At 40.6% G+C, this 144,179-nt stretch overlaps 4 protein-coding genes across 10 annotated transcripts; all 4 read right to left on the bottom strand.

The window, feature by feature from the left end:
• Positions 1–9,687: 9,687 nt before the first annotated feature.
• LOC131235490 (uncharacterized) lies at positions 9,688–49,305 on the bottom strand. 2 transcript variants are annotated; one of them, XR_009166183.1, is made up of 19 exons: positions 48,964–49,305; positions 41,782–41,963; positions 30,547–30,654; positions 29,870–29,941; positions 29,576–29,723; positions 28,619–28,701; positions 23,620–23,675; positions 16,084–16,220; positions 15,888–15,978; positions 15,624–15,689; positions 15,268–15,490; positions 14,720–14,821; positions 13,858–13,943; positions 13,629–13,751; positions 13,239–13,308; positions 13,069–13,160; positions 11,745–11,849; positions 11,204–11,642; positions 9,688–10,086 (listed from the first exon to the last, which is right to left on the bottom strand). XR_009166183.1 is itself a non-coding variant. In XM_058232681.1 (19 exons), exons 1-18 carry the CDS (start codon positions 49,269–49,271, stop codon positions 11,529–11,531), a joined length of 2,166 nt encoding a protein of 721 aa, XP_058088664.1. In that variant the 5' UTR covers positions 49,272–49,305; the 3' UTR covers positions 9,688–10,086. The 2 variants fall into 2 exon arrangements, 1 of the variants encoding a protein (XP_058088664.1); XM_058232681.1 differs by having other exon boundaries at positions 11,529–11,642.
• A 3,132-nt stretch (positions 49,306–52,437) lies between these two features.
• On the bottom strand, positions 52,438–91,649 carry LOC131235501 (uncharacterized). Of its 2 annotated transcripts, XM_058232699.1 has the most exons (19): positions 91,256–91,649; positions 84,181–84,362; positions 73,272–73,379; positions 72,568–72,639; positions 72,263–72,410; positions 70,593–70,675; positions 65,202–65,257; positions 64,108–64,244; positions 63,890–63,980; positions 63,644–63,709; positions 63,289–63,511; positions 62,713–62,814; positions 61,801–61,886; positions 61,573–61,695; positions 61,143–61,212; positions 60,959–61,050; positions 55,350–55,454; positions 55,136–55,249; positions 52,438–52,783 (listed from the first exon to the last, which is right to left on the bottom strand). In XM_058232699.1, the coding sequence occupies exons 1-18, from the start codon at positions 91,426–91,428 to the stop codon at positions 55,136–55,138; spliced, it is 2,031 nt and encodes a 676-aa protein (XP_058088682.1). In that variant the 5' UTR covers positions 91,429–91,649; the 3' UTR covers positions 52,438–52,783. The 2 variants fall into 2 exon arrangements, with proteins under 2 accessions (XP_058088682.1, XP_058088673.1); XM_058232690.1 differs by lacking the exon at positions 52,438–52,783 and having other exon boundaries at positions 55,016–55,249.
• A 6,444-nt stretch (positions 91,650–98,093) lies between these two features.
• On the bottom strand, positions 98,094–113,422 carry LOC131235479 (phosphoglycerate mutase-like protein 4). Of its 2 annotated transcripts, none has more exons than XM_058232669.1 (7): positions 113,067–113,422; positions 112,866–112,986; positions 110,756–110,806; positions 110,547–110,657; positions 107,894–108,025; positions 99,836–99,911; positions 98,094–98,600 (listed from the first exon to the last, which is right to left on the bottom strand). In XM_058232669.1, exons 1-7 carry the CDS (start codon positions 113,291–113,293, stop codon positions 98,377–98,379), a joined length of 942 nt encoding a protein of 313 aa, XP_058088652.1. In that variant the 5' UTR covers positions 113,294–113,422; the 3' UTR covers positions 98,094–98,376. The 2 variants fall into 2 exon arrangements, with proteins under 2 accessions (XP_058088652.1, XP_058088657.1); XM_058232674.1 differs by having other exon boundaries at positions 112,866–112,983; positions 113,067–113,420.
• Positions 113,423–115,211: 1,789 nt separating this feature from the next.
• On the bottom strand, positions 115,212–125,497 carry LOC131235456 (uncharacterized). Of its 4 annotated transcripts, XM_058232652.1 has the most exons (4): positions 125,304–125,497; positions 125,114–125,224; positions 118,582–118,691; positions 115,212–116,072 (listed from the first exon to the last, which is right to left on the bottom strand). In XM_058232652.1, exon 4 carries the CDS (start codon positions 116,026–116,028, stop codon positions 115,249–115,251), a length of 780 nt encoding a protein of 259 aa, XP_058088635.1. In that variant the 5' UTR covers positions 116,029–116,072; positions 118,582–118,691; positions 125,114–125,224; positions 125,304–125,497; the 3' UTR covers positions 115,212–115,248. The 4 variants fall into 4 exon arrangements, with proteins under 4 accessions (XP_058088635.1, XP_058088626.1, XP_058088631.1 ...); XM_058232643.1 differs by lacking the exon at positions 118,582–118,691; XM_058232648.1 differs by lacking the exon at positions 118,582–118,691 and having other exon boundaries at positions 125,114–125,221.
• Positions 125,498–144,179: the final 18,682 nt, after the last annotated feature.

Genomic DNA, 144,179 nt, shown 5'->3' with positions numbered 1-144,179 from the left:
GACATCATGATCTGATCGATCCATCTGGTGGTTCTTACTCATATACGGCACTGAACAGATGATCCTAACCATCACTTTCTACTGTTGAATCTACCCGCTTCATGTTGATTTGTGATTTGAAAACCACCATCCATCTGGATAGGAATGTCCATTCAAATTGATTCTCAAAGGGGTCCCATTCATTGCAAGTACCCACCAGATGGACGGTTTGGATCCACAACACCAACCTTGACAAACCAGTTATTGGGGCCCTCCCCTCTCTCTCTTTCACTCATCTCATGATTCTTTTGCTCTTGAATACACCACCCACAAAGGAACACTCAAAATCATTATTCTTGACTTAGGAGCACCAATTTGACTAGAATAAACAATGGTTATGGGCACTAATCAATGTGTTTTAGATTCAATGTAATCTAATAATAATAAAAAATGAAGAGTCCCTTCCTTTCAAAGAAAAGTAACAAAACCATAATTAAATAATTTTTATTTTTATTTTTATTTTTATTTTTAAAAAAAGCTGTAAGGAGAAACTCAACTACTTGAAAAATGAAAACCGTCCCCACCCACAAAAGTTGTCCACCCTCTCTTTTTAAAAGACCCCACAACGGCACTCACAAACTTGCACACATGTCACCCACCATGCACACATATCCATGCATGTTTCTATATCATGTATGCATGCAGCATACTTCTAAAACTCAGTGACTTGACTCAAAATTCAACTGAGTCAACTTGACTCGACCAGAAATCGAGCCAAGTCACTGTGAAACTTGCTTAGCAGTGACTGGCTCAGCATCTGGCCATAGGGACGAGTTTTCGATTTTTTAAATGATGCATGAGGGAGAGAAAGAGAGAGAGTGTTTGCCATCAAAGCTAGTAGTACTTCACATCCATCAATTCTCCCAAGCTAGCTATAGCACTTATGTCCACTAAGGATAACGTGGGAACGTGACATGTGACCTGTAAAACAAAACCAAAAACAAATGAATAGAAACATATACCTGTCTAGTGTCTGTAATCAACGTAAGAAATGTGATGGCTGGTCAGCCGTCCAATTCGTCTCTTTTCAGAAATGCCAATCCTGGTCATGCATGCATCTGTTGGGCTTCTCCATACCATTTATGAGACATAAGCTGATCAAATACAATATTAGATTCCTACGGAAGTAGATTAAATAATTTTTAATATACATGAAAGTGGATTATTTTTAATTAAAGGTTTTTTTAAAAATTTTTTTAAATACAAAAGCTTTAAAAAAATGACTAGAGAAAAAAAATAAAATGGACGCATTTGTATATACATGTGGCCCACTTGTTGGCCAGATCAGCCTAATTTTCACACCACAGGGCATACACTTGGGGCCCACCTAATGAACAAAGCAGCTCTGGTAAATAATTGCCACGTGGGCACGTGGGAGAGGGACGCGGATTAGCTACTTACATGTTGAGTAGTGGGACTCGCTATTGAAGTGGCGTTACCAAGTTCTGTGGGACCCACCATGATTTATGTGTTGTATCCACACCTTCCATTCATTTGGAGATATCAATTTAGGGCATGAGACAAAGAATGACTCAGATGCAAAGCTCTAATGGACCCCACCACAGAAAACAGTGGAGAAAGTGACGCCCATCATTAAAAACTTCTAAGTGCCATAAAAGTTTTCAATCAAGCTTAAATTTGTGTTTTTCCTTCTTTCATGTCTCAACTCATGAACACGTTCGATCTCAGATAAACACCACAGTGTACCTTAGGAAGGTTTCAATGCCGGGCGTCACTCTCTCTACTGTTTTCTGTGGTAGGGTCCACTCTAGCTTTAGATCTGACTCTTCTTTCTCTCATGTCCTAATGATCTCTCCAAATGGATGGACGGTGTGGATACAACACATATCCTTGTTTCTAGGGCTACGTCACCTTGTAGTATCTATCTTCTTCTTTTACGCGAGGTTCCAAGTACTTTGGGTAGGCAAGAATGGATCGCTTGCGTGACAGTTCTTATGCGTGATTGGTTTTCTCCGACGGTCGGCACACATATCCAGAAATCTGGACCATCTATCAGTTAAGTTAGGCTATGAACATCGCTGGACCAAAAATCAGGATAGCACACCGATGCATGGAAACACACGTATATAGAATTTGGACTTGTAACTGCCCAATTTTCTCATACAAGTATGAATTTCAACATTAGTTTGGGCATTGTTTACAATGCAGCCTGTTTGATGAATGGCTAGGATATTTTGATACATGTGCCATCGGACAGAGGGGACCGTCCCTGCATGGGAGCGGTCATGCGGTCCCATTCATGGGAGACATCACAAATAAGAGGAATGCTAATATACAGGTAGCTGCATAAAAGCACCCTGATCCATAGCGCAAGTGGTAGACTATGAGTGAAAGGTACCTCGTTTCAACACCGAGGTTTTGGTATTGATTCCCTGGTGAGGGTGGCTAATAGTGAAGTGTGAACTGACTGTGGGTATACTAACAAGCTAACAAAAGAAAAAAATAGCTGCATAAAAAATTATATTCATTGATGGGAACTGTTGATCTATACTCTGCCTAAGAATTTCATGCTGCAGCTATTCACACGGTGGACTACCAGATCAACAGTCATGATCTTCAGAAATGTTTGCCACGTGTACTATGAGGATAGAACTGCATATACTATGATGGATGTGTTTTATCTACACTGACCATTTACTTAAAAATAATAATAATAATAATAATCTTATTTTAAGGCATAGCACAAAAATGAAGTAGATATAAATCTCTGGTGACCACATCACAGGAAATGATCATGATTGAGCTCACGCTGTTAAAAACTTCCTGGGGTCCACCAACCTGTTGGTTAGGTCACATGATTCTGGATAAAGGAAAACACAAATATTAGTTTGATCTAAAACTTGAGTAGGCTTCAAGAAGTTTTGGACATTAAGCATTGAATCCTCACTGTTTTGGGCAACGCGAGATTTAGATCTACCTCATTTTTGAGCTTATGAAAAAAATAAAAACATAGATAAAACACACATCACAGTGGAGCTCATTACACTTTGACACGAGCTAGCTGGCCGTTGTTAATCGGTTGCCTGCCAAATCACGTCCTAAGAAAGGGAAGCTGATTGCCCATTGAGAGTAAACTCTGTTGGGCCCAATGTGATTTATGTATCTTATTCACTCCATCCATCCATTTTAATAGATAATTTTAAGTCTTGAGATAAAAATGAAGTATATCAAAAGCTCAAAGTGAACCACACCACAAGAAATCATGTGAATTGAACCTTTGCTGTTGAAAAATTTTCAAGGCCCGTAGAAGTTTTGGTTCCATTTGTGTTTTCCATCCCGCCATGTCTCTGTGATTAGATGACAAATAAACATCACTGTGAACCCTAAAAAGATTTCATTGGTAGAAGTTGTTGGGAGAAAAACAGAGGAGTGGATGAAAGCATTTACTCTGTAGGATAAGAGTGTAGTGAGTAGTTACTCGATACCCAATCCGATTTCCCTGAAAGTTGCATTCTCTTTGTACTTCTACTATTATCTCCATCAGTGTCCGTCATCTAGCGAATCCAGATCGTCAATCTAATGGGCTCTACCATGGATGGACCATACGCTAAACACAAGTTGCCAAATTTGGTAGTTTTAAACCTTGGATGGGTGGCCCACAAATTGGTGCTTAATAATAATAATTTTTTTTTTAAAAGCAGGGACACACACTGATATTAGGAGATTTTTTGGACGAGTCGGGATCCTCTGTTATCAGGTCAACAGAGAATTCCTATTACCCTAATGGTTTGGCTTCCGAAGCTGTTTTTTATTATTTTTATTTTTTTAGTGAGTAGTGACTTGGACCAATGAGAATTAGGGTATCAGGCATTCTCTGTTGACCTGATAACAGAGGATCCGGACTCTTTTTGGACATGTTCCATCCAGTGGGATTCATTAGATTAGAAGTTGGATCATCGGTCCATGTGTCCTGATTGGACAGATTCAATGCCAGAGGATGCTATTAGGTCCTTACTCTTGCTCGGGTGGTAGACTCTCAGGAGTTTCAACACCTATTCGAGGGTTCGAGTACCCATAGGTGGTGAAATTCCGCTACAGCGTGACTGTGTGGGGGCGTACGTGCGTGCGTTAAAAAAATAATAATAATAATAATAAATGCCAGAGGATGCTACACAAATTGTCTGTGGCCGAGGATCACGTAAGGTTCTCGTTGGTTGGATTCTTGTTGCTTGGGTGCCATCAAATGATCCCATGAATGACATATGGTAGTGGCCCACCACTTGCTATCTGTACCCTCACGGACTTAGCATTTGGTGGCCTACACTACTCATGGCACTTTCCCAGACAACAAACTTTTGCAGGACGCGGAATCCCTGTGGTCGGAAGCCAGGTGGGACCCACTATGATGTTTGTGAGAAATCCACTCCGTCCATCCGTTTTTCAGCTCCTTTTACTATATAATACAAAAAAAGAGGTAGGTCCAAAACTCAAGTGGGCCACACGACAGTAAACAGTGGAGATTGATGGCTCACCTTTGATACATTCATGAGGCAACAAAAGTTTTGTATCAGGCAAATAATCCTGTGTTTTCATCTCATCCCAATCGGAATGAGCTTATGAGCCGTTTGGATGGCATATAAACGTCAAGCTGGAATCCAAGAAGGTTTCAACGTGGGCGTGGGCATTTCCGTCCTGTGTGGCTCACTTTAAGTTTTGGATACACTTCATTTATAGTCCCATGTCCTAAAGTGAGTTGGAAAAACGGATGGACCGGTGGATTTCTCAGATACATCACGATGGCCTTTACATATATCACCAAAATAAAGTTATTCTCGGATAATTTTGGTTTGGCTTCCATGGGGAATGTCTACACTCACTAGGGCCCACATGCTGAGATGGTCCAATGATTCCAACCGTCCATATTTTAGTTCATACGATAATTAAGCTATCGCCCCTTAATCACTCGTCCCTGATGATCCCAACCCTTGATTTTTTACAGTTGAATGTGATCCATTCGAAATTTTCTTTTCATGTTCAAAGTTCATCTACAGTTAACAATGGTCATGGTAATCCATTCGGGGTAAGTTTCTTACGGTAACCCAAATAGCATAAGAGTCCACAACACAAACGGTTCTGATCATTAGAACAGTCAGCTTGTGGGATTCAGTGGGAATGACACACAATGAATCTACAGTCGCATTGGAGGGTAAGCTAATTTCCCTCTTCTTTCCATTTTGGTAGTTCATTTTCGTTTTCCTAGAATATACATCCTCACCCAATCATCCAAATCGTTTATAGCATGTGAGATGGTTGATTTCCCAAAAGAAAAAAAAAAGAAAAAAGAAAAGGAAAAGGAAAAATTCTTAGACCAGAATATTTCAACCCTTGAATTATTTGAGTATTTTCCTTTGAAAATATGGATGGTCTCCTTTGATCTGGGATATAATTTGGATAACCCCATCCATGGTGCGGCCAATCATATAGACGGTTTGGATCACTGAGCTATTCTACCAAACCCCCAAAAGCGACGTACCAAATGCCGCGGAGGGTACGAGACGTACGACAAATAAACCTAGTGTAATAGTAAATCGGAAAGCAGCCCTTCAGCGATGGGAAGCGGATTGCCTACTGACTCTGCCGGTAGCGAGGTGGCTACTGATCGGTGCTGTGGGCTCCATCATGATGTATGTCTTTTATCCACACCATCCATCAATTTTTCCAGGCCATTTTAGATCCGTTCCGAAAATTGAATCATATCCAAATCTCAGGTGGACCACACTACAGGAAAATAGTGGTAATTACCATTAAAAACTTCCTACAATCTGCTGCAACGTTTATTTGCCATCCAACCTGTGGTTAGGTTACACAGACCTGGATGAATGGAAAACAAAAATATAAGCTTGTTACGAAACTTTAATAGCCCCTGGGAAGTTTTTGACGGTGGGCGCTCAATATGACCACTGTTTCATGTGTGCGGTCCACCTGAGATTTTAATCTGACCCATTTTTGGGCTCGTGCCATAAAATGATATGGAAAAATGGATGGACGACATGGATAAAACATACACATCATGGCAGGGCTCACATAGAACCGACGAGTAACCACCCGCTACTGGCACCGTCAGTAGCCAATCCGCATCCTAGGCGATGAACTTGATTTGTGGAATACCAATCACATCCATTCATATACTGGGCCCTAGGTTGGATGTAGTATTAGGTGCTCCTGACATTCCTATACAACTGCGTATATGAAAGTTTATATCCATCCACTGGTAATTCCTATCGTAATGTTGAGAGAAGTGTAGGGAGATTTGATTGAGGGGAAAAATCAGTGGGCAGCAATGGTCTGACCCATTTTACATGAGTGTCCCACACTCCCACCTAATGAGTGGATTGTTTGTAATCTTCATGGGAAGGTCCACCATTCCCACGGTCGGGATGTCCCATCGAAGTGAGAAAATAGCAGAAAATAGAAACATTGAATGTTAATGTTCCTATGCAACTATGCACATGAAAATATCTCAGAATGAATGATAGAAGCATGTTAGTAATTAGACAAATTAGATAGTTGTAGTTACTTTGTTACCAAAGCAAAAAAGCAAACACTTGTAGTTATTTGCTACGCTAGTAGAATATATTTAGCTGGCCCAGATTTGAATGGAAGTGTATTGTGTACCAACTCAATACGCTATGGTAAACTCTGAGGGGCCCACCGTGATGTATGTGTCTTATCCCCATTGCTCATCTGTTTCACCGGATACTTTTAAGGCATGAGCCTAAAATTGAAGTATATCCAAAGCTAAAGTGTGAATTGAACACATGAGTCCAAAATTGAAGCATATCCAAAGCTAAAGTGGACCACACCGCAGGAAACAGTATGAATTAAATGCCTACTGATGAAAACTTCTCGAGGGGCTATGAAACTTTTGATCATGTGGGCCCTATGAAGGTTTCAACGTCATTATACCTACTATTTCCTGTGGTGTGGTCTACTTGACCTTTGGATATGCTTCAATTTTGGGCTCATGCTCCAAAATGAGCCGGTAAAAGGGATGGACGGCATAGGTAAGGTGGGCCCCACAGAGTTTACTATAGCTTATGAAGTTGCTCATTATGCAATCCGCTTCCGATTTGAATGAAGTGTCCAATCATTCACCACTGCAATGAAAGCTGTATTCTATGGAAGTCGATTAGTATATACGATGGTGAACTCGAGAAGTTCAGAAATACGTAGACGGCATATGTCCATGGTTATCAGGAGATATTATTACACCGTCCATGATGCCACCGGACTTCTCCCAAAAGCTCCGTCCCTTTCCAAGGGGCGCCTCAGTATCCAAATCGCTACTGAAGTGACGTCACCAAGCTCTGTGGGGCCCACCATGATGCATGTGTTATATCCATACCGTCCATCCATTTGGAGAGACCGTTTTATGGTATGATAAAAATAATGAGATAGATCTAAAGTTCAAGTGGACCCCACCATAGAAAACAGTGGGGACAGTGACATCCACCGTTCAAAACTTCTTAGGGGCCACGTAAGTTTCCGATCAAGCTTATATTTTTGTTTTTACTTCATCTATCTCTATGTTAATCTATGAATAGGTTGGATCTAAAAATACATTATGGTGGGCCATATAAATGTTTCAACGGTGGGTGTGACTGATCCCATGGTTTTCTGTGGTGGGTCCACTTGAACTTTAGATCTATATCATTCTTTTTTTAATGCCATAAAACGATCTCTACAAATGTTTGGACGGTATGGATGCAACACATGCATCATGGTAGGGTCCACAGAGCTTGGTGACGTCACTTCAGTAGCGATTTGGCTACTAACCTTGTCAGTATCTAATCCGCGCCCGTTTCCAAGCGGGCTGATTTGGCTATGATGGATGATGCATTACATGCAGAAACGAGTCTTGACCATGATGAAATTCCTCAACCAGGCTTCAAAGATTACATATGATCATGTACGCTACCATTGCTACTATATGTGTAGAATGCATGTGGCACAAACCAAATCATGGGCCCTTTGCCATATCAACAAAATCATATTGATGGGACCATGGTAACCTTTTGTTAATAGATAATTGCCATTGAATTTGGATCATTTCTTATTTCCATTTTAACTGTACATTTGTGAAAGAGGTCTATACATAACGACGAGGTTTGCTACGATACATCTCAATCAAACGATCTAATACTAGGGCTGTCAATGGGTCAAGCAAAATCAAAATTTTGAATAGGCCCAGGTCGAACAGTTCAAAATCCGGGCTGACGCCAACCACAGGCCTCGTTGATAGCCCTATCTAATACTCCAGGATAATACCTATTGGAACTAGGTTGTGTAAAATGACCAAACTGTTCATATGTTGATGGACGCGCCAGCTAGCTGGTGGAGCTCTGTGGGCCACCCATTTTGCCAAATCATTTAAGGGCATGAGCCCAAAAATGAGGCAGATCCAAAAGTTCAAATGGACCGCACCACTGAAAACAATGGAGATTGGGGCTTGAATACTTCTCGTTGAAAACTTCTTGAGGGCTCCAAAAGTTCAATGGAGCCCAAGAAGTTTTCAACATTAGGCATTCAATCCTCACTGGTTCCTGTGGTGTGGTCCACTTGAGCTTTAGATCTGCCTCGTTTTTGGGCTCATGCCATAAAATGAGTTGGCAAAATGAATGGTGGCAGGAATAAAATACACATCATGGTGGGGCCATGAAGCTTTTCAACCCGCTAGTTAGCTGTTGCAGGGGTCACCAGCCAAGCTGCGTCCATAAATCACTCTATTTGGGACCTCAAGTGGGCCATAACATACGAAACATATGGAGAGATCGGATATGATGTTTTAACCGTCAGTTACTCTGTAGCCTCCACAAGGAGTTGAAAACGAACCGACTTTTGAAGAGGAAATCTTGGTTTACCAACCAGATTGAAAAATCAGCTCCTTGGGGATCCATATTGGGTTGTGTGACTGAGGGTGGACGGTCAACGCATCTGGAATTACAAAACCTCATAAAAATAGTAGTAAACTATCAAAGTAGTCTTATCTATTTGCTTGCAAAAAAGAAAGATAATCTCGAAGACTATAGTCATCCATGTGCAGGCATCTTGTCTGGGGTGAAACGTGGGCTGGGCTCTTAGATATCGAATGCATTGGTAGACCTCTAGATTGAAAAAGGCCAATGCATTGATATTTTGCTAGCAAATGGACGGTACAGATGCCGATCACATTTCAACGAAGAATAGGTAATGTTGAAGAGTTCAACTGTTCCAATCTTAAAGATTTACTACCCATCTCATATTAATCAATGAGGCCCATCAAATGGTTCGTATAACCGAACCATGGCCCCACATGTATATGTATCTATCGTGCAGGAGAAAACATCAATAAACATACGTATTCTAATGAGCAGGATCCACCGAAATCCAAACCACTAATCAGCAATTCCAATATTTACATCCCAAGACCAACTTAATTTTCATTACGCTACTTCATTAATGGTGGGCATTTTTGTTCTTCTATTGGAAAAAAAGCACACCTAATCCAACGGATTTTAGAGTACAATAATGGAAGATACAGTATGACAATTAACCTGATTAATGAGGTAGCTCAATGAAAAGTTAATTAAAATAGGTACGAGAATGTAAATACCATACTAATGAGGTAGTATTTTATAAAATTCCAAATGAAAAAAGTTAGCATATTTCAACCTTTTGATCATTTAACTATAGACCATTTCCTTACAATGGTATTGTGGATCATTGATCAAAACTTTAGGATCTTCAAATCTTGAAGATTTCCCATACAGCCACCATCAGTTGTGTATTTCATCAGATTAATTGTTTGGATCACCAAACATGACCCTAGATCCATCCAATGGCTATAAACCCAATAGCAGACCTCGTGATTGGAAGTTATCACATGGTAGAGAGCTTCACTTACCTTATAAATACCTAAACGCCCTCCATTTTGACTTAAATGCTTCCCAATCCTTTAATGATGCATAGTTTTGTCCATTCAAAAACTAATCGCATCCAATTTTCTCTCCAAGTATACTGTAGCAATGCTGTGCAGTGGAAGTGTGCCTGCAAAAGGAACAAGCTCCCTATGAACAGTTTCTTTTTCTCTGCTACATATAGCAAAAGAAGCAGTGAAAAAAGCTTGCACATACTCGGTTTCTTAAATTGTTAGGAGTATGAATCAGAAGTGTTAATGGAGACACCGGTGAAGTTTGATCTCCATCGTTGATTTTAGGAATAAAATGGGATTGGTGGTGTAATGAATGTATAAATATTAAATAATGTTGCAAGTTAGCAATCTAACATTTTCGCATAGTTTCATCATAAATGCTCGAGTAAGATTGGAAAACCAGAATGTAAGCATGCAATGTGAGCTGGACCACACTAGTACTGACAATAGTGACTTTCTCACGCTGAGCACCACTGGGGGGACCAATTTATGTCTAAGGTCCCTCCCTGTCTGAGCTTTGCATCTGTTAAAAAATGATGGTGACTCATCCTCCACACGTGACACAAACGGACAACTATTAAGACCATCCACATTTTGGGGTCCATCATGGATGGAGCATACATCTGAAATCGCATTGATCAATCAATCCTAACTATCCAATTAATTGCTTCCAGATGGATGGTTAAAAGTAAAATAGTGAGCATATCAAATTTAAAGGGAAAATTTGATGGTTAACATTACCTGATCAATGCAATTTTTCAGTATGCTCTATTCACAGTTGGACCAGCGATCTGGATTGCCTTACAACCGAACTGCCATACAACTATACTGTATGTACATTTGAAGAGTTACCACCATTTTACTTATATAAAAAAAATGGCGCAAAACTAACATTGGAGCGTTGGGCAAGTCACCCCTAGGTGGCGCTTGGTCAGAGAAGTTACCCTGCTTGAGTATACCTATGCGAGTTAGCTACCATCAATAAGAGCTATGGCAATTACAATAGCAAATCCCTACACAAACCAACTTGGCCCAAACATGCAAGATCAGCCATTCATCAATTGAGTCCAATTCATGTGCCCGGGTCCATGTATCAGGCCAGTCTGCTAGTCAAGCTGGCCATACAAGTCAGAAAAAGAAAAAAAGAAAAAGAAAAAAGAAAGAGACAAAAAGGCCAAAGAAAATGATCATTGTTCCACATGCATGGATGGACCTCATGACCAGCATACTAACCTGGTTTTTAAGCCAGGGCACAAATTCAGTTGGGTCCATTTGATGAACAGCCCAGACCTCTCACCAGTGCCCCTCGACTGAAGGGAGTAGCCATCACATTTTCTCATGGCATAAATAGGTTAAGGTCCTGTTTAGATTAAGTAGAACGAGAAGGATCTCAACGAAGGCTCAGCTTATGTGCAGGAGGCACTGTTTGGCATGTCCAGAAAAATGCTGATGACTGCATGTGATATAAATTGTCTTACTGCTTGTACTCATCAACAAACCATAGATGATAGATTATTAATGAATGCGGAAGATGGCATCCATTCACAGAAACAGTCACCTAATCGAAGTTATCAATTTTGATAGGAGTGATTTCATCAGCCACTTGGAAGTGCCCGACCATACGAGCGAAGAACACCATCTGTTGCTCCAAGGTGAACTTGATGTTCTCAGCCTGCATAATGCATCAATTCAGTGCTGCCATCTACATAAAATCTCATAGTATTATAGTTGGAAAAATTTTTTAAAAAAAGGAATGATATAATATGGCGAATACCTTACGAAATCCATGCTGCTCTCCTTCAAACTCGACCAGCGCAACAGGTAACCCTTTCTTCTTCAAGGCCAGATAGATTTTACGGGCTTGATCCGGCGGCACAACCTGCCACATCTCAAATTATCAACTTTGAATCATGTGTTGTTATCTCGTCATGGGCTTACTAAAACCCCACTACCCACTGTGAATAGGAAATGTGATATACTTGGAAGTTACTCTGTTTGTTTTTAAAAAAAAAAAAAAAAGACAAGAAAAGGAAACCCTTAAAGCAATTTGTTTCACTACCTTGGCTTTATAACTCAAACAGATGTAGAGATCGATGAGGATATTTCTAAGAGGATTAGAGCTGGGTGGATGAAGTGGAAGGTGACTCTGTACTGGGAAGACTAGGAAGGGAATAGTGAAGTATGCGGTCATCCGAAGCAGCCTAAGGGTGGCTCCAATGGGAGAAAAAGAAAGTGATGGAGAACCAGTGTGATGGTTCAGGTGTGTGATGATGAAACGAAAGACGGCCCCAGTAAGGAGGGAAACTTTGATTATGGTTTTAGGGTGTGAAAGGAGGATGAGCAGAAGACCTAAAAGGTCTTTGATCAAGGTAGCGATGAGGGATATGAATGCATGTTCACTTATGGAGGATAAGGCCTCCAATAGGAATGATTGACAAAAGAAGATTTGTGAAACAACCCCAAATAGTTTGAACAAGGATGACGATGATGACAATGATGGTGTCATTGCTCAGTTTCTTTACAAGTTAAGACAATCTACTAACACCTAAAAATGAGTTGACCTCATTTTAGTGAATAGTAATTATGTATTATATATCTTTACCTCTAATAAATAATTACTGTTAACATGAACGCATTATGTATTAGTGTTATCCAATACATAATTACTATTAACTATGTTAGTAGGATAGACAACAAACCTACCATATATTGCTGTAATTAAGGGCTGTAATTAGGGGATATAGATGTTGTAATTAGGGGATATAGATGCTGCTGTTATGCTGTAATTAAGGGCTGTAATTAGGGGATATATATGCTGTAATTAGGGGATATAGATGCTGCTGTAATTAGGAGATATTATGCTGTAATTAGGGGATATAGATGCTGCTGTTATGCTGTAATTAAGGGCTGTAATTAGGGGATATAAATGCTGCTGTTATGCTGTAATTAAGGGATATATTGTAAGTAGGGAAAATGATTTCTATATAAGAAAATGACCACTCGATTGAGGTTCATTGAGCAAATCTGACAAACTAAAATGAGATGAACACATTTTAAGGTGTCTACCAAACAGGGCCTAAGGTTATAAATTTGAATACCTTGTCATCTAAACCTTGGAATAGAATAACAGGGCATGAAAATTTATCGACGAAGTTGATAGGTGACCTCTCAAATAATGACTTTTCACTCCCTGGAAACAGCAGGAATGATAAACATCATCAGTCAACCGAATCAGTTAAACAAACACCACACACACACACACACTTACCAACAAGATTATCAATGTAACGAGACTCAAATTTATGAGTGTCTGCTTTCAGTGAGGTCAAGTCAGCGACCTGTTCACCGGCAACGAAAGATATCAGTTCATTACACTTAATAGTCTGGTGCAGGTAAATCTAAATAAACAACTTTCTACCAAAACACAATGCAAATTGAGAAAAATGGAATCAAGTATCCTACTGCTACAAGACACTGGAAAGAAGTTGCGGACCGAATAGAAACCAACCACCATATCTTAATATCGAAAATTTCAGTTAAAAATCAAAATCCAAAAAAATTAAGAGGAATATCTAAAAGACATCTCGTAAATAGCAGAAATAAGATTTGAATAGTTTTAGTATATCATATTCAGGGAAGTACAGCATTGGCTACTTACACCATACAAGGAAGCACCGGCCTTGAAAGTCTGTCTGAAGGCAAGAGAAGCTAATGTTGTATAACCACCAGCAGATTTCCCAGTGATGCAAAGTCGTTCTCCATCTACCTTCCCACTTTCCACCTTAAAAATGAGAAATGATGCTTTTCATTACCATGTCTTGCCACATCTTAGCAGGCCACCTCAGTTTGAACTTGGTGAAAGAAGATAGGATGATAAAAGTAGTTACCAGAAATCTAGCACAACTGCAACAATCATTAACATCAACAACACCCCAATTTTCCAAAAGCCGTTCTCGATACTCCCTGCCATAACCTTCACATTTACAGGCAATAGTAAAACACGTGTCACTCCTTTTGCAAGATATAATGCCCAAGTACCAATAATCTTAAAAAGTTTGCAGTGAGTAAAGCTAACAGCAGCAAAGACACAATATATGTATACATGAAAAGGATGGCGACATAGTACAAATGCACGATGAGGAGGTGATTTTACTAAGCTAAACTCTGTAGAAAGAAGAACCCTCTGTTTCAACAATCCAGAATAAGGTCCAATTTATGCTAGAGCCATGGCAGTAATCCAAGTCATTCGTATAGCAAATAAGTCTTAAGGACCCAAAATAATTGTGTACACATCAAAGATGTTGGCATTGCCCAGGGACTATAATGTGAGATCAATCTAGCCAACCTCAATTCTATGACCGACTTCATCAACTGAACCATCAGATAAATAATTTATTCCACAAAATTGCTGGTTATTCCACATCATTAAATGCCTGGAATATGTGTATATGGAACAGACAAATGTTGCACCACATGCACAATAAGGAGGTAACTTTACCAAGCTAAACACTCTGTTTCATCAATCTGGAATAATGTCTAATTTATGCCTATATAGTTGGTACTAGTCCAAGTCATATATATAGAAAATAATCTAAGGACCAAATTGACTGCATACACATAAAAGATGGGTCAATCCAACCAACCTGAACTCCATGCTTGATTTCACCAATCCAATCATAGGATAAATAATTAATTCCAAAATAATTGACAATTACAAAAATCATGCACATACATAGTTCAAGGCCAAACCTGTACTTCCACCATAATTAACATCGGCAAAAGCCCATCCTCGACTAGTCCAGTACTGGATACCAAGATCCAACATTGCACGTGCTTCAGCTGTAGGTCCACCTGTAACATTTACATAAAAGTGAATTCTACTACAGATTCAATATTCAACATTAATACATACATGCTTTCTTAACTGTAGCAACTAGAAGAAAACTCGATGCACTTGTAGCTAGCTAATTGTTGATGGGTCCTGAATCCAGTGGACATTATCCTTTCTTCCAGATTCTCAATCACTTTCAAGTTTCACCTCAATTTCATAAGATTAATCTGTTCTTCAGCCTTTCATTCTTGTGTATATGTTGTGAAAATGTTGACACTTGTGTCAAAGCTTAACATAAAAGCAAATTATTCCTCTCATATTTATCAGTCATTAACTGCATACTGAGACAATGGTATGACAAGTAAATGACAACACAAGGGCTGAATTTATACCACTGAGATAAGTAAATTCTATAAAGAAAAACAAATTGCCACCAATCCTGTTATATGAAAGCATCATCATATACCGTGGCTTCTCAATAACAAGGGAGGCTTTTCTTCCAGGCCAGCTTGATAAGTGTGGTTAGATGGTGGATAAAAATATGCATAGGCATTTTGACCCGGATTTTCTGTGGGAAACTCAATCATCTCTGGCGAGCTGAAATATGGTTTATACTTCACGCTATCTGGAGAAGAGGACCAAACAATCGAGAATTCAACTGCTTTTGATTGATTCTCATTTATTGTAACCTGATGACACACAAAGAGGAGTATCATGAAGCAGGACATGCTAACAAAAGAATAGTGAGTGAATAGCATGTGCCATTTTCTTAGTACTCAGTCATGCCAAAAGGAATGTTCAGAATATGATGAGACAACAAACCTTAGCTATTGATAATGGATGGACAGAAGATGCTCCCTCAATGTATAGGCAAGAAGGTCCTGCAATCTGTGCAAATCCCAATAAATAAATAAAAGATTGACTAATTGACCATCACTACTCCCATGTTTAAATTTCATTCCAATTCGATTTTTTTTTTTTACAAAATATTTTTCAGCTTTGCTTACAGAGAGGCATTCTAATTCCAAGGGTACTAATACAACAACTTAAGTACTGTAAAAAGTGCAAACAAGATTGCGAACTTACAATGTTACTTATATCAGTGAAAGGAACATCAAGCAAAGATAAAGTGTTTTGAACATCATCCAGGATTCCCAAATATGACTGCCCCTTCTGCCTGCATGTAAACAATTGAACTAACCACTTTACCCCAAATGGCAGGAAACAATTACAATGGTAGCATAGAGCAGCTGAACTATTTTAGCAAGTTGCTCAGATATACCTGTAACTGCAAGCAATATAGTTGTCTTTTCCATTGTTCTGCAAAAAATCGTAAGACCGGATGCCAAAAACCCACAGTGGTCTTGAAAACTCAGCATCCAAGGAAGAAAGTGCTAGCAACTCATTACAATGTTCACTCTGCCTCCAAACAAGAAAAGCATACATGAATCCAAGTCAGATTGAATTCTTATTTACGAATACTTTTCTTAAACAAAAAGAAAAGCAGATATCAAATTGAGGACGCCCACCCTTGCAGTGACTGTTGATATCGCATTTCGTCGATACGATATACAAGGGAAGCTATTAAATTCCCCCGTATTGCACAAAATATTGCAATGTATCACCGATCTATCAATACATTGTGATATTTCACCAAAAATTCTTCATAAAAACCTCCCATATTGTCGATACGTGCAATACATTGTGATACACTCCTCCCACCGGAAAAAAAAAAAAAAACTCACAAAAATCCATTCTCCCAATTTTGTTTTGGGTAATCTATTTTCATATTTGTATTGTATGATTTATGTATTATACGAATTCATTTTGGATAAAATTGCATCACTTCTGTTGGATGAAGGATAGTTGCATACTCATTTTTTTAATGATCTTTTAAGTACGAAATGTGTATTCATGTCTTGTTCAACATATCTTCAGGTTTTATTGAAAAAATCCATCATTTCCCAATGTTTCCCTCAGATAGTGATACATTTCCCCAACACATGCATACCAATATTTTTCCCTATCCAAAGGGTGTAATACATGTATCAACACTGACATTTAAATCACTGCACCCTTGATTTATTGTAAACCATTCTATTGAAATCAGTATAGAATTTAAGCTATTTAAATAACTTTAATTGAGCTCATTGCAACATGCAAACCAAGAAATTGTGGTTTTGAATAAGCAAATCTATGGCCAATCAGCTCAATATAGTGGTTCCACGGCAGCCATAATAGTTTGCCTAGTTCCTGAATCTCTTGATTGAGTCTTCTTGACAGATGGTGTTGTGGTTTCAAATCCCAAAACTGTAACTATCCAAAGAAACTACAGATTTAGTAATATCATCTGTATTTATTATTCACAAGTGGAAGTGTACAAATTAATTAGTTCAATGCAGGATGCGAACAAAGTAGATATTGAAAATAACAACCAACAAGATTCACACATAAAAGAGGCATGATTTTTCAATTACGAAGGTCAATGAACTTTAATGTAAATGAAGCCTGCCCAATCCAAGGTATCTTAAGCTTAGTTTTGATAGTACTATGCCATAAACATAGCAGCAAGCGTGGGGCATAGTTTCGATCATCTGGTTGATGTTAACTTATTCAAGTCCATTGGGCATCGAGTTTAAGAGCTGCAGAGTTTAAGTGCTACTCAAGTGATCAAATCTTTCTAGTCCTTTCTTTCAATGCCCAGTAGTGGTGGAGGGGGCCTCACTTACATCACTCTGTTGTAAGTGAAATTAAGAACGCACTGCAGATCCCTATAACTCAAAAGCAGCTAAAAAAATGTTGACGGTCTCTCCTTGACCCAACGTGTTGAATAACAGTATCAGCTGAGCCCAAAAACAATATGATGCGAGCCAAATCGGACTCGTGTAGTCATATAAGCCCAAAATTTTCTTTGCCCAATTTTTTTTTGAAAAGTTAACAGGAAAATAAGGAAAATGTAAAACATTGTCTTCTTCTTCTTCTTCCTTTTTTTTTTGGTAATGTTTACAGCATGCATTCAGTGGTTTATTAGACCTTCTTTGATAAGAATGTTGTTTGTCAGCCTGACCTGCTGAAGGTCAACCAAATAGGTCCATCCTCCATATCAAACCTAATGTTGCAAGAGAAATTGAAATGGGCCCTTTATTGCTATATCTGCCATATCAAACCCTTACATCATCGTGTTGTCAGTGAAATTGAAGAATGAACTGTAGATCCCTAGAACCCAAACAACTAAAAAAATGTTGTTGGTCCCTCCATGAACCAATGTTTTTGGATAATAGTATCAGCTTGTATATCAGAAAGCCACATTGGACTTGTATATTCATATTGGCCAAAATTTTCTTTGCCCAATTTTTTTTTGAAAAATTATCAGGAAAATAGGTAAAATGTAAAAACATTGTCTTTTTTATGTTTACAACATGTATTCCACTGTGGGTTCTTTACTCATGCCTTGGTGGTAGACTCACAAGAGTTTCAACACGAGGTCATGGGTTCGAGTACCCATTGTGGTGAAATTCCACTGTGGTGTGAGTGCGTGGGTGTGTGTGGGGTGTGAGTGTGTGTGTAAAAAAAAAAAACATGTATTCAGTGGTTTATTATACCATTCTTTCATAAGAATGTTGTTTGTAGGTTGACTTGCTGAGGGTCAACCAAATTGATCCTAATCAGACATATGGTTGTATAGCCCATTATGTAACGGTATCAACCGACTCTGTGACGCGATATGGGGTTGAATTGTCAAGCCCTGAAAAAATGCACTGCAACAGCCGTTATTGCGTAACGGTCCGTTACAGACCCGTAACAATCATAACGGTTCCATTAAAAAAATAAATAAATAAATACTTACCTCTTCTTCTTCCTTTCCTTGTTTTTTAACAAGATTTTCATAGAAATTTAGGATCTATTTTCAAATTTGTTGTTTGGTGAAAAAAAAAAAAAAAAAAAACCTTGAGAAACTTCTTTTTTCCTTCTAGATAGTCACTAGCATCAGCATGTGCAAGTTTAGCAAATGTAGCACCTGTGGTATACTTGAAGATGGATAGTGCCACATATGACATACACAGCATATGTTGGGTGGTTGATGCTGAATTGTGGCACTTGCGGTACATATGAGGTGCTTGAAGTTATACGGTGGCACATGGCATAAGACATGCATTGTCACATTTGATACATTGGCATTTGAAACTAGATAGCAACACGTGCATATAGGCACCATTAGCACATACAACATATTTGGAGCGATTTAAGATAGAAGATGGCACATATGACTCACTGGCACGTGGAGTACTATGCATGTGGGACTTAAGAGAAGATGAATGGTGGTAAATGTGACAGATTAGCACATGTGGGGTACAAGAGAAGATGTATGGTGTCACATGTGGCACATTAGCACATGGGACGCTTTACATATTTGGGGCCAAGAGAAGATTAATGTTGATGCATATGACAGATTGGCACATGTGGCAGTGGCATGTGTGGGGTGTAACTGAAGATGGACAATGGCTCATTTGGCACATTGATGCGTGACACATGTGAAGTGATTGAAGATAGATGGTAGCACATTTGGGCTTAACCCCTTGAGAAATCTATTTTCCTTCCATAATGGGAAAATGCATTTCTTAAGGTGGAGGTGGGAAAATAAATTTGTTTATTTTCTAACAAAGAAAGTGGGAAATGGTGTTTCCCACAAATTCCCATAAAGAAAGGCTTGGCAAACAACAGAAAGTGAATTTCATGGGAAACAATATTTCCTTTCCTTTCCTTTCCAAGAATCCAAACAGGCTTTAAGTGAATATGTGGCTGCTCTGTGTTCATGTGTTTTAAATAAGTAAAATCCATCCAACTTGTTGGACTATAAGTTATGGTGGCAGATAACTTCCAACCTTTGCTGTGTGTGAGAAATCCACTCCACCTGATAGGTTTGCCCATCACGAGGATCACCTTTTGCAAAATTTAGGCATATCCAAATATTGAGTGGACCACAATTGTATATATATATATTTTACTATTTATCAATGGCTAGAAATTTGTCTATGGTATGGCCAACCTAATGAGTAGATATGAATTAATTTTTGCACCATGTGGCCTCATTGTGGGGCCAATCGATTGTATAGGTTGGATTTCACATGCACTTAACCAGTTTGAAGTTATTTACTGGGTGGACCGTAGCATGTGGTCCAACCAGTTTGACTTAAGAACTTCTCTTCTTCTTCTTCTTCTTCTTCTTTTTTTCCCTTATAAGGTGCTCTAGTGGTGCATTAAACTTGATACACTTACATTCAGAAATTTGTACGTGGTATGTATTAAATCAATCTAAAGCCATTAAAATGTGGCGCCCGTTATTGCTAAGTCACAATTCCAAAATTAGAATGTTTGAATGATCAAAACCGTTGACTTGAGGACTTGTTTATTGAAATAGGACCACTGGATTTCTTAAATCCTAAGTGCCCAATGAATGTCTACCAATTTGATAGTCGAATGGTGAAATAAGCATAATTTGGAGCCCATTGTATTAGTGAGATGAGTTCCATAGATTGCATGAATTTCAGGCCAATTTGGGGACACTCAAGTGGTCTCTTAAATCCGTGACATTATTCATCCAAATTTAATTCCATTTTTTTTTTCTTAAAAATTCTTGGGGAGAAATATATTTAATGCTTAGGGATATGTATTAGGGGGATGATTGCCAAAATTTGCATCAATTTGTGGTCTATTTGGGGGGCATTTGAGTAGTCCCTTGAATCGGTGACATTATTCGTTCGAATTTAAATTTAAATTTTCTTAAAATTACTTGGGGTGAATGATGTTAAATGCTTAGGGATGTGCACTAGTGAGATGATTGTTATAGCTTGCATGAATTTGGGGTCGCTTTGAGGGCATTTGAGTGGTCCCCCAAATTGAAGACATTATTCATTCGAATTTTAATTTTAATTTTTCTTAAAATTATTAGGGGGAATGATGTTAAATGCTTAGGGATGTGAATTAGTGGAATGAGTGCCATAGCTCGCAATAATTTCGGGACATATGGGGTCAATCTAAGCTTGTTAGGCTCATGAAATCATCACAACTTGAAATAGCATTCTCACCAAAGAGTGGACCGTTATGCCATCATAAACATGACAAAAAAAAAAAAAAAAAGAATATATATATTTGGAATCCTCTAAATATTTGAGATTTTTCTTACATTTTTCCAAAAATTTTTGAGGAAAAAAAAACCCCATTACGGGGGGCATAATGACCAACACGGCATACCTTGTCAAGCATGCCTCATGACCTATTTTATATATATATATATATATATAAAAGAATGATACTTTTCCCCTTCTTTTTTTCTAATTTTTCTCAAATGGTTCATTTTGCTTCAATTCATCAAATATCACTCAAATCTTATGTTCTAATCCCCAAAATAACCCTAGATCTAGTATGAAATGAGCTTTTAAGCTTCCTCCACTTTTTTCTTTCATTTTCTTCTTTCTTTCTTTCCTCTTCTATTTCTTTTACCTTTTTTTTTTTTTGGTTTGGAAATGATAAAACAAGTTAAAAGCTTAAAGTTGAAAAAAAAAAAAAAAAAAACTGAAATGGCCCTTTTATGGCTGTATCCGCAAGTGGTTCACCCCTGTATCATATAATAGGGGCTGGCTTGCAATAAATATCTCAACTGTGCACTTGTTTGAGAGCATTCTAGAACATAAAGTCATTTGGAGAGTTGATGCGGACATCAGTGGTGCACCCTTTAGAGTGTACCACAAGAGGAGGCGTCGCCGACAAAGTACCAGAGCGGAGGAGTTGATGTGGATGGACGATGGGTCCATCGAACCCACTTTCTGACACGCTACGAGTGCAGAAGCAGCATGACCGCACCCCGACCATATATCCGTGGGTTGGATTTCATACGGGTGTTCACCCCGACCATAAATCCATGGGTCGGATTTCACACAGTTTTAGACTTTTTTGTTCTTTTTCTTTTTTCAGGGGCTTTATTGTAACTTTCTTTATTTTTCGTATTTTTGTTATTTTTCTTGTTTCCAAGAGCTTTAGTGCACTTTTACTTTTTCCATAGCTTATATAAACGTTGTGAGAAACCCTATTTTCATTATTATTGAATGAATAGAAATTTGTTTCTTTTCTTCCTCTTTATTCAAGAATTAGGGTTTCAGGATTGGCCCATGGGTGTTGAGGATTTCACCTCGATTTCAGGTTTCCTTCTTTCTAAATCTTCGAGGTGCAGGGAAATGTAAAAATCATCTTCCTTCTTTTCTTTTGATGACAAAAGGACCCGTACTTTCTTCATCTCGAATCCTTCGTTCTTCACCATTTTCGTTCCTATTTGGATACCGCTTTCTAGTTTGAATAGAAAAGAGGAATGGTTAGCCAGTAGAATCAGATCCAAACTTGACCGTGGACTGATTATGCTAGATCTAGGATATCCTCATATCCCTAGATCCTCCCTTTTTACTGTTTTACGTGATTTTATGTTAAGGGGCATGATCCTAACAGAATAACCTCATCTTTGTGTTGAGATTTACCTAATCCCTTTAATTGGAAACTGTTAGTTAATTGGTATATTTATTTGAATATTCTTTAACCTGATTCTACATGCATCTAGGATTAGGTCATCATATGTCCCTACATCAAGAGTGGATCCAAAAGGAAAAATTCTCCATTAATTAATTTAGGAGCTAAGAACACCCAAGTGGCTCCATTTTCATTTCCTTGAAGTAGATTCGAAGCTTGCACTATCACCCAAAAATTCAGTTGCTTATATGGAAACTAGTGCACAACAGGATTCTAACTTAGGGTAGGCTAATTCCTCATGGATACCAAGTGTCGTGTGCCCTCTTTGCAGGGTGCAAGATGAGAACATCAATCACCTCTTCTGATACTTGCCCATGTCAAGGTGCTATATGGAGAGGTGGCCACAAAACAATCCATCGCAATTTCCAATATGATGGTGATAAAAGGAATCTTATCCCAAAATGAAGCTCAAAACAGGTGGGAAAATGCCATATCAAGAAAATCTGGAAGCTGTTTGCTTCTCTCTACTGGAAAACTGGAAATCAAGGAACCAGATGGTGTTCAAGCAAATAAAACTTTAAACTGAGGGTGCATCAGAAACATTAGGAACAATGTCGGTGAATTCTGAAACACTTTAAATCTCAAGGTAGCATTATACAAAATGCCAAGATAGCTCCTAGCAGCCAAATGAAATGGGTAGACGAACACCTTTTTGTTGTTATAAATAATCTTTTTGCTAATATGGACATGTAATTAAACTCAAACCTTTTTTTTTGGTGTTGTTTAATGGAAGTCCTTTCTTAGCAAAAGAAGGAAATATGAGGTTCCCATGGAAAGCAGTCGATGTGGTTGAAGTTTAGGATTTTTCTCGATGCTTGGAGATGACTATATCCGCATGCATGAAGAAATTATGAAAGCAGATCATCTAAGCCTTATCCCAATTCCCAACTAATAGTGAAGAAATTGTGAAAGCGGATCATCCACATGCATAGTGAAGAACAATGAAAGCAGAAACATTGGTGGAATTTCATCTTTCGGGAATCTTGCAATGGTGTAATTTCATTTTCCATCATTTCATGATTGATCTTGTAATCATTTAATTTCTTTTAATAAAAGTTAGTGCTCATAAAAAAGAAAACCACGGATATTGCATAAAACATGTGAGATCAGCAAAAATACTTACACAGTAACAAATCTATCATTAGATAATATATGTTTTTTCGTTGTTTTTAATGGTGAATCGATGTCACTTCAGTTCATGAGAGAAATATTGAAAGTAAGGCGGCAAGCATTTAAGATTTACCCATTTATAAAGATTCCAAAATCCAGTTTTCCTATCTGTAACGAAATACAGTTCCCCTGCATAAACCCATACAATTAAAATCTCAGCCAGGCAGTGACGAGAAAAATCAAAACTCTCAACTAGGTTGTTCTGTAGAATGCAGAGAAATAGACTATCATAACAGCCAGTAATATCTGAAGGGCAATACATGAATCATGTGTGTGTGTGTGTGTGTGTGTGTATAGCCGAATGCTCAGCTCACCAGTTCGCACGGAACTCGTGTGAACTTTTTTGAGAACTCATCATACGTGATGTGACTCAAAAATCTGAACAGTCCATGTGAAGCAGCATGTCATGAACCCCTCCGGGCCCAATTTTTTACTTTGATCCAAAACATTGGTGGGCCATGAAAAATGAAAACAGTTTCCTCCCTTGATTTGCATTTCTCTTCGCTATGGCCCACCAGAATTTTAGATCAGGGTGAAAATTTGTCCCTTGGGGTTTCATGGGATCCCACATCACATGGACCGTTCGGATTAGACACCCATGACACGTGTGCAAAGGTGCACACGTGCGTAGGTGCGCGGGTGAGCACGACTCATATATATATATATATATATATATATTGAAAGGTGACAACTATATTAAGAAACGGCATAGCCAAAAGAATACAGAATCATGTATGTTCAATCAAATTCAATACATCATCAGCACTTTTGAAATAAAAGGATACAATAAATAAAAATAAAGGCCCCAAAACAAAATAGAGCAACACACTAGAAAAATGTAAGGTAGCTCCACCCTTTAAATTTTCTGTAGTACCATGGTATAAGCCACAGAATTCACATCCAATGCTGTTAGTAGTTTGAGCACAAAGAAACAACATTAAGGACATAGATGTTATAAAATAAAATAAAAAATACTGAGAACACTAAAAAGCAATTATTATCCCATTCAACCACTTAATTATTTTATAGAGTCATTGAAACTAGGGGATTTCAATGGAGAACAAGACCCATGGACAGCTGAACCACAAATCCAATTTCAATAAAACCCAGACCCATGGATAGCGGAACTACAAATCCAATTTTATCGGATTGGGATCCATTTTTTGGTCTAAGTTGATATCAGGTCAGATTCTGTTCCAGTGATCTAGATTGAATTAAAAAATTAGGTTGGTTGGGTATCCATGAAATACTTGTCTACAAATAGTTTTGCAGTTTTACCATTATCTAGATTAGGAAACATTATATGATAAGTTGAGGAATACAGATTGAGGAGTAAATTCATAAATATGGATGATATATATATCATCTTACACTCTTTCATCCTAACTCTAGCAACTCTTCCTCCCTCTTCTACTTATAGCCCTTCCAACTAACCAGCCATATTTTGCTCCCATCTCAGGTTCTGAATATCAGTTTCAAGGGGTGCACCAGTCTGTCCGAAAACTGATACAATGCAGGGTGTATTGGATGAAATAAAAAATAAAAATTGCAAAGAAAATATCAGACAAAGGGGGAAAATGGGAACAAAAAAATCTGTCTTTTCGTGTGTTTTGGACATATATGGATGGTATATCAGGCCTTTGGCAAGAATGTTGTCTGTCAGCATGACCTGTTGGAACTTGGAAGTAGAGTTATTCATTCTTTGACTGCAAAATTCTGTGTTAAAACTTGAGGGAATTAGATTATTATTATTATTTATTTTTAATGTGACAATTTTATTAGAAATAGCCAAAAAAGCTAAAAATAAATAAAGAATTACAAAGAGGAACAACATCCCCAAGAAAAACTCAAACAGAGTGATCCCCCCATAACCCAAGAGATCTACGCCCACCGAAAACTTCGTATGTAACCTGTCTCAAAATATAGTCCATTGTCCCACTAATATTGCGGAAACGACGGTTGTTAATTTGCCCCCATAAAGCCCAAGGCCAACTAATAATGCCCCTCTCCACACCTTTTTACATCTTTTCCCCACCCCTCCACCATGCCAAATGGGAATTAGAAGTTTTGGGGTTGATTGTTTAAATTTTAATATAATGGGTTTTGTTACATATTTTAATGGAACATCACATGGATCTAAAGTGTACCTTTGCAGTAACGGTGGGTGTAACAGTGCCCATTGTTGCCGATAGGGTTACGGGCCGCATTGGCCATTATGCCCCCTGTAACGGTCAGAAATTTTTTTGTTCTAAAAAAATATTCGAAAAAATATCCGTTAAATCTAGAAAATTCTAAATATTTCAAATATGCATTCATTTATAATTAAGAGAAAGTTGCACGGATGATTTGATGAATTTATAAACCTGATAGCATGAAATTGACTGCAAAGCTCATAGATTTAATTTTCTAACTATTTAATACTAATGATAGATATATTAGAACGAATTTAATATCAAAATATCTCATATGTGTAGGTGTTTGCTATTATTTTTCATAATTTACTCTGGAATTCTATATTACATATCTATCCTTGAGGAGTGTGAGGTGAGGACTAGCACACAATATTCAACCATTAAAACAGAAAACTATTGAAGAAAATGATTTTTCCTAATTTTTAAAAATTGACCGAAAATATTTTGAAAATAAAAAATTACAAAAAAAAAAGAAAAAAGAAAATCAGTTGCATAATTTGAAAATTGCACATTTATATGTTGTAATTTGAATAACGCACCATATTCAACCATAACAACAGAGATTTTTTTTTTAAAAAGAAGGTATAAATACCTATTTTTGAAGATTTTCCAAAAAATGGCCCATCGAGCTTCGATACAACAAAATCCTTGAAATAACTTATTTTGATCTTCAAATTCAAGCTAAGATTGGTTGGAATTTGCAGTAGAATAGTTTAGGAAATAATTTGAAAAAGAGAAGTGCCTAAAATGAGAAAAATCCCAACTTAAAAAGACAAAAAAGAAAAAAAAAAAAGAAAACCTAGCCATTTATGATCGTTACGGGACAATAACAGCCGTTATGGGGCGTAATGGTTGTTACGGCCCCCATAACGGCCAATTTAAGCAAAAAACTTGGGAGTTACTGTTTCGACCCCGTATCGCGTAATGAACTCGGTCGTTACCGTTACAGTCGATACATAACCGATTTGGTACACTTTGCATGGATCACAAGTCACCACAGATTATCCATAATTAAAATACATGTGCTTACTATAAAAAAAAAATATCATTAACTCATTATGTGCAAGTTATCCAACTTAATCCAATACCATGATTGGGAACAGCTTGCCCCATATTCTATCGCCGAGGCAAGGGCAGGGTGTGAGCAACTTAATATTTGAAAATTGGTGATCTAGATCAAGGGGGGCAAACCAAATTGAGAAGTTCTATGGTTGATTGTTTAAATTTTAATACAATGGGTTTTGTTACATATTTTAATGGAACACACATGGATCACAAGTCACCACAGATTATCCATAGTTGAAATACATGTGCTTACTATAAAAAACATCATCAACTCATTCTGCACAAGTTATCCAACTTAATCCAATACCACGATTGGGAGCAAATTGCCCCTTATTTTATTGCCAAGGCAGGGGCAGAGTGTGAGCAGCTTAATATTTGAAAATTGGTAATCTAAATTCGAGGGGAGCAAACCAAATTGAGAAGCTCAACCAGCTAGGATGACTCAATTACTATGACTCTGCAATCGATACCAATTGATATATAAGTCACATGAAGAGAGGGATCTTTCACAACCATCTTGAGATAAAATCAACAGCCATGTTTGGCAAACGTTATTGTATCTAGGGATTTTTACACAAAAAAAAAAAAACCTAATTAATATGGAATTTACATTTTGGTACCTTTCTCAAAAAGGTTTTCAAAAAGCTACATCATTAATCGATATAATTATCGTTCCACTACCTTCCGCAAGACCGTCGTGCGAGCAAATGGGTCGGCTGCTTGGGTGGGCCCCACCTTGATGTTTATGGATTTGTGTGGTCCACATGAATCACAGGTCAGCCAAGTGAATCTTACATAAATATCATAATGGGCCTAGGCAAAATCAAGAGTGGCATCCCATACAATTATATTTCTTTTTGAATAATCTCTCTATATAGTTGGAGAGGGACATTCAGACTTGACTTTTGGCAGGGCCTTGTGATGTGTAAACGAAATCTACTTCGACCATTAGATGTGTAATCCTATGTTATGCCAAGAGACAAAAAACCAAGCTGACATGTGATTCAGGTGGGCCACTCCAAAGAAAATAGTCGGGAGAGAGACCTCCACACTTGATTTTTATAGTTTCCACCAAGATAATTATATGGAATCTACTCCAACCATTAGATGCCACACCAAAATTTATGCCTGGGGCTTAAAAATCAAGCTCATCTGTAATTTAGATGGGACATACCAACGAAAACAGATTAAAGGGCAATCGTTGCCTCATACACTCTTTCCAAAATGCCCAGGGCTTAAAAATCAGGCTCATTTGTGATTTAGACGGGACATACCAATGAAAATAGATTAGAGGGCAATCGTTCCCTCGTACACTCTTTCCAATTAGGCGGTCCACCTGAATCATGGATGGGGGTGATTTTTAAGATCTTGGCCTCACATAAGGTGATGCACCTGTTGGTCAGGATGGATTTTACATAAATATCACGGGGGTGCCCACCTAAGTAGCCAACCCATTTGCTCGAGTGCCCACCCAACTGGCCATTAAAGAAATGTAACGGAAGGTAGTGGAATGATAATTACATCGATTAATGGGGTGGCTTTTTGAAAAGCATTTTTTTAAAAGGTACCGGAATGTAAATTCAGTATTAATTAGGGAGGGGTTCTTTTTCTTTTTTTTTTGTAAAATTCCCTTACATCTATTAGCCTCACCATTTGCTCCCAAAGGAGTTGACATAATCCAGGATATGCCCCTAAAAGGAGCTCCTGAAATGTCCAACATTTCTGATACTTAAATTCAACCACAGCCTTTGTGATTATCTGCCAAAATGAAATGGCAGGAAAAATTAAAAAATAAACCAGAAAATGCAAAAGTACCTTTAGAGGACCATCTGGGTTCATTTGGAGACTCTGTGACTGTAGGATCGCCACCAGCAACACAAACACGTTTGTAAACTTCTCTGCACAAGCATAAGGGTCTGGTTAACACATTTTACAAAACAAAATGGGCTAAATGGAGAACAAGAATTGGGTAAAATATCCACATCTCTGCACAGAAGCTTAAAGAATCATTTTAACAACTTTTACAGATATGGACTCAGAGCTGACAAAGTTTAAAATAGACAAGTTACTCCAAAACTCAGCCTAGTCAACTAAACTAAAGACAAGAGTTGAGTTCTTTTACCTCATTTTGATTTGATTCAACCAAAAACTTAGATGGGTCTAATATTCCAACCAGGAACTTGAACAAAAAATAGCATTTTTGAACTTGAAAAACTCCAATAAGACTTGCATAAAGGTTTCCCAAAATAAATGAAATAATAAGAAGACCCGGTCAAATGGCTTTGTGATTTGACCTACTTGACTCTACACTAGACCAGTTCGAGTCCAAATCAATTTCCAAGATGTTAAAGAGAGGATCTTTGTATTGGCGACTCGTGGCCCCTCCTTTAATGTATTGTTTTTCATTTTCTCTTTTGACAAATTGACCAGTAATATATTTCATTTTCTCCTTTGATAAACTGACCATTATTCCTCAAAAAACTAAAACCATGTCTATAGTATATGATATTAACTGTCATGTATAATGCATAAGATGTAGAGGAAGCTAATGAAAATGCCAACAAAAGGATGTCTCGTGGCAATGAAAACCAAGAACTTGAGAAAAACTTGCAAAACACAGTCCCAGCTTATGAAGTACAGAATTTCTAATAGAAGATCCGAAGTGAATGAGTTTTTGACTCGTTGAAGTACAAAGTGTGATATGACATTTGAATAAAGGAGAATCATAAGAGAGGAGGAAATATGCAAGTCTTAGAGAGGTATTCTACTCACCCAGTCTCAGAGATGTAACCAACCCAAAGTTCTGCTTTATCCCAATGCATGTTTGGGTGACCCCATTCAATCCATGCCATCCTCTTTCCATTTGGGTCGATACGTGGAAAGGCGTAGAAGTCATTGCCACTAACTAATACTTTTGGTTCTAAAAGTTACAGGATCCAAAAGAAAAGGGTCAATGGCAGCAAAATAAGTATATAAACAAAGGTGCATGTTATCAACAGACTACCTATATCACGCAAACTAATCACTACATAATCCTTAAACCATTCATGATTTACCTATCTTTACCTTGAGGATTCCCATCCCTGAGGTCGATAGCTACAATTGTTGTGGCTGGATTTTGAGTACTTTCTCGATGATCTGTTAAAAGATATGATAAAAACAATAAGGAAGCAACTTCAGCAGGCCCTGGAACAAAGTTGCTCTCAGCATGCCTGGGGACTTTAGTCATATGCATTGGTTCGGCACACTTTCAAGGGCCACCAGGAAAAATGTGACATTGATTCAAGGAACTTTTCTATCCAATCAGTGCCATAGAAAAATGGACTGTCTGGATCAAGGAAGGTCTAATAATCAATATGAATACTCCATTTCATAGAGTCCACTTTGGATAAAATACGTCTTCAAGGAACCATTTTGATAAGATGATCTTAAACATCCCATCAGTGGCTTGGCAAGCAAACAGTTATAAAAGAGAGCCAATGTTTGGAAGGTTAGCATCCTCCAATTTACCGAGTTTTTCATGGTGGACCATGAAAGTGGGGAAAACCTAATGGACAGTCCAGATCAATGATTTGACCATCCACGTCTCTAAATGCACCATGGCTTGCTAAGTGCGCCAGTGTGCCTTGGGCACATATGTTCCCTAATAATAATTAAGTACTTTCTTGATGAGGAGTGTAATGCTATAAAAATAATAAGATGAAAAGATAAGAATTTGGTTCAACAGATTATCGATGACCCACCTTCCCTTACAGTTATATAACGGTTAAAGCGTGAATCAACCACTCCATCTGCATAACAAACTCTAGGTCCACCACCATAATCTGGAGTGATTGGTACAGGAGATTGATCTGCACCAACAACAGAGTGACAGCTCAGCTGACTGCTTTCATGAATGGGAACACACACTTGGATGCATGTGCCCGCCCGCCCGCAAATACACAGACACAAACAAAGACAGGTCAAATGCATGGTTGACTAAGAGAGTAGTTATCCAAAACAAGTTTTTAACTTTGTAAGTTAAAGATGTTTGATTGAGAAGAACAAGATCCAAGAGACTAAAAACAAAAGAACAGGGATGAGGACAATTATTCAAACCCCTCGTCTTGGAGATGCAAAAATATTGAAGCAGTAATAAACTCATCATCATATAGCCTTATCCCAGCTATTTGAAGCGGTAATAATTTAACAGCAATTAAATCATAAACTGACATAAAAAGCATGAAACTATGGTCCTGCAAATTTAGGTGGCATGTTACCTCAATCAAGATTAAACATACAATTATCATGAGAAATTGAATGATGAGGACATCATGCGCACACGCACGCCCCTCACCCTACGCACATACTGAAGGAGGAGGAAGGCCCCACTATCGATCTGGATCGATGACGACATCTATGGAGGACCTCCTAGTTAGGGGGCTGTGTTATGGAGCATTGGAGTGGACCCGATCATCATGTGGATTCCACCATTGGATCTCATGATTGTGGCCCACTACCCTAGATGATCTAGGATTTTGAGTTTTGGTTATTATTGTTATTAGAAACATCATGAACGGTTTTGATTAGTTGCTATTTTTGTTACTTCGTCTCTAAGTATTAGTGTGCGCACATGGCGCGGCTTTTGGGGTTTAGGGTTTTCTCATAAATAGGCAACCCCATGTAGGCTTTTCTTTTCATTGAAGTTTATGAATAAAATTCTACGTTTTTCTTCTCTAGTTCTCTGAGTTGAAGAATCTAATTGGGTGCGAAACCCTCCCTTCTTCGAAGGGCTAACTACCGTGGTGCGAAGATACAACCACCCCAAATCGTCCTTACCTCCTACACTCCATATCAATCATCTCCCACAGTCATCCCATCTTCAATTCCACCCCTTTTTGTACCCAAGTTCTCCTCTATAACAAATTTTCAAATTCTGGCCCTCCAGGAGGGCTGCAACTTCAGCGGAGCACCATGCACAAACCGGACAACGGATCGACATGAGATTTGGTGTGTAAGTGGGCTACTCCTGGCCAACCACACCCTAGGTGGCCGTTTCCAATTTCGTGGGCCCTACACACGTGCGGACAAGAACCCACGCACGTGCGTCTGGGCCGAATTGCTGTCTACACATGTGGACTGTATTAGGTTCTTCTCTCTCCTCTATCTCTCCTTTCTCGCCTTAAATCCCTAACCCTAACCCTAGATAATCCTAAATTTCAAGTTCTTTCCTACTTTTGCAAACCCTAGACTTTCCCTGAATTGAAACATGGTGAATCTCTTGAATTGGGGAACAATCCTTTGCAAGCGTAAATGAATCTACACTCCTTTGGGCATTGTTTGGTTTATAATTTTATTTGATCTAGCCCTAACGTGTGTAGGCTTGGACCCCTGTAGGTTCCCCTTGTTGAATGTTTAATCATGTGGGGCGTGGAATTTTGTGATTGTTTAAAATTGGTATGATCTAAAGCTTGAAATCTTGCATGTCATATTTAATTTCATGTCTTGCATCACTGTACAAATCATACCATAAAGGTGCCATGGTTGGAATTTGGAAACTGAGAATGACCATGCAACCCATTGCAATATATGATCAAAACACTGGGGACTAAAGAGTTTTGTCATGGAATGAAGCTGACTGAAAAGTATTCCAATTCAAAGTTTCTCATGAGGATATAGGAGAATGTGAATATCAACTCCGAAAATAAATAAAATTATGTTCTCAATTGTATTCTTTGATATTGTAGATGACATAGTTTTCATTAACAAAACGAGAGAGGGCAAAAACACAAAGTTAGATTTATGGAGAGATGCTTTAGAATTTAAAGGATTAGTAGTGGGAAGGAAGAATTAGTAAAAATTGTTGATCAGGAAGTTTTCCAAAATGACCACTTTCGATATCTTGGGCCGATATTTCATGAGAGTGGAGAGATTGAGAAGGATGCTGCCCATAGATTTCAAGTGGGGTGGAAGAAATAGAGATATGCTTCTAGAGTTTTATATGATAGTCATGTACCACTCAAACCGAAAGGGAAATTTTATAGGATGGCTATAAGACCAGCCATGTTTTATGGGAGAGAATGTTGGGCAGTTAAGGAACAATATGTCCAAAGGATTAGTGCAGCCGAAATGAGGATGTTGAGATGGATGAGTGGCAAGACAAGCATAAAATTAGAAATGAATGCATTCGAGTGAATTTAGGAGTAGCAGGAAATGGTAACAAGATGAGGGAAAAAAGACTTAGATGGTTTGACCATGCGCAACGGAGACCTAGAACTGTGCCAATCAAGAGTGAGTTGGTACAAGTTGAAGGCTCTAAAAGGGCAAGGGGAAAGCCCAAAAGGATGTGGGCGGAGGTAGTATGAAAGGACTTGATGACCTATGGTCTAACCAAGTTATGGCCCTTGATAAAGGAATAGGAGAAAAGTAACGATGTAACCGGACCCCAATTAGTTGGGATAAGGCTCAAGTGATGATCATGATGATGAATTATATTCTTTGATAAGTGATCAAAGAATATATGACAATCAAGGTATTCAATAACGGTAATGGTGGTTGTAACGGGCAGAGTTACGATCATTACAATATGAGCCTTAACAGCCATTATGGCATCTGTAACGGTAAAACAATAAATGAAACAAAAGAAGAAACTGTATCAACCACTGTAAAAATAAAAATAAAATGAAGAAAATGAATCGGCCCTATATTGGACCATTACAGGCCCCTAATGGCCATTGCAAGCCCATTACAGGCCATTTTTAAAAAATGGCCTTTACAACCTCATATTGTGTAATGGCTCCCACAATTACCATTACGTAATGGCCATTCCAACTGTCACGTAACTGCTTTTTAATACCATGATGACAATGAATACTGGAAGTCCATAAGACATTTTAGGATATATGAGAACAGAAATTTTCATCATAATTTGCAAAATGGAGAACACATGCCTCTATAGAAATTCTTAGTAGTTGATCAAAGTACCTGCTTTCTATTCTTTTTTAGGAATAGTTGTTTTCTATTTAATTGCCTAGGAATTACGACAAATTTTCCAACCACAAGAATTTCCAGATATTTACCTCCTTAGTATTTTTATTTTTATTTTTTGAAAGATGAATATTATTACGGCCAAGCAGCCAAACAAAAACAGAGACTATACAAGTAGAGGAAAAGGCGGAAAAAAAAAAAAGGAGAAGAAAGAAAATACAAACCCACCACCCAAACTGAACACACCCAGCCAAAGAAGAAAGCAAAAACTATACAAACCCCGCCTGAACAAAACCGAAAACCAAAACTGCACTGAGCCCCAAGTAGAAGCCCACCTAGCAACCCAAACTACACCGAACAAGTAAGAGACTACTCCTGGATAGACCGAGTAACCCTCCTAAGCACATGTAAGGCTTCACTGATAAGATTGTTAAAAATCCGATCATTCCATTCCAGCCAGATGTACCACAGGACCACTAGAAGAGTTATTCTCCAACTGCGCTTGCCTAATTTTCCACCAGAGTCCCCGTGCCAAGCATCGAACAAGACTTCGATCGAACCTAGCATCACCTACAGAAGATTGGCTTCATAAAAAATATCAGACCAAATAATCTTAGCAAAAGCACAATGCAGGAACAAATGATCTACATCCTCAACCGCTTGGAGACATAAGATGCAGGCATTTGGAAAATCATGTTGCGCTTCCGAAGGTTGTTTAGAGTTAGAACTCTGTTTCTGCCAACCAACCAGGCAAAGGTAGCAATCTTCGGAGATGCCCCATATTTCCAGATAGCAGAGTTATGCGCTAAACCCTCGGAGCAAACCTTTGCAAGCTGGGAATACAACGATCTGACCAAGAAAGCTCCTGACTTTCCGAATCTCCAAGTCAAAGCATCATCTACATCCATGGACAGGTACACTCCCTATAGACGAGACAACAAGGAAATAAGTTGATCGAACTTGTACTCACTCAAATTCCTACAACTACGGATGAACCATCCACCTTGACAAGACAAAAAATTTGCCACCAGGGCACTACAATTAGAGGAGACAGCAATAAGAGGAAAACAAAGACCACGGCAGTAATTCCCCAAGCCAAACGTCATCCCAAAACTGCACTCTTAAACCGTTACCCACAACAAAGCCCAAGCCCTCCACCTCAAGGGCCACGCTGGAGATTCCTTTCCAAAGGAAAGAGGATTTGTAACGGAATGGGAGGATCAATTGATCCACCACCCCGTGAAAGACAGGCCATATTTGGCCGCAATGATTTGTTTCCACAAACCAGATTCTTCAAAGCCAAATCTCCAATACCATTTGCCAGGCAAGGCAGAATTTACCTTGTCTAGATTTCTTATGCCTGCTCCACCTTGACCATAAGGTTTACAAACCTCAAACCACTTAAGGATGTGAAATTTACCTTTCGGAAAGCCACCTTCCCATAGGAAGTCCCTCCTTAGTTTATCAAATTGGGCCAACACAGATTTCGAACATCGAAATAACGAGAGATGATAAAGAGGCATATCAGACAACAAAGATTTAATTAGATTCAACCTACCCCCTAGGTATAGAAGTTTACCTTTCCAAGGGCCCAGCTTGTTATTTATACACTCTAAAACCTTGTCCCAGATGCTATTAGGCGGTCTCCTCGGGCACAATAGAAAGCCTAGATAGTTGAAGGTAAAGGAACTAATCTTGCATCCAAAGATTTCAGCCAAAAGAAGAAGATCTTCATTAGGGATATTGATTCCCAGCATTTCTAATTTAGAAACATTAACCTTAAGCCCAGAAGAAACTTCGAATGAACCTATTGTAAGCCTCAAATTAGCCACTCCATATTTACAGCATCACAAAAAATAATTGTATCATCAAAAAATTACAGGTGATTTATAGGATGCGGGAAGCCTCTCACAGAAAAACCAGAGAAAAGACTCACAAAACTGCCCCTTCATCAACAATTTTCTCAAAGCCTTTGAGATTATAACAGAAAGGAAGATCCTTAAAAACAACATTAACTGAAAAGGACCCAACCCAACTATCCTACAAAATACGTTTCAAAGGATTCCAACATAGAAGAATACATCCCAAGGCCCCAATAGAGTTAATGCACAACCACCCACCCTATTACGCCCCCAAATAGACTCGATAATACTCACAAACATTGATTAGATCTTCAATTCTTGAATAATGAAGATACTATCCTTCAACCATCTGCAAAGATCTTTAACCAGGACGTGTTTATGGGGACACCCAAGCCCGCAAACATTCCAAGAAATGATCTACATGAGGTCACCATATGAACCCCTCTATTCCTTCTAGCTTCTCTTGGCAAGGAATCCGCAGGCTGAGACTAGCAAATTCTAAGGATAATTAACTCCCTTCAGCCTCTCACTGGGATCAAGGACCTGGGGAGACTATCTGACAAAAGAATCATGATTCCTCTCTCCTCCATTTAAAAAATTGCCACATAATATCTCTATTATCAAAGACCAACCCTAGTAATCTCCCCATATGGTAGACTGCATCCCTCGCCCATTTATAACCCTTAATTGTCTCCACCAAAACCACCAACCTTTCCTCCGAGAGAACCCCCCCCCCCAAACAAGAGAGAGAAGATGGAGCATCCAAAACACACGATGCTTGGAGAGGGGGAACATCAAACGCCACCTCAAGATGAAAGTGAACGGCCTCAGATGAAGGGGAAGAGAAACCCTGAAGCGGAACTGAGGAGAAAGGGACTACTACCAAAGGGCCTATGAAATCAGGGCTGGGAACTTTCGAACCCAATTTGGAATAGTCTATAGGGGAGAAGTGAAGAAGGAACCATTGACCAAAGGGGAAGAAGAGGAGTTCTCCTCGCACAGAAGGATGCCACCAGAGAATCCATTCTGGTTCTACATTTGTTTGAATAAAATGCTTAGTTAATTCCATGTGTTTGACCAAAAAATCATTTCTTCTTCCAATTTTCCTATCTTCCCATTCATTTCCATCAGCAGACCCTTCTTCCCCTAATTCTTTCCCTTCTACCAATGAATGATCTGTAATAATTCACAAATTTGTGGAAATACTTAAAGAGGATAAAGACCTCTTTTGGTTTGAAAAAACCTCGTGACTCTTCTTTTCGACTATAAACGATGGAATTGTCGAGGGCTAGAGAGGGGATTGGAAGGGGAACTGAGAAACAAATGTCGAAAAATGAAACCCCCTACATTAGCAGCATCCGACTCTATTTCGCTCGAAAGAAGACATGTGTAGACATTAACCACTTCGACAACCGTCTCGCTTTCTCTCATAAGTGGACAAATGTCGGCATTAAGCACTGCTAGATTTGGGTGGACCATCTCATCAAGGGGTTGAAGGCCAGACACATCATCATGGAAAGGTGAGAGTTGAGGTAGCCATTAAAGGCAGCTGACGACGGCGTTGCCTCAACAATAAATGGATTCTCCTTTTCCTAAGGCCTTGATTCAAACCCATTCTATCGCAACGAGACACTTGGCACCCTTGTCAGATTAGGAGCCTCGAAGTCAATGCAAGGCACTATCTCCGTCGACATGTATCGCTAGGAAGTTGTCCCGTATCGGTATCGGTTGGCGTAACGGTGACCTCCAAAACCGATACGGATACGGGGGCGTAACGGCCCGTAACGGCGCAAAATTTTTTTTTTGCCAAAAAAATATGGATTAAATCCGGAATATTCTAAGCATTCCAAATATGCATTCATTTATAAATTGGAACATGTTTATGGTGGTGTAACGGTCTACTCTTTGGTGAGAAGTTGTATCGGACTGTCTGATGAATTTATGAACCAGATAACCTGAATTTGACTACAAAATTCATATATTTAATTTTCTAACTATCTACTATCAATGATAGATATATTAGAATGAATGTAATATGAAAATATCTTACATTTAGGTGTTTGCAATTATTTTTGAGGGCCAAAATTCATGCGTAAATAGAAAAAATATATTAAAAAAAATATAAAATGGCACCCCAAATATGTAAAATGCACATTAACATGTTCTACTATGATTAACACATCATATGGCATCATTAAAACAGCAAAAGAATCATTGAAAAATGATTTTTCGAATTTTCAAAAAAAGGGCTGAAATAAATGCGTAAATAGAAAAAAATATTTAAAAAATATAAAATGGCACTCCAAATATGTGAAATGCATATTAACATGTTCTACTATGATTAACACATCATATGGCATCATTAAAACAGCATAAGAATCATTAAAAAATGATTTTTCGAATTTTCAAAAAAAGGGCCGAAATAAATGCGTAAATAGAAAAAAATATAAAAATATATATAAAATGGCACCCCAAATCTGTAAAATGCACATTAACATGTTCTACTATGATTAACACATCATATGGCATCATTAAAACAGCAAAAGAATCATTAAAAAATGATTTTTCGAATTTTCAAAAAAAGGGCCAAAATAAATGCGTAAATAGAAAAAATATAAAAATAATATAAAATGGAACCCCAAATCTGTAAAATGCACATTAACATGTTCTACTATGATTAACACATCAAATGGCAGGATTAAAACAGCAAAACAACCATTAAAAATTAATTTTTCAAATTTTAAAAAAGGGGCCAAAATTCATGAGTAAATAGAAAAAAATATTTAAAAAATATAAAATGGCACCCCAAATCTGTAAAATGCACATTAGCATGTTCTTCTATGATTAACACATCAAATGGCATGATTAAAACAGCAAAACAACCATTAAAAATTGATTTTTCGAATTTTAAAAAAAGGGGCCAAAATTCATGCGTAAATAGAAAAAAATATAAAAAAATTATTAAATGGCACCCCAAATCTGTAAAATGCACATTAACATGTTCTGCTATGATTAACACACCATATGACATGATTAAAACAACAAAACATATTAAAAAAAGTATAAATACCTATTTTTGACGAATTTCTGAAAAATGGCCTACCGAGCTTTGATTCAAAAAAATCTGTAATATAATGTGTTTTTATCTCAAATACCAAGCCAAGGTTGGTCGAAATTAGTAGTAGAAGGAGTAAGAAACAGTTTGGAAGCAAGAGGTTTCAAAAAAACAGCAAAAACAGAGCTTAAAATGAAAAAAAAAAAAAGTTACCGTTACGGGCCCGTTACGGCCGTTACACCCCGTAACGGGCCCGTATCGGCCGATACGGGTACAAAATCGGGTAACGGCTGATACGACCCCGAAACGCATAACGGTTCCCACCGTTATCGTTACATATCGGCCGTTACGACCGATACGTAACCGTTTTGGCACACCTTGATCGGTAGACAATCTCAAGGAAATTGGCAAAGGTGGTGAATGCTCTTTAACCATAAATGCTAGAGAACATGTATCGAAAATCGAAAAGTTTTAGAGTTACTGCAATAAGATCATCCAAAGCATGAGGGGATTCGACGTGTCTAGATAAAAGATGCAGAGGTTAGGAACAGTCCGGATTGATGCCAGCTGTCACCCCCTTACCTCAATCAAAAATTGCTGCAATTGCCTTAAGCTTGCATGTGTGGACTAGAGAGGTGACATGCATGGAGGCCTCTTGCGGTGCTACCATACTCTGCAAAACCGAAGCTTATAGAGAGCACTAAAAGGGTACACCGTCTTCTCCACCACCATGGGAGACAACACCACCAGCTACAACTAGGATATCCCCTTTCAAGGACGGAATTAAAACCCCACTAGCTCTAACCAACACATTTTCACAAACAATTTGAATACGGAAACTAACATCTCCTGCCAAGATCGTCACCTGTTCCGACATTGGCAAAGAATTTTTTCACTGCACACAGAGTCTGGCCCACCGCGACGACTCCTGCTTCACAGAGGGTTCATCAATCAATTTTACCTTGTCCAAGTAAGAGCCGATAGCCACCAGAATGTCCTCAACCCAAAATTCTAATAGAAGCTCCAAAAGTCGAACCTGCACATCCGAATAGGCAAAACTGACTAGTCCAGCCATTTCGACAATGACACTACCAGGCCATTATAATGGATCTAGCTGGCAAACACCACCCTATCAATAACCGGCTGGGGATGGAGAGAAACCCAAAAAATAAAATCATGGACCAGACAAATAAGGAAATCATGTTCTTGTAACTCAAAATTGGAATGCAACCACGTGCTCAAATCAAAAACTGAAAACCCTACTTTAAGAGAGGCTATTAGTCTCCTTATTGACCAACAATCGTGTTATCAAGGACAGACACAGTAACTGAAACCCTCAAACCTAAAACATTAACTGACTTGGAGGGACATACCTGAGAGGGGATAGGACTGCGAACTAGAGGAGGAAGGGGAACACCAAAGGAGTGGAAGATTTCCCTAAAATCCCTACCAGAGCATCCTTAAAGGAGAACAGCCCCTACCCCTGCCTTCGATTATCCTCCTGGTCCAAAAGTCTCAAGGGAACAGGCTGGGTGACAGAGGTAGCAAATGAATCTCACCCCCCGTCACCTTTCCAAACATAACCTCATTTTTTTTTCCTTCTCTATTAACATGGTCAACCCTGAAACGCGCCTTCTGCACCTTTACTTCTATACCATTAAATCTCTTACCATGGATACCCTCTATAGCCCTAGCGCACTCCTCCTAAGTCGCCAGACAAAAGCAAAACCTGATTACAACTTAATTCAACACCCCCCCCCCCCCAAAAAAAAAAAAGAAAAAAAGAAAAAAGAAAGGGCTGAAAACTCAGTGAGAATTCATAGTACTCTCACGAAAAAGTCAACACAAACAATGTCGGGAATTCGATTAGTGGTGTATTCTCCGATTTTCCTTTCTTGTGCCTTTTAACCACCTCAATCCATCCCTCCTGAGGCTTTGACTATCATTCTCCACATATCGCATTTGTATTCTCTTCCTTATCTAGATGCAGCAATGAGCTTCTCAGGAGAGGTCCCTTGAAGAAGGAATCTATCCTCTGAGATGATGCGTTGGGACTCCACTTGAATATTCCACAAAGCATCGTCCTTCCCCGATCGTTGTGCAACTACCTCCTGCATTCCCTCCGGACCCTCGAGGAAGACAATCTCCCCAACCCGATTTGGCACAGCATCTTCCTCCCTTTTGTGTTTAACTCGCATACTCCATAGCTCTCCTTCCCACTGCTGAGCAATCATCCTTCCATCTCCATGAGGACCCTCAAGGGTAACGGACTGTCCTTCTCAAATATGACCCTCCATCTCTAGCCATAGATCTTGATCTCGCTTACTTTGACTGCCGAGCATCATCTCCTATCCTTCACTCATCCTGTAAGTTTCAAAACTCCCATTTCGCTCATCCAGCCATAGATCCCGATCTCGCTTACCCAAGGAATTTTCATGATCAGGGAATGCTCCCAAGGTAGTACCTAAACATCACTTGATCACTTTCAAAAAACAACATGTTTATACAATTGGAGCAATGTAATATGTATTCCAATAATTTTAATATTTGGCCTAGATCCTACCATGCAACAGATTAGAAAGAAAAAGGCAAGCCAATGATGCATCTTCCTTAAACCAGAAGAATAAAAACATTGGCAAGGAGCAAACAAAGGGCAAAAAATAGAAAGAAATTGATGTAAGACAACCCTTGAAGCAATGATATGTATGGTGTAGTAAGGCCCTGATTTTGTACAAGTTGGATTCATGGTTTTATGATCCAGAGTGTTGATCTCATGGCTCTACCATGGATAGATCACACTTGAAAAGTATCCTGCTAGGATATTTTAATGCTTCAATCCGAATCCTGAAAATAGACAAGAACAAGATATGACAGCAGTCCACATTCAACATGAAAGTGGCCAAAGATTGGATGGCTAGGATCTCTCTATCTAGGCAGCTTTGAGAGCAAGGTCATCAATAATGAGAACTGTTGTATAGACGATGTGAATCACCAAACTATGGGCCCCACTCGTACACACCCAGGACCATGAAAATGCTATGCATATCATTGAGCCTATGATGTGAGTCAAAAATCAACATGCAGTAAGAATTTACCTCCAATAGTTTGCTTATAGAGGTGCTGATCTTTGTAATTTGAAAACATGACTGTACTCTCAGAAACTGTAAATGCACCACCTCCATACTCTTGGGCCAGTGTCCGTACAGCAAACCCTTGAGGGGTAATGTCTATAGGGTTATCTCCTGGTTTTTCAGGTTCCTTAACAAGAACAGTCCGCCTGAATGTGTTTGTGTCATGACATAAAAACAAGTATGATCAATATAAAACTATTGTGTGATTGGGAAACAAGGAGCAAGGCAAATAATAGGTAATGCACAATCAATGTCCTTATATTGCAAGTGGTTGTCGTACAACTATAACGAGTAATAGAAATCACTGGTAAGCAGGACTCGAACGTGCATAATTTTATGGCTGCTATAACGAGCGAATAATACCAAAGTATCAAACATATCATATCATACCAAGAATGTATCATGGTAAATTCATTTGGCTGTATGAGAAAACACATGTATCATGATCTGGCAATGTATCGGTTAGCATCGCCACTACAAAAAATACAAACGCTTAGTACTGGAATGTCTTGTCAATACATTCTGACACAAATGTATAGCACTGGAATATCATTGATATACTCCAACACAAACTCAAGAGTATTGGAATCTATTGTCTTTATGTCTCAATACAAATAAATGCATGGTATTGAATTGTATCACCAATACTCTCCATGAGAAATTCCAAATTATACCAAGTTCAATAACATCAGGAATGTTTCAAAATAAATTCTTACGGCGACAATACACAATCTTTTTTGGAACTAACACATATACAATGCTTGATAAAAAAAATGCCTTCTTTCCCAGCCATCTACCAGGCATGTGGAACCCACCTTTCTAATAAAGGGATCATACATCATGGTTTTATCCATCATGAATGGGTCAATCCACAATATTTCCTCCCACAGGAAAATCTCACCTATACAAGGGTTTCTTTTCCAGTTTTCCTCATTGAATGTAGACAATTGGGTAAGCTATCCATTTAAAGGCCCCATATCCGGCAAAAAGATCGTCCACTGGATCTTTGGGGAGTGACTTATCCTGTCCATAATGGGGCCCACAGGTCTGGATCAGCAACAGGTCCACATATATAATTGCTTTGCCAAAACAAAAACACATTTTGTAACATCCCTGAAATTTGGTACACATGGAATTTTTTATTTATTGGGTTAAAAAATTAACTTTGTAATTAATAACAAAAACAATTAATTAGCCATATGGGTAAAGGTACTCTTGGATGAAGGAGAGGTCAGAGGATTGACTCGTGCCACTACAACTCTTGGTTGCGAGTGAGGTCAGAGGATCGATTTTTGTCACCATTGTAAATAACTTTTTGCACAAATTAATAAAATTTTCAAATAAGGAAATGAGCTCATCCGGATAAGATTTCCCTAATCCGAGGCTCTCCCCTCTCAACTAGAAGGGAGTGGAGAGAGGTTTGTGGTGTTACATTTAGGTGCGCCCCACAAAAAAATCTAGACAAAACTAGTCCTTCAAGCGGACTTGGATTCAGTTCATCGGTGCTAGAAAAGCTACGTGGCCTCACCTTGATGTGTATGTTTTATCCACTTCGTCCATTCACTTTACGACATCATTTTGAGAATGATCCAAAAAATGAGATAGATCCAAGTCTACGGTGGACCACACTAGAGGACATAGTAGTGATTGAACGCCCACCATTAAAAACTTTTTGGGGCGCACTGTAATGTTTATTTGCCATCCAACTTGTTGGTTAGGTCAGACAGACCTAGATGAAGGGAAACACACAAATATCAATTGGATCCAAAACTTTTGTAGCCCCCAGACAATTTTTAATGTTGGGCGTTCAATCACCACTATGTCCCGTGGTACGGTCCACCTAAGATTTAAAACTGTCTCTTTTTTGCTTCATGCACTAAAACTATGTTGTAAAGTGGATGGACAGAGTGGATAAAACGTATACATCAGAGTGGGGCCCACAGCACCAACTAGTTTGGCAGTACTGAGCCCGATACTTGAGGGGTCACTACTGAATCTGACTCTCTGAGTCTTCACAAAAAATCCCGAAAAGGCCAAAACTGTACTTTTGGTTTATCGCACACAACCGCTCACCCGGTTGCCCGCTCCCTTACATGTAATTATATTTACTTTGGTCATGCCCTTCTGTGATTAAGAACTTTGAGACTCTTATATACTTTGTGTTTTAAGTCGTAACATTTTGTTCATTGTTATTGTCCTATGAAGGATATTAAACTTTACGTTATTTTTTAGTGTTGTTACTTTTATATTAGTCTTTTTTAATGTTATTTTGTAGTGTTATCTTTGTATTTTTTTAATTTTTTTTAAAAGGTTCATATTATGCATATTGTTTATTTAACCAAATTTTTTTTTTTTAAAAATTTTAAAAAAAGAAGAGCTAACCCCTGTTCGAACTTGGCTCGGCTCGGCTCGGCTCAAATATTTGGACCTAACCAAACCAAGCTCAAACAGTAGGGATAGGCTTGAAGCTCAGCTCATGTAAAGCTCGAACAGGGGGTGTCACATTAACAAGCCAAACCAAACCTGGTCAAACTCCGTTCGGCTCGGCTCGTGTACAGCTCTGCCACTGCTGGGTAGGTCACACCAATTAGACGAGATCTCGGACCTTGTTTTGCTTAATTGTGGATTCGATGGATTGTCATATGGGTCAGATCCAATCTACACCATTTATATCGGCTCTAAGATAGATCTCTAACTTTATCCAAAATCTTAGATGAATCTGAATCTGACCGTTGGACAGTCCGCAATGATCGAAGGATAATATTAATAATAAAACATGCCATGTGATGATTGCATGGCCCGGATCTGAACGATCCCTTGACTTCTCTCTAACTTGATTCTGTGGAGAAGAATGGACGGTTCAAATCTTATGGGAATCAATGATAAGTCCTCAACATTTAGGAATATATGAAATACCCATTTTTTTTGCAAAATCAAATCGTATAACAGAGTATAATCAACCTCTGTCGATTCGATAGAAATAGGTCAAAATATGTCTAGAGACTTAAACTACTAAATTTTGAATCTTTTGATTCGATCGACCTATTTTCGATTTGATCGATGGGGCATCAATCGATCAAAGGGTTTGATCGCAGATGTTGAAAATGGTCCAATGACCAAACCAATTTAATTCTGATTTTCTCGATTCAATAGATCAGAGATAGATTCGATCAAGGGAAATTCAATCTGACTCAATTGATCGACGGACTCATGGGCATTTCTATCAGGTTCTAAAAGATGGTAATTTGATAAATTCACCTTGGACTAATTATAAATGGATGAATAAAGATGGGCCACCTTGATTTGATCAAAGGTGGGCCCCATTGGATGGAATGATTTGATCGATTCATAATTTTGTTTAAATGATTTATTAGGGTTCTTAGATTCAAACCTGTTTGTCTGTCCTATGGATTTATCTCTACCAAGTACAGATGAGTGAATCCCAACATGTCTCCTCTCCGTTACAATTAAGATGGATCGATATGATTGTTGTGTTTGTTATGTTGTAGTGCTTACTTGAATTATGATGTATGAATGATCGTGTTGAATTGTTATTACTATGAATTGGTTATTATGAGATGTTATATCATCGAGAACATGAAAAATTGAAGTTTCCTCTCATATGGAGAGATGTATACGACAACTTGTGAATGTTGATGCATTAGTCATTGAGCATTCATCATTTGTATTGCATAGCGCCCCTGTGTTGATTTCTAGAGGCCTACTCTAGATGATTTGTATGCACACTTCGTGCTTGGGTTCCTAGGGGATCTCCCTAAATGGTGTACCTGGTAGAATCATTACTGGATGCTCACTATACTAGTGAAAATCTACTCAATGAGTAGATGCAGGCCTTGCCCATGCTGATTGATGCAAACCTGAAAGGGAAAACATATAAATCAACAAGAAAAGAAAAGAGATTGTGGGCAAAGACCCAACAATCCTCTAGTTGAATGCTAGAGATCACAAATACAGGACTGTGAGCAAGCTCAACAGTTCTCTAGTCTTGAACTAGAGACCACTTTCCTTCCCTTCAACAACCATTGTAAAGAAAACAAGAAATTTTCATAAAGAGAATATAAATCAGCTTGTCTTATTCCATAGGCCTTAGGTCCAATTTATAATCAACCTTACAATCTGTAATAAAGGATATGGAATCTAAAAATCTACAAAAATAGGAAAGCACCTAAACAACAAAGCATTCTAATTAAGAAAATGCCTAAAATAAGAAGATACTTAGATAAGAAAATATTTAAAATTATTCCCTGCCTAAAATAAAGATAGGAAAGAAAGAGAAGATTTTATAATATAGAGATTTGAAAGAAATGGTAAGTGGTGATGGGCTAAAAAAGGAAGGTGGTCCTTTTGTTGTAAACACGTGCGAAGAGTGCTTGCGTGAGATACGGGTCTTTTCTTCAAATCTTGATTAATCGGCATGTGTCGCCATTTGGTTGCATCACTTACTTAATATGGTGGAAGCCTACCAAGGGCAGATGCGGGTTGACGGATATCCGACCTAAGTGAACAATTTTCCCACTTGATGCATCATTCCTACATTCATACTCATTCCTGCATTCATACACATTTCTACATTTTTGTAGTTTAATTGTTGTTCTCTGCTATCTCAATTGTGTTGTGCATGAACCATGATGGGCTCACTCACTGGGCCTGGCCAGTTGAAATTTGTTGAATGATAACCATACAGAGGTGATCAAGACTAGAAATGTAAATCAGGTACTAGAAAATGAAGCCAAGATGATGTATGACCCACAGGATCAGTGGCCCTATTTATCTAAAGATGAACTTACTGTGATGAATTAATTGGATGAATCATCTAACATGAACTGTCGTTTATAAAATTCTAATTTCTTTATTTTATTCATTGATGATTAGACACTATTATAGTACTTGTTACTAGACATTTTGTGCCAAATGGTTATTGATATTTATGGTTGAATAAAGTCTCAAATGGGTGGACTGCATTGAGTTATTAATTAGTATGATGTGATTGGAGGATGTGTGGGTTGTGGATAATGAAAGTGTGTGGAATTGTTTGACATGTGTGGAAGTGTGATTAATAGGAGTTAGAATGAACTTAGAATGCATTTGAACCATGCCTCCAAGCAGCTGTATGATTTGTCAGTTAAGTACACTTAGTGTACGAGTCATGTACCGTAATCGGGTCTAAGGGTGCACACTCTGTATTCGAATTGCGGGGCGTGACACATTTTGGTTCTGTTGAGAATCATATGCTCCTCATTACATTATTAATACTAGCTTTGAAACTGACGGTGGCAATGCCATGTGCTAAATTGCTAATGCTAGTCGTATTAATCAAAGAAACATTGAACATTGAAGAATTAATCAAGGGTGACACCCTTCTTTTTGTACTTTTAATACATCATAACAGAAATGTATTGTCATCTGTCATATTATTGGAAGTAAACAAAGGGTGTACTATCCAATGAGGCTTGCTAGACACATGCACCCCCTCTCCCACTCGCATTTCACATCTAGGACACCTCACAAAATGGCATGCTTAGGACATATAAGGGGTGTATGAGGTGGGCTCCACCATGAATGTGACTTGAAATGAAAATTAAGCCAGTCAACTCATCTTGCAACCCACACCTGTATGTTGAATGTGGACCATCAACAAGTTCTTTTAAAGCATCCATTGTTTAAAGACAAGGGTGGTCACTGGCCAGCCTGATAAGTGGACCAACCTGATTTTGTGTAAGCTCGTCTTTGTGGTTGAGCCCACCTCAGTCACTGCTCATGTGTGTTGAATAATGTGTTAAGGGTAGTAGACCTCTCATCAGGAAGGGTGGATATAAATACAAGTTCCCTTTTAAAGAAATGCAAAGCATTCAAGAAAAACTCATCTTGCATAAAACCACAAAGAGGCGAAAATTACCAATCACAGTCCGCTGCTACTACAAGGTACAAGTGGTTGTATACTTGTACCGTTGGTGAATCAGGACAGGCCACTTAGCAGGCCCTACTATGGATGACCCATTGCAGAAAAGGCACACCAAACCCGCAATCCTAGCTGTCAATTTGTGGCCAATAAATGGACAGCGAAAACTATACAGATTCAAAAAGAAGAAGTTGATTGGCAGATGCTAATGCATTCGATCAGAGTGATTTTCCTATGATGGGCCATCCATACAATCCCCACCAGTTGGACAATCCAGATTCAACTAACTAAGCAACATGTACTACGAAGTGGCAATGAACCATACTTGTCCACTGCACAATGAACTGGAATGCTCCTCAATCAAGAAATGACCAACAGAATCGTAATCTTACGCTCTGTTTGGATTACACAAGTGAATTGAACTCTGAACATTTAGGGCCTGTTTTGTTAGCTGTAAATGGATGTAAACAGTGGTAAACAAGTAATGATGAATTACTGTGGTATTTGCTGCATGTTGACAGGTATGTTTTTTTGAAAGAGGCTCAGATTGCTCAAGCAAACTCTGTGGACCCCACTATGATGTATGTGTTTCATCCATGTCATCCATTCAATTTTTTTTTTCAGATCATTTTCGGGCATGAGCCAAAAAATGAGGCAGATCCAAAACTTCTGTAACCCCCAAGAAGTTTTCCTAGGTAGGCGTTCAATCGTCACAGTTTTCTGTGGTGTGATCCACTAGAGCTTTGGATTTGCCTCATCTTTGGGCTCATGCCCTAAAATGATCTGAAAAAATGAATGGACTGCATGCATATAACATATACATCATAGTGGGGTCCACCCATTACAAGGTTGAGTTTTGCTCGATTTTCGAGGCGAAATTCCCACTCTCAACAAAAGAACCAGCACTTGTTATGATTACTTATTTACCATCCATTACATGCATTTATGACTAACTTCTTCAAAAACCAATGAAACTTTCCCAGTATTAGCACCGATGGAGACCTACATTTCTTCAAAGTCCAACTGCCAAGCAAGGCAATTGCAATTTGGTGCACGTATGAATGCCAAGGTAGGAAATCGCAATTCAATTCTGTAGTGCATCCAAACGCACCATTAAAGTTCTCTCGACTTCAACAGATGAATCTAGGCATAGATCGAGCTAAGGAGCTAGCTGCGATTACAAAGAAATGAAAGAGATTAAGAGATAAGAAGCTGGCCATAGTTACCCTGCTTCGCTTGGCCGAGATTCGACCCAGAGGAGGCGGCCGGCTCCATCGACGGCGATGCCGCCCAAGCGCTTCTCCGCACCTGAGACCACGTCGGCCGTGATCGGGGATTTCCAGGAGCCGTAGGGAGCCTTAACCTTCTCTTCTCCACCTCCAGCAGAGGCAGAAGCCATTCTTCTACAGATGATGGGAATCTTCTGCTGCTGCTGCTGCTGTAGACGTCGGATTGAAACCCTAGATTTCTGGGAATGAGAGAGGCAGAGCAGGTTTAGTAGGACTGACGATGATGTTCGAGTTGCCACTGCCATTGACACAGGGCTGGCAGGAATCAGATTGCGTACTGAGTAACACAGTACACTATAGTGTATCGAGCAAACTCTGTGGGGCCTACCGTGGATATATGTGTCTTATCCACGCCGTCCATCCGTTTTTTCAGATCATTTTAAGATCTGTGGCGAAATTTTAAGAATGTACAAATCTCAAGTGGACCACACCACGGAAAACAGTGGAGATAATGACGTCTACCGTTGAAACAATCCTAGGGCCTACAGTGATGTTTCTTTGTCATCCAACCAGTTCATAAGTTGATACAGACATGGATGAAGGTAAAACAAAAATATTAGCTTGATAGCAAAACTTCTGTGGCCCCAAGGAAGTTTTCAACGATGAGCATTCAATTCACACTGTTTCCTGTGGTGTGGTCCACTTAAGATTTGGATATGCTTCGATTTTAAGTCTTTACCCTAAAATGATCTTTTAAAACGGATGGACAGTGTGGATAAGATGCATATATCCAAAGTGGGCCCCACAGTTTATTCAGTACGCTATAGTGTGCTGAGTTACGCCGTACGCAATCGCTTCCGGGCCGGCAACCGTCGGGCCTCGGGTTTGTGTCTGGCTGGAGACCCGGACTTTGAACTAGTGGGCCGGGCCTGGACCATTGCCTGCCCAGCCAATCAATTATGGTTATGCATGCATGCATACATGAGATACCATGCCATACACACCATCTATGGTTATATCCATGCATGTCTGTGTATGCTTTGTGGGACATGAATTCCCTATTCTTCAGATATGTTGTAGGATAGAAATCTAGAAAAAGATTCCACCCTTTGATTTTGTATCTACATTGTGATCGTCTTCTCCACATTTTTGTTCATCGTTTTGATTTTGCATTTCCCCCCTGATAAACTCTGAGGCCTGTTTGGCAGGACCGATCCCACAGTATTAGAAGGGATGGGATTGCGATATCCCGGGATATGCATGACGAGCCAAACAGACCCGGTGAACTTGTCCCAGGCTATAAGCAATCCCATGGATCTTAAAATAATCCACTGACATCACCATCAATACCGTAAAATTGATCCCATCCCTTGGTTGGACCGATTGGAAGGTAAAATCCCGGGATATGCCAGGCGTGCCAAACAGACACAGTGAACTTGTCCTGGGATATAGCAATCTCATGGATCTTAAACCAATCCACTAACACCGCCATCGTTACCTTAAAATCCATCCCAACCCTCCTAATCCCATGGGATTTGCCTGACCAAACAGGCCCTGATATTCCCATTTTCTATCCACCGTGGGAGATATCATACATCTGATCTTGAACAACTCTTCAAATAGGCCTCGCATGTTATGGCTATCTTATCACATGGTCCCAATGCAGGTCCTGCCTCTTGTTTTAAAATGCGGTGATTCAACTCGAAATTTGGCCGAATCAAAACAACTTGGTGGGATCTTGATCCTAATCATCAGGATACTGGCTCTCGGTCCTACAGCTGACTCGGCCTTGACTCGATGAGACTCATACTCGTGCGTTGCTTTATTCCCTCTCAACGCATCTTTTTTCATGTTAAAGAATGATTTTGGTTATGGTGGATAAAGTGTTGCATTCACCTCCTGCAAGCATACACGGACGTGCACATGCATAACCTTCAATTGTGTGTATTGCTCATGTCTTTCTCATTTTAAACCCTTTTTTTCTTGTACACCTATGCATCCTGGGTCCCACTAGTTTATAGCAAGTGTACTAAGTTAGCCCAATGGTATACATTCAGATCCTTTGATCAGATGGTTTCAATTTGTCTATTGAGATGGTTCTGCATTTCCACTCTTAAGGCCCGCTGATAGGCATGCGTTTTTCAGAGTCCATGTAAAATGTTTTTTAAAGGAAAAAGAAAAAGTTCATAAAAAATTATTTTATCAAATGGGTTCTTAAATGGCTCAAATATAGGTAATCTTACAAATAAATGAAAGAAAAATCCAACTTCTTCCTAAATCTTTTCTAGTCTGAAATGGTCTTCTTCTTCTTTTCTTTTTTTTTTCCCCGAAATAGAGGTTCTTAAAGTGTGGAGAAACCCTTGCCATCCTTTTTGTTGTGCGAAAGAGAGTATTCCAGCAGTTGAATGCTTGTTGGAGGATGTGGAATGCTTTCTATGTGTCCATGCGCTTCCAAGTGCATTCATCACCTTATAGAGAGGAAAGAACCATGATTAAGAAACTCAGAAAGGGTATTTATAACCTTATGCAGAGGAAAGAACCATGATTAAGAAACTCAGAAAGGGATACTTATAACCTTATGGAGAGGAAAGAACCATGATTAAGAAACTCAGAAAGGGATATTTATAACCTTATGGAAAGGAAAGAACCATGATTAAGAAACTCAGAAGGTGGTATTTATAGCCTTATGGAGAGGAAGGAACCCTGATTAAGAAACTCAAAAAGGGATGTTTATAACCTTATGGAGAGGGAAAAAACCTTGATTAAGAAACTCAGAAAGGGATATTTATAAGCTTATGGAGAGGAAAAAATCCTTGATTAAGAAACTCGGAAAGGCGTATTTATAACCTTATGGAGAGGAAAGAACCATGATTAAGAAACTCAGAAAGGGGTATTTATAACCTTATGGAGATTTTAAAAATCTTGATTAAGAAACTCAGAAAGGGGTATTTATAACCTTATGGAGATTTTAAAAATCTTGATTAAGAAACTCAGAAAGGGGTATTTATAACCTCATGGAGAGGAAAGAACCGTGATCAAGAAACTCAGCAACCAGTCTCGACTCAATTCACAACTTGCTCAAGTCTTGAGTGTGACTCGTGCTGTTGTACTGGATCAGGTCCGACCAAGTCCAAGTCAACTCAGAGGCATGACCACTCACCCAAGCTGACTAATCCAAGTCAAAAACCATGGAAAGAATGATGCAAAAATGCCCAGGCAATTGCAAATTTGAATAGAAAGCAGAGATGCAGCAGCTATACCTGCCACTATCAGCCACTGGAATCTTATACTGGTTTGTTGCGTTTTCTGTTTGTATTCCTCTGATGATACTTTTGATCTCCGATGCTTGATCAGATGATGATCACTGGCCCAAACACAGGGCCATTATACTCAGGGAAAACAACAGGCCTCGGTCTTTGGATGTACTCTGCCAAAATGGCCACTGATGAATGGATTTTGGTTATAAATGTTCAGAATGGAACTGTATTATTCTTAGTGATGTGATTGTTGTTCTCACGTTTACTAGTCATCATCCAACATACAAAGCTTGATGGGCCACGCCTTTCTGTGACTGGGGCCACACATCTCGCCAGTCCTTGGATAGGCAATGGATCAAAAGTCTCCACAAGAAATCCTAGCCATTTGAATGGTGAACCATCACCAGGTGCATTTGGACCGTTGGTTCTATTTCTGTAACCATCCATTTGGAAGCCAATATCTGGAGGGCTAGGATTGTCCACTTCCAAATTCTCCAGAGCATTTCCCATTTACAGTGGAACACCAGATGAATGATTCTGACAATAGAAATGCACCTAACCTGTACCCAAAATGCAGTAATTGGGCAGCGCATTGTATTATCATCAGAGGAATGAGGGTGCTAATGGGTCAGGTTAGGCTGTGGGTCAACTGGCCCAAAACTGCTTTTGATGCGGGTTCGAGCCAAGCTAAATGGAAAGTGGGTCAGATTCAGCTTAGAAAGTATGGCCCATTTAAGCAAACAGGTCGGGCTTGGGTTTTACCCTACCCACCTGGCTCACCCAATAGCTTATCAATTGGCTGGACCACATGACCCAACCTAGCCCAGCCCAGACCAAAACCCAAGACAAGTTAAAATACCATAAGAATAGATACACATGACATACGCATGCTTGTATGGATCCACTAATTGGACAAGGCTGGTGTACATTTAGCCCCAGATTCCATTCTTAAAACCAAGTGTGGCTATGCCAGGTTGGGTCAGGTCAGTCGAGCATTGATCCATTGACAATTAATAACTCGGGTCAGGTTGGGCTTGGGGGTCATAAATTTTAAATGAGTCAAGTTGGGCCACAGGGTAATGGGACATGGGTCAGATTTGGGCTGGAATTCTTGGCCCATCTAGTAAACAGGTCAGGCTTGGGCTGTGGGTCAACTGGCCCAAAACTGCTTTTGATGCGGGTTCGAGCCAAGCTAAATGGAAAGTGGGTCAGATTCAGCTTAGAAAGTATGGCCCATTTAAGCAAACAGGTCGGGCTTGGGTTTTAGCCTACCCACCTGGCTCACCCAATAGCTTATCAATTGGCTGGACCACATGACCCAACCTAGCCCAGCCCAGACCAAAACCCAAGACAAGTTAAAATACCATAAGAATAGATACACATGACATACGCATGCTTGTATGGATCCACTAATTGGACAAGGCTGGTGTACATTTAGCCCCAGATTCCATTCTTAAAACCAAGTGTGGCTATGCCAGGTTGGGTCAGGTCAGTCGAGCATTGATCCATTGACAATTAATAACTCGGGTCAGGTTGGGCTTGGGGGTCATAAATTTTAAATGAGTCAAGTTGGGCCACAGGGTAATGGGACATGGGTCAGATTTGGGTTGGAATTCTTGGCCCATCTAGTAAACAGGTCAGGCTTGGGCTGTGGGTCAACTGGCCCAAAACTGCTTTTGATGCGGGTTCGAGCCAAGCTAAATGGAAAGTGGGTCAGATTCAGCTTAGAAAGTATGGCCCATTTAAGCAAACAGGTCGGGCTTGGGTTTTACCCTACCCACCTGGCTCACCCAATAGCTTATCAATTGGCTGAACCACATGACCCAACCTAGTCCAGCCCAGACCAAAACCCAAGACAAGTTAAAATACCATAAGAATAGATACACATGACATACGCATGCTTGTATGGATCCACTAATTGGACAAGGCTGGTGTACATTTAGCCCCAGATTCCATTCTTAAAACCAAGTGTGGCTATGCCAGGTTGGGTCAGGTCAGTCGAGCATTGATCCATTGACAATTAATAACTCGGGTCAGGTTGGGCTTGGGGGTCATAAATTTTAAATGAGTCAAGTTGGGCCACAGGGTAATGGGACATGGGTCAGATTTGGGCTGGAATTCTTGGCCCATCTAGTAAACAGGTCAGGCTTGGGCTGTGGGTCAACTGGCCCAAAACTGCTTTTGATGCGGGTTCGAGCCAAGCTAAATGGAAAGTGGGTCAGATTCAGCTTAGAAAGTATGGCCCATTTAAGCAAACAGGTCGGGCTTGGGTTTTACCCTACCCACCTGGCTCACCCAATAGCTTATCAATTGGCTGAACCACATGACCCAACCTAGTCCAGCCCAGACCAAAACCCAAGACAAGTTAAAATACCATAAGAATAGATACACATGACATACGCATGCTTGTATGGATCCACTAATTGGACAAGGCTGGTGTACATTTAGCCCCAGATTCCATTCTTAAAACCAAGTGTGGCTATGCCAGGTTGGGTCAGGTCAGTCGAGCATTGATCCATTGACAATTAATAACTCGGGTCAGGTTGGGCTTGGGGGTCATAAATTTTAAATGAGTCAAGTTGGGCCACAGGGTAATGGGACATGGGTCAGATTTGGGCTGGAATTCTTGGCCCATCTAGTAAACAGGTCAGGCTTGGGCTGACCTGAACCCAAACCATTGCCACCCTATGCGGGCCGACCTTTTGTCCAGCTAAAATGGCATATGGATGTGGCATGTGTGTGGGGAAACATTAACCGTCCATTGTCATCATCATTGTGCAGTGCAATCAGGATTGAAAAATTGCAAATAATAATGGAGACTAGATATAAATTGTCTAACTGCTTGGATTTGTAAAAAAAGCATATGTATGTTATAAATGTGGCAGATGGTATCCATTCACATAAACAATCACCTAATCAAAGTTATCAATTCTGATAGGACTGATTTCATCTGCAACTTGGAAGTGTCCGACCATACGAGCAAAGAACAGCATCTGTTGCTCCAAGGTGAACTTGATGTTCTCAGCCTGTGCAATGCTTCAATTCAGTGCTGAAATCTTCATAAGATCTTACACTACAAGAGGGGGGGGGGGGGGGGGGGAGAGAAGAAAGTAATGTGGAAAATACCTTGCGGAATCCATGTTGCTCTCCTTCAAACACAACCAGCGCGGCCGGTAAACCTTTCTTCTTCAAGGCTAGATGGATTTTACGAGCTTGATCCGGCAGTACAATCTGTGACATATCAAATTATCAACTTTAACTCTTATGTTGTTGATCTGGTCATGGGCAACCTTCCCTATCCACCAGACTTCCTGATTTCTAATGTGTTGATGTTGACATCATTGGGCCTTAACCTCTGAGCGTGGGACCAGTGGGCCCCTTCTTTCCCTTTCATGAGTTCTATTTTATTTTTGTTCCTTTTTTACCATTTTCTCCAAAGGTAGTTTATGTAATTTTTTCATTCACTTAATATATAAAGAGAGAGGATTGGGCATTGAGTTTCCTTTCTTATGAAGTTCTTTGTTTCTTCTGACATGGTATCAGAGCAAAATCAAGAGCGAAGGGCCTGCTTCAAGCCATATATCGCCTTTTTAAGACAACGGACTTTCTTTTCCTCCCCTTTTTTAAAGACAACAAACCTTCAGCCATAAGAACACCCCTCCACCTTTTTTTTCTTTTTTGTTTCTTGGTGATTTGTTGATTCGAATATTTATTCTTTAAAATTTATTACCTTTCGAGTATTTATTTTGGTTCTTGAGTATTCCTTTTGAGATTATTGCATGTTATATTTGCCTATAGCATCCTTCGGATTTCGATTAGTGAATTTTCTTTAGACCTTAAATGTCTTCTTTGTCTACATCTAACAGATAAAATCAACTCTAAGAATGAATGGTTGATTGTTCATTCTGAGAACCCCATGCTGTGGATTACAACCTTAAGCTTTAAGTCCACCAATTATCTTCAATGGTTGAAAGAAATTTAAATCTTTATTGGAGAAAAAACAAAAGCTGGATTATATAGATTGTAGTATATCAGAACCTACCATGTCAGATGTTTCTTATGAAGATTGGAAATCAAATAACTTGCTTGTCATGTCCTGACTTCTGAATTCTATGGAACTAGAAGTTAGTGAATGACTTTTTCCTGTTATCTATTGCACATGAGATTTGGTTGACTGTACATGAATTATATGCTGATCAGAATAATATGGCCCATAGGGATATGACCCAATTCTGTCAACAGTTAAGAACAGGAACAAGAACTACAACAGCAGTAGCAACAACAACAACAACAACGATAGTTGAATCACTTCATGCCCAATGACTCAAATCTAGATATGCATGATCTCATCTGCTTCTGAAACTTTGCCCTGAGTTCTTGTGATGGGAACCATTACTGTCATTTTGGGAATGCAATGCCCCAGTTTAGGTACTCAGGCTTAACATCAATTTCTGAAGGAGAATGTTCACGACTACCAACAGACACTATATAGTCTAGCTCCAGTAAATGTGTCAAGTCAGCTTGTGATGAGAAGCAAGTCAATGCCATTCTGGATAGAATGATTTGGGTAATCAATCAAAACCTTTTTAACTTTTCTATTAAAACCATTCTACAAAGAAGTGGATTTGCTCTAGCACATAATGATTCTCAACTATATAGGTTATTTCTCCCCATCAGTCTGTTTCACAACCCTTTTTGGCCTATTCTGCTTTTTGTGTTCTATATGATTTTCTAAAATTCAGACCAGTTGTAGATCAGAAAAAGGTGAAAACTGGTTTGACATGCAAACTGGACAGCTCAGAGACGGATTTCCTTTAAAGCCTGTTTGGATATGAGGAATCCATGGTGTGTACATGGATAACTGTAACGATTACCTTTTCCCACTGTAGTCCAGTGGATTACAAAAAAGGGTGTGCTCTTTAATAGCAAGTGGAATCCCATTTTTATTAGACAACGGTCACCCTCCAGAAGATTAAAACTATGGATAAGTGTAATTACTACATTGTGATATCGATAGTTTTCATTGCAACCCAAACATCAAGAAACATCAAATCAGAGGAAACAAATTGTTTTCCTGTGGATTCTCATATCCAGACATGCCCTAAATGAACAGAGATGGCACCAATTCCAGTTGAACTCAGTCCAACTGGAAATCTGGTGCAGTTTTTAAAAGATCTGTTTTATCACCATGCCTAACCCATGAACTGGGATTTTGTTTTCTTATGTAATGATGTTTAAAGTCGCCCCTCTGAAGTTCATGGTTTAAATGAGCACAAAACTTTGTCCATGGAACTCACTGAGCTGATTTGGGACTGAAACAAATGGATTGTGGATGTTGCTTGCTTGTTTCTCATAGAAGTGTCGCAAGATGCTATGATCTCTGATTTCGGTCTGAAGAGGCTAAGCTTGTCAAGATGGAGATGCACATAAATCTAAATAGGAAGCATATCTATACAGTGTATATACGTACGCTGACCTGAAATAGCTGGGACATGGCTATGGTGATGAAGATGATGATTTGCCACATATATAAATTGTTTTACTTTGAATGATAGAAAACGGAATGAGAATTTCAATGTGCTGAGCGAAGGGAATCTGCGTGTTCCAAAATTAGGGTTTTGTTTTGACTCCAATATTTACACTAGCGAGCCAGTAGCATTTTGACTCTGAATAAATATATTCATGGCGACTAAGACAAGTAAACGCAAGAAGAAATGGTCTCAGATTGCAGAGATCCCATCAGTCTACATCAACAATTTGTGGAGACTGCCCAAACATGTATCATTCTGCAACTCTTTTTACATTGGAACTTCCAACTCTCTCTCTCTCTCTCTCTCTCTCTCTCTCTCTCTCTCTCTCTCTCTTTTTTCTTTTTTTTTTTCCCTCTTTTGAAGTCTTAATGAAAATCAACAAAAGGCAAAGGCAAAAAACAAGATTCTGGCCAAAAAATTAGGCAGATCCATTAAGTAGGGATATTCTCAGGGGCCCCAACTTGAACAAGACCACAGTTTTGGAGAACAGTTACATTACAAGTTACAACCATATCGATATCAGTCATCACATCATTAGGGGTGGCAATGGTCTGGGCCCTGGCCCAAGCTTAATGGGCTAAAACAAGTTCCAGCCCTGACCCTCACCCTAAAGGGCTGGCCCTATAAGTTAAAGATAAATTACATAGATGCCATGTGTACAATTGGTGAGCGCGTGTTTGTGAAACATCATGCTCTTCCAGATAATCAAAGTTTTTTTGTGGCATGCCTGTGTCAAATAAGATCATTCATCAACCAAGCGCATGCCCCATGCAATTATTCACCATATGCATGGAATTAATAAGTGCATCAATATCTTTCACCATCCAAAGCGGGGTTCAAAATTTTGGACAGTTTATAAGTGCTTATATATCATCCATCAGACTCTACTAGAGTAAAGTTCTTCATATTACTATATATACTACTATATGACCTCTAGTCTTATGTTACAACTACCCATGTACCATGTAGCATACACTAGGGAAACAGGGCCCAACCAGGCTATTCATCATTGGCCTTGGCCCAGCCCAACCTGAATAGCAGGCCTAGATTTCAAGCCCTAGCCTAACCCTTGGACCAAGTTGACTGGCCCTAGCCCTAGCCCTTTAGTGCTGGGTCATCCGGGTAGGGCAAAGCCGCCTGGCCGATTGCCACCCCTACACATAATCTTGTCAGTCACCCCCATCACTCAATATGAGGTTGAACTGGTCCATTATGAAAAAGATCTGTTTCAGTCACAACAGTCGATACAAGCCGAAGAACCCCATATTGACATTGTTACAAGGCCGATATGGGCATTACACCCCCATTTTGAAAATTCTCTCATTTTATTTACTTCTTTATTCATTTCAACCATGAAGGAAGCTTAGGAATTAGTTCTAAACTAGATCCAGGCTTATGTTGAGGATCAAAACACAGTTTTTAAGTGGGATTCGATTAACATCAAAGTGGAGTGGAGCATTTTAGGAAATATTAGAAGAATAGGTAAACAACCACTTCTTCATTTTCTTACATATTTCTGTTGCATTTATATATAGCCTACCCTAATGAAGGTGTTCCAAAATGGTAATGGTGGCCGTAACGGCCACCACCGTTGCTGTTATGATACGAGCCGTAATGGCTGATATGGCCCCTGTATCCACCATTACGACCCTTTTTTATTTTTTTAACAAAACTGTTACATGACCGTTATGGTCCGTTACAGGACTGTTACATGGCCTTTACGGCCTGTTTTTCTATAACGACCGTTACGGACATTTCGACCCTGTAACGCATAACGGTTATGACTGTTATCGTTCCATAATGGCCATTACGGCCGTTATGTAACCGATTTTAAATACCTTGGCTCTAATCCACCAAATCATGATTGATTTGTGTTCAATTAAGGCCTAGGTCAGGTTGACACTGCCCAATAAACAACATTCTCACAAAATAATGGCCCATCCATCAAATACATGTCCAAAACACACAACAACAAAAAACAAAAAGAACCAAAAAAAAAAAACTTCTGGATCCACTCAAAAATTAAAAATTTCCAACATTTTTTGGGAATTTTTCAGCCAAAAAATCGGCTGTTATGGGACCATATCAATCGATGCAGCCTTGTTGATAAGGCCCATTTCGTATCGGCTAGCAAGCTAGCTGATGCGGAGGCCAGTACTGATACTAAAACCTTGTACGCATTTAGCATACCTCCAAACCAACAAGACCCATAACTATTTTTTAAAAAAAATTATAATATATTTTTATTTTGCTAAGTAATTATTGATTAACAACTATTGACTTTTAAGTCAACTCCAATTTTGGCTGTCAACTTTTGACTCAACCTAGAGGACTTCTAACTTGAGTTTTTAGGTTTCAAAACTATGATTTATTTATTTATTTATTTATTATTTATTATTTTTTACTTTTTATTTATTTATTTACTTATTTTTTGGAGAATTTCAAATACCATGATTTGGAATGCAATTTAGTAGTTGTAGGTAAGAACTAAGTTAGCATTTAGAAAAGAATAGGAGATCCCTTAAAGTGATTTATTTTCATACCTTGTCTCTATAATTCAAACTGATGAAGTCAATAAGGATATTTTTAAGAGGATTAGAGCTGGGCCGAGGAAGTTAGCACAACCAATGCATGCCAATGAAACCAAAGGACAAGTTCTATAAGATACCTAATGGACCAGCTAAACTACATGGCACAGACTGTCGGCTAAATAGGAAGCATCACGAACAAAGGGTGAGCAACGCCAATATGAGGATATGAAGATGGATGTGTTGGACTTGGAAGACTGATGGGAAGAATTAACATGCAGTGATAACATGCTAGTAGCCCCAATGAGAGAAAAGAAAATGATAGAGAACCAATTGTGATAGTTCAGGTATGTGATGCAGAACCCAAAGATGTCCCCAGTTAGGAGGGATACTTTGATTGCGGTCATAGGCATGAAAGGAGGATGAGCAGAAACCCAACGAAGGACTTAGATCAAAGTAGCTAGGAGGGTTATGCCAGCTTCTTCACATATGGAGGATAATGCTTTCAATAGGAATGATTGGCAAAACACTATTCCTAACTAACCCCAATGAGTTTGGACAAGGACAATGTGATGATGATGGTGGTGGTGGTGGTGGTGGTGGCACTGCTCTGATTTCTTTACAAGGTTAAGATAATCTTCTAGCAACTAGAATCTAAGTTTATAAATTTGGATACATTGTCATCTAATCCTTGGAATAGAATAACTGGACAAGAAAATTTATCAACAAAGTTGATAGGTGACCTCTCAAAGAATGACCTTTCACTTCCTGGAAACAGTGGAAAGAAAAAATATTGTCAGTTAATAAAATTGATTAAACAAACTACACACACATGCACGCACACGTGCTCACACACTTACCAACAAGATTATCGATGTAGTGAGACTCAAGTTTAGGAATGTCTGCTCTCAGCAAGGACAAGTCAGCTATCTGTTCATCACAATAAAATATATCAGTTTGTTAGAGTTAATAGTCTGGTGCAGATAAGTCTAAATAAAGAACTTTCCACCAAAATCACAAAAGCAAATTGAGTCAAATGGAACCAAGTTCCCTACTGCTACAAGACATTGAAAGGAAGTTGTAGACCAAATAGAAACAAACCAACAGATTTCAATCTTCAATTTTGGCAGTTAAAATCCAAATTTTTAGAAATTTTACATACACCACACTACTCACATTATGCTGATATCATGTTGCATTCATCTAGAAAGCTAATAGCAACGTCTAAAAGAAAACATTATCATTTTTGCAGTATGTCATATTCATGGAAGTACAGTATTGGCTACTTACACCATACAAGGAAGCACCAGCCTTGAAAGTCTGTCGGAAAGCAAGAGTCGCTAATGTTGTATAACCACCAGCAGATTCCCCATTGATACAAAGTCGCTCGCCATCTACCTTTCCACTTTCCACCTTAAAAATGAAAAATGATGCTTTCATTACCATGTCTTGCCATGTCTTAGCAGATCAGCTCTGTTTGAACTTACAGAAAGAAGACAGGATAATAAAATTAGTTACCAGGAATCTAGCACAACTGCAACAATCATTAACATCAACAACACCCCAATTTCCCAAAAGCCGTTCTCGATACTCCCTGCCATAACCTTCACATTTATGGCCAATAGTAAATAGTAAAACACATGCCAATGAATCACTCTGTATACAAGATATAATGCCCAAGTACCAATAATCTTAAAATTCTGCAGTGCGTAAAGCTAACGGCAGTAAGGACCCAATATATGTCTACATGGAAAGGATGGAAACATAGTAAACGCAGTAATTTTACCAAGCTAAACTCTCTGTACAACGATGAACTCGCTGTTTCAACAATCCGGAATAAGGTTCAATTTATGCTAGAGACATGGTAGTAATCCAAGACATGTATAGCAATCAATCTAAGGACCCAAAAATCAAAATAATTGTGTACACATCAAAGATGTTGGCATTGCCCAGGGACCATAATGTCAGATCAACCTAACCAACCTCAATTCTATGCTCGACTTCATCAACTGAATCATAGGATAAATAATTTATTCCGCAAAATTGCCAGTTATTCCACATCAGTAAAGGCCTGCAATATGTGTATATGGAAAAGACAGAAATGTTGCACCACATGCACAATGAGGAGGAAACTTTACCAAGCTAAACACCCTGAAGGAAGATAAACTAGCTGTTTCATCAATCTGGAGTAACGTCTAATTTTTGCCTAGATAGTACTAGTCCAAGTCATACGTATAGAGCATAATCTAAGGACCAAATTGATTGCATACACATAAAGATGTTTGCATTGCCCAGGAATAACGAAGAGGGATCAATCTAACCAACCTGAACTCTATGCTTGATTTCATCAACCCAATCTTCTGATAAAGAATTTATTAAAAAAATATGACAGTTACCAAAATCATGTACAAACTTAGTTCAAGGCCAAACCTGTACTTCCACCATAATTAACATCAGCAAAAGCCCATCCTCGACTAGTCCAGTACTGGATGCCAAGATCCAATGTTGCACATGCTTCACATGTAGGCCCACCTGTAACATTTACGCAAAATTGAATTCTACTATAGTCTTAATTTTCAACATTAATATATACATGCTTTCTTAAGTGTAGCAACTAGCAACTAGAACAAACTCGCTGCAGTTTTAGCTAGCTAATTGTTGATGGGTCCTCAAGCAAGTGGACGTTATCCTTTCTTCCAGATTCTCAATCACTCTCACCACAATTTCATAAGTTAAATCTGTTCTTCAGAGCCTTTCATTCTCGTGTTCACGTTGTGAAAATGTTGGCACTTGTGTCAAAGCTTAACATAAAAAGTAAATTATTCATCTCATGTTTATCAGTCATTAACTGCATATTGAGACAACAGAATGACAAGTAGATGACATCACACGGGCTGAATTAGCACAACAGAGATAAGTAAATTCTATAAAGATAAACAAATTGCCAGCAATTCTGTTATATGAAAGTATCCAGTAATTCTGTTATGTGAAAGCATCATCATATACCATGGCTTCTCAATAACAAGGGAGGCTTTTCTTCCAGGCTAGCTTGATAAGTGTGGTTAGATGGTGGATAAAAATTTGCATAGGCATTTTGACCCGGGATTTCTGTGGGAAACTCAATTATCTCTGGCAAGCTGAAATATGGTTTATACTTTATGCTATCCGGAGAAGAAGACCAAACAATCAAGAATTCGACTGCTTTTGATTGATTCCCATTTATCGTAACCTGATGACACACAAACAGTAGTATCATGAGGCAGGACAGGCCAACAAAAGATTAATGCCTGAATTGTATCTGCCATTTTCGTAGTACTTATCATGCCACAACGAACATTCAGAATATTATGAGACGAAAAACCTTAGCTATTGATAATGGATGGACAGAAGATGCTCCCTCAATGTATAGGCAAGAAGGTCCTGCAATCTGTGCAAACCCAACCAAAAAAAAAAAAAAAAAAGAAGATTTGACTTCAAAATTTCATTCCAATTTGAATCTTTTACAAAATATTTTCAATTTTTCTTACGTTGAGGCATTCTAATTCCAAGGGAACTAATTCAAGAACTTTAAGTGCTGTAGAAAGTGCAAACAAGATTGCGAACTTACAATGTTACTTATATCAGTGAAAGGAACATCAAGCAAAGATAAAGTGTTTTGAACATCATCCAGGATTCCCAAATATGACCGCCCATTCTGCCTGCATGTCATAAGCCACGGCCTTAATCAAATGCAATTGAATGATTGGCTTGACCCCAAATGGCATGAGACAATTACAATGGTAGCATAGAGTAGCTGAACATTTTTGGCAAGTTTCTCAGATATACCTGTAACTGCAAGCAATGTAGTTGTCTTTTCCAGTGTTCTGCACAAAATCATAAGACCGGATACCAAAAACCCACAGTGGTCTAGTAAACTCAGCATCCAAGGAAGAAAGTGCTAGTAACTCATTACCTTGCTCTTTCTGTCAAACAAGAAAAGCATACATGAATCCAAGTCAGATTGAATTGTCATTTACTAACACTTTTCTTAAACAAGAAAGAAAAGCAGAAATGGTAGTTATCGAGCTGAGGATGCCCTTGATTTATTGTAAACCATTCGATTGAAATCATTATCCAAAATTCCAATCTAAGCTATTTCTATAGCTTTAGTGGAGCTCACCACAAGATGCAAACCAAGAAAAATCATGGCTGTGTAGAGCAAATCTACGGCCAACCAGCTCAATTTGGTGGTGCAACAACAGCTGTAATAGTTGGGCCTAGTGTCCTCAATCTCCTAATTGAATCTTCTTGACAGAGTGGAGTCGTGGTTTCAAATCTAATAACTATACCTATATTAAAGAAACAATCGATCTAATAATATCCATATTTACTAATTGCAAAATGAAGTGTACAAATCAATTAATTCAATGTGGCAGGACAGGAAAATAAGTAGATATTGAATATAACAACCAACAAGATTTATGCATAAAAGAATCACCAGTTTTCAGTATAAAGTTCAATGAACTTTCACATGAATCATGTAAAAAGAGACATGCTGGTTAAACATAAGTTAGCTAGCTAGAAATGTCAACTAAATCAATCACTCTCATGTTACCAAAAGAAAGAACATGCTAGGTTCCCAGTGAAGGCAGCGAATGTAGCTGAAGAAGTTTAGGATTTATGTAGATGCTTGGAGATACCTTTTATCCCCATGCATGGTGAAGAAAAATATGAAAGCGGATAGATTAGTGAAATTTAATCTGTGGGGAATCTCAGAATGGTGTGATTTTGTTTTCTATCATTTCATTATTGCTCCTGTACTCATTTTCTTTAAAATTTCCATTAGACAATATATGTTATTTCTGTTTTTCCTTTTTGGCATATAAGCTATTTCAGTGCATGAGAGAATATTGAAAGTAGGGCAAGCATTTAAGATTTACCCATTTATAAAGATTCCAAAATCCACTTTTCCTATCTGTAATGAAAAATAGCTCCCCTGCATAAATCCAAACAATGTAAAATCTCAGCTGGGCAGTGATGAGGAGATCAAAAACTCCCAAGGAGATCATTCTGTTTAATGCAGAGAACTATACTATTATAACAGCCAATCATGTCTGGTGGGGTAAAACATGAATCGTGTATGTTCAACGAAATTCAATACATCATCAACATCATAAGCACCAAAGAAATTCCTTGATGAAATAAAAGGATACAATCAATACACATAGAGGCCCCGACACATAACTTGAGCAACACCCTAGCAAAATGAAAGGTAACTCCACCCTTTAAAATTTATGTAATGCAATGGATCAGCCATAGAATTCACACCCAATGAGCATGAGTAGTTTAAGCACAGGAAAAAAAAAAAGAAGAAAAAAGAACCTATATATATATATATGGAAATGCTCACCTGCGCACTAGTTCGTAGGGAACTGGTGCGAACTTTTTTGAGAACCCATCATACGTGATGTGGATCCAAAATCTGAACCATTCGTGTGAAGCAGCACCTCGTGAAACCCCCCAGGCCCAAGTTTTACTTTGATCTAAAACTTTCATGGGCCATGAAAAATGAAAACAGTTTCCTCCCTTGATTTGCATTTCTCTTTGCTATGGCCCACCAGAATTTTAGATCAAGGTGAAAATTTGTCACATGGGGTTTCATGGGATTCCGCATCACATGGACCGTTTAGATTAGACACCCATGACACGTGTGCAAAGGTGGGCACGTGCGTAGGTGCACAGGTGAGCATGACTCTCTCTCTCTCTCTCTCTCTCTCTATATATATATATATATAAAGTGCTGAGAATACTAAGAAGCAATTAGTATCCTATTTGACCACCTAATTATGTATAGGAGTCCATCAACAATAGGGTTGTAAAGGGGAACCGGACATGGGCATACCTGACCTATGGTCGAATTTGATTGGATCCAACTCCATTTTTTTAATCCCGGTTGAAAATCAGGTTGGATTTGGGTCCAGAGGTGTAGATACAATTAAATATTAGGTAGGATCGGTTGCTCAACTTGGGTACCCATCAAATACTTATTTACTAACAGTTTTAGAGTTTTACCATTATGTGGATTAGAAAACATTAAATGATAACTTGGCAACAGATTGAGGGGTAACTTTGTGAATATGGATGATATATATGGGAAATTACCTAGTGCAAATGTTTTCGCCACCATATGGAGCAAACAGTTGTTGTGGGCCCCACCATGATGTGTTGATAACATCCACTCCGACCATTATGCACGCCTTCCCTCGTTTGGCCCTGGGCCTAAAAATCAGGCCAATAAATGACTCATGTGGGCCACACGAGTAGGAACGGTTGGAGGGGACGCCCACCCTTGAATTTGGGCCCCACCCAAATCTTAGAATAGACTGATTTCTTGAGGTGTGCCATCATCTGGGGAAGATGTTTCATAGCAATGGATTGGAGAACACACACACACAACATGGTGGGCCTACTAGGAGAATCGGTTAGTGTCCACTCTCAACTGCTCTTAATTGTGCGGCCCATCTAAGTCATGGATTGACCTGATTTTTGGGTGTTTGACCAAATGACGGATGGTGTGTCTCATGGTTGGAGTGGATTTCATCAACACATGACAGTGAGGCCCACAAAAAACCATTTGCACCACATTACGGTGAAACGTTTGCACTAGATAATTTCCGTGTGTGTGTGTGTATCACTCACATCCCCAAACCTTTTGAATGACACGTGGGACATCCAATCATCGAGCCGGATGGTTCATTCAATAGTACCAATGGGAGCAAGCCATGGTGGAAAATTGACATTGATCGGGTGATCCTAACCCTTTAAATGGGGCCAAGTTGTCACCATCAGCCATTTTTCATGAGCCATAGATCACATGCATAGAATTAGAGCTATCAATGGACCGGGCTGGCCCAATAGGCTTTCAAGTCTGGCCCACCTTAGGCAGGGTTTAGGCTAGAGTATAAGGCCTAAGGGTCAGGTTAGGGCATAAAAATCGAGCCCGTTTCTCAAGCGAGCCGGGCTTGGACTTAACTGTCCAAAAGCTCATCAGACCGACCCATTTTAATCGCCCCCCGACCTCCCCCCCCCCCAAAAAAAGAAAAAAAGAAGCTATAGCATACCATAGCCATCGACATAACCACACCCCTTCATTCCTTCCTAATACGCTCCTTCCACTAACATGCCTCCTGTTATTGCAGTTTTTGTATGCCTTCTCTTCTTTATATAGACTTGGGTGGGTCTTGATGGGAATGTATCAACGGTTGGATTTCGAGGTATTGTAACCAATTCTGCATGGGGCCCAACCCATGGATGGCTAGATTTCCTCACCAATCTGCTAGCATGGGCGGTTCGTGACCATGGCCATAAGGCACTCTGTCTCTAGGAATTGTCGGGTTCGGGCTTAGGTCAGGTCCTATATACTCGGGCTACCGTTGGACTATTTTGACCCGTCGCAAGCCCGGTCTGGATTTGGGCATAATTTGAAGAATACACGCTGGCTTGGACAGAGCCTGGCCCTACCCTAACCGGCCCATTGATAGCCCTACTTAGAATAATCAAACCAAAGTGCTACTTTGGAATCATAAGCAATATATTGTGTGATCTATATGGTAGATGTTTCAAGGTGATGATTGGAGCTATTTTGTTTCTTTCTCAATCTTGGTTGTTTGTTTTCCATGATACTGATCGGACACTTAAGATCATCCGAGTGGCATGTTTACACCATGGCTTACTCCTCGTTCTATGAATGAATGAATGGTTCAGATCAATGATGGGTTATTCCATGTGCCACTTAACAAGCTTCAAGGATGTAGCTAATATCCCCATGAAGGTGGGAACGCTAGTAGTGTGTGTGTGTGTGTGTGTGTGTGTGTGTGTGTGTGTTGTTGGGGGGGGCACCTCATGGAAGCTTCCCATGAGGTCCAGTTGTGTGGGCCCCACTGTGACGTGCGTCAAATATCGACCCCATCAGTCAGATGCACCGATCCATGATGGGCCACGTGCCTAAAAATCAGGTCAATCCATGACTTAGGTGGGCCACACCATAAACAAAAATTAGGAGTGGTTACCCACCCATTGAAACCATCATGATCATTTATAGGGCCCACTGAGATGTGGTTCAGATATCCAACCCATCCATTGTATGTGTCCCACTTGGATGAGGGGTCACACCTAGTTTCAGTCATGTCAAAAACTCTAGTGGGCCCCACCAAATGGTTTTAGATGTTTTAGGCACAATTTCACATGGTTTCAAATGATATGGCCCACTTGAGTTCCAAATACGGCTGATCTTTGTGATATCCCATAAGCTAGGTGTGGATGTCCAACATATATCACAGTAGGGCCCACATAGCTCAACCTCATAGTACCATTTCCCTATATATATATATATATATATGGGAAAAGGTACTATAAGCTCGACCTCACGATAAGCTCTCATGAGGTCAAGCTGTGTGAGCCCCACCGTGATGCGTGTCGACCATCAACACCATGCATTTGATGGGTCCCCTTTAAATTATGGGATATCCCAAAAATCAGCCGTATACGGAACTCAAGTGGGCCATACCATCTAAAATCATGTGAAGACACCGTTAAAACATATAAAAGCGCTTGGTGGGGCCCACCTGAAATTTGCATGCGTCTGAAACTTGGTCTGAACCCTCATCCAAGTGGGACACACATAATGGATGGGTTGGATTTGCAAACCACATCTCGGTGGGCCCAAAAAATGGTTATGAATGTTTTAATGGTGCACGGCCCCTCTCCACTTCTGTATGTGGTGTGGCCCACACAAGTCACGGATTGACTTGATTTTTGAGACCTAGGCCACGATGGAATGGTGCATCTGACTGATGGGGTAGATGTTCGAAACGCATCACGGTGGGGCCCACACAGCTCAACCTCATGGGACGGACTCATGAGGTCGAGCGCATAGTACCTTTTCCTTACATATATATATATATATATATATATATATATATATATATATATATATATATATATATATATATATATATATATATCCACTCATCCTCCCATCTAAGGTTGTGCATCAACCTAGCCCCACCACCTCATCATCATCATCATCTAAGCCTTATCCAAATTCAATGGGGTCAGCTACATGAATCATGTTCCATCATTCCACTCTATCAAGGGGAGTTTGGAATGTTACATTGTTCAGATTCATGATGAAAGTGCATAAAATGCTTGGAAGATCACAGTAGGAGCGCTAAAAACTCTATCATCACTCCATCCCTTTCTACTACAATAAAGATTCCAACTCTAAAAGTCTGTACCATTCCATCAGTGGTAAGATCAAGCAATTGTCAGTATTTAAAATGATTTTAAATAATAAGTATTAAGAATTTCAAATATTGGTTTTAAGAGCTTTACATCATTCATATTTAGAGCTTATACTTTCTGATTTTATTTTCAAAAAGAATTTAGGTTTTGGAAAATGGTAATGACATCATTAAATTTCAATCAATGGAAATGGAGGTTAATTATAAAGCTTTTACTTCATAAGAATGGGTTTATAACCTTGCCTCAAGAGAGTCTCAAAATATTCTTCCTTTTCTTTTTCCTTTTTTTTTTTTTTTTTTTTGACAAAAGAGGACTACAAAAGAAAAGTGTGAACAGTATAGACTGTGGCTGTTTCCGCAGAAAGCAAGTGGTGTGAGCAGTTTAATATTTGAAAATTGGAAATCTAGATTCAAGGAGCAAACCAGATGGAAAAGCTCAACTAGTTGGGGGGGAGGGGGAGGGAGAGAGAGAGAGGAAAAGAGTTTTCCTTTTATGTGTTGTGTTGTTTGGATAGCAAAACATGGGTCAATTCCACAAAGCAATCATTAGACTTTTCCATATTAGGATTCTTTGGCACAAGAAACTAAGTGAACTTTGTGAGAGAAATATGAGATTTCCACTTGCTATCCAAACAAGACCCTTAAAAATGGAACCCATGGGAATCGATGTTTCAACAAATCTCATATTCCACTTAGAAAGGTCATCTAGCTTCTTGTGCCAAAGAATCCTAATATGGAATATTGTAATGAATAATGATTGCTTTGTGGAATCCACGCATGCGTTGCTATCCACACAACACCCCTAAAAATGGAATCCATGGGAATCCATATTTCAATAGTACTCTTGGAAATAAGCATTAATTTTTCTTTTCTTACAAGTTACAATCCAAAAGGGCCCTAAAGGGAACTCCTGAACAACCCTTGTGATACTTAAAACTCAGCCACAGCCCTTGTGATGTTCTTCCAAATAGAAATGGCTGAGAAAAAAATTCTTTAAAAAAAGAAAAGAAAAATAAAATGCAAAAATACCTTTAGAGGACCATCTGGGTTCAGTTGGAGACTCTACCATTGTAGGATCACCACCAGCAATACAAATGCGCTTGTATACTTCTCTACATAAGTATGCGGGTCAGATTAGCACATTTTACAGAACAAAATGGGCTACATGAAGGGAAAATATCAAGATTTACATCTCCGTAGAAAACCATAAAGATGCATTTTAATAATATTTACAGATATGAACTCAGTGATGAAATAGTTTAAAAATTGGACAAGTTGCTCCAAAATTCAGCCTGGTAAGCTCGACTATGTCACCAAGATATTCAAAATCTCACGACTTGCTCACGATATTTTGACAGAACATTGATCAAGTGATATAATCACAAGATTTTCATAAATCTCCTCAATTTTAAACTTGTAGTTTTTTTTTTTTTTTTTGTTGAAAGGTGATGAGATTTATTTAAAAGCCTAAAGAGCAAAAAGCTATGCAAAAAACACAAGCCGATGCAAGAAAGTAAAAAAATAAAAAAATAATAAAGAAACAATCATAAAACCCACTCCATTACAAGATAATTCACCTTCCTAAAAACTTCCAAAGGGAACCCGCTCCGGTTCCAAAAACAACAGTTGTTCCTTTCCCTCCTAAGGGCCCACAAGCCAGCCAACAAAGCAAGCCTCCATCCTGAACTTTTAGAGATTTTATTGCAAAACATAGCTCAAATTCAATGCAAAATGTATTTAGAAGTTAAAATAAATCATTTTATACCTATATATTTAAAAATTCGCATCATGTTTTTTAATATTTACTTTCAGCAAAAGTTTTCTGATAATATCACGAGAAAAACATCAAAATTCAAAAATCTACTGAGAAATTCCCAGACCGAGAAATTGTTGAGAAAGGGATATGTCACAATGGACTAAATCAAGACTAGAATTGAGTTCTCCTTTCGACTCAATTTTTATTTTTTCTTTTATTTTATTTATTTGATTTGGAAAGTAACACTACCAGGGATTGAACCCTATATCACTCACACACACTACACTGTCTCCAACAGCTCAGCTAACAAGCACGAGACCTCAATTTGATTTTATCCAGCCAAAAACTCAAAAGAAGGGCCCAACATTCAAACCAGGAACTTAGGAAAAAAAAAAACATTTTTAACTTGAAATACTGTAGGAAGATTGCATGAATGTTTCCCAAAACAAATCAAAAACTCAAAAGACCCAGTCAAGTGAATTCATGATTTGAACCACTGTACTCAAGACCAATTTGAATTCAAGTCAATTTCCCAGACTTTAAAGAGAAGATCTTTACATCAGGGACTCATGGTCCCTAGGTTGATGTGTTACTTCACTTTTTTCTTTCAATAAATTGACCATCATTCCACAAAAAGCAAAACTTTGTTTATAGCATATGATGTTTGTTGTCATGTGTAATGCACCGACGTAGAGAAAGCTAATGAAAATGCCAATGAAATGATGAATAGTGGCAATGGAAATCAAAACTTTCTTTTATAAACACTTGGAGAAAACTTGTAAAAACACAGTCCTGATTTATGAAGAACAGAACTCCAACAGAAAATATGAAATGAATATGACCTTTTGCCTCATCAAAGTACAGAGTGGAATATGACACTTGCATAAAGGAGAATAATAAGAGAGGAAGAAATATACCAGTGTCAGAGAAGTATTCTACTCACCCATTCTCAGAGATATAACCAACAAAAAGTTCCGCTTTATCCCAATGCATGTTTGGGTGACCCCATTCGATCCATGCTATCCTCTTTCCATTTGGGTCGACACGTGGAAAGGCGTAGAAGTCATTGCCACTAACCAATATTTTTGGTTCTAAAAGTTACAGGATTCAAAAGAAAAGAGTCAATGGCAGCACAATTGTCGATAAAATCAGAGGTGTATGTTATCAACAGAACACCTAGCAAAGATCCTATATCCTACAGACTAATCAGTACTTAATCTTCAAAAATCATAATTTACCTATCTATACCTTGAGGATTCCCATCCCTGAGGTCTATAGCTACAATTGTGGTGGCTGGATATTTCGTACTTTGGCGATGATCTGCTAAAAGATATGATAATTATGTAAGGGACCAACTTCAGCAGGCCCAAGGAACAATGATGCTCTTAGTATGCATGGGGCATTTAGACATGTGAGCAATCAAATCATTGATATGGACCTTCCATTTGGTTCAGCACACTTTTCGAGAGCCACAATGAAAATTGTGACATTGATTTAGAGGACATTTTCCACCCAATAATGCCATATAAAAATGGACAGTTTGGATAAAAGAAGGTCCAATAATCAATATGAATAGTCCATTCGATCGAGTCAACTTTGGATAACGTTTGTCTCCAAGGAACTATTTTGATCAGATGATCTTAACCATCCCATTAGCGGCTTGGCAAGTGTAAGTTTAGAAGGTTAATATCCTCCAATCAGTATTAGGGTTTCATGGTGGACGATGAAAGTGGGAAAAACATAATGGATGGTCGAGATCAATGATTTGACTATCCACATCTCTAATGCACCAGGACTCAATAAGAGCGTCAGTGTGCCTTGGGCGCACATGTTCCTTAATAATAATCAAGTTAAGTACTTTCTCAACTAGGAGCATAATATTATAAAAATAACATGAAAATAAAAAATTGAAGCATATTGCAGATTTTGTTCCACATTTATCAATGACCCACCTTCCCTTACAGTTATATACCGGTTAAAGCGTGAATCAACCACTCCATCTGCATAACAAACTTTAGGTCCGCCACCATAATCTGGGGTGATTGGTACAAGAGATTGATCTGCCACCAATAACAAAATGTCATCTCAATTCCCAGCCGAATACTTCTGTGGATGGGATAGACACACGCACGCATGCATACACACACATATATGCACACAATCTCTATCACCAACAACAGAATATCAGCTCAGTTGACTACTTCCATCGATGGGCCACGTGTTAAACCACAAGAGACTACATTGTAGAAAATGTCACTTGTATATTACATTGAGAATAGTAGGAATATATAAAAGAGATGAGAGATTTATGAAAGATAGAGATCTTAACAGATGCTCATCTTTATATATATATATATTCTAATCTACCAATATTACCCTAATCTACTCTAATATTCTCCCCAAACTCAAGGTGCTCTAAAATGAGTAATTTGCATTTGAAAAGCAAGGTGAATGTGTATTCAAAAGCAAAAGAAAAATTCAACTTTAACTTAGAGACAAAACAATGAGTAGCATGAGGTAAGCAAGTACTTTTGATTAGTGTTTTTAGTATCTTGTGATGTCACCGATACATCCCATGATATATCTGTTATCCCAGTTGGGCGATACGAAACCCGGCTTTAATATCCATTTTTCATAGTATCATGAAATATATTGCACGATATCGTGATATATCGTGGATATTGCAATATCGTGCGATGCAATATATCCACACTCCCCCTTTATAAATTCATAATATATCGTGAGATATATCGATATTGAGTGCAATATCAAAAGGGACAAATGGAAATCGGCGTTTTTTTTGTTTGGAAAACTCTAAAAAATTCACAAAAATCGATTTTCTTGCCAAAAAAATAAAATAAAATAAAAAATCCTAGTGCTGAGGTGATTTCAACCAATCCACTCAAGTTTGTTGGAAGAAAATCTTCGAAATTTCTTCAAAATCGCGATTGGAAGCTTCCTGGGGTTGGATTATAAATAATACTTCGTTTTTAGTTTTTTTTCTTTTTTTTTTCTTTTCTTTTTTTTTTTTTCCGTTTCTATATGTTGTAAATATTGTCAAAATCCATTATTTTTCATGTTTTACATAAAAATTATGAATTTAGATATTTGATTTCGAGATTTAGGGAAGATGGGACAAGTTGTGGAAAATTGGTAAAAGATCAATTTTTTTCTAATTTTCCCAAATCGATTACCAAAAAAAAATAATAATCAAAATCCACAGGTATATTTTTAGTTTTCTACTTCTTTTACTTTTGAATGTAATGCTTATGTTTTCATATATTTCTTCTTACATTTATAAATTTTATGAATGGACTTTGAGCGTAGTTGCATCAGTTTAGTCAGACAACACATATATTAAGACCATATACAAAAGAAACCTATTATGTACACTTGTTTTTTGTGATTTTATTATTATTATTATAAGTGTGTATTATTTTCTTTTTAAACAATCCCTGAAGTTTCTTTGAAAAATTCGACGAAATTCCCAATGTTTCCCAACAACAACGATAAATTACGCGATACAACCCACATATCCCATGTGATAACCGATATGTATTCGTATCCCAAGGGTGCGATACATACGCGATAACAATAAAGAAAACATTGCTTTTGATAACTTCTAAGATGTGAACCAATAGCACTTCCAACAATTGGCAAATGATCTAGTCTCGCTTCTAGTAGCCGGGATTTCAATCGTTGATCTTCCGTTGGCTCTAAATATTCCGACAGCAAAGAAAAGAACGGGTTCAATCACAAAGCCGACAAAGGTAACAAGGTCCGGTCCATACCCCTGCACAATAACGAGCCCAGTCCATATGTCGGGCACAATAACAAGTCTGGTCCAAAACGCCTAGCACAATACTGGGTCCAGTCCAAGCACTTGACACAAAAACAAGTACAATCCAAAATGCAGGCACAAAACAAGTTCGATCCAAACACCCAACTCATAGATGAAACACATCTTATCAAAAAGCCCGATACAGGGAAGATAAATTGTCAAAGATGTACAGTGGAGATTATTGATGGCTAGCATAGTCGAGACCAAGCTCATCGAGCCGTCATCCTCGGGGAGGCTCAGCTTGCTACTCTCTTAATAAAACTAGTGCACGAGCTCGAGCAATTGGTGCAATATATTATAGTATTGATGCACGAGCGCATTCTGATGCAGGACATGAATTTAAATATGATATGCAAGATTGTAGGCTTAGATCACACCAATTCAGAAACAATCACACAAATTCCACATCCCACATGAAAATCCAAACATTCAATTAAAGGGGAATCTATGCGGGTCCAAGCCGACACAGGCTAGGACTGGACCAATAAAATTATAAGCCAAACAATGTCAAAGGGAAATAAAATCAACTACTCATGTATAAAAATCAATCCCTAATCCAAGGGATTCCCTAATTTCAATTCAAGGAACCCTAAGGTGATAAAAGGAGACAAATCAATTAGGGATCATGTAATATAGGGTTAGGATTCATGAAAAAAACGGCTATGAAAGGATAAAAGAGGATAAAAACCTGAGCCAAAAGATAATCCCGCGTGTGGACAGCAACAATGGCCCAGACAGACGTGCGTGTGATCCCGGCCGCACGTGTGTGGGGCCCACTATTCAGAAAAAGGCCACCTTGGCCCTGGTCGGCCAGGGATGGACTCCAAAACCTCCAAATTTCAGCTCGGTCCGGTGTACGGTTTGTGCGTGGTGCTCTGCCGAAGTTTCAGCTCGCCTACGGGCCGAAATCTGGAAACCTGCTTTAATGAAGAAATCTGATGCAACAAAATGACAAATTCGAAGTACGGATGGTGGGGGAAGATGGAAAAAAAAAGATGATGGAAGATGGGGGTGAATTGGGATCGATGTGGCTTTGCACCACGGTAGTTAGCCCTTCGAAAAGGGAGGGTTTCGCACCCACTTTTGAATTCTTCCACAACTCACGAAGAGAGCAGAAAAATAAAGCAGGAATTTTTTATTAACTTCAATGAATCAAAAGAACTACAAAGGGTGCCTATTTATAGGGAGAACCCTATACTCAAAAACTCGCACCATGTTCGACACCTATTACTTGGCGATGAAGTAAACTAAAATAAAAACCAAACAAAGAAATTTAAAGCGTTCACGATGTTCTAAATAATAACAATAAGCAAAACCTAAAATATAAAACCAATCCGACGAGTGGGCCACGATCATGAGATCCCATGGTGGGCTTTTCTTGACTAGCGGGCCACTTTTCTGAACCAAAACCTGTCTTCTAGCTAGGAGGCCCTCCCTGGACGTCGTCATCGAGCCAGATCGATGGTGGGGTCCTCCTTCTGCGTACGTACGTGCGTAGGGGTGGTGGTGTGCGGGCGTGCGTGTGCACGATGTCCTCATCAACTCTCCCCGGCTGCGAAGATTTCGCCACTGGCGAAATAAAACTCCTGAAACGCTTTAGGATGTCTGGATCAAGTCTCTGAAGCTCCTCCTCAGTGAGCCACGCGCTGTCCGAAGTTAGGCGTGACTTCCATTTAACTAGGTATTTCTGAAACCCGCCATCCGACGTGGAAATTATCTCATGGTCCAAGATATCCTCTATTTCCTCTCTGGGTGTGTGAAGGCTAGGTATGGGAGGCAGAGGCTGGGATGAAAGGTCGGGAAGAGGCCATGGATCAAAGGGTAAGGTTGGGACATCAGGATGGGTGGGCGAAGGGCTGGACAAAGTATCAGTGGGTCCCTGAAAAGCAACTAGATCCTCCACGTTGAATGTGGAACTAATTCCCATGGAAGGTGAAAGATCTACCTCATACGCATTGAGACCGTTTCGCTTTATAATTTTGAAGGGTCCAGCGCTACGCGCGTGTAACTTACGAACGGCCCCTGGAGGGTACCACTCGGGCCTGATACGAACCATCACAGAGTCTCCAATATTGAACTCTTTGAAACATCTATGTAGGTCTGCAGAAAGTTTGTAATGCTCATTACTAGTAGTGATCTTCCGCCTGATTTCTTGATGCAATGAATATATGTGATGCGCAAAAGACTCTGCAGACTCTGATGGCCTATGAGACAATGACATGGGGATAAGATCAATAGGTTTCCGAGGCTTATAACCAGTAACGACTTCAAAAGGACTTAGACCTGTGGACCTATTGACAGAACTATTGTATGCAAACTCGGCTATGGGTAGTACGGCGTCCCATGTCCTGGTATGCTCCCCCACTAAACATCGAAGTAAACTCCCTAGGCTCCTATTAACCACCTCAGTCTGGCCATTGGTCTGAGGGTGGTAAGCAGAAGAAAACTGGAGCCTAGTATTCATCATGTGCCATAGTGTCTTCCAAAAGTAACTCATAAATCTCACGTCACGGTCAGACACTATGGTTTTTGGTAACCCATGCAATTTTACAACTTTACTAAAGAATAGCTTGGCAACATGAGAGGCGTCGGAGGTCTTAGAACAAGGAATGAAGTGGGCCATTTTAGAGAAACGGTCCACGACAACGAATATGGAGTCATGCTTTCGAATCGTCTTGGGAAGTCCAAGCATGAAGTCCATACTGATGTCCTGCCAAGGGATGAATGGGACTGGCAAAGGTGTATATAATCCTGTATTCTGTTTCCTTTGCTTTGCCAGTTGACAAGTACGACATTGCCCTATAATTTTGGCCACGTCCCGCTTGAGGCTTGGCCAATGAAATCTATCCTCCACTAGGGCAATGGTCTTGTCACGACCGAAATGACCTGCAACCCCCCCTGAATGTAACTCCCAGACAAGAAAATCGCGAAGGGAGGTGCGTGGTATGCACAAGCAGTCACTCCCAAACAAATATCCGTCCAAAATCAAATACTCACTGTTAGCTCCTGATGGACTCTCTAATAAAGACGTATACACAACTCCAAAATCTGGACACTTAGAATACTCTTCTTTGATGCGCTCAAGGCCCGTAACTTCAACGTTCATGGAGTTGAGTAATGCGACTCGACGACTCAACGCGTCGGCAGGCTTATTCTCTACACCGGCCTTGTGCTTAAGCACAAAAGTGTACTCTTGAAGGAATTGAACCCACTTAGCGTGCCTGGGGCTTAATTTCTTTTGAGAGTTCAAGTATTTTAAGGCCTCGTGATCTGAGAACAAGACGAATTCTTGCGGTAACAGATAATGTCGCCAATAGCGTAGTGATTGCACTACCGCGTAGAATTCCTTGTCATAGGTGGAATATCTTTGCTTCGCCTCATTCAGTTTCTCACTAAAAAAGGTGACAGGGTGCCCTTCCTGGCTAAGTACTCCCCCTATGCCGACTCCTGACGCGTCACATGCGACTTCAAAAGCTTTTGAAAAATCTGGAAGTCGCGTAACTGGAGCTTCAGTCATCTTGACCTTTATCTCCTTGAAGGCCTTCGAGGCGGCCTTTGTCCATTGAAACTCTTCCTTTTTTATGCAGTCCGTGATGGGAGCCACAATGGAACTAAAGCCTCGAATGAACCGCCTATAAAAGGTGGCTAAGCCATGAAAGCTGCACACCTCATGAATATTGCGGGGTTCAGGCCAATTAACGATGGCTTTGACCTTCTCGGGATCCGCCGATACGCCTTCAGCTGACACAATAAAACCTAAGAAGATCACACTACTAGATAAGAACGTGCACTTCTTTAGGTTGGCGTATAACTTCTCGGCCCTAAGGATCCCACAAACCTGCCTCAAATGGTTGAGGTGTTGCTCCTTAGTCATGCTATAAATCAAGATATCATCAAAGTATACGACCAGGAACTTCCCCATGAAGGGTCTCAACACTTGGGTCATCACACGCATGAAAGTGCTTGGGGCATTAGTTAACCCAAAAGGCATAACTAGCCACTCATATAGCCCATCCTTCGTCTTGAAGGCCGTCTTTCACTCATCACTAGGGCGTATGCGGATTTGGTGATACCCACTTTTGAGGTCGATTTTTGAGAAGAAAGTAGCATTAGCCATCATATCTAGCATGTCATCAAGACGCGGTATGGGAAATCGATACTTGATTGTGATTTTGTTGATGGCCCTACTATCAACACACATCCTCCATGTGCCATCCTTCTTAGGTGTAAGAAGGGCGGGCACGGCACACGGACTCATGCTCTCTCGAATGAAACCCTTCTCTAGGAGTTCATCAATCTGCCTCTTCAACTCAGCGTGCTCCTTCGGGTTCATTCTGTAATGTGGGAGGTTTGGTAGAGTTGCCCCAGGGATTAAATCAATGGTATGTTGTATATCCCCCATAGAGGGAAGCTTATTCCGTAAATCATCAGGAAAGACATCACGAAACTCATGTACTACCTGAATGGCCTCAGTGGGTAACTCTACGCTAGTATCTGGTACACTCTCCCTAGCCACAAGGGCGTATATCATCGAGTCCGCCTCCGTCTCTCGCTCAAAGTCTTTGGCATTCAAAATATGGAGCGGTTTGGACTTGGACTTCGACTCCTTCACTTCTTTTGGGCCGCTCACACCACTCTGTGTGGTGAACTCTTTTCCAGTTGTATTCTTGGGTGGTAGAGGATTTAGCTTGACCTTCTTGCCCTCAAACCAGAATGTACACACATTTGAACGACCAAATATGGTAACATCCCTGTCATAGAGCCACGGCCTACCCAGAATGACATGGCCCACATCCATAGGAACAACATCACACCAAATTGTGTCTTTATAAGATCCGAACTGAATAGGGACAAGACAGCGGTGCGAGACTGGAATGGATGTTTCATCAACCCAAGAGACTATAGGGCTGAGGATGGGCTTCCAGCTTCAAGCCCAAACGACTCACAGTGCTAGTCGATGCCACGTTGGCACAACTACCACTATCCACGATCATCTTACAACTCTTTTCCCCACATTTTGCATAAGTGTAGAAGATCGTGTTGCGGCGCCAGTCATCAGTGTTCTTGGCTTGAACTAGGGCGCAACGCACAATTGCGAGGGTCAAAGACTCTTGTGCTCCCTCTTCCTCATCACTAGGGGTTCCGACTGGCTCATATTCCTCCTCACTATCACTCTCTGGGGGCACTACTTCTACTTGCCCATCAATAAGGAGTACTTTGGTGCCCTCTCTCGTGCCGCACTGGTGAGCAAAGTGACCAAACCCCTGACACCTAAAACACCTAGTGGCCCCACTTCCACGTGAACTAGACCCGACAATCTCTTTACCCTTATCATCCTTAGGTCTGGGCTGAACATTAGGGGAAGGTTTGTTTTGGAATCCCGTGTTAGGTCTAGCCCCAGAGGGGTTGGCCTTAGTACCAGATTCGCGAAAGTCAAACCGCCTTCTCACAGATGCTTTAAGGTATTGCTCGACATCTAACACTAGTTGGTACAACTGTTCGATAGTGTCTATGTCTTTGGCGAGCAATTCTCTCCTAATGTCAGGACGGAGGCCCATTTTAAAACGAGCAAGGGTGAGTACGGGGTCCTCATCAACCTCACAGCGGGTCGAGTACTCTTCGAATTTCTCAATATAGTCAGCAACACTCATGGAACCCTGTCGAAGAGACTGCCACTCCTCAATCAACCGCATGCGATAAGAGAAAGGGAGGTACTTCTCTTTCAACGTTTCTTTCATTTCTCCCCAATAGACTATTGGAAGTTCCCTTGCTCTTTCTTTTTTTCGCTCAACCGTCGCCCAAAACCTCTTTGCTTGACCCACAAGCTTCATCTTGGCGAATCGGACTCATCGAGCATCCGACATATCATACCACTCAAAATAGTGGTCCATATCCGCCAACCAATCTAAAAAAGCTTTAGGGTCCAAGTGGCCATCAAAAGTAGGAGCATCTACCCTAACTCCCTTGAGGAGTTGTGCATCTGGGTCATATTGATCATGATGTCCCTCACGGGGTGGGTGCACAGGTACGCGCCCATGACCAGCTCCTTGGCCGCCTCCATTCCTTGGTCTAACCTCCTGACCAACTGCCTGAGATTGGGCATCCTCTCCAATGGTGGGGTTTGCCCTGAAGGAGGCCTCTATTTCTTTGAGGCGTTTATCTATGTGTTGTTCCAAATGCTTATTCAAGGACTCAACTTGCTGGGCTAACTTGGCCACTGTTTCTTGTATTTGCTTCATGTTTAGTGTGGGGTGCAAACCGAAGCCGCGACCCATACGTGTGGGCATACACTGACTTGCTTAACCTAAGGACCTGCTATAACAACTATATGCGTCTAAAAACTAAATGACCCTACGAGACTCTATATGAAGGAGACTACACACTGTTACTAAAATTCAGCTATATATGATGGACTGAATGCATGAAGGACTCAAACAAACTAAACCCTAAATATGTGGTGAATTCCCCTATAAGAAACCTAGGCTCTGATACCAAATTTGATGCAGGACATGAATTTAAATATGATATGCAAGATTGCAGGCTTAGATCACACCAATTCAGAAACAATCACACAAATTCCACATCCCACATGAAAATCCAAACATTCAATTAAAGGGGAATCTATGCGGGTCCAAGCCGACACAGGCTAGGACTGGACCAATAAAATTATAAGCTAAACAATGTCAAAGGGAAATAAAATCAACTACTCATGCATAAAAATCAGTCCCTAATCCAAGGGATTCCCTAATTTCAATTCAAGGAACCCTAAGGTGATAAAAATGGGCAAATCAATTAGGGATCATGTAATATAGGGTTAGGATTCATGAAAAAAACGGCTATGAGAGGATAAAAGAGGATAAAAACCTGAGCCAAAAGATGATCCCGCGTGTGGACAGCAACAATGGCCCAGACGGACATGCGTGTGATCCCGGCCGCACGTGTGTGGGGCCCACTATTCAGAAAAAGGCCACCTTGGCCCTGGTCGGCCAGGGATGGACTCCAAAACCTCCAAATTTCAGCTCGGTCCGGTGTACGGTTTGTGCGTGGTGCTCTGCCGAAGTTTCAGCTCGCCTGCGGGCCGAAATCTGGAAACCTGCTTCAATGAAGAAATCTGATGCAACAAAAGGACAAATTCGAAGTACGGATGGTGGGGGAAGATGGAAAAAAAAAGATGATGGAAGATGGGGGTGAATTGGGATCGATGTGGCTTCGCACCACGGTAGTTAGCCCTTCGAAAAGGGAGGGCTTCGCACCCACTTTTGAATTCTTCCACAACTCACGAAGAGAGCAGAAAAATAAAGCAGGAATTTTTTATTTACTTCAATGAATTAAAAGAACTACAAAGGGTGCCTATTTATAGGGAGAACCCTATACCCAAAAACTCGCACCATGTGCGACACCTATTACTTGGCGATGAAGTAAACTAAAATAAAAACCAAACAAGGAAATTTAAAGCGTTCACGATGTTCTAAATAATAACAATAAGCAAAACCTAAAATATAAAACCAATCCGACAAGTGGGCCACGATCATGAGATCCCATGGTGGGCTTTTCTTGACTATCGGGCCACTTTTTTGAACCAAAACTTGTCTTCTAACTAGGAGGCCCTCCCTGGACGTCGTCATCGAGCCAGATCGATGGTGGGGTCCTCCTTCTGCGTACGTACGTGCGTAGGGGTGTTAGTGTGCGGGCATGCGTGTGCACGATGTCCTCATCACATTCCCAACCACTTGAGCAATTGGGAGAGATCCGACCCTACGTTGTTGCTGCAATTGTCATTCCTAAATAAGATAAAAATAAGTTTAAAAAGAGTAGAGAGAACTAAGGAAACGAATGAGGAGAGACGAAACCCTAGAAAGAGGGTTTGGACAGGTGAACACAACAAGGGGTAGTAGGGGGTTGGGCACTTATGAACAAGACAGAGTGATTTCGCTATTGCCTTGTTACAAGCAGGCTTAGGAAAGTCCACAAGCCCACTTCTAAAAAGATGCAACCTCTGTAACCATTACAGTACCACAACGGAAGCATGGTGTGCCCATAATCCACAGGTCCTAGGATTAAAACCTGGCTCTAATACCATGTTGAATTACAAGAAACTACATTGTGGAAATGGCAACTTGATTATTTCATTGAGAACAACGAGAATATATGGAAGAGGTGAGAGATTTATGCGAGATAGAGATCTCAACAGATAAATTTCTTAGTAAAAAAGAAAATACCCTAATCTACTCTAACAGCATGCATGTGCGTGTGCACACAAAATCTTTGCCACCAACAACAGATTATCAGCTCAACCGACTACTTCCATGGATGGGGGACACAACCACACACACGTCTGCCCACACCCACACGCATGCATGCACTCCCCACAGGCCCACACACAATTCAGCCCAGGTGCAATGTATGGTCGGTTGAGAGAGTAGTCATCTGAAACAAGTTCCTAATTTCATAAGTTACAGATGTTTGCTTGAGACGAACGAGGTACTAAGAGGCTAAAAATAAAATAAAAAGGATGAGGACAATGATTCACACCACTTGTCTTGGAGACTCAAAAAATTGAGCCAGTATTACACTCATCATCCTGTAGCCTTGTCCCAGCTATTTGAAGCAGTAATAAACTAACAGCCATTATTTTATTTTATTTTACGACGACAGGGTGTCCCTGCCCCTTATTAAATAATAAAAGCTGACATTATAAGAATGAAACTATGGTCCTGCAAATTTAACTGGCACATTACCTAAACAAGAGTAAGAACATGAACATCATGAGAAGCTTTATAAATAATAGCATAAAAGTGTCATCGTTGGAATTTGGAAACTGAGAATCACCATGCAACTCATTGTTGCATATAATCAGAATACTGGAGAGTTGTTTTGGAATGCAGCTGAAAAGTGTTCTAATTCTAAGTTTCTCATGGGAATCTAGGAGAACCAGTGTATCAACTAGCAAAGTACTAATAAAATTAGGTTCTCAATTGTATCTTAAATTGCACAAAAATCAACAAGCAATAAGAATTTACCTCCAATAGATTGCTTATAGAGTCGCTGATCTTCGTAATTTGAAAATATGACTGTATTCTGAGACACTGTAAAAGCACCACCTCCATAATCTTGGGCCAGTGTCCGTACAGCATACCCTTCAGGGGTAATGTCTGTAGGTTCATCCCCTGGTTTTTCTGGTTCCTTAACAAGAACAGACCGCCTGAATGTATTTGCATCATGACATAAAAATAAGCATGTTCAATATAAAAAATAGAGTGATTGGGAAACAACGAGCAAAGAAAATGATAGGTAATTCACGATCAAAGTTCGTACTTTTTATATTGCAAGTGGTTGAACAACTATAATGAGTAATAAGAAGTATCTTAAGCAGGCTCTGAACCTGCATAATTTTATGCATGCTATGATGAGGGAGTATGCCAAGGTTCAAAATATTGGAATGTATCATATCCAAGGTTACCTGGATCATGGGATCGTGGGTCACTCCAACATGTGGTACAGGACGGGTACGTGGAAGTCTACTTTGATATGTGGGTATGCTAGGGGTAAGATCATGTTGGTCGCTCCAGTATATACATCAGGTACATACAGTATAGCTTAATATACACATTGATATCATAATTTATATATGAAATGATGAATATTATTATTGTGGTCCCACGTGCATAACATTATGCGTATCATCATCATCTAAGCCTTGTACCAATTAATTGGGGTCAACTACATTAATCCTGTTCCGCCATTCCACTCTATCAAGGACAATAACTTCAGTTAAACCATAGGTCATCAAGTCTTTTCTTAATTCTTACTACCCCGCCCACGTCTTTTTGGGCCTTCCCCTTGCCCTTTTAGAGCCTTCAACTTGTACCCATTCACTCCCAACTAGTGCAGTTCTTGGTCTCCATTACAAATGACCAAACCATCTAAGTTTACTTTCCCTCATCTTATTACCTATCGGTGCTACAAAGTTTCCTATGAACATTTCAGCTACACTCATCCTACGATCATTTGGTTCCTTAACTGCCTGACATTGTCCCATAAAGCATGGCTGGAGTTATACCTATCCTATAAAATTTCCCTTTCAATTTAAGTAGAACACGATGACAGTCACATAAAACTCTACAAGCACATCTTTATTTCTCCCACCCAACTTGAATTCAATGGGCAACATCCTTCCCAATCTCTCCACTCTCTTGAATTATCAACCCAAAATATCAAAAGTGGTCATTTTGGGAAACTTCTTGGTCAGCAATCTTAATTAATTCCTCATTTCCACTCCTATTGATATTAACATTGCACTCGATATATTACTACGTTTTAATCTAACAAATTTTAAATCCTTTAGATTCTACAACACCCTTCCACAAATCTAGCTCTGTGTTTACACCCTCCCATCGTCTTGTCAACCAAAATAATAAATATGTATGTTTTTGCATATATCAATGTAAAGACATTTCAAGTTAATCTATGCTAGGAATGTGTGTGTCTCTGTGTGTGTGGGGGAGAAAGAATGTATCATTATAAATTCATTGGGTTGTATGATAAACCGTTTGTTTCACAATCTGCTAATTTATTGGAAAGTGTCATTTGTATCAATTACAATCTTCAATACATTCCGATACTAATGCATGGTATTGGAGTGTATAGATACATCCTGGTACAAACACAGAATAGAAATTGTACTGCCAATACATCCCCCCCACACAAATGCATGTTGTTGAACTGTTTCACAAGTATATTCCTCCACAAATAGTTTAATGAATTCAATACCATCCAAAATCAATAACATAGGGATATATTCCTCTTGTATCTGGAATGTATCGCAATAAATTCATATTGTGATATGATATACTTAAACGATATTTTGAACTTATGGATACACAATACGCAACCGAAAAAATGGCTTCTTTCCTAGCCATCTATTCTGCATGCGGACCTCACCTTCCTGAGACCCGTTCGAGCATTTTGGTTGTACCAATCATGAATGGGTAAATCCCCAACATTCTCTCCCATTGGAAAATCTCGCCCATACGATGGTTTTCTTTTCCTGATTGAATGTGGACTATTGGCTAAGCTTTCCATTGGAAGGCCACACGCGCGCGCGCACACACATATATATTTATAGATAACTGAAATTTTTATTAGAGAAGCACGAAAGTGCAAAAAGAATACAACCTAGCTCTACAACTCAGAAAAGAGGAGAGACCCCCACAAAATAATACAATCCAACTCTACAACTCCAAGAAAGAGGAGATGCTGACAAGACTAATTGCCTTTACATAAGAAGCCCACCCCACCCACCATATTACAATTAATCTCCCTAATCACCTCTTAGGACAAAAGACTCCTATTATGAAAGCAACACATATTGCGCTCCCCACAAATAGACCACCAAGATCACCCCCCCAACCCCCCCCCGGGGTGCCAAGCCCACAATAGATCCGGCACCAACTTCAGCATTACCCAATCAATATGGAAGGCTTGAAGAAAGTGATCCCAAACCGAACAAGGAAACGTGCAATTACTGAATAGGTGGTCAATCGATGCAGCATCTACCATACAGATCAAGCATACATTAGGAAGAATCAAGGATCTTCTTTGCAAGTTGTCGATAGTAAGCACTTTCTTTCTTCCTGCAAGCCAAGCAAACACCACAAGCCAAGGAGAAGCTCCATAAGACCACAAATGGGATGGGAAAAGATGAGGTTGAAGAAAGTGGAAAATCAAATTGAAGGATCGAACCTATAACCAACCCGAGCTATGAGCTTTCCACACCAAGGAATCCATAATATGAATTGAGGGAGTCACTTTCTCCAGACGAGACAACAATTCCAACTCCATGAGCTCCTCGAAAAGGTTTCGACAGCACAGAGGAGTCAACACGAAAGTCCCTCCAACTATGGAATAGCATCCCTCCACAATGATGAATCTATCTAAAGCATTTGGGAACTCTTCTTGGAGCGATCGATCACCATACCAAACATCTGTCCAAAAGCAAATGCAGATTCCAATACCAAAGGAAAAGGAGATTCCCCTATTGAAAAGATACCCAACCACCACAATCGCTTTCCAAATGCAAGAAGCACGGTATAGAGAAGACCCCTTCACTTCTCAACCCCTCTCCTTCACTACTAAAGCGCCATAACCATTTCCCAAGCAAAGCCAAATTAGTGATTCCAAGGTCCTTGATCCCTGCTCCTACAATCAACTTGCAAACTTCCTCCCACTTTAGAAGATGAAACTTCATTTTCTCCTTTGATCCTTGCCATAAGAAATCTCTTCTCAACTTTTCTAATCTAACCAACACTGATTTAGGGCATTTGAACAAGGATAAAAAGTACACCATCATATTAGAGAAAGCAACTTTGATGAGGATTTGGCGCCCTCCCAAAGATAAATAATGATGCTTCCATCTTGCAAGCTTCTTTTCAATCCTCTCAATAACTTTGTCCCACAAGTGCTTGGCCGGCTAACCGATGCAAAGAGGCAGACCAAAGTCAAAGGAAAAGATCCAACTTTACAACCAAAGATAGCAGCTAACAAACCAGTTCCTCCATACTCATATGGATACCAAGCATTTTTTTACATAGTTGCATTTACACGAAGCCCAGAAACTACCACAAAGCAAACGATAATTTCCGAAGATTATCAATTGAAACCACATCCGCGTTGCAAAACAATAAGGTGTCATCAACATATTGGAGGTGAATAATGCACAGCCCACTACGAACCACTCGAAATCTTTCAAATAAGACCAGATTCCCCTCCTCTAAGGAGCATCCTACTCAAAGCTTCCCAACTAAAACAAATAAATAAAGAGACAAAGGATCACCTTGCCTAATGCCCCCGGACGCCTTGAAGAACCTCCTTGGCAACCTTTTAATCAGAACGGAGACAGAAGCCGAGTGAACATAGGCCCACATCCAACTCCCCCATTTCTATCCACAATCCAACCTGGAAAGCATATAATTGAGGAACCCCCAAGCAACATGATCATGGGCTTTTTCAATGTCGAGCTTGCAAGCCACCCTATGCTTTCCCTCCCTCTCTTTGCAATCGATACATTCATGAGCAATTAGAGCACCATCTAGAATTTGTCCCCCCATCACGAGCGCCCCCTGATTCTCAGAAAATAACCTGCTTCAATACCTTCTGGAACCTTAAAGCCAAGACCTTAGCTATGATTTTATGGGGGGCGCCTATCAAGCTAATGGGGCAAAAATCTTTGATCCCTTCTGCCCCTTCAATCTTTGGAATGAGAGCAATGAAGATCGCCCCCAACTCATTGGAAAGGCACCTGCGGTTGAAAAACTCAAGGATGAAATCCATAACATCCCCTTTAATGAGCTGCAAAAATCCTTTAAAGAAAGCCATTGGGTAACCATCAGGACCTGAGGCCTTCTCACCACACAGAATCCAACACAATTTTCAACTCTTCCTCGGAGGTAGGAATTTCGAGGGAACCTGTCGCCTCACTCAATAATTGAGGAAACTCAAGGTAATCCAAAGGCAGTCTACTCCACTGATCTTGAGATGGAAGATCCTTATAAAACTGCACTATCAAGCCACATATCTTATCCTTATCCAAGGTTAGACTGCCATCAACCTCCAAACTGCTAATTCTGTTAACCAGGGCCCTCGCACTGGCTATATTGTGAAAAACCTCGTATTCTTGTCCCCTTGTTTTGGCCATAACGCTCTAGATCGTTGTCTCCAATTGATTTCTTCTTCGTTAATACGAGTATACGACTAGCATAACTCAAGGATAAAGAGGTGCTTTTATTTCTCTCTTCTAAAGACAAATGGCCAGCACATTTGAAGGCCACATACCCGACAATTAAGATCATCTGATGGATATCTTTGGGGTGTGGCATATCCAATATGGGGCCCACATGTCTGGATCAGCAAAAGGCAGGCCCCACCTGTATATTTGCTTTGCCAAACTAAAAATCCATTTGGCTCTAGCGAGCATCATATGATACCTCATTAGTCATTATTAATACTAGCTATGAAAACAATCGTACTACAAAGTGCTAATACTAGTTATTCATGTTAATCAAAACATGGAAGTATTTAATGAAGGGAGTCACCTTTCTTCTATATTTTTGGTAATACATCGGAACAAAATTGTACTGTTGTCTCCAAAATTTCTAATCATGGTTCACCCTTACTGCATGGTACATGTGATGGGGACATCAGAGGACCTACTCAGGTGTACCAGAGATGTTGACAACCACCCACATCGGTACAGCTCTCTTTGTGGATGGGAGAGGAGTTCCAGATGGGGCTTGCCGGGCCATTTTGAAGACCCCACTTTGGAATAATGCATGTGGATTGTTTAGGAGATCATTTTAGTCATATGATTTCTATTTCGTGTCGATCCAACTGTTGGATCTTGTCGATTAGGCTATCGGGCCACCAGATCTTTTAGATCTGGGCCCCTTGGAATCTGATCATGCTTTCTTTATATTTTTTGTTATTTTTATGAGTTATTTGGTGATTGTGATTGATAATAAATGTTTTAGTTTTTGGATAATGGACTACTTCACTTAAATGAGTAGCATAATTGTAATTATGCTACTTTTTAATTTCGAATTTTTTATTATAAAAGCACGGGGGGGGGGGGGTGGAGTTCCAACCCTAGTGGAGATTTGAGAAGAAAAAAGAAGAAGAGAGAAGCTATCTTGTGTGAAGAAATTTTCCTACTTATTTTCTAAGGTTTTTTGAAAAACCCTCCCTTTCAATTAAATTGTGAAAGGGTGGAAGCTCGTTTGGTGGTGGATTCTCCAAGGTACATCCTTCCTCTTTCTCTTCTTCGAAAGGCATTATTATTATTATTCTCGTCTTCCTCTTTTCCCTTCCATTATAACCTTCTAAACCCTATATTTTCAATTTCTTATTTTTTCCAATTTCTAAAAAACCCTAATTCCAAAATCCCCAATTCCCATGAATCATAATTTTCCAAAAATTCAAAATTTTCCTTTCTTAACCCTAATCATAAAACCTACAAATGTGTCCATTGAGTGTAGAATGTGCCTATAATAAATTGAAAGTTTTATCCTTTCATCGGGCCTAATTTTAATTGATTTATGTGATTTCTTAGCATGCGGACATATGATTTAGGTTAAATCAGATTTTATTTCCTATTGTTTACTCTTAACTAGTTGATTGGTTAGCATATTTTATTAATTGAATTACTTTATAAACTCTTTCATAATTTTCATGTTGCATGCTAGCATTAAATCAAGTGTCCTGCATCAACATGGGGCCGTAGTGTTGGTGAATCATGACTTTCCGCCCGGTGGGCCCTACTATGGACAACCCACGGCAGAAAAAGCACACTAAACCCACAACCCTAGCTGTCAATTTGTGGCCATCAAATGGATGGTGGAAGCTGAAAAAATAAAGAAAGAAAAAAACTCAATGATCCAAATTAAAAAAGAAAAAAATTGATCATCAGATGCTAGTGTATTTAGCTAGAGTGATTTTCCTAAAACAGGGCATCCATAGAATCCCCACCAGCTGGACGGTCCAGATGCAACAAATGCATGGTGAGATGTACTGCAACATGGTGATGAACCATACTTGTCTACTGCATATTGAACTGGAAAGCTCCTCAATCATAAAGGAATGACCAGTGGAATCATAAACTTAGGCTGCTTTTGGATGCAGAAGTGAATTGAACTGCAAACTTTTAGTTTATGTTGCATTTGGTTGCACCAAATATCATGAAATTTAATGATATTTCATGATCAATAAGTCTAATTTGGAGCAAAAGATCATGATATTTGGCACAACCAAACGCAGCCTTAATCAATAGGAAATAACAAAAGGCCATGATGCTTTCCCAGTGTTACTGATGATCAAGAAATATGTTTCTTTCAAGTCCAACTGGTAAGTAAGGCAGTAAGGAAATTGCAATTTGGTGCATGTATTCTTAATATGGAAGTTGCAAAATTCGCTTATCTCTACTTAAGACTAAAATAAATGCAATACATTCAATGGCAAATCCAAACGGTCTGAAATGAGCTCAGTGGTTAGTTGCAATTACAAGGAAATGAAAGAGATGAGAGATGGGAAGCTAGCAATGGTTACCCTGCTTCGTTGGGCCGAGATTCGACCCAGAGAAGGTGGCCGGCTCCATCGACCGCAATGCCGTCCAAACGCTTCTCCGCACCCGAGACCACGTCGGCCGTGATCGGGGATTTCCAGGAGCCGTAGGGAGCCATTATCTTCTCTTCTCCATCTCCAGTAGAGGCAGAAGCCATTCTCGTATAGAAAATAGGAATCTTCTGCTGCTGTTGCTGCAGATATCGGATTCAAACCCTAGATTTCTGGGAATGAGAGAGGTCAATTAGATTTCATGCCTGATATTCTTCTTTGTTTTTTTGGTAACAGGATTCATTTCTGCGTTGTTTTCAAAATACGAGGGAATCGCACGGCCCCAAGGAAGGTGCACATGGCAAGTCGATCTATCAATTAGATCCATCTATCTAATAGAATCATCCAAAGCACCTTTTTACTCTCGTAGAGTCACCATGTTGCATACATGAAATCCAATCCATAATCATTGGAAGCGGATTGCGTACTAACTCAGTACGCTCTTATCGTACTGAGTAAACTCAGTTGGGCCCACTTTGAATGTATGTAGTCTATCTACGCCGTCAATCCGTTGAGCCCAAATTGAAGCATATCTAAAAATCAAGTGGATCATAACTGGAAAGAGTGAGGATAATGATTTCCACCATTGAAACCTTTCTAGGCCCCACAATGATGTTTATTTGTCATCCAACCTGTTCATGAGATCACACGACATGGATGTAGAGAAAACACAAATATAATCTTGAAATAAACTTCTCAGTGGCCACCGAGAATTTTTCAATAGTATAAGTTCTATTCAACTGTTTCCTGTGGTGTGGTCCATTTGAACATTGTATATGCCACATTTTCGGGCTACAGCCCTAAAATTATCGGGAAAAATGGATGGACCGAGCGGATATAATACATAAATCATGGTGGACCTCATGGAGTTTACTCTATGTGGCCCACTGTGATTTATGTATTTTATCCGCTCTGTCCATCCATTTTAACCGGTAATTTTAGGGCTTGAGCTAAAAAATGAAGAATATCCAAAGATCAAGTGGACAACACACAATAAACAGTGTGAATTGGAACTGCTCATCTAGCAATGGACGACTCAAGCCATCGACGCTACCACTGTAAAGGAACGAGTCATGGGTGAGAGAGAACTTAATTATGTTAACAAAAACACTAATGCATGAGGCTTTCTTAACAAAGTTGGAAAATGGAGGTTGGTATTTAATCTTTAAAAGAAGGTGTTTTTTCTTGTTTAGCCAACAATAAGGGTGTATATGAAAAAAGCAAAAATAAAAAACCAATGGGAGAGATGATTCTCCACCTGGCTGCATTTGTACTCGGTGACATCCACGTTATCTATCGATACCATCTATAAGATCCAGTCTACTCTTAGTCCATTACTTTGTGAAAAAATACAGAAATCTAATGGCCCTAAACATTCATGACCGGACCTATCTTCTATGAGCAATCTTGTTCGTCCATTCCTTCATGCTTCTAATTGGATGGTTAGACGGTTTGGATCATCAGATCATTAGTCATTATTAATACTAGCTATGAAAACAATCGTACTACGAAGTGCTAATACTAGTTATTCATGTTAATCAAAACATGGAAGTATTTAATGAAGGGAGTCACCTTTCTTCTATATTTTTGGTAATACATCGGAACAAAATTGTACTGTTGTCTCCAAAATTTCTAATCATGGTTCATTCTTACTGCCTGGTACATGTGATATGTAACTTGTTTTCGCCAGTGAATGTAATTTTTTCTTTTTTGTTTTTCTTAATGTGACTACTGCACCAATAGTTAAAACTGGAGACATTAACTTTTGAGTACTTTGCTTAGTTGGGGCTCCTTTGGATTAAAAAAAAATAATGAAAAAAATAAAAATAAAAATTTAGTCCCTGGCCACCTGTTAAAGGTTTCAGACGTTTCCAATCTGGGCAATTTAGTACATGGCCATTCATAAATAGGCTGATCATATGAACGGTTCAAATGACTGAATAATGGGCCCAATTATACAAAATGAAAGACATAAGTGTTGGATCAAAAAGATCCAAAGCTCCAATTGACCATACCACATGAAACAGGGGTAGCGTTTGAATCAAGCTTAGCGTTTGAATCAAGCTGATTTTGTTTTTCCCTTCTTTTATGTATGTGTTAACTTGTGAATAAATTGGATTTCAAATAAACATTACCATGGGCCTTAGGTTTCAACAGCGGTCATTACTCTCCCACTGTTTTCTGTGGTGGGGTCTACTACAGTTTTGAATCTGCCTGATTAATTTGCTCATGCCTTAAAATAATATCTCCAAATGAATGGACGATGCAGATACAACACATCATACATCATGGTGGGGCCCACATAACTTGGTGACATCACTTAGGTAGCAAGTCTCCCTACTCAACAACTAATCCGCGCCGGGATCCAGATTTTTGAAGTTGACATGAATGTCTCTTGCGTGTAATTTTCGATACATACGCAAGCAATGGTCGAGGCCAAATGCGTGGATATACCCTATCGGCACGAAACCTGTTACGTGCACGGGGAAGTGCGCCCCACGTGATGTATTCAAAATATTCAACGGTTGTGTCGCGCTACCCCAGGGCGAAAAATCCACCCAATGCCAAAAATCAGCCCATACGGAAACTCATGTGGGCGAAAGATCACCAAACAAGTTGCAAGGGGACACCCGTTCTTGATTTGCATTGATGGATATCATGTTGTGTATACGGAATCCAGGGGATCTACACCCTTTATCTGTCCCGGATGGAGGATTAAGACAAAAGTAAGGCAGCTCAGATGGGGCCCGGTGACAAGCAAGGGTGGGCATTCCCTCCCACCTTGTTCCCTGTACTGTGGCTCATCAAAGTTTTAAATTGAGCTGATTTTCAAACCTGTAGGGGCACATCTGATGGACGTGTTGGATGTGATAAATACACCACGTGGGCCCCACTTCTGCCCGTTACACCCCTAAGATTACCGTGGTACTGGTACCACTAGATTGCACCCCTTGTTAGAAATTAGAATACATCCGGACGGATTACTGTGTAATATCCTTTGATTTTAGCCTTTGGATTTGTGGCTATATCTCGATTATTTATGTGCTAGTGCATGTTAGGAGCATGGTCCACATGTTGAACCACTTGGATTTTACACATAATTTTAACAGCCACAGGTCAACCTCACTTCGTGGTGGGCCCCATTGACTATATTGTAGAAAACCTCATTTGAGCAATGGGAAGTTATCTAATACTCGTGCAGTGTATGACCCTTGGAGGCGTTTGGATAGTAAGTTACTTTGGATAAGCTGTTTATGCCATAAGCAACTCATTTTGATTTATACTCATTCAGCTGATGTGCATGTCAGGCAACCAACATACTTACCTACCAAAAAGTTGAAGAGTATATTTGGCTTCCAACATCATAAGCAATTATCCCTCAAGTCTTCTAAGTCTCCCTTACATCCAATAGCCAACATGTGGGGCCAGCCTTTGATGTGGACTGCTCATTGTAGGGCCCATCTTTAATGTGGGCCATTCATCACTATGGCCTGACCTTTACCGTGCATCATTCATTATATAGAGCCTACCTTTGATGTTGGTGGGCCCATCATCAATGTTATTGCCATCATGTGGGGTCCACCTTCAATATCTACTTCCCCATCATGTGAAGCCCAACTTTGACTTGGACCATCCATCATGTAGGCCCCACCTTAGATGTGGGTCGTCCATCATGCAAGGCCCGCCTTGGATATGGGCCACTCATCATCAGGGTCAACCTTTGATGAGGACCGTCCATCATGTGGGGCCCACCTTGACGTGGATCATCAGTCATATGGGGCCCACAATTATTAATTGCCCATCATGTGGAGCCCATCCTTGATGTGAACTATCCATCATGTGGCCTCCATCTTCAATGGGGGCTGCCAGTCGTGTAGGGCTCACCTTGGATATGGGTCTTGCATCATTAGGGGCCGACCTTTGATGTGGACCGTCCATCATATGGGGCCACCTCAATATGAAGTCATCCATTATGTTGGGCCTAGCTTCAATGCACATTGTTCATCATGTGGAGCCTACCTTTGATGTGGATCGTCCATCATGTAAACCTCACCTTTTAAGTGGGTCGTCCATTATACCAACCTGCTTTGGATGTAGGCTTTTTATCATTATAGGCCAACTTTTGACGTGGATCATCTATATGTGAGCCCACATTTATATGGAGTCATGCATCACCTGGTGCTCACCTTTTACATAGATTATCTACTGTGTGAGCTCCACCTTTGATATGGACAGTCTACCATGTGGGGCATCCTTTGACATGGACAGTGGGAGAGAGCCTACTCTAACATGGACAATGTGAGACAAGTAGAAAAATCAGTTAAAAGGCTAAAAAGAATTACTTATCAAGATAAGTAGCTTCTGGCGTATAAGTTACATTTATTATGATACTTTTAAAACTATTTTTTTAAAAAAAAAACAGTAACTTAATTATTTAATATAAGTTAAAAAGTAACTTAATTATTTAATATAAGTTAAAAAAGTAACTTATTTGGTGGTATCCGAATGTGCCTTTGGTGTACATGCACTCAAAATTTATATACATGACATACATTAACTCAAATTAAACCCGCTAAATTACAGAATCTATTGCCCCCAAACTCATAATCCTAAGATTAGATTGGATATACCCAAAAAATAATAATAATAATAATAATAAAAAAAAACACCCAGATCCATAACTCAACTGGCTATACCTCGTTTCAACACTTGAGGTCTTGGTATCGATCCCTAGTGGGGTTGGCTAACATGGAGTGTGTGTACTGACATGGGTGTGTGCTAACAAGCTAACCCAAAAAAAAAAAAAGAAAAAAAAAAGATTGGATTTTGGATACGCTTGTTACAGTAACCTTAATGTAGAAGGATGGATTGAATATTCTTCATTTCCACCCAGTATTGGCAGGGAACCACACGATACTCCGATTTACATGTTGCTTATGTGAATGAATCGCGTGGGACCCACCGTGTAGGTATCCTGACCCAAATCAGGATGCTCTAATGTGGACCATTGCTGTAGTTTTCTTCTTGACTGCCTATTCACACTGTCACCGGCCACAAGCTATTTAAAAAAAAAAAAAAAAAAGTTTGTCACAATGGCACCATCTCGGACATTTTCAAGGCACGGTCCACCCATACTGGCGCCCGTCGGATTCTCAGCCATATCCATGAGGCCCACCATGATGTTTGCATGGCATCCGTTCCGTCCACCAGGTGTGCCACCTCAAGTTCACCCAAGAGCCCAAAACATAAGCCGATCAGACCATTAGGTACCCACCACTAGAGGGAAAAACTAAAAATCACCATTAAAACGTTTAAATTCACTTGGCGTAGCACCCCTGACTTTTTGTGTGTCCCTTCATCTAGGTTGGGCATTTCTATTGAATGCATTGGATGTCATATACACGACAAGGTGGACCCTACAAACAGTCTGGAAGGCTTTATTGGTTGGCCATCCCTTCCCAACTGTTCGCTACGGTGTATTCCACTTTAGTTTCCGATCGAGCTGATTCTCGGTCCCATGACCAAACTTCAGAAGGTGCACCCCACGAACTGGTTGGATCTGATGCACACATGCGGTCGAACCCACAGTGGTCTCATTCCCCTCTGAAGACGGAAATGTCATTTTCGACCGTAGATATGGGGGGATCGCCTATCCTTATGATTTGTAGATGGATAGAGGTCTCATTTTCGTCTTTCGGTCATTGATGGCGTGTAACACTCGTGTCTCACCCATTTTCAAAACCCATTTTCTCTCATCCTCTACCAGGTCCACTGCAGATTTTTCTGTTGAGAAGGCCCACCAGCTAAACGGTCTTGGATTGTATTGTCATATCAGGGATTGGACCATCTCCACATGGTGGCACTCGATAATTGAATGAACGCTCCCAATCATGTTGACATCACATGATGGCAGATAACGCAGCGTCCTGTGTTATGATTGACTTTGGGCTGTACATCATCCCCAGGGGCAGCTGGGCCCAATTGATGGAAGTAAGATCCCATCTCATCTCATGCCTATGAATCACATGCAAAGCTGCCACAGGTGCTGGTTCATCAGGCAGCGTCCATCTATAAACAAAGTGGGCCACAGAACTTACGCTAGCTTATAATAGCAACCTACAAAAAAGGCCCATTCCCATCCAAGGCATGCCGCAGGCTGCAGCCAGCTCTGCCCCTTTGCACATATAAACGGGTTGACGGGTGATCTTGCAAGGTTTAGGACCTGTTTGGATGTACACATTATCAAGAATATGATAATAATGGGTGGGCCGCATCTGCCCACACTCTGAAAGTGGTGGGCAAACGGGTCTGCCACATTTCATTTCAAAGGCACGCTGTCGGGTGCTTTGATATTCACCCCTCTCATGTCCTTGATATCTAAGGATGCATATCATCATATGGTACTCCAACAAAATGAACAGATGGGATGGACCCACCTTTGATTGACCCATAAATGGTAACAGTACAGGTAGTGTCTACATTCAGCAGTTCATCATGGGATGAGCCATTACCCAATATCCTCATCAGATAATTCTAGCCATCGAATCATTGGCTTGCAAATGAACAATTACAACGGCAGTGCATGTTGTACAGGGAAAAGGATGGGCCCAATGGAATGGCTAGGATAATCGGGTGAGGGAGATTTTGGAGTATGCCCCATCTGCAGTCGACCCACTGATATGATCAGTTTCAATTGCCAGGACAAAGGCTCAACTTGATCTCTGTTTGGAGATGTACTAAATCTCCTCCCCAAATACATTCAGCTCAGAGGTTCAATGCAGACCGTTGGTGATTTAATTCAAACCACCTGAGGAATCTTTAAGCATTTTACAATGTAATTATACTCGGCATTTATCTTAGGCTGCATTTGGTTGAACCAAATATCATGATATTTCATGATTAATCGGTCTAATTCTTTGCAACCAAACACACCCTTGGTTAAAAAGTAATGCAAGCAACTATATCTTATAGCTGCTCAACTTATAAATAAGGCCTCGAATGGACCACATATTCCGTAATCGTATGGTTGGAAGAATATGCTAGAAAAGTAAGAACTAACCAGAATTCTTGTCGCCACCAAAGCCGCTCTCCAGAAATCCAGTTTTACTAAGATGGCTGACATCGCCCCACACTTTGATGATCCAATCATCACTGTCGGACAGATGAAATATGTTCACTGATGTATTCATTACCTTCCCTTGAGATAATCCCTTTGGGGCAGCTCGCTTGAAGAGTGCTCTTAACGCACCCCCATGGGTGACTGCAATCACCCGCTCTCCTGCAGAGTCACATGCAATGACAGGGAAGAACAGTTAAACAGGCATTTCCATTTTCCACAAATGACATTGCAATTGCATGATAGCCCAAAATCAAATATTGTTAGGATTACTTCAAGAACAGAACATCCTTTTCTTCCACGGTGTCTTAAAGCTTTGATCCATGTGCATGCATGGCATGAAGGCATGTACAGGTGGTGAATGTGACAGTGAGTGGATGGGCATGTTTAAGTTCTTTTAGGCCATGTTTGGAAACCATGGATTTCATGACAAACAATGGAGAAGGAAAAAGGTTTTCCTTCGATATGATGATTTGTGTTGTTTGGATTGCAAAGAAAATGGTGGATTCCACCTAGCAATCATTACGTTTTTCGATAATTTGGATTCTAGGTGCAAGAAACTAGGTGAGTGTTGTGAAAGGAATATAAGATTTCTACTTGTTATCCAAACAGCAACTCAAAATGGGAACCCATGGTCTGATAGTTCTCATGGAAATCATCATTGGATAATTTTTGTTTTCTCCTTTCTTTTGCCATAGATTCCATGGATCAAAACATGCCCTAAGGGGTAGGTTTAAAGTATCATCTGAAACCAGTGCATATTGCACGATATGTACCAGTATTGTACATAAACAATACAGCGGTATCAGCCCGAAACAGCTCCATATGGGGTGATACTCAGACCATACCGGTGGTGAATGATATGACACCTGATACACCAATTTTAAACATCGGTAGGTTAGGATCTTTGCTGGTCCCAACACTGACAGAATGCAGTACTGATAAATCATGGTTGAGAAAAGAACAGAAAAGTCTGATTATTTATCTCAATCGCAATTTGGAGCTAAACACCTCCTTAGTAAAGGTTCCATGCATTTTTTTAAACCAATGCTTCAAACACCAAGCGCATTAGGCATTAGGAATGCTTGGGAGGCCCTATAATCTAGAAATACACAAAGGCTACTTTGAACAAACATGGTATACCATTTTCCCCGTGTAACTCATTTTAAACAAGACATCTGAAAACCTGACATCGATTATAATATCCAAAAACATAAATTTTATGTGATTTTAGATATCTGCACCATCTGCAGTTGCCACCAACGCATATTCAATAATCTTATCAGCGAAAATGACATATGATGAAGTGACGCATTTCATAGTTTTCAGGAAATTAAAAATAAAAATAAAAATAAAAAAGGAAGGAAAATCATCAAGCCATCTCTAAGAAACCACACCTTTGTGCTTCCTAGCGATTCTTTCCAGGGAAGATGTCATTCGCTGATATAGTTGATCCAAACTTTCCCCACCACCCTAAATTTCCAAAAACAAAGAAGGAAAGAAAAAGGCAAAGATTATATGAGAAAATTTAGGAGGCTTTCTGATTATCGGAATATGTAACAAAAAAAGTTTCTCTTGGTTTTCACGCATCTTTTCCTGAGAGAGAGACTTAGTTACTCTTCTTTCTTGTATTTAAGCATTATCTAATTATTTGTTCTCTTCAATAACTCGTCTATTATTTACAGTTTCAAAGTACTAGTTCTCTTGATATGCTTTTCATCATCTTACACTTACACAAACTAAAATTTATGAAATGTTAAAATATCATTACGTAATTGAAGGGATGCATCGGCAAGGCTGGTTTTACCAAAGTTAGTGTGTCATGGATGTGATTTTGAATATTGGTTACCCTACAGTAGCATTGGTCGTATCATCACTGCATCAGCCACCCCCATTATGTTATATATGGGTTGAACCAGTCTGTTACCAGAAAAGGGTCATGTCAGTCAATATGGTCCATTGGTGTTGACACAGCCATGAATGCCCCATTTGATTGATTTATTTATTATTATTATTATTTTGCTTTAATTTTCAATTTTCCTCTCATTTTTCACTTCTTTCTTCATACAACACTATCATTTCATACTAGATGTTGGCCTATTTTGGGATCAACACACAAGATTTGAGTGAAATTAGACAAATCAAAGTGGAATGATGATGCAAGCTGATTTGGACCCATGATCCATGGGCCAGGCCTGGTTCTATTTAGCTAGTAAAATCAATCAACTACATATAAATAATCCATTGGTCAAATATTTTTAAATGCATTCTTATAATTTTTTATTTATTTTCTATATTTGTAATAAATCATTTTTTATTTCTTTTCTATATTTGTAATATGTTATTGGTTGCAAAATAGCATTATGAGTTTTCTTTATATGTACGTTTCAAAAGGATATATAAGGGCCTAAGATGAGTAGTATCAAGGCGCATTTGAATTAAATAAAAAAATTTAAATTGTTTTCTACTTTATGTGATTCTTGTGCTTAGCTTGAAAGTGCCTATCCTTGGGTGGATCTTCTCCATTAGCCGACTATGCCAGTTTGCTATCAGAGCAGGTCCCAACGGTGGGGTTGAAGTCCTGGATCAACAACAACGTCGATATTATTGTTTTCAGATTCTTTAATTAAAAAATTCTACTTCTTTTTCATCTATTTTCTTCATTGCATTCATCCTTCCTATCTCATATTCACCTTTTTTTTTCTTCTTTTACAAAACCCAAAAGTCCAATTGACAAGGGGAGAGCAGCCATCTACCTCCATAATCCAGCCTATTAAAACCCCAAAAAATCAGCCACGCTCCAGCCCATTAAAACCCTCAAAATCAGTCATATTCCAACCCATTAAACCCTCAAAATCAGCCTGATTCCAGCCCATTCAAGTCCCTAAAATCAGCGCCATTTCAGCCCATTAAAACTCCCGAAGTCAGCCCTATTCTAGCCCATTAAAACCTTAAAATCAGCCCCATTCCAGTCCATTAAATCCCTGAAAAATTAGCCATATTCCAACCCATTAAAACCCCCAAAATCAGCCCCATTAAAACTTTAAAGTCAGCCATATTCTAGCCCATTAAAAAAAAAAAAAAAAAACTATTTCAGCCCGTTAGAAGCCAAAAATAAAAAATAAAAACTTGTCATATTCTGGTCCAAATCCAGTCCCCATTACAGCCATTAACGGCCCTAATCTAGCCCATTTCAATCCATTAAAGTTTAGAATCTCAGCCCATTAACAATCTTTTGTTCTAAACCAGAAACCGCCTAATATTCTGTCCATTACTTTCCAATGGCACGATGTCTACCCATAGTGGTAACCGGTAACATCTATCAAGGGAGGCTTACCAATCAACAACGAGACAATTGCATCACCAATCTATTTGCAAGGGTAGACAACCTGGAAACCATTGTTGACCAACTACGTGGAGAACATAGTGAGCAACTTGATCCCATCGGAGATCCTAATGGTGATCCAAATCCACAACAAGGGTTCCAAGTTCCAACCAGAACCTTTGGTGAATCAAAATGGTATGGGTCCTCAGGAGTTTGTTCATGACTTCATGCAATGGCTCTTTGCAAATAGAGACTACGACACCATGATTGAGACTCCCACGAAAGCTGATATCACCACAAAGTACGGGTTGAAGTTCCGGACTTCACAAGTTGCCTTGATGCAAAGGCTTTTGTCGATTGGATTACAACGTTGGAAGATTATTTTACATGGTATAACATGGATGATCTCCAATGAGTGACCTTTGACAGGGTCAATTGAAGGGCCCAACAAGACTTTGGTAGCGAAGCATTGATGACAACAATCTCATCATAGGTCGTCCTGCTATCACCAGGTAGGCTGACATGAGAGAGAAGCTGGAAAGAAAGTATTTGCATTCAGATTACATGGATACTCTTCTCCAGGAGCTCCTTGCGTTTAAACAAGAAACTTCATCGATGGATGACTACACTGAGAAGTCCAATGAACTTTCTGTCCGTTATAAACTTGTAGAGACAGACTGTGTAACAGATAACCGCTATCGAGCAGGGTTACGCCAAGATATCCAGCGTGAAATGGTCACGTATGATTTCAAGTCACTTACCGATGTTCATCAGAAGGCTCAACGAGTTGAACATTAACTACGATGGCATACTCTCCAACGCTTTGGTTATCCAGTCAGGGAACCTTCTGTGAAAGGGTCTGGATCCTCATCTCAATTGAACTCCACCACAGGGCTACTGACCACCTTCCTACCTTTTTCAGTCGTGCCTTATAAGGTAGTCTTAACCTTTGCAACGCCCTCTGCCACATGATTCATACCAAAAGTGACCAACAATGCAGGGACATGACACTAGGGGGTGAAGTCTTAATCCTAATCCTTCCCTCAAGAGAGAACGGCAAGGTGTTAACTGTTACCATTGCAGATAGATAAGCACTTTTATAATGAGTGTTCGTAAGCCAAGAACCTCTATTACTGCGGTAATGAGGAGAACCCCTACTACCTCAATGACCATGAGAATTACGATGAGCACATCGAGATGGAACAACCCCATGCAGAACCTGCATCACAGCCAAAGGACCCTCCTACCGAAAATATAGTTGAAGCCGAAGTTGAAGGCCCTACTATTATCATACGCCACCTCCTTACTATTTTCTGTACGTGGGTAAAAGGACAGCGTAGGTTATGTAACATAATCATTGATGGCGGAAGTGCAATAAATGTCATATCTCAAAATGTGATTGATAAGCTTGGTTTATCAACTGAAAAGCATCCAAAACCATAAAAGGTTACATGAGTCAACAACATTGTCATCCCCGTGATTTGAAGGTATTTGGTATCATTTAAAATCGGCATATATGAGGAGGATATTTGGTATGACATAATTCCAATGAATGTCACCCACATCCTTCTCAGTCGACCTTGGCTCTTTGACAAAAAAGTACAAAGCGACAATGAAGCTTGCATACTTTCCTATGGTGATGTTATCGTATCCATCTTCGACCGTTGCAACCTACGTTTCCTCTTTCATCTACACCTTCATCGTCCACATCAGCTACTCTTTCAAACTCCCGTATTCTCACCATGTGGAAGTTCGAGGAAGAGAGCAAGGAGAAAGGTATAATGTTCGCTTTAGTCACAAAACAAGTGCATGAGCCGATCACTGACCAGGATGAGCCTATTCCTGATGAAGTCAAATCTACGCTACATGACTTCCAAGATTTGTCCTCGATGATCTGTCTGAGGAGTTACCTCCACCGCGGGATATTCAGCACGCTATAGATATGGTTCTCGAAGTATCCTTACCTAACTTTCCAACATACAGGATGAGTCTTGCCGAGTACACTGAGTTGAAGCGTCAAGTTAACTAGTTGCTTAAAAAGATCTACATCCAAGAGAGCCTAAGCCCATATGTGATGCCAACCCTCCTCACTCCCAAGAAGGATGGAAGTTTGCGTATGTGCGTAGACGGTCGAGCTATTAATAAAATCATAGTGAAGTACTGCTTCTCCATTCCTTGGCTTAATGATATGTTGGACTTGATGCCAAGTGCTAGCGTCTTCTCCAAGATTAATTTTCGTAGTGCATACACCACCAGATTCGCATCCAACCTAGGGACAAATAGAAGATGACATTAAAGATGAAGGACGGTCTCTATGAGTAGTTAGTTATGCATTCAGTCTCACAAACGCGCTTAGCACTTTCATGCGTGTCATGACTCATTTGTTGCACCCCTTCATTGGTAAGTTTGTCATTGTTTATTTTGACGATATCCTTACATATAGCAAGTCGAGGAAGGAACACCTCAATCACCTGGGTGTATCTTCAGAGTCCTTCGTCATGATTGCTTTTATATTAACCTTAAAAAGTGTACCTTCGTGAGTACATATGTGGTCTTGTTAGGGTACATTATCTTGTCACAAGGTATAGAGGTGGACCCCGCCAAGGTGAAAGCCATTGTTGATTAGTCGATACCTATCACTATCTCTAAAGTTTGTAGTTCCCATGGGCTCGCTACATTTTACAGACATTTTGTGTGGAACTTTAGCAACATCATGGCCCTGATTGCTGATTGTATGAAACAAGGGAGGTTTCGATGGACAAGTGCAACAACACGAGCGTTTGATAGGATTAAAAGTAAGATGACTGAAGCTCCAATCTTGCACCTTCCAGACCTTGCGAAGATATTTGAGGTGAGTTATGCGCCTCTAATGTCAACATTGGTGGAGTTCTCAGTTAGGAGGGCTATCTAATAGCTTTCTTTAGCAAAAAGCTCTCTGATGCGAAGCAACGATGCTCCACTTATGACTCAGAATTTTATGTCGTTGTCCAGACTCTATCACATTGATGTTACTATTTGGTATTTTGGTTGGCAAGGAGTTTGTCCGAAATTCTGATCATAAAGCACTCATGTATTTAAACTCTTAGCAAAAAAAAATGAGAGCTCGCCGTGTCAAGTGGAGCGCTTACCTTCAAGAGTTTTCTTTTGTCTTTCGTCACAAGGTTGGTAAGGACAATTAGGTTGTTGATGCATAAAGTCGTTGCACGCATCTATTGTCATCAATGGTGATCATTGTTCCGAGATTCGACGTGAGTATGCCGATGACAAGGATCTCGAACGTATTTATACCGGTGTTCTTCGTGGAGAGCATGTAAGACACCCACATTTCATCATTCATGATGGCTACTTGTTCTGGGAAACGCAACTTTGTCTACCCAGCACGTCTATCCGTGAGTATGTTGGGAGGGAGTTACATGCTGGTGGGTGTAGTGGACACTTGAGCCATGAAAAGACCTTAGCTCTTGTTGGAGATAGATATTTTTGGCCTCACATAAAATCAGATGTTGGGAAGATCTGCCAGTTATGCAGGGTTTGCCAGCTTGCTAAGGGTTAAAAGAAAAACAATGGATTATATCAATTACTATCGATCCCACATGCTCAGTGGGAAGATCTCATTATGGACTGTCTTGGGTTTGCCAAAGACCGCTCGGAAAGTTGATTTAGTATTTGTGGTACTTAATCGATTTTTTAAAATGGCTCATTTCATATCATGCTCGAATACAACAGACACTCTCAAGATTGCTCAATTACTCTTTCGAGAGGTTGTTCGCCTTCATGGGCGTCTAAAGATAATTGTGTCTGATCGTGATACCAAGTTCATGAGTTATTTTTGAAAAACACTTTGGGCATTAACAAAAACCAAGCTTTAGTTCTCTAGTGCCTACCACCCTCAGACTAACGGTCAAACGGAAGTGGTCAACCATAGCTTGGGCAAGTTATTATGGTGTCTTGCCCGCGATCATATAGCTACATGGGACTTAATAATACTCATGGCTGAATTTGGTTATAATAACTCAGTCAACAGGTCCATAGGGATGTCACCTTTTGAAGTAGTAACTGGCATACGACTATGTCTTCTAGTCGATTTGGTTCCTCTACATGTAGAGTCAAGGCAAGGTGCAGAAGCTGATGACTTCATCCGCTATATGCAGCAAGTGCACGGTGAAGTTTGATGCAATATCATCGCAAGTAATGAAAGTTATAAGCAACATGCATATACAAGATGCCACTTTGTTGAATTTGCGGAAGGTGGCATGGGTATGGCCCGTACTCATCCTGAATGGTTACCCCTCAGTACCTTGAAGAAGCTCCATCCTCGCAATGCAGGACCATTCAAAATCATAAAGAAGATTAGTGCTAGTGCTTATGTTTTAGATCTCTCACCAGACTTTCCTTTCAGTCCTACTTTTAATGTAAAAGATCTTTCAATCTATCATGGGCACCATACTAATGATAATATTGAAGAACAAGGCAGATACATCCAACTATTTTGCCACCTACAGACAAGATTGTTGATGTTCTCGATGACAAGATCAATTCCGCACACCAAGATGGTTACCAAAAGTTTCTCATCCATTGGTAAAGGCGACCTCTCTCTTTGATGCTACATGGATCACAACCACAAACTTCCAACGCCTGAATTTTGACCTTTATGAGCAATATCAGGCAATTAACTCACTGAAGTCGAGTTCTTTCAAGTGGCGGAGGACTACGCAGGCTAATCTTGGCCCACGATCCATGAGCTAAGCCCAGGCCCATTAAGCCCAAACCCAACAACTGGCCCATCAATGAGGAGGCCCAAGCCTCTTATTTAGGTAATTAGCTAGCAAAACCAATCACCTAGCTATAAATAATCCATTAGTCAAATATTTTTAAATGCATTATTATCCTTTTTTATTTCTTTTCCATATTTGTAATAAGTCATTGGTTGTCAATGACATTATGAGTTTTCTTCTTATATACGTTTCAAAAGCTTATATAAGGGCCTAGGATGAATAGTATCAAGGCACCTTTGAATTGAATTTTTTTTAAAAAAATCTAGATTGTTTTCTTCTACTCTGTGTGATACTTGTGCTTAGCTTGGAGGTGCCTGCACTTGGGCGGATCCTCTTCATCAACAGGCTATGCCAAATGAACCATTTTAGGAAAAATCAGTTCAACCATCACTTTTTTTTTCCCCATTCCTTTTCATCTTTTTTTGTTGTATATCAATGTAATGGGCCATAATCCATGAAATCATGATTGGTATGTGCTTGATAAGGGACTATTTGGTGTTGACTTTCAGCAGGTCAAGCTAAGGGACAACATTCTTATCACAGAAGGGTATGATACATCATTAATACATGTTAGAAACATAGAAACACATTTTCTGGTGTTTTACATTGTACCCTATTTTCCAAATAATTTTTTAATATTGTTAGGGGCAAAAAAGAATTTCAGCCGATATGGGTCTGGTATGGTCCGATACACCCCACATCTTACTGCTTTCAGGCCTGGCCGATACACCCCTAGTACTGATATTCAAAACCTTGGTCTTGACACCTCATGTGCATGGCCAGTACCAAGTGCAAGTTATAATAAGTTATTAACTTTACAGAAAGAGAGGCAAGCCAACAAACAAGAAATGAAGTTGACTAATAGCAACTCTTGTAATGAATTAATGATGAGGAATCATCTCCTAAGGTTGCGTTTGGATGGACAAGCGAATTGAACAGTAAATGCTTTAATCAACTCAAGACTGAGATGACCAAAATTAATGATGTTTCGTCGTATTCATAACATGTAGCCCTCAAATTGCAGTTATAATTCTCTCAAATTCAACTTGATGTAAAAGTAAATGCAATTTGGAGCTTTGGCCTTCAATATGAAAGCTGAGAAAGGAAATCCAGCTTTGTTATTTCCACTACTAATAACTGCAATTTGACTTAGCAGTGCATCCAAATGCACCTTAGATATATAGCTTGCTTCGGCTGATAAGAGTAATGTTGGATTTTGTTCAATATTTAAATAATTGTTATATATTCCCTTGAAATAATTGTTCTATATTCCTTAACTGTAGTGGTTTTATTCTTCAAAAAAGTTTAAAATTATTCTGGAGATAATTAATAGTAGAAAGAGAAAAGATGTTTACAGGGATTTCTTGATTTGTTTTGGGAGAAGAAAATGCTCGATAAGCCTCCGGATTAAGTCTTGCTGCATCACGGAATACTAGACCTTGAAGATCACCCAAATGCCTCTCCCTTAATGCTGGATCTTGTATTACCTAAAAACACAAACAAAAGGAACATGATATTAGCAAATATATGTCGGCAAAAGGAAGGCTTTAGAAAGCATAAGATCTAAAACCTTCCGTCATTTGCAATTAAGAAAATCGAAAGACCTAAAATCCCATGATGCACATAGAAACTCAACAGTCACCGCACTGTCTAACTTAACAAATGCCAACTCCGCTCAGATAAATAAAAATGACTACCATTGGGATTCTTCCTCCCCAAAATCCAATAGACCTTGTTCCAGATATTTGGAGCAAACTTAAGCCATTTAAACCAAAAGAACCTTTTCTTTAAAAAAAATAAAAATTATTGAAACCTAAAGAACCCCTAGCCACCCTTAAAGAACTCTAATTAGGGTTGAAGGACCTGAAACTAGTATAAGTAGAAGAGCAAAAAGAACTTGGATTGAGGTCACAAGAAGGGATGTTAAACCTAGAAAACTTACTGAGGATAGGGCCTGAGGAATGAGAAACAGGATTCATATGGAAAACCCAGCAGGGGCAAGGCTGTGAAGGTGATGATGATGAATATCCCTTGCCCAATATACTTGGCACTGTTCTCTTGCTACTGCTTGCAACAGAATTCCAAGCTCGAGATGATACATCCATATCAAACGGTTAAGTAAACTCACGGAATAGACTAATCTTAAAACTTGCTTGTCTTGTCTAGGGTTCAATTTCTGAGAACCAAGAGGTACAATTTTGATATGAGAAGGTATCTGGCAAGCTAATAATCAACTTTTTTATTATTATCTTTTACCAACCTCACAAAGTTGATTATTGCCTATATATATATATATATATATATATATATATATAGAGAGAGAGAGAGAGAGAGAGAGAGAGAGAGAGAGAGAGAGATTGCAAACCACAACAACTAAATCTTAAAGGTTTTGTTTCCAACGCTTTTCATCTCAAGAAGCTTGAGGAAAGATGTATCCGGGCTATTAATCTAAGCTGCCTATTTATTCCGTTAACAGAAGGTAAGGCCCTCAAAACATATCTGCACTAAACCTTCTCGGTTTTAATACCATCTTTCCAATCCCTAAAATCTTCTGACCTATCTTCTTACAGAACTCTCCTTAAATCTCTCCTCTTTACCTAGATGTCCCCACTCATCTGATCTCTCCCTTCATTTTCTTCTTAATCTTTTCCACTAGACTCTGGATACATCTTTCCTTGGTTCCCTAGATCTCTACCTTTAGTCTTTTGTGTTTCATTTTGTTATTATCTTCTCCCCTCAAAGCTTATAAATTCTTCTATTTATTTTCCTGAAATTTTCTGTTATCTATGAAAGATTTCATGCAATTGTTTCCCATCAACTATTCAGCCAGTTTTTTTTTAAGGCAACTATTCAGCCAGTTCACGCCTTAACTCAGCTAACTAGCATTGCCAAGTCCTTTGGATAATGTTGGAGCCCATTGTGACCCTTCTGAAACGTAGGTAAGGCATAAGCTAATAGGTCAAGCTACAAAGGATAGGTGCCCTCCATCATAAGCACTACACATATCCATCTAACAAAACCATAAAATGGAAACATGGATTGAAGCAGTTTTACATATAACATGCTAAGAAAAATGGAGCACACCCTCTTGGGGAGCTTTCTAGAGGCAGTTTGTGCCTGAATATCCCCCATCGTCCTCTCCTTCTTAGTCAGCTTTGGCTAAATAGCCCTTTTTTAGTTTCGCTTCTAATAAAGTATTCCGTTACATGAGAGAATTTTACCATAGCACATGAGCAATTAACAATTGGAGAATAGAAATGAATGTCAAGGGCAAGAAATTGTATGATAATCAACCCCGATGATATGCACAGTACACTAGGGTTTCCAGTCTGTACATGTGTGGCCCCATGGCTCAGTCTTCTAGAGAATTGGGCTGTTGGGAACCACCATGGATGGACCATGCCTCCAAATCTTCCTTGATAGAACAGTCCTATCCTTTCAACTTTTGGCATGCAAATAGATGGTTAAGGAGAGAAATACAACAATTGCATTCATCTGCATTCATCTTAAAAGGCCTAAGGATTGGTAGCCAGGATTTCCAAACTGGGGGACTTTTGGGGCATGGTCCATACATGGCAGGGTCACTGAAACATACGCCCATTTTGCAAACTGAAAATGTCAGTATAGTGTGCATATATCCCTGCGGCAATGATCATATAGTTCTTTGTCAATGGATAACTTTAAAGTAGGAACATAAAGCATAAGAAGAACCAGACATGGCATCCTCGGTTCCACACATATCAAAGAAAATCAAGGTAAGTAAAAGAACAAAGATTGGAAGAGTACCAATTGTAAGGAAACTAGCAGAAATAACTACAACAAAATATCAAACTTTGAAGACAACTTCAGAGTCTCTCTCTTTAGTGCTGCAATGAGGATAGGCATCAGCAGGTATTGAGCCAGTACATCTTTCTTTCTTTTTAAGCGATGTATTGATCTAGCATATCATTGCATCTGTATCAGAAATGCAGAAAGCAAAGCTCTAGAATATAGCTCCATGGGTCGTACCTCATTCAAATTGCAACTTTTCGCTATTATCTGCGCAGTCTCAAGAGCTCGCTTGAGATCAGATGAGTATACAGCTGAAACTTTTGATTCCTTGGACAGTCGATCAGCCACCTTTGAAAAAATCAAATTACACATCAAGCAATAAATACAGATAATTCCAAGAAAAAAAGGGGGGGAAAGAAAAAGAAAAGTGAAGACCAGTGACTTACTGCAGTTGCCTGTTGCCTCCCAACCTCATTTAATTCTGCATCAAGGTGCCCCTAATAAGTAGAGAGACATCAGTATAAAAATATGCACTCAAAGTGTAAATGGAATGTTTATTGCAAGGAAAACAACAGGTTGATTTTTTCATCATGAATTTACTAGTAGTGAATCAGATGAGGCTGAAAAAATAAGTCATACATAGTACCATAACTGGCAGCTTTTAGGGGCAGTGCTCTACAGAACATCAAAATGTCCGCCAAACAGTTGTGCAAAAATACTTTGAAGGTTCCAAAATATTGTGAGTATAAATGCACATGCACAGAAACCGGTGCTACCACAATCTTTGCAGGAATGCTTTGGGAGCTTTGAAGAGGGTTAAGGCGGATGTTTTGGAATGGGCTTTGATCTCGATGGGTCTTAGGGACTGATCTTTCTTGTACTCCTTGGGTTGCAGTGTAATTCTTCAGCCCCTTCCAATAAAATCGTCACACACACACACACACACACACACACACACACACACACACATATATATATAAAGTAGGAAAATCTGCCTTGCAAAGACTGCACCAACTGATCCCCAACTTAGGTAAACAAGGGTTCATACATGCAAGCAGCCAATCATCGCTAAACAATTTGAGTAACCATACTTTGTATTTATCTTTGGTGAAACAAGATTCATAAAGCTGAGCCCAAACAGTTGGGACAAAGCTATGATGGTGGTGGTGGTGGTGATATGGGCACAAACACGTAGTAGTAAGGTGTAAAGTTCTCTCGACACAAGTTTAGAGGTATCATGGAGATAGTTCCAAGGGTACATTTGGATGCATCAAAAGTTCAATTCCAGATAGGCCATATAGAGCAACTAGATGTTGGGAAGATTACATGTCTAGACCCATGTTTGTATAGTTGCCAAGCGAAGTGAGAATAACATATCATTAAGAAAGGAGGGACAACGTCTTGGATACATTTAATCAAGGTACACACTGGTGTATGTTGTTTAGTACATATGAATCATATGAGAGATATGTATCCAATGGTGTATGTTGTTTAGTACGCATGCATCATATGGTGATGGAACCTGCCCTGCGTGAGCCATGCATCTCCGTATTGGGATATTCTACCCATTTGATCAGGGTAATGTTCCATCCCAAATGTGAAACAATGACTAACCATCTAATTGCAAGCTAGCAACCAGACAGTTAAGGACATCTGATAGGAGATGTTTCAAGCACGGCCCATTCATAATGGAGTGCACCAGATGAACCATCTAGATCACCAAAAGGCGTCCCACCTTTGCAGTCGCCGGTTAAAATAAAAGAAAAAACACTGTTGCATTCAATCCAGCACTATGTCACACCACCTCTAATAAAATACACATGTTTTGGACAAAAACGGTAAAGAAGTACAAAACCTTTTAATTTTAAAATTTTAAACAATAATCACGAAAACAAATTGGGTAATAAGACCATGTTTGGATGTGCAATTAATTATATAGGATAACTAATCCAGAAGCACTTCTCGATTACAATCTCCTCTCGATTGAACTAAACGCTCACACTTAAATTCAGTTGTACTTTGTACATCCAAATACAGCCTAATGTGGACACAGTCCTCTTTGACCCCAAGCTCTGTGGGGTCCACCATGATGTTTGTGTTATATCCACTCTGATCATCCTTTTTGCCAGCTCATTTTAGGACATGATCCCAAACATCAGGGAGATGCAAAACTCAAGTGGGCCACACCACAGGAAACAGTGGGGATGAAAATGCACACCATTGAAACCATCCTGGGGCCGACCATGAAATTTATATGCCATCCAACCTGTTCACAATGTGATTCCTACCTGGATAAAGGGAAAACACAAATATCAGCCTGATCCAAAACATCCGAGGCCCCCCCTAAAAAGGTTTCAGTGGTGGGCATTCAACCCCAACTGCTTCTTATGGTGTGGCCCACTTGAATATTCAATCTCCCTCGTATTTGGGATCATGCCCTAAAATGAGTTGGCAAAAAGATCCCATCAATCCATCCATAGTCGCCGCGTATTTATCAAAAAGAATAAAAAAGGCAAAACAACAACAACAGCAATCATGATGATGATGATGATATACCTGAATTCTTCCAGAGGAATTCCACGTTGTCTCCCCGTGACGGATTACGACAATTTCAGCATAATCAAAAGGAATGGGGCTTGATCCAGCATCTTCATTGGAATCTGTGTGAGAAGGGCTTCTTGTACAAGGAAAGAAGAACGATTATGACATTTGGAAGAAAAGAAAAGGTCGATTTCTAGAAGGAGATGTGAGAAGTACCTGGAATTGGAGATGGACATTCTTCTACACTTATGATAAAAGGGTTTTTTTATGTTAAGAAGGAGCGATGGAAATCCACGATTCTTATTGGCGATCGGACTCGGGGAAGTGAAGAAGAGTCTTAGACTGCGCAGAGTGGCTACAGCGCACAGCGAGTCCTCACCTTCTGAGAACTTGACCGTTGCTTGAATTATAAGATGCTCGATTGGATAACATATGCATGGCATGATCGGGTTTTCAGTTTGTCCGTGCAGTGACGCAGACCGTTGATGTCATGCACCTAACGGTGGATGGCCCGTGCCCAAAAGACTCCCATGTTGGAATATCTTAGCCATCCAATCTTTGGCCTCGTTTTTTTTTTTTTTTTTTCGGTTGCCGTGTCTCGTTTGTCTTTCTTTTCGGAATCGTTTGGTTTGACCAAGCTGGCGTAAAACACCCGAGCTATGTGGGGCCCACCATGTTTTATATGTAAATCCACTCTGTCCATCAGATGAGATCCATTATTTGAACTGTATATACAAATTATCAGCAAAAAAATAAAAAAAACTCAATCGGCCACGACAATGGGACAGTGTAAAATTGCTCCCAAAACCTCTAAGTTCACACGTTGTGGCCTGGCTGATATTTGGACCGGGGTGATTTTTGTGTTTTCACTTCATCCTGATTAATTATGCCTGATTAATGGGTTTTATGAAAGACATACACCCGACACACAAAAATCTATGGTTGGCATCCTATCCTCATTGTTCCTGTGGTGTGGCCCACATGATTGTGGATATAACTGATTTTTTTGCCCCAGATTCTGGAATCGAGGATAGAATTTGATAGACGTAGTTGATTTTACATATACAACATGGTGGGCCCCACAATCCCGGGTGTTCCACGCGCTGCCTAAAATCGGTGTTGTACAGGATTCTGGTCCGAGTTGACTGCCTATTGTCAGGCCAACGATGTAAGGGTCACGATTGTTGAATTGAGGTGATTATTTGGGACCAAATAGTCTCAGAACACTTTTATCAAGCGCCTAAAACACCCAAGCTATGGGGTCCACACCATATACAATATGCAAATCCACTCTATCCATTAGGTGAGAAAAACCTTATTTGAACCGTAAACTCTTGACCGTTCATGTAGTGTGGCCCGCGTAAGTTTAGAATCCGGCTGATTTTTGTATCTTCACTTTGGTTCTGGTGAGTTACACCTGATTAAAGGGTTTGATGAAAGATATACTTGGTGGCACTATATGGTTGGCATCCCATACCATTTTTTCCCTGGTGAGTGGCCCACTTGAGATGTGGATCTGTCTCCACTGGACCCAGAGTAGAGGATAGAACCTGATGGACAGGATATGCAACTTGTGCCCCACGGATCTTGGGTGTAAAACAGGCGCTGTAGATGATTCCAGTTCGATCATTTGAGAACCAGCAGGGCTGATAGGTAGGTCTGTCAACTGCCAGGTCTGAAATGTCCCGATTTTTACGCTACATCTAAATAATGCTGCCTACCTCAAAAAAAGGCTCAGGTCTTGGGCATCATGTTCCACATTGGAACGTGCGACCACATACGGCCTGACTCTCAATTAGAAATGGTCCACCGATCTGTTTATCCATTCTTGATGCTATTGATCATAGTCCATAACTCCATTCACCTGGATGAGCCATGTGGTTGACTGACTGGAAAGTACATATCAGGATGATTGGATCATCCATGTGTCCAAATACAACTAGATTCATTGTAGCTGATAACCTATTAGGAGGGTAGAAACTGGCACTAGCCAGAACGTGCCCATGTCCAACCCATCAGCTAAGAGTCGGAATCCAAAGCCAAACAGAGTAAGATAGTGACAAGAGCGGGACAACGGCGGTATATTACAAGGACAAGATGTTGCAGAGCTGTTGGGCCCAAGGCATACCCAGTCGAAACCATGCAGAATTCGTTGTCAGGACTGAAAGCTCATGATTAAACATGGCCGAACATGGTCAGGACTCGGGCCAGCCCAACTCAATTGCCATCCACTTATTAGGTGTTTTGATATTTTCTAATGCAACCGGATTAAATAAGAAATTACCTGTGTTGACAGCAATCCCATGTAGAAGACAAATAAGAAGAGTGAAAGAGAGAGAATCCAGAAAAAAAAAAACCTGGTAAAAATAAAATCCACTTTTGATCTTCAGATAAAATCCTATCTTAAATAGTACTTACAACTAGCAGCAATAGCTGCTATTGACACAATCAAGAAGACAATGCTAAAACAGCCAACTAAAGCAATAGCTTCCATTTTCCCTTTGTTGAAGACATGTTCAGTCTCTTTCCTCCTTTTCAAGTCCTCCGTCTTCATCACTCTACTCCAATAACCCCTCCAGATAGCTTTCAGCTCTGCATCGAGCACTCGAATCATCTCTTCCTCTCCCTCCTCTCCATCAAAGCCAGCAGCTCCTCTCCCATCAATCTCTTCTTCTTCACCTTCCAATGTCTCTACCATCCGTGCAGTGGACTTCACCATCCACAATGCTCGTTTTAACAACTCATTCTCAGTTCTTTTGTCCATATGCATCCGAACTTCATTGCCATCCTGGCCCACCGACAAATCGGATAAGATTGAATGCAAGCTATCCTTTAACAAAATCAACCGCCCCTCCCTCTCTTTCTTTTCTTCTATTAGTAAGTCGCGCTCCATCCTCAGCTGTTGAATCTCCCGTGAACTCTCCCTGTGTCTTATCTTCAATTCTTGAAATTTTGAAAACAAGTCTTCTGGTTCCTCCTTTAGTATGTCTCTCTGAGAAACATCTTCACCAAGTATACGCTTAATTTCTAAAGTCTTTTCCTCTATCAATAAGCGGAAGCTCTTCTCCTGCTCTAGTTTCTCTACTACCACTTGATGGAGATGTTTGCGGAGCTCAGCATTATTCTGTGCTAGTTCAGTAACTCTTAGTACCAGGTATTCTTTTGAATCTCTCACCATTTCTTTATCTCATTGGTTTTGAGCTTTTAAGAGAGTAGAATGAACTGCAGACAAGGAAAGAGTGAGATGAATTCAGTGTTTTATTATAGAGAAAAAAAAAGGGTAGATAGGTGTTATTACCGATAACATACTATTGGCATTACCATCATAATAGAGTAATGCTACCAAGATTCGCTCGAGCAATTCGCCCAGGCAGTTCACTTCCACAACAAAAAGCACTGCAGGGCCCTCCATGACATGTGTGGCACCAACTCCATCCACCACTTGTGCAAGCTCATTTTAGGATGCCACTGCAAAACTTGGGTCAATGCAAAACTCAAGTGGGCCACACCACAGGGAATAGTGAGACTGAGCACAACCACCACTGAAACCTTTCTGGGGCCTACTGTGATGTCGATATGACATTCAAGTTTCAACACATTTATAAAGTGAGTGCAACCAGGATGAAGGAAAATACAAAATATCAGCCTGATCCAAAACTTCAGTGGGCACCAGGAAAGTCTCATTGTTGTGCATCTACATCCTTAATGTTCCCTGCGGTGTGTCTGACTTGAGTTTTGGATCTGCCTTATTTTTGGTGTCATGTCCTAACATGATCTGTCAGACAGTGCCAGATGATGGATGAACACATCATAGCAGACCCCACAGCTTTTTGATTGACACCCTCATAGTGGGATAAGGACAGTGTTGGGACTGTTGAAAGTAGACAGCAAACCACCATAGTATTACTCATCATAATAACAGAGCAACCATTACATTGGTCTGTGGTTCAGTGACCCAGACCACTGGTCTATTGGGTTACACCATGGATGGGCAATGACAGAAAAGTCTCATATATTGGAACATCCTATCCATCGATCTTGAGCCTTTTTCTAATTGATGTGGGCTATTGTCATATTACTCTTCTTGACCACCTGTTCTCAGGCTACAAATAGAAAGGTAGAGTTATACTAAGAAGGATATTTCTGGGGCATTGTCTCTATCCACAATGTGGTCCAACATACCCAGGATTGGCTCATTAAACCATGGACCCCACTTTTGCAAACTGAAAACCTGAGTATACTTTGCATATCCTCTTATTGAATATCCAATGATTTCTCCACAGTGGCATCTAGTTGGGCCTGGCATAGATGGCCCATAGTGATCTATCAGATGATCCAAGCCATAAACCTTCCCCACCTTTCCATGCCAAACTCAACCATTGACATGTCTGTTTTCACCATCCATTTGAAATGCGCCAATGGATAGAACTGTTCTATCAGTCTCGTTTTCAAATGGTGAGAGATGCATTAGATAGATGGTCACTGTTGAACATCCCCTTTTCACTTATACAGCAAAATTTACAGGAAGCATCAACAAAATAGGAAGAAAGAGGCATTGTACAATGCTTAGTTGTGAGTTTCAACCGTATGTCAGTCTTCTGTTTCTGTGATCCAAGTGGTTACTTTGGTGGGCCCCATAATGGATAGTCCATGCACAAATGCCCGTAAATACAACTACTAGCTATCGAGTCTTTGGCCTTTTCCCAGATGAATGAGAACATTGCTTTATTTCATAGTTTAAAAACCCAAAAAATCAACTTTGTTTGATGTCCAGCTGGGTTGGGTTGATTCAAGACTCGATCAAGTCTCTACATGACCCAAACCGGTATTTAATAATTAAACTAAAATATAAGGGGTTATAATAAACTCTATATAATATTTGTAAAGTATACAAAATAGAAAAAATAAATATCTATAGCATGCTTATTGCAATGGTGAAAAACGTTAGTTCTTTCATAAAAGGTTGAGGATTTGAATCTTTCCCATCAGCTCAATAAATTTTATTAAAAGAGAAAGATTGTTCATGAGTGACATGCTTGAATCATCGCAAGTTGCATCAAGTCAACCAAATCAGTGAGTCAACCCATCGATTCTCCCTGATACTTGGCCGAGTCGTTTTCGCAAGTCGCATTGAGTCAATGGAGTCAGCAAGTTGACTGATTGAGTCTCCCTGAAACTTGGCTGAGTCACACTGAAAAGCCGGTTTTCTCTTTGACACACCTTGAAATCTCTCCTGGTCAAGTTTACTTGGCTGAGTTTCGAGTCGATTCAGTGAGTTTTAAAATTATACTTTATTTTCTTTGTCTATTTACTGAACATTTATTTAAGGGTTGATATTTCCCATCTACAATTTTTCATGGGTCAATCTAAAATGGATCCTGTAATAGCCACAAAAATTAAACAGCTGGGGTCTTTAAATCTCAGGAATTTTTTTGGTGTATGGGCCATCCACTATGACTCCCATGATGTGAAAGGTTTGATCACTGAACCATGGGCCCCATTAATACAAATCGAAAACCCACACGTAATGTCCAACTTTTAAACCCGCCTAGTAATTGTACACTACCAAGACAAAACAGAGAAAATAATAATAATAATAATAACTGAAAAGAAATGCATTACGGTATAGTGTTCTTCCAGCATCTCGCGAGTTAGCGTTGTCTAAAAGAAAGAAGAAAGGAAAGAAATAAGAAGGTGAGAAGCGCTTTTTAAAACCTGTACAGGATGTAACCTGTTTTAGTGGGCGCTCTGGTCCAAAATGGTCAAACTGAGCCGACCCCTGATCTCCATGGTTATGCCCACCTTTTACATGGAACCCAAGATCTCCACAGTTAAGCCCACCTTTTACATGGATTGGATGTCATGTACACTTTTTTTTTTGAATGTTGACAAAAACTTTATTTCAAAGCCACTGCAAAGCGGAAAAGAATACAGCAAAAGGAAACGCTAAAAAGAAAAACATCAGACGCCCAAAAGGGCAGCAATTACAAAAGGATCCAAATCCTTAATCCCTGACACCCAATCCTTACCCCATATCAAAGTGTTCTGACATACCCGATCCACTGTCTCCGCCTTCTTTTCAAAGCACCTACGGTTTATCTCCCCCCAAATAGCCCACAAAGTTGCCATGGAAGCCCACAAATAGCCCACAAAGTTGCCATGGAAGCCCACAAATAGCCCACAAACACTTGAAGAAGAGGAACTTTCAGCAAATACTAATTTGTATGTGTTTTTTCATTCTGCATTTGTGCTGGAGCCTGGCCTATCTACAAACAGGGACACATGCCAATATAGAGCATATATGCATGATTGGAGCTTTCCATAAGGTGGGCTACATGGATCTTCTGGCTCAAAGTCAGGCTGTTTCACACCTCAGGTGGGCCACAGCAAACAAACCAAATGGATGGGTAGAAAACTATTGTTTTAACTGTCAGCTTACTTTATATATTGTGGCCCATCTGAGGAGTGAAGCTGCCCGATTCTTTAGATGGAAGACCTAAGCATTTTAACCATATGGAAGGCTTGGATCTCACACACAATTTCCTAAACACAGTGGAATTACAAAACCTCTAGGATTATGTTTCGGTGATCTAGTTTATTTGAATGACCTAACCATGGATGGAGATACCAGAAGTTCAAAAATTCTTGTATTTTCAATTGTTTCACTCTTTTCTTTTCAATATGCACAATTTCCTTAACCATTGTTTGGTGGCCATTGAGTTTATTTATAATCATCCAATCTTGAACAGTTCCAAGGCATCCAACATCAGCTGTGTACCTAGTTAGGCCCTCAACAGTTAACCCCATCCAGATCCATGGCTAGTCCCAATGTATCTTATAACAATATGTTTGGATGTATTCTAGAAAACATCTTTGTAAATAAGTAATTTACAGTCATAAGTGCATATTAATCTAAATATCAATTTTTTTTACCTAAATTAGAAGACTGCAATTATTAACTATAAATTCAAATTAAAATCATTGCAAATACACAGAGATGGTAAATAAGCAACTGCTAATTATATTTATAGCTTTCCAATGGCAATTTCTTATTTGCATGGTAATTAATTCTTAAAAAAGAAGCCATTAACTATAAATTAGTAATTATATTGACTCACTTGTGTTGCTCAAAACTCCCTGGGTCGAAGGGCTTGGATTTTGGACCGGAAAACACCCATGACCTGGATAGACGGTTCTGTTTGCATTCCAGTACCTATTTTAAATAGCTTTTCATTAAGATACCTCATTAGTTTAGTACTTATATTCCAGTGCCTTCCATTATATTTCTATAACGGCTGTTAGATTAAGCAACTCATTTTTTTTTTTGTAAATGACGAAAAATGGCCTTCTGTATACAAAAAAAAAAAAGAAAAAAAAAAGAATTATCTTGCACCCTAACTGTCCATCAGATATCATTTAATTGACTGGTCAGGACATCGTTCTAGTATATCAATTGCTTTGAAAACATCTGAAGTGGACAACTACCTGAACAGTCAAACATTGCCTATTGAAGGATTTCTATTAGCCCATGTGTATCATCCATCACACTTTCCCAGAATATCAAACCCTATCCCTTATGCAAGCCCACCAAAAGTGAGAAAAAAGATTGAATACTCTGGCTGGCTGAGTTTGATTGATGATACATTGACACTTGGGAATTGTGTGGCATTGGTGGGATGGGGTAACTGCAGCAATTGCAGATTGTTACAACATGCAGACCAACTGGGGCATAATTGTGTTGATCTTCTTAGCATTATTTGAGTGGGTATACAAAAGCAATTAGATTTCAATTTCTACCATTCAGGCTCTTCATTCAATAATCCAAATCATACATGTGATGGGCTTCAACTTAGCTGGCGCATGCACCACAAATCCCCAAGATTGGAATATCGTAGCTGTATAAATCATCATCATCATCATCCAAGCCTCATCCCAACTAATTGGGGTCAGCTACATGAATCATTGCCACCATGCCACTCTATCAAGGGACATAACTCAGACAGGCCATTAAGGCTTTTCTTAGTTCTTACTACCTGCACCCACATCCTTTTGGGAATTCCCCTGGCCCTTTTAGAGCCTTCAACTTGCACCAACTCACTCCTAACCAGCGGAGTTCTTGGTCTCCATTGCACATGACCAAACCATCTAAGTCTACTTTCCCACATCTTATGACCTATTGTTGGTACCACTAAGTTCCCTCGAATGCATTCATTTTATGCCACACCGTAGCTATATATAGATGTGGCATACAAATTCACTGTCCAGAAGCACGCACTACACTGGTTTGGATTAATGTATGCGTGTTGCAAGCATGACGATTGTGATGTTAGTGGCACTCTGCCACTGTATGGAATAGCCATTTCAAAAGGAAACACAACTGGCAAATTACCATGATTTCAATAATGAGGCCCACTCTAGTGATCCAAGTAATGGAAATTCGTAGTCAGCCAGTTGAGCCATGTATGTTGATTGGGACCAGTCAAGAGGTAGGTCCCACTAGTATTATGTAATATGTAAAGTATGCACTGTGACAAATTGACCCACTTTCAATATACGGAACAATTAAATCCATAGAATGGTCAGTGGTTTACATTCAACAACACTTTTCAAATTATTAGGATTATTCCTAAGGAAAAAGAGGGACTCCAAACCATACGATTGGTGGGGCCTGTGGGAGATTGAGCAGGAGTCCCAGTCACACTGGGTGGATGATCCAAATGGTCCTGGTTGGCTGTACAGGTGGCATGCACAGGTTCCCAACTATTCATTTACTACACCCTGACATGGAGGTTGTACCTCTTAAAGCACATGGATATGATGGTCCATTGTAGGGCCTACCCCTAGATGTGAACCTTATAATATAAAAAAATACTGGTTTAATCTTCGATGTGTAAACTGCAGGAGCCACCTGACGAATGGCCATTATATTTATATAGCATGCACTTACAATATCAGCACACAGCCATGTGGGTGTGGTCTTGGCAAGCAAGGCCTAAATGAGGGTTTTGTAGTAGAAAATGGTTGGTGGATGTGGTCATACATGAGGGCATTTTTTTCATTTACAATGAATCAGCTACAAGAGGACATTTTCATCATTTACAAAAAATAAATACATAATGTAACAGCCCTTAGAGAAATCTAACATGAGGTACTAGAATGTAAAATGCTTAAACTAATGAAGTGTCTTAATGAAAAGATATTTAAGGTAGGTACTGGAATGCAACTAAATCCTAGGTTAATGAGATAGCTTTTTATAAAAAACTCGTAACTTAATTAAACGGTTAAAATATAAGTTGTTTAAAAACACTAAAAACTAATAAAATGATATTAATATATCTTTATTAAAAATAAAAAATGTCCACGATACAGCCCTAGCAAACCACACCATGTCCTTCGCTTCTCAACTTCTTTTTTCTTCTTTTCCCTTTTCTGTTGTTATCAAATGAAGAGAGACGCTGAATAAAACCATTCATGATTCACGTTCCGTGGACAGATTGTTGAATTGATGGTGCCCATGAAGATCATCAAGCACCCAAGGTTGATAAAATCAAGGCAGGCCACCATGTACAGAAAGTTAGAAACAATCGACTCTCAAATGGTTGATTCATGGTAGGCATGTGGACCACCTGATGACAGTACCAACCTGATATTAACACCTGGTGATCTTCATTGTTGGACACCAGGACCCATCTTTTTCCTCTAAGAAGAAAAAGAAGGAGAGTAAAAAGAGAAAAAGAAGAAAGAAAGAGGACATGTTGTTGCTAATTGAGCAGATTTTGTACAAATGAGAAGAGAAGTAGAAGAGGAAGAAAACTAGAATCAAAGTAGCAAAAGCCTAGAAGAGGAGACGTAAATATCAGGACGCAAATTTCCTACAATTGTAGGGGGCCTATGCAACAAAAGGCTTTGTGGGGCCCACAAGATGTGTGTAACATCCACTCCATCTCATGTTAGGACTATATGCCATCCAACCTATTAATAAAGTGATCCAACCAAGATAATGAAAAACCAAATACAAACCTGATCCAAAACTTTAGCGGACCTAATGAGGATAGGCAGATTAACATCCTTTAAAGATCGAGATGCGCAACTACACAATGCAACCGAATTGGGAAGTCCAAAGAAGCATAATTGACGGCCTGCTCAAATCAACCCACCTATTTGTTCTCCTCTTTTCATCTCACTAGGACCCATCTTTCTCTCTTTTCTTTTCTTCTACTCACCATTTTTCTTCTCTTTCTTGAGCTGAACAATTTTTATTTTTATTTTTTTGGGGGGGGGGGGGGGGGGGGGGGGGGGGAGGTAATGCAAGGGCGTTTTCTCACCGAGCTCGAGTGGGATGGCCTGTGGGATGCAAGGGCATACTCGGGTTGGGCGACCCATGAGAGGCGGGTGGCTTGTATGAAGTGGGGCCCACGAGGAGGGTTCGACTGAGGTCCTAACCCATGGGATGTGGGGCCTGGGCTATGAGATAAAAGGATGGATTCGTCGTACTCCATCAGTTCAAGCTTTTAGAGCAAGTGGTTAACTGTCTTGTATCAGTAGGTGTGAAAGGAAAGGGGAGGTATGGGAGGAGTGGGAGGCGGCATGGCTGGTGTGGTGTGGAGTGGCCTTGTTGGTCGGCCCTACCAAGGGTTGCCCAAACAACTATCAAAATAAGCTCATAACTATTGATCTATAAATCAGATTGAGAAGGAAAACAAGGACCTCGGGCAAGAATACAAAGAAAAAAAAAAACACAAGAATCATATTTTAATGAAACATAAAGCCTAGTGTATCATCATCATCATCTAAGCCTTATCTAAACTAATTGGGTCAGCTACACAAATCATATTCCACCATTCTACTCAATCAAGGACCATGTCCTCAATTAAACCATAGGTCGTTAAACCTTTAAATACTACCTCCAACCACGTCCTTTTGCACATTCCCCTTACACTTTTAAAGCCTTTAACTTGAACCAACTTATCCTTTTAACCAATGTCGTTCTTGGTCTCCATTCCCTGTTCGTGCTACTCCTAGTTCCCTCAAATGCATTCATTTCGAATTCTATCCTTCCTCATTTTGCCACTCAACCATCTCAACATCCTTATTTCGGCTATGCTCATCATATGAACATCTTGTTCCTTAACTGGCCAACGGTCTCTTCCATAAAGCATGGCTGGTCTTATAGCTAACCTATAACATCTCCCTTCAGTTTGATTGGTATACAGCATTCACATAGAACTCCAAAGGCACATCTCCACTTCATCCACCCAGCTCTATAAGTAACATCCTTCTCAATATTGCATGTTTCCAAGGAAAAAAAACTCATGTATCTGTTTTGAGCACATTCTTAAAACAGTGAGGAAATATACAATGCTCGAATGAATTAATGGATTTCAAATGGGGCCAGCGACCATGGAGATCAGCATGCTTATCTGTGATCAAGGCAGTTCATATGGTAGAAGGCATCCTGAATGAGTCATGCTGCAAGAATCTCTGTATTGGGTATCCTACCAGTTTGATCGGAGTAATATTCCTTCTTAAATGTGAAACAATGACTAAACCCTCCAATTGCAAGCTAGCAATAGGAGAGTTAAGGTCATTTGATAGACGATGTTTCAGGCATGGCCCATTTATAATGGAGCGCACCAGATGAACCGTCTGTATCACCAAAAAGTGTCCCACCTATGCAGTTGCTGGTTAAAAATAAAAATTACCACCGCATTCAATCCAGCACTATGTCACACCACATCTAATAAAATCATCTAATAAAATATACATGCTTCGAACAAAATACACTTGAAAAGTATACAGCCCTTAAATTTTAAATTTTTAAACAATGATTTGTCAAACAAATTGGGTATCTAAGACTGTGTTTGGACGCACAATTAAATGGCACAGCGATAACTAACCCTCTGGAGTGAAAATGATAAACTGAAAGGGATTCAAATTGCAATTACGTTACATCCAAGCCAGACTTTGAAAAGGAATTCTAATGTCATTTCCCAGCCACTTCCTCATTATGGACACCAGTAACCTTCACTAACTTTGCCGCTCTCAGTCGAACCAAACACTCACACTTCAATTCAATTGTACTTTCTACATCCAAACGCAACCTCATGTAACAGAGAATTCAGCTAGATGTTATCTAGATTATACTAATAATAACTCAACCGTTCGCATTGGTTGCTACATATGACATGAAAGATCACATTAATCTATTTATAGTCGCTGCCTATTTATTGAAAGGGGAAAAAAATGGAAATGAAAAAAATTACCTGAATTCTTCCACGGATGTTTGCGTCGTCTCGCCATGATGGGCTACGACAATGTCAGCATAATCAGAGCTGGATCCATTGTTTTCATTGCAATCGGTGTGAGAATAGCTTCTTGTAAAAGGAAAGAAGGGTGATTATGAGATTTGGAGGGAAGAAAAGGTCTATTTCTTGAAGGAAATCTAAAAAATACCTTGAATCGGAGATGGACATTCTTCTGCTTATGATCAGAGGGATCTTTTTTTTCCCTTTCTGTGGAGAAGAAGCGGTGGAAATCAAAGAATTTTGATCGACAATCGGACTCGGGGGAGAGAAGAAGCGTCTTACACTGCGCAGGGGTGCGTTCTGCGCACATCGTGGATTCTCTCCTCCTGACTTGTTGACGGTTACTTGAATTATATAACATGCTCGATTGGATAATATGTATTAAGGAATGATGTGGCGATTTGCGCGAATCGCCCATGACGGGTCGATTTCCTGCGGACAACGGATTCGCTACTCCCCCGACACCAGCCAATGGCTAGTGGTCGGTGCTATGTGAGCCCCACCATGATGTAAATGTTTCATCCATTCCGTCCATATATTTTTAAAGATCATTTTACGTAATTAGACCAAAAATGAGGTATATCCCAATGTTAAATGGACCACATTACAGGAAACAGTGTTTAATGAGCGTCAACCATTAAAAACATTTTGGGGGCCATAATAGTTTTGGATTGAGATGATTTTCGTTTTTCCCTTCATCTGGGCCTGTATGACCTAATAAACAAATTGGATGTCAAATAAACAGTACAACAGGCCTTAGGAGGATTTTAATGATGGATATCCAATCACTATTGTTTTCATGTGGTGTGGTTGACTTGAGAATTATATACCTCTCATTTTTGGAATAAATTGTTAAAATGATCTTTAAAAATGGATGAATCGTAATAGATGAAATATATACATCACAGTGGGGCCTACAAATCACCAACCATCAGCCACGGGAAGGGTGTCAGGGGGAGTAGCCAATCCGTTTCCATTGGTTACCCACTGCTACCAGGTGGCTGGTGGTTGGTGCTCTGTGAGTCCCACCATGATATATGTGTTTTATACATTTTTACATATATCATTTTAGGGCTTAATCCCATAAATGAGAGGGATATAAATCTCAGGTGAACCACATCACAGGAAAACAATAGTGATTGGATATCCGCCATTAAAATCCTCCTAAGGCCTGCTGTATTGTTTCTTGGACATCCAATCAGTTGATTAGGTCATACAGACCCAGGTGAAGGGAAAAAAACAAAGATCATCTTGATCCAAAATTTTCATGCCCCCGCAAAGTTTTTAATAGTGGACTTTTATTCAGCACTGTTTCATGTAATGTGGTCCACTTGAGACTAGGATATACCTCATTTTTGGTCTGGAACCATAAAATGATCTAGAAAAATAAATGAAAGGAATGAATGAGATACATACATCATGGTAGGGCCCACGGAGAACCGACCACATCCATTGGTCGGTGGCGGGGGAGTAGCCGATCCGTTTAAGACCAGTACCGGGAACTTGGAAGCGGATCAGCTGGTGTACCACACACCACCTACCTGGCTGGTGTAATCCGTGTCGTGCGTAGACGAGTGCTGACATTATCGAGCTCCAAGTTGCATAACAGTTCAAAGGAGATCAAACTTACCACAGTGATGTATTTATTATATCCACCCATTCATTCATTTAGAGATATCATTTTAAATTATTAGATCAAAAATGGGTTATATCCAAATCTCAAGTGGACCACACCACAGATAATAGTGGGGACAATGATGATCACCGTTGAAATATTAGTAAGCTATTTATTTTCCATCAATTCTGTTAGTAAGGTCACACATACAGACCAAGGTGAAGAGGAAAAACAAATATCATATTAATCCAAAACTTCTGTGACCTCAAAAATGGTTTCAATGGTAGTCGTCCAATTCCCTACTGAGTTTCACAGTGTGATCTAATTGATATTTGGATCTATCTTATTTTTCACCCAACCCTTAAGAAGAGCTCGAAAAATGGACGGACGGTTTGGATATAACATATAAGGGACCCACCGAATTTGATGACATCAACACACCAGCCAGATTGGTGGTGTGTGGTACAGCAGCCAATCCCTGTCGCGGGACCTCGGTACTCACTCGGACTCAGGATTTCCTGCAATGAAATCGGATTGTGTACTGACTTACTCAGTAGGTCTTATCGCACTGAGTAAACTCAGTTGGGCCCACCGCGAATGCATGTGGTTTATCCACGCCGTCCATTCGTTTTTCCATATCATTTTAGCAGTTCAACCCAAAATTGATGCATATACAAAGCTCAAGTGGGCTATACTATTGGAAAAAGTGAAACTATTGATTTCAACCGTTGAAAATTTTCTAAGGCCCCTAGTGATGTTTATTTGTCATCCAACCTGTTCATAAGATCAAAAGGACATGGATGAAGGGAAAACACAAATATCAGCTTGATCTAAAACCTCTGTTATCCCCAAGAATTCTTCAACGGTAGATGTTCAATGAGAAATTTGCGACCGTACGACCCATTTAGGAAACTAAGCCCACCTCATTTTCCTTTGCGAGAATACGCCCCAGCTGTACGGAAGGCTTGCCAAAGGTCAAAAATGCCCCTGCTTGTTCCTTCAAGCGGATATGTGGTGCTCGAATACGAGCGCTGACACTCCTCGAACTCCGAGTTGTACGAACGGTTCAAAAGATATCAAAGTTACATGGGCCCCACAGTTTCGTATTTATTATATCCACAACGTTCATCCATATTTCGAGATCATTTTGGAGCATTATCCAAGCAAAAAAAATCATATCCAAAGAGCAACTGGACCACACCACAAAGAGCAGCAGAAAATTGATTTTCACCGTGGAAACTTTTGTAGGGCCCACCATAACATTTATTTTCCATCCAATATATTCATAATGTCACAAAGACCTGGATGAAGAGGAAAAACAATAATGATCCAAAACTTCTGGGACCCCTAAAAGGGTTTCAATGGTAGACGTTCAATCTTCCACTGCCTTTTAAAGTGTGGTCCACTTGATAGCTAAATCTATCTTATTTTTCTTCCCAAGCGTTAGTACGAGTTCGCGAAATAGATGGACGGTTTGGATATAACACATACCTAATAAAAGGACCCACAAAGGCAATGGGGATTACAACAGGGAAAAAAAAAGAGCTGGTATCTATGGCTACGGATTATAACCGTAGAGATAACCGCAGCCAATGCTTTTTCAATATGTCCTCTACTATACATCGAAGGTCTTTCGATATGTACTTCGATATATCGAATGTCTTTCGATTAATCAGAAAAGGTCCAAAACTGTCCAGCAACTTTGCACAAAAAATCCTGCAATTTTCAATTAATCGAAATGTATTCGATATGTATCGAAGATATAGCTACAGATTATAGCTGTAGCCACAACTGTAGTCCGTAAAAGTCTATGCAAATTTTTTTATTTTTTATTCTTTACATGGAGAACTTTATTCTACCTACAATTTTCTCTAATACATATTTATATAAATATGTATATATAAGCATATATAAAAAAATTCTCTCTTTTTTTCATTTATTTCTCTATTCATTTAACAAGAATATCTTCTAAACTAAAATTAGTTACTTGATGTACCCTATATGATTTTGGGGTAGGAGAAGATACTTTAGCCAACTAACCTAGTTATTTTCCAAGATTCCATCAGGTCGATGGTCGAAAATCCATTTCATTCACTTTGCGGTCAATTTTAATCAGTTCGTGGTCATTTCCATGCATTTCACCGTCAATTCCCTCCACTTCACGGACAATTCCATGCATTTCACGGTCATCCCAAACTATTTCGTGTTGATTCATGGTCATTTCGAGGCATTTCACGGTCAATTCCCTTCACTTCACAATCATTTGCATGCATTTCACGGTTAATTCGCATAAATTCATGATCATTCCCATGCACTTCACAGTCATCCCGGTCGTTTCGAGGCATTTCACGATCAATTCCCTTCACTTCACGGTCAGTTGCATGCAACCGTGAATCAACACGGAATTGTTTGGGATGACCGTGAAATGCATGGAATTGTCCGTGAAGTGGAGGGAATTGACGGTGAAATGCATGGAAATGACCGTAAAGTGAAGGGAATTGACCGCAAAATGCCTCGAAACAACCGTGAATCAACACGGAATTGTTTGGGATGACCGTGAAATGTATGGGAATGATCATGGTTTGAAGCGATTTGAGCACAAAATGCATGTAAATGACCGTGAAGTGAAGGGAATTGACCGCGAAATGCCTCGAAACGACCGTGAATCAACACGAAATTGTTTGGGACGACCGTGAAATGCATGGGAATGTTCATGGTTTGAAGCGATTTGAGCGCGAAATGCATGCAACTGACCGTGAAGTGAAGGGAATTGACTGCGAAATGCCTCGAAATGACCGTGAATCAACACGGAATTGTTTGGGACGACCGTGAAATGCATGGGAATGATCATGGTTTGAAGTGATTTCACCGTACAATGCATGCAAATGATCGTGAAGTGAAGGGAATTGACCGCGAAATGCCTCGAAACGACCGTGAATCAACACGGAATTGTTTGGGACGACCGTGAAATGCATGGGAATGATCATGGTTTGAAGTGAATTGACCGCGAAATGCATGCAAATGACCGTAAAGTGAAGCGAATTGACCGCGAAATGCCTCGAAACAACCGTGATCAACACGAAATTATTTGGGACGACCGTGAAGTGCATGGGAATGATCATGGTTTGAAGCGAATTGATCGTGAAATGCAAGCAACTGACCGTGAAGTGAAGCGAATTGACCGCGAAATGCCTCGAAACGACCATGAATCAACACGGAATTGTTTGGGATGACCGTGAAATGCATGGGAATGATCATGGTTTGAAGCGAATTGACCGCGAAATGCATGCAACTGACCGTGGAGTGAAGGGAATTGACCGCGAAATGCCTCAAAACGACCGTGAATCAACACGGAATTGTTTGGGATGACCGTGAAATGCATGGGAATGATCATGGTTTGAAGCGATTTGACTGCGAAATGCATGCAATTGACCATGAGTGAAGCGAATTGACCACGAAATGCCTCGAAACGACCATGAATCAACACGGAATTGTTTGGGACGACCGTGAAATGCATGGGAATGATCATGGTTTGAAGCGAATTGACCGCAAAATGCATGTAAATGACCGTGAAGTGAAGGGAATTAACCGCGAAATGCCTCGAAACGACCAAGAATCAACACGGAATTGTTTGGGATGACCGCGAAATGCATAGGAATGATCATGGTTTGAAGCGATTTGACCGCGAAATGCATGCAAATGACCGTGGAGTGAAGGGAATTGACCGCGAAATGCCTCAAAACGACTGTGAATCAGCACGGAATTGTTTTGGGATGACCGCGAAATGCATGGGAATGATCATGGTTTGAAGCGATTTGACTCCGAAATGTATGGAAATGACCGTGAAATGAAGGGAATTTACCGTGAAATGCCTCGAAACGACCGTGAATCAACCCGGAATTGTTTGGAATGACAGTGAAATGCATGAGAATGATCATGGTTTGAAGCGAATTGACAGCGAAATGCATGCAAATGACCGTGAAGTGAAGGGAATTGACCGCAAAATGCCTCGAAACAACCGTGATTCAACACGGAATTGTTTGGGATGACCATGAAATGCATAGGAATGATCATGGTTTGAAGCGATTTGACCGCGAAATGCATGCAAATGACCGTGAAGTGAAGGGAATTGACCGCGAAATGCCTCGAAACGACCGTGAATTAACACGAAATTGTTTGGAATGACCGTGAAATGCATAGGAATGATCATGGTTTGAAGCGAATTGACCACGAAATGCATGCAAATGACCGTGAAGTGAAGGGAATTGACCGCGAAATGCCTCGAAATGACCGTGAATCAACACGGAATTGTTTGGGACGACCGTGAAATGCATGGGAATGATCATGGTTTGAAGTGATTTGACCGTAAAATGCATGCAAATGATCGTGAAGTGAAGGGAATTGACCGCGAAATGCCTCGAAACGACCATGAATCAACACGGAATTGTTTAGGACGACCGTGAAATGCATGGGAATGATCATGGTTTGAAGCGATTTGAGCGCGAAATGCATGCAACTGACCGTGAAGTGAAGGGAATTGACTGCGAAATGCCTCGAAATGACCGTGAATCAACACGGAATTGTTTGGGACGACCGTGAAATGCATGGGAATGATCATGGTTTGAAGTGATTTCACCGTACAATGCATGCAAATGATCGTGAAGTGAAGGGAATTAACCGCGAAATGCCTCGAAACGACCGTGAATCAACACGGAATTGTTTGGGACAACCGTGAAATGCATGGGAATGATCATGGTTTGAAGCGAATTTACCGCGAAATGCATTCAAATGACCGTGAAGTGAAGCGAATTGACCGTGAAATGCCTCAAAACGACCGTGAATCAACACGGAATTGTTTGGGACGACCGTGAAGTGCATGGGAATGATCATGGTTTGAAGCGAATTGACCGCGAAATGCATGCAACTGACTGTGAAGTGAAGTGAATTGACCGCGAAATGCCTCGAAACGACCGTGAATCAACACGGAATTGTATGGGATGACCGTGAAATGCATGGGAATGATCATGGTTTGAATCGATTTGACCGCTAAATGCATGCAAATGACCGTGAAGTGAAGGGAATTGACCGCGAAATGCCTCGAAACGACCGTGAATCAACACGGAATTGTTTGGGATGACCACGAAATGCATGTGAATGATCATTGTTTGAAGTAATTTGACTGCGAAATGCATGCAACTGACCGTGAAGTGAAGGGAATTGACCGCGAAATGCCTTGAAACGACCGTGAATCAACACGGAATTGTTTGGAATGACCGCGAAATGCATGGGAATGATCATGGTTTGAAGCGATTTGACCGCAAAATGCATGCAAATGACCGTGAAGTGAAGGGAATTGACCGCGAAATGCCTCAAAACGACCGTGAATCAACACGGAATTGTTTGGGATGACCGCGAAATGCATAGGAATGATCATGGTTTGAAGCGATTTGACCGCGAAATGCATGCAAATGACCGTGAAGTGAAGGGAATTGACCGCGAAATGCCTCAAAACGACCGTGAATCAACACGGAATTGTTTGGGATGACCGCGAAATGCATAGGAATGATCATGGTTTGAAGCTATTTGACCGTGAAATGCATGCAAATGACCGTGAAGTGAAGGGAATTGACCGCGAAATGCCTCAAAACGACCGTGAATCAACACGGAATTGTTTGGGATGACCGTGAAATGCATGGGAATGATCATGGTTTGAAGCGAATTGACCGCGAAATGCATGCAAATGACCATGAGTGAAGCGAATTGACCGCGAAATGCCTCGAAACGACCGTGAATCAACACGGAATTATTTGGGACGACCATGAAGTGCATGGGAATGATCATGGTTTGAAGCGAATTGAACGCGAAATGCATGCAACTGACCGTGGAGTGAAGGGAATTGACCGCGAAATGCCTCGAAATGACCGTGAATCAACACGGAATTGTTTGGGATGATCGCGAAATGTATGGGAATGATCATGGTTTGAAGCGATTTGACCGCGAAATGCATGCAAATGACCGTGAAGTGAAGGGAATTGACCGCGAAATGTGTCGAAACGACCGTGAATCAACACGGAATTGTTTGAGATGACCGCGAAATGCATGGGAATGATCATGGTTTGAAGCAAATTGACCGCGAAATGTATGCAAATGACCGTGAAGTGAAGGGAATTGACCACGAAATGCCTCGAAACGACCGTGAATCAACACGGAATTGTTTGGGATGACCGTGAAATGCATAGAAATGATCATGGTTTGAAGCGATTTGACCGCAAAATGCATGCAAATGGCCGTGCAACTTAAGAGACTAGAAGAAGCACACTATGAACACAACTTGGATAACATGGAGTGTGTACCAACATGGGTGTGTACTAACAAGCTAACTTAAAAAAGCAAAACAAAAAAAAATATAAAATAATTAAAAAAACACATTAGAAAAAAAAATGAAAAAATTACACTTCGATATATCGAATAGAACACGATATATCGAAACTCTTTGATATAATCGAAACCAAATCGATTAATGGTAGAGTAAGTTGTCGATTATATCGAAATCTAGTCGATATAATAGTAGTAAGTCATCCTTACAACCGACTGATATATCGACTATTATTCGATTGATCGAAAATAGTCACACACTATCCAGCGACATAATACTTTTTAAATTGTTTTATCGATATAATCGAGTAGATGTCGATATATCGAGGTATCAATATATCGACTAGATTTCGATATATCGAAAATTGTCAAAAAATGTCCAGCGTCGAACTGCTTTTTTAGTGCAATCATCGATAATATCTCCGATATTTCGATATATCGAGTAAATATCGATATATCGAAAATGTACCTCAATGGTCCAGCAACCAGAATCTTATTGACTGGGGAAGGGTTTCAAGTGGAAGAGGTGGGCCACCATTCGCTGATCGAGAAGCTCGATTTAAATGAAGAAGGGGGAGGAGATGGTGATGGAATCGAGGGTATGTTGTTGTATGGGTCAATTGAGAATGATTGTCTATCATCATCTGGTAAAGAATCTCTATTGATCGAAGTGCTCACAGAAGGATATGATAATGGACTGGAGGATGTGATATTGCATCTGGTAAACAATTTCGTGTTGATTCACGGTCGTTTCGAGGCATTTCGCGGTCAATTCCCTTCACTTCACGGTCATTTGCATGCATTTCGTGGTCAATTCGCTTCAAACCATGATCATTCTCATGCATTTCACGGTCATTCCAAACAATTTCGTGTTGATTCAAGGTCGTTTCGAGGCATTTCGCAGTCAATTCCCTTCACTTCACGGTCAGTTGCATGCATTTCGCGGTCAAATCGCTTCAAACCATGATCATTCGTATGCATTTCACGGTCATCACAAACAATTCCGTGTTGATTCACGGTCGTTTCGAGGCATTTCACGGTCAATTCCCTTCACTTCACGGTCATTTGCATGCATTTCGCGGTCAATTCGCTTCAAACCATGATCATTCCCATGCATTTCACGGTCATTCCAAACAATTCCGTGTTGATTCACGGTTGTTTCGAGGCATTTCGCGATCAATTCCCTTCACTTCACGGTCATTTGCATGCATTTCGCCGTCAAATCGCTTCAAACCATGATCATTCCTATGCATTTCGCGGTCGTCCCAAACAATTCCGTGTTGATTCACGGACGTTTCGAGAAATTTCGAGCTCAATTCCCTTCACTTCACGGTCATTTGCATGCATTTCGCCGTCAAATCGCTTCAAACCATGATCATTCCTATTGGGGACAAAAAGTACAAGTCCGCAGACTCAGACTTAATGCCTCGGATCACCAAAGGATGTGCCAAATCCGAGGCATGATTCGCTAGACCGAGACAAAGGTTGAGTCGGTTCGGACGACTCATCAGCATTCCGGGCATGCGTCGAACCGAGGCAAAGGTTGAGTCGGTTCGGACGACTCATCAGCATTTCGGGCATGCGTCGGGCGGCCCTCCTTACCAGATCGACGATCGCAGGATCAAGCCTCATCCCGGATATCTTGGGATAAGATCTCCGACCCCGAAGCTCACGGGATCGGGTGAAGGCTCGAGATGGGCACGATCCTATCTCCGTGATACAAGGAGAAGATTCCGCGCACAATATCAGGAAGAGAATCCTCGTGAGATTAAATGCCCCAGCCCAGCAGCTATAAAAGAGGGACCCCTGTCACCTTGAGAGGTACGAAAAGAACTCACTCTAAAAACTCCTCGATACACTTAAGACCCAGAATCCAGGCCTGACTTTGGCATCGGAGGGTCCCCTGCTCAAGCCAGGGTCTCCTTTGCCCTCTCCCTGTGCAGGTATACGAAGGTCTAAGAGGACGAACCGGATATCTTCATCAACAATTTGGCGCCGTCTGTGGGAACCGTACAAAAAAGTCATCTCACATCTCTATATTGATTTCAATGGTAATGACTAGAAGGACGGTCCCAGAGGAAGATTTGAATGAGACTGAAGGGCCGGTGGGTCCAGTCGCGGTCCCCGCAGCCCAGAACCCACCTAACAACGGCCAACAAGGAGCGACCACGACAAGCAACAATCAGCGGGGTCGCGACGATGGACGGTTGGATAAGGAGGTTCAAGAAATCCGGTCTGACATGAATATGATGAAGCAGATGCTGGAACGAATGTATCAGCAACAAATGCAGCCGCTCCCGCATCCTCAAGGGGAGGCAGCCCGCGTACCAACTACGGCGGTTGATCCTCAACCTTCCGCGCCGCAGTCTTTCCGGCCGAGCCAACCCCGAGGTGAATTAGAACCATCTCCAGCGCAGTCAGCCAACGCATCCCTACCCCCGACTGATCTTCGGCACGAGATAGAGCGAAGAAAGCGCAATCGCCCATCCACGGAAGGCACGGCAGAGAGCAGTGAACCTTGGAAAGCCGATATTCAAAACCTTAAAAGAGAAGTGCGGGAAGAGATGGCGAAAGAGATGGCGGACATGAAGCACGGCCGGAGTGTATATTCAACCGGGTCCGAAGCAAAAGCGTCCCCCTTTGCGGACTCGATACTGAAGGCCCGGTTGCCCGAGAGGTTTCGATTACCTCAAATCACTCCTTTCACCGGCAAGACCGACCCGACCGAGCATATTGAATGCTTAAGAACCTATATGGAGCTCCATGATGCCTCGGATGCAGTAATGTGTCGGGCCTTTTCTCTTACATTGACCGATGTAGCTCGACTGTGGTTCAAACAGTTGAAACCAAAGTCCATCAGTTCATTCGCTGAGCTGAGCGACGCTTTCCTCACCAACTTCATCGGCGGAAAGAAGAAATTGAAGCCCCCTGCACATCTGAATAACGTAGTTCAAAAGCAGGGAGAGCTACTGAAAGATTATATCAAGCGTTTTAATTTGGAGATGCTCCAAGCGAAAACATTCAGAAGAAACGGCCCTCAATGCGCTCATGCAAGGAGTTATAGATAAGCCATTCCTGGCATCTCTAGACAAAACTCCGCCCGATACTCTGGCAGAATTTATGGCACGATCGGATAAGTATGCGAATGCCGAGGAAGCGCGAATCCTGCGTGAAACTAAAACTTTGGCCAAAGAGTCGGCCAAAAAGGAAGCCGACTCGGCCGGAGGAAGGAAACGCAAGGATGATCAAGCGCGTGATGAGCGAAGGTCAGGCAAACGGCCGGATCGAAGATTTTCCACATATACTCCCCTGAACAAGACTCGGGAAGAGGTATTGATGGAAATAAAAAACGAAGGCTTTGTTAACTGGCCCAGTAAGCTCAGGAGTAATCCTAATCGGCGGGACAAGGATAAATACTGCCATTATCACCGTGATCACGGGCATAACACAAGTGACTGCCGTCACCTAAAAGAAGAGATCGAACGACTCATAAAAGACGGCCGACTCAGAGAACATGTGGTTAAAGCTGGGGCAGCTGAGGCACGCCCGACCGAGAGTCAACCTATGGAAGAAATCCGGACGATTATCGGCGGTCCACAAGGTGGGGGCGACTCAAACAATGCACGAAGGAATCATGCGAGAAAACTTAGTCAGCCTCAGCCCGAGCTCATGATTGTAGATCGGCCACCAAATGAGAAAAAAAGGGAAAGGTATTGCATATCGTTCACTGAGGAAGACGCCCGAGGTATCCATCACCCTCACGATGATGCGTTGGTCGTCACCCTGGCGATCGCTAACCGAAAAGTGTTCCGAATACTCGTCGATACGGGATCGTCTGCAGACGTGTTGTTTACCCGGGCGTTCGACAAAATGGGGATCGAACGATCCACGTTACGCCCAGTTCGGACACCGTTGATCGGTTTTTCCGGAGGACAAGTACTGCCCGAAGGGACTGTCTCGTTACCACTCACTGCTGGTAGTGCCCCACATCAGACCACGATGATGGTTGACTTCCTGGTCGTCGATCAACCCTCAGTATATAACGCAATACTCGGCCGACCTTCATTGGGTCTCATCCAGGCCGTGGTATCCACATACCATCTTTCAATGAAATTCCCGACCGAGTCGGGAGTCGGAATTGTCAAAGGAGACCAGCAAGATGCGAGGCGATGTTACATGATAGCTGTAAAAGGAGCCGCCGACAAGAGTCCGACCAACATATTAACGATCGAATCATTGGACCCTCGGGGCGAGAATTATGAACGAGGACAGCCAGTCGAAGATCTTGTCTCGGTCCCCTTGGTCGAGACAGATGAATCCAAGACGGTACGAATTGGCTCGTCTCTGCAGTCCCCTTTGAAAGAAAAGCTGATAGCCCTGCTCCGTAGGTACGCCGACGTATTTGCCTGGAGTCATGAAGATATGCCCGGGATCGACCCCTCTGTGGTGACTCACCGACTCAACGTCGATCCGTCGTATCGACCGATCCGACAGAAGCGACGACCGCTCGGCCCTGAACGATACGCCATCATTGAAAAAGAAGTCAACAAACTCCTCCAGGCTAATTTTATAGAAGAAATACACTATCCAGAGTGGGTCACGAATGTCGTGCTTGTAAAGAAATCCAACGGGAAATGGCGAGTCTGTATTGACTATACCGACTTAAATAAAGCCTGCCCCAAGGATAGCTTTCCACTTCCGAGGATAGACCAGCTAGTAGACAGTACCGCCGGACATGAGCTCCTTAGCTTCATGGATGCATATTCAGGGTATAATCAAATTGTAATGCATCAAACAGATAAATCAAAAACTACCTTTGTCACCGACAAAGGCCTTTATTGTTACCGAGTGATGCCATTTGGTTTGAAGAATGCCGGCGCAACTTATCAAAGGTTAGTTAACAAAATCTTTGCTCGGCTTATAGGCCAAACCATGGAAGTATACATCGACGACATGCTCGTCAAAAGCATACATGCGGCAGATCATGTGCGTGATTTGGAAGAAATGTTTCTAATCCTACGGAAGTTCCGGATGAAGCTAAATCCGAGTAAATGTGCTTTTGGAGTAGGCTCCGGAAAATTTCTCGGTTTCTTGGTCAGTCAGCGAGGAATAGAGGCAAACCCTGAGAAGATAAAGGCTTTGATTGATATGGAATCCCCCAAAACCATTAAGGACATCCAAAGGTTGACCGGACGAGTCGCAGCACTTAATCGGTTCCTGTCCAGAGCCACGGATAAGTGTCTCCCTTTCTTCAAACAATTGAAAGGAAGGCAAACGATGGGTTGGACGGAAGAATGTGAAGCGGCGTTCCAACAGTTAAAATCATATCTCGGTTCTCCACCTCTCTTAACAAAACCCGAGTCAGGGGAGTCTTTGCTCCTTTACCTAGCAGTATCCGAGGCAACGGTCAGCTCAGCTTTGATACGAGAATTCGGAGGAAAGCAACTGCCGGTGTATTACGTCAGCAAAGCGTTACTGCCAGCAGAAACGAGATACCCGAGCTTGGAAAAAGTCGCCCTGGCTTTAATAACTTCCTCTCGCCGACTCAGGCCATATTTCCATGCCCATACCATCATTGTCATGACCGATCTTCCGCTTCGCCAGGTATTGCAGAAACCAGAGGCTTCCGGCCGACTCACTAAATGGGCTATCGAGCTGAGTGAGTTTGATATTCAATATAGACCGAAGGCAGCAATCAAAGGGCAAGCCGTAGCTGATTTTATCACCGAGGGGACGCCTCCAACCGAACTCTCAGTAAACGATACGCCGAAGGACAGCGCAGTTCCGACATCGACCGCTTCCCCTTGCCCTTTTCCATGGAAACTGTATGTCGACGGTTCTTCCAACTCGAAGGCCAGTGGGGCTGGGGTTGTGCTGGAAACTCCCGATAATACCTATATACAGTATGCCCTACGACTTGGATTCCAAGCGTCGAACAATACGGCAGAATACGAAGCATTGTTACTCGGCCTCCGACTCGCCGCTAGTATGGGAGTTACCCACCTAAGCGTTTTCAGCGACTCTCAGTTGGTTGTTAATCAAGTTACCGGTGTATACCAAACACGGAAAGACCAATTAAGAGCATACATGGAGAAAGCGAAAGAACTTGTCAATGGATTTCAGCTCTGTCGTATCACTCGGATCCCTCGTACAGAAAACAGCAAAGCCGATTTATTAGCAAAGCTCGCCTCCGCCGATGAAGATGATATACCCAGGTCCGTCCCTATCGAATACATCGACAAGCCGAGTGTAAATGAACCAATTGGCAAAGCCGTCAACCCAATCGACTCGGGACCATCCTGGATCGATCCAATCCGCCAATACCTTGATGAAGGAAAGTTGCCTGAGGATCGTGCCGAGGCTCGACGAATTAAGATCCGAGCCTCCCGTTACACCATACTCAACGGAACCCTCTATAAGAAAGGTTACTACGCCCCGTTGCTGCGGTGCCTCAAACCCAGCGAGGCAAACTATGTATTACGGGAAATCCATGAAGGAATCTGCGGAAACCACTCTGGAGGACGATCTCTCGCCCATAAGGTCCTACGACAGGGGTACTACTGGCCCACTATCCAACATGACGCTCGCAAGCTCGTTCAAAAATGTGACAAATGTCAACGGTTCGCGGCAATTCCGAGGCAAGCACCCGAGGCACTGACACCGATGACCGGTCCCTGGCCTTTCGCACAGTGGGGGGTCGACATTATAGGACCGCTCCCTATGGGAAAAGGCCAGACCAAGTTTGCCGTGGTAGCAGTGGACTATTTCACGAAGTGGGCCGAGGCAGAACCATTAGCTAAAATAACCGAGCAGAAGATCACCGAGTTTGTATGGAAAAATATTATCTGCCGATTCGGAGTACCCCGTACCATTGTTACAGACAATGGAAGGCAATTTGATAATAGGAGCTTTCGCGAGATGTGCGACAACCTCGGAATCAGAAACGTTTATTCTTCACCTCATCATCCTCAAACCAACGGACAAGTTGAGGCGGTTAACAAGATAATCAAGCAACATCTTCGGACCAAGCTTGGCCGGGCCAAAAGAGCATGGGCTGAAGAGCTCCCGAAAATTCTTTGGGCTTACCGAACTACAGCTCGAACAGCCACAGGAGAGACTCCGTTTTCACTAGCTTATGGCGCGGAAGCCGTCACTCCCGTTGAAATCGGATTACCTTCGGCGCGAATCACCTCATTCAATGCAGAAGAGAATGAAGAACTCCTTGCACTTGGACTCGACCTTCTGGACGAACAAAGGGAAGTGGCGAGGCTGCGCACGGAGGCTCGGCAACGACAAGTGGCTCGGTTCTACAATACCCGAGTTAAGATTAGGAGGTTTCGAATGAGAGATATGGTTCTCCGGAAAGTATTTCCCAACACCAAGGAATTTGGGTCGGGTACGCTGGGACCCAATTGGGAAGGACCCTATACCGTCTCGGGCACCATCCGACCAGGAACGTATCGGCTAGAAGACCTAGACGGACAACCATTGCCTCACTCTTGGAACGCTGAACATCTCAAGGTCTACTATCCTTAGCTCGGTACTCAATGTTTAAAGATTCTGAACTAAGAAAGATTAAAGCCAAGTCAAATGGATAAAGCTAAGCATTTTTCTTTCATTTATCAAAACACATGCAAATACAACGTGTGAATACATCAAAAAAAAATAATCCGAAGAGCCTTGGTAACTGTCCTCATGCACCGGCCTCGTCCCCAGCAGCAGCGTCTTCAGCAGCGGCGTCCGGGTTCTCGGATTCCGAGGCTGCTCCACCCTCGATTTCTGAAAGGTCAAGGTCAGGAAAAGATTTCTTTATATCCTTGACGCATTCCAGATATCCGCTTTGGAACAAGCGGTCCCTCTCGTCCTCGAACTCCGTCGACTCGAGGAAAGCTTGGACGGCTTGGTCCCTGGCCTTCTCAGCCTCCCGAGTCTTCTCGTCGGCCTGTTGAATATGCTCCGCCGCCTCAAGCTTAGCCCGAGCTAAGTCATCTGCGCACGAAGCATGAACTGCGAGAAGTCGCCGGTTCTCTTCTTCCGCTTCGGAGAGAAGAGCCAGTATCCGAGCAACCTCTGCTTTCGCTTCATCCAAGGCTCTTCTGGAGGAAGCCGCCTCTGCTCTCGCATCTTCGGCAGCCTTCCGGGCAAGGGCCGCCTCGCCTGTCAGGACGCCGACCCGGATTTCGGCCTCCTCGCGTCGCCCTTCGGCCTCCGACAGAAGAGTCTGCAGCCGATGAGTCGAGGATAGCTCCTTGCTGGCCTTAATCAAGCAGGGAGCGAGTTCAAAAAGCACCCTTGCTGCATGACTGACGGTTTGCGATGACGGAGCGTTATAGAGCCTCACGAACTCTCTTTCGCCTCCGTGGGCTAAGGCCCAGGGAACCATCCCCGATACCACCTGCTGCAGGACAGACGGCCCTTCCTGGTTCGTCTCTTCCCCCCTGGAGGACGCGGTCCTCGTCTCGCCTTCCCCTCTGGAGGACGCGGCCCTGGCCTCTTCTTCCTGTCTCGGAACGTCCGCCTCAACGTGTACCGAGTCGGGTGCCGCCTGAGGATCCGAGGCAGCCACCGCCGTCTCTTCCGCCCTTTCTTCCGGGTCGGGAATTACGACGACGGATGGGGCAGAAGAACTCGCTGGCTCTTTCTCCTTCCGCACCACCCTTTGCCTCTTCGGCGGCCGAGGCTCTGACAGAAGAACTGACCGCGGAGGAGCCTTCAATTTCGTGACTGCCCTAAGGGGAGGACGAGCTCCAGTCATTTCTGAGGGAACCGGTTCGGGAATAATTTTGAGATTGGGACGAGCTTCAGGCAGATCTATAAAAAAAAAAAAAACGAAGTAAGTCAGGGGAAATTCAGAAAATTCATAAGATACATTTTCAATTACCTGTGACTTCCGAGTCTAGACCTGCAAGATGAAGGCGCTCCGGCTGTAAAAGCACCTTCCAAGACCTATCTCCTGGATCCAACGTCCTCAACTCCCTGATCCGAGCCGAGGCACTGGAGCCGAGCTTCGGCCGTTTCTTCGGAATATCTGCCAGACACAAGCCCGTCAGACTCAGAATTTTAAAAAAAAAAAAAAAAAATGAAAAAGGGCGGGAGAGAGAAGACCCAAGTCACCTGCTCTCTGGAATGCCCGAGGAACGCGAGTCTCGCAAGGCCCGGAATCATCCGTCTCCCAGCGACCACATGCCCAAAACCAACGCTCTCTCCAATGTTTGTTGGAAGTGGGAGGGTCAGTGATCAGGGAACCGCCTCCGCCTCGCCAAGCAGCGAAGACGTAGAAGCCGGGATAGTTCGGATTCACTCGCACTTGGTACAGGTGGAGAAATTCGTCGACTGTAAGCGGTGGCTGTTCCATCTCGGCCCACAACACCGCACACCCGAATAAGTTCCTCCACCCATTAGGGACTATCTGCCCCGGGGCAATCTGAATGCGAGACAAAACTCCCCGGACGATGGCCTGAAGGGGCAGGCGCAAGCCGCATTGCATTGACACTTGGTAAATCGCGACCGCCCCAGCAGGAGGGTGATCCGGCAAGTCGTTCGGACGGGGGAGATAGGTGATGACCGACTCGGGGATGTGATACCCGATTCGGATTCTGTCCAAATCCGCCTCAGTTAACACTGAGGGAACCGGACCGCTTAAATCTTCCCCCGACCCTTCTCCTTCAGACTCGGCATGCGCCGATTCATTGACAGGAACTGGATCAGAGGTCCCCTCGGCAGTTAACATTTCGTCTTCTTCCTCCTCATCTTCCTCCATGCCCCTTGGAAAGTTAGGCCTTCCCGGGCGGGTTAATAAAGACGACCCGCCACGAGAAGGAACAACGGAAGCAGGGCGCTCCGCTGGAGTTTCAGTGACTCTCTCAGATAGGAAAGCAGCATTGGCATCCACTGCTATCTCCGTCAGTAGGGAAGGCGATTCTGCAACATTCCAAAAACGTTGCGCTTCGCCTTCGTCTCCGGAAGCTCCCCCCTTGGGACTTCGAGAACTCCTATCCGCCATTATTATCTAATAAAAAGGAAGGAGAAACTCACCGGAGGGAGAAAGGAAAACGGAAATGGCGGAAGGAAGCGCTGACGGATAAGAGAGAGGAAAGGAAGAAGATGAAAGACTGAGAAGGCTCCAAAGGGAATGAAAAGTAGGAATGGCAATAGAAGTTCAAAATGTGGGACCCCCACCAATTTATAAGATTACCATACGACGGAAGTAATTAATGGGAAAATGATTCGACGCCTGCATCGATTCCCCCACTCGACACGTGGCGCTCGTCGACTGACGGCAATAATGCCTTTGCTACGTGTCCAACCCTCATTGGCGGAATGAGCGATTTGACGGCTGACGGCGCATGCGATGTCAGGAACCGAACCGCCTCCCGTTAAAGGCGACACGGGACGCGTTAAATGACTACCTGAACCGACTCAAAACTCGCTACTCCTAAGTGTCATATGAAACACACGGAGTAGGGGGGGCTTACTGTTGGGGACAAAAAGTACAAGTCCGCAGACTCGGACTTAATGCCTCGGATCACCAAAGGATGTGCCAAATCCGAGGCATGATTCGCTAGACCGAGACAAAGGTTGAGTCGGTTCGGACGACTCATCAGCATTCCGGGCATGCGTCGAACCGAGGCAAAGGTTGAGTCGGTTCGGACGACTCATCAGCATTTCGGGCATGCGTCGGGCGGCCCTCCTTACCAGATCGACGATCGCAGGATCAAGCCTCATCCCGGATATCTTGGGATAAGATCTCCGACCCCGAAGCTCACGGGATCGGGTGAAGGCTCGAGATGGGCACGATCCTATCTCCGTGATACAAGGAGAAGATTCCGCGCACAATATCAGGAAGAGAATCCTCGTGAGATTAAATGCCCCAGCCCAGCAGCTATAAAAGAGGGACCCCTGTCACCTTGAGAGGTACGAAAAGAACTCACTCTAAAAACTCCTCGATACACTTAAGACCCAGAATCCAGGCCTGACTTTGGCATCGGAGGGTCCCCTGCTCAAGCCAGGGTCTCCTTTGCCCTCTCCCTATGC

Source organism: Magnolia sinica, chromosome 2 (assembly GCF_029962835.1).
Source record: "Magnolia sinica isolate HGM2019 chromosome 2, MsV1, whole genome shotgun sequence".
NCBI classification, from domain to species: Eukaryota; Viridiplantae; Streptophyta; class Magnoliopsida; order Magnoliales; family Magnoliaceae; genus Magnolia; species Magnolia sinica.
Note: the sequence above shows the minus strand (reverse complement) of the source record. Positions and strands in the feature narration are given on the sequence as shown.

Coding starts and splice junctions, on each gene's coding strand:
- LOC131235490 (XM_058232681.1), bottom strand. CDS start 49,271: ATGGCAGTGGCAACTCGAACATCATCGTCAGTCCTACTAAACCTGCTC. Junction 15,491..15,623: donor ATCCATTATCAATAGCTAAG/GTTTGTTGTCTC, acceptor GTGTGTCATCAG/GTTACAATAAATGAGAATCA. Junction 13,161..13,238: donor TTACATTGATAATCTTGTTG/GTAAGTGTGTGT, acceptor TGCTGTTTCCAG/GGAGTGAAAAGTCATTATTT.
- LOC131235501 (XM_058232699.1), bottom strand. CDS start 91,428: ATGGCTTCTGCCTCTACTGGAGATGGAGAAGAGAAGATAATGGCTCCC. Junction 62,815..63,288: donor CTTGTTATTGAGAAGCCATG/GTATATGATGAT, acceptor TAAATGTTACAG/GTGGGCCTACATGTGAAGCA. Junction 61,051..61,142: donor CTACATCGATAATCTTGTTG/GTAAGTGTGTGA, acceptor CACTGTTTCCAG/GAAGTGAAAGGTCATTCTTT.
- LOC131235479 (XM_058232669.1), bottom strand. CDS start 113,293: ATGCCATGCATATGTTATCCAATCGAGCATCTTATAATTCAAGCAACG. Junction 112,987..113,066: donor ATGTCCATCTCCAATTCCAG/GTACTTCTCACA, acceptor TCCTTGTACAAG/AAGCCCTTCTCACACAGATT. Junction 110,658..110,755: donor GGAGGCAACAGGCAACTGCA/GTAAGTCACTGG, acceptor ATTTTTTCAAAG/GTGGCTGATCGACTGTCCAA.
- LOC131235456 (XM_058232652.1), bottom strand. CDS start 116,028: ATGGTGAGAGATTCAAAAGAATACCTGGTACTAAGAGTTACTGAACTA.